Source organism: Pristis pectinata, chromosome 22 (assembly GCF_009764475.1).
Source record: "Pristis pectinata isolate sPriPec2 chromosome 22, sPriPec2.1.pri, whole genome shotgun sequence".
Taxonomy (NCBI): Eukaryota; Metazoa; Chordata; class Chondrichthyes; order Rhinopristiformes; family Pristidae; genus Pristis; species Pristis pectinata.
In genome coordinates, this window is record NC_067426.1 from 27389790 (window position 1) to 27511221 (window position 121432).

At 42.8% G+C, this 121432-nt stretch overlaps 4 protein-coding genes and 1 long non-coding RNA gene across 12 annotated transcripts; 3 read left to right on the forward strand and 2 right to left on the reverse strand.

The window, feature by feature from the left end:
- The first annotated feature begins 26145 nt into the window (after positions 1-26145).
- Positions 26146-59253, forward strand: gnl2 (guanine nucleotide binding protein-like 2 (nucleolar)). Its single transcript, XM_052036127.1, has 16 exons — positions 26146-26290; positions 28850-28931; positions 29549-29643; positions 31016-31155; positions 35960-36144; positions 36692-36758; positions 38284-38442; positions 39670-39783; positions 40991-41119; positions 41564-41668; positions 43266-43424; positions 46104-46211; positions 52699-53138; positions 56048-56118; positions 57155-57231; positions 59088-59253. Exons 1-16 carry the CDS (start codon positions 26227-26229, stop codon positions 59220-59222), a joined length of 2130 nt encoding a protein of 709 aa, XP_051892087.1. The 5' UTR covers positions 26146-26226; the 3' UTR covers positions 59223-59253.
- Positions 59254-65571: 6318 nt separating this feature from the next.
- Positions 65572-76751, reverse strand: dnali1 (dynein, axonemal, light intermediate chain 1). The gene is made up of 6 exons (XM_052036398.1): positions 76430-76751; positions 74149-74282; positions 68835-69004; positions 67816-67994; positions 67281-67445; positions 65572-66466 (listed from the first exon to the last, which is right to left on the reverse strand). Exons 1-6 carry the CDS (start codon positions 76508-76510, stop codon positions 66431-66433), a joined length of 765 nt encoding a protein of 254 aa, XP_051892358.1. The 5' UTR covers positions 76511-76751; the 3' UTR covers positions 65572-66430.
- A 1310-nt stretch (positions 76752-78061) lies between these two features.
- Positions 78062-98009, forward strand: snip1 (Smad nuclear interacting protein). Its single transcript, XM_052036031.1, has 4 exons — positions 78062-78296; positions 87956-88383; positions 92036-92643; positions 95334-98009. The coding sequence occupies exons 1-4, from the start codon at positions 78062-78064 to the stop codon at positions 95590-95592; spliced, it is 1530 nt and encodes a 509-aa protein (XP_051891991.1). The 3' UTR covers positions 95593-98009.
- Positions 98010-102874: 4865 nt separating this feature from the next.
- meaf6 (MYST/Esa1-associated factor 6) lies at positions 102875-115209 on the forward strand. 5 transcript variants are annotated; one of them, XM_052036553.1, is made up of 8 exons: positions 102875-103021; positions 107488-107603; positions 108953-109040; positions 109145-109190; positions 109866-110061; positions 110586-110615; positions 112182-112215; positions 114357-115209. In XM_052036553.1, the coding sequence occupies exons 1-8, from the start codon at positions 102932-102934 to the stop codon at positions 114363-114365; spliced, it is 609 nt and encodes a 202-aa protein (XP_051892513.1). In that variant the 5' UTR covers positions 102875-102931; the 3' UTR covers positions 114366-115209. The 5 variants fall into 5 exon arrangements, with proteins under 5 accessions (XP_051892513.1, XP_051892511.1, XP_051892515.1 ...); XM_052036551.1 differs by having other exon boundaries at positions 114386-115209; XM_052036556.1 differs by lacking the exon at positions 102875-103021 and adding an exon at positions 105551-105686 and having other exon boundaries at positions 114386-115209.
- LOC127581813 (uncharacterized) lies at positions 103357-104952 on the reverse strand. 4 transcript variants are annotated; one of them, XR_007958019.1, is made up of 4 exons: positions 104753-104874; positions 104494-104641; positions 104198-104345; positions 103357-104160 (listed from the first exon to the last, which is right to left on the reverse strand). It is a non-coding gene; the product is annotated as an uncharacterized LOC127581813 (long non-coding RNA). The 4 variants fall into 4 exon arrangements; XR_007958017.1 differs by having other exon boundaries at positions 103357-104345; positions 104494-104678; positions 104864-104952; XR_007958018.1 differs by having other exon boundaries at positions 103357-104308.
- Positions 115210-121432: the final 6223 nt, after the last annotated feature.

Consider the following 121432-nt stretch of genomic DNA (forward strand, 5'->3'; position numbering starts at 1 on the left):
CATATTGCACCTACGAATGTTCCCCACCTGAATGCGTCCTCCATCACTTGTCCTGCCCAGACTATTACAGTAACAATGGGCCTCTTTTAACCAAATTAATAAGATCAAGCCCTCTGCTCATCTGACACTTGTTCCTTCTTTCAACTCCTCACTTTGTTCCACTTTGTCCAGTACCAATAATCACCTGTTGCTGTGGTTCCAGAATTAATATATTTAAAGACTTATTTCCTTGAGGGATAACTTCAAACTAATCAGTTAACAATCTGTGTAAGCACGACTGAGCCCTGATTTTGGAGGAATCCCAATTTTCCTTTTTTTTAATCATGGACCCATTTTTAACTTGTTGAGATGTAAAGTACTTCCCATCTATACTGAGAAATAGAAGATCTTAGCCAAGGTTTTCAGTATTCCTTGAGTTACAGATACCAGTTGCTGAGTGAACTGACTTCAGAAACTCTTAAAGTGGTTCAGAGTTGGATGGTTGAGAAGTGAATGTGGAGAGGTATGGTGGGGGAGAGGTAAGAAAACACAATTGTATTCTACAATTCCTTCTGTGGTGGAGGGTTGTGATGCAATTCCACTCTTTAATAATTTTAACATAAAAAAGACATGTCGGTGATCTGGTTACTGTCATGCAATGCTAACCGTGATGAATGTCTCACATAGTTGTGGTTTGTGCAAGCTTCTCTTCCATTTACCACATTAACAAACAAGACCTTACCCCATTTTGCCAACTTTCTGCTCTGCTGAAGTAAGCTATACAGTAAACTGAAATATGGCTTTTGTTTCTACTTGATTTTTTTCTGTAAGGCTTTTGTTTTTTCAGTCAAATTATGTATCCTATTTGGGTTTATTTGATTACTGAACAACAAGCAGTGATCTTTATTAGTTTTTGGAAATCATGTCTGTTACAAACTGTCCCAGCCCATTTTATACCACACTGAAAATGTTTTTTTATTAATGTGCTGGATCAGCCAAGCAAACACAAAACTCCCTTAAGTCAAATAGAAACTATAACCTTAACCGATGAGTTGACAAGATTTGAGAAATTTTCAACACAGTATGAACTTTGTCAGTCAGGCCATAAATCTTCTTTGTTTGATAGTGGTCTCCAGGTGCAATTCTAAATCGCACTTCTAAAGCACTTCAGGTTATTGTTATCAAAAAGGTGCAGGGATATTATTTCACCTTCCTTTTACCAGTTTTACATGTAATCTTCAGTCTACCTATATTATTAAAATTTTGCCAATATTTTCTTGATCTTGTGTCAAAACACCATTTTGGAAATCAGAGGATAAACTAGGTTGTGATCACAGAGGGTAAACTGGAAATGACCAAATAATAAAAATCACCTTTGACTGCCAAGACCCAATGTCATGAAATTACCTCAGTAAACTTCCTTGCACGTCCATCTCTCTTTTTTTTAAGGACACTCCTTAAAATCTAACTCCCTATGTGGCCTAATATCAAATTATTATTGATATCATGTCTATGAAACCTCTCTGGATCAGTTTTCTCTGTTAATGGTACTACATCAAGGCCAGTTCCTGTTGTTGATTTTCCTCAAGGTTTCCATTAAGCAGAACTGTTTTGAAACTAGGCTGCAGTCTGATATCAGTCTGCAAGGTAGATCGTATTAGGAAAGTTCTTCTAAATCCCTCCTGAAAAGAAGTTTATGTTTACTTCTCAGAGTTCCAGTTTAATTTCTTGCATCATTCAACTAGAAGTTGTTATGAAATCGAAGAAGAATATAAATGTAAGAATAACGAAAAGGTAGAGTGGCATAGTGGTCAAGTTGCTGGGCCAGTAGCTAGAAGTCTGGACTAATGACCGAAAGGTAGGAATTGGAATCTCACCACAGTAGCTGGGCAATATGGCTTCAAGTAACTATGTAATACATCTGGATTTGCTAATGACTATGGATTGTCATTAAAAACCCATCCAACTCACCATTATAGTTCAGGGGAGAAAAACCTGCTTTCCTTGTTCAGACAGCCTATATGTAACTCCTGGCTCACTGTGTTATTGACACTTAATTTCCCTTTAAAATGGCCCTGTAAACCATTCAATTCAGGAGCAATTACAGATGGAGAAAATGTGCATGGAGATTGCACATTCTCCCTGTTATTGTGTGGGTTTCCCCCAAGTGCCTCGGTTTCCTCCCAAATGTCAAGGGATGCTGATCGATAGATTAATTGGCTACTGTAAATTACACCTAGTTCATGTGGGTGGTAGCAGAATTAGAGGGGAGTTAATGGGCACAAAGGATACAAGGAAATAAAAGGGGGAATGGGATTAAGAGGATTGCTCTGATAGCTGGCATAAACTTGATGGTCCAAGTGTATTGGCCAAGCCTATGATGTCCACATCCATGCAAGAATAAAGAACAGAATCGTAACACCTTCCAAAATATTTAAAGCAAAGCAGTGTTTTCTCTCATATTTGAGAGACAACATGAATACAACTGGCAGCTCTGTGCTGCAGCTAGTAGACCTGCTGCCTCACAGCGCTAGAGACCTGGGTTCAATCCTGACCTCAGGTGCTGTCTGTGACTGTTTAGGTTTCTTGTGGGTGCTCCGTTTTTTTTTCCACATCACAAAAACATGTGGGTTGGTTTGCTAACTGTCCACTGTAAATTATCCCTGGTGTGTTGGTGAGTGGTATAATCTGGACAGATTTGATGAGAATGTGAGGAGAATAAAAAGTGAGATTAATGCGGAATTAGTGTAAATGGGTGCTTGATGGTTGGCACCCACTTAGTGGGCTGAAGGGCCTGTTTCTGTGCTGTATTTCTCTGTGACTCGATGACTCTGATTCTGTGTTAAATTATGCAAAAATAGCTTTTTTGCTCTTGATTTTTTTTGTATTCAGTTAGAAGTGTGTTATTTGAAAATTTAGGCAGCCATTTTACATATCCAATGCTATTTACTCAATCAGCAGGTGCACATATTAAAGAAGCTGTCAATAGTCATTAAGACCCTGTATTATGTTGATATCAAGTACAAAGAGGCAATGTACCACCGAAAGGATGGAGAAGATTTATTTATTTGATGAAATGCAGAGATAGGACAAGGAAAGAAAATGAAACAAAAAAGATGGGGGTGTACATAATCCAGGATTCGTATCAATATATGGAAGAATTCCGAGAAACGTTTGATAAACTTCAATGCATTTTAAATAGAAACACTTCAATATTAGTAGATTCTGTTAATGCCACTCTTCCCCCTTCTTCAACTCCTTATGCCTGGATACCTGGATGTTAGCAAAACTGTTCAGCTCCTACGAACGTTCATATACTACTGTGCTTGCGTCCATCTCCCCTTCCAAATGTAACTGAAGGCTCAGTACAGTTCAAACCTCAGCATGTTGCTTAATTCCAAGCTTAGAATTCTCCCCCGATCTATCATCCCAAGCATTTTCTTTCACATTCATAACATTAGCAACCTTTGCCCCTCCGCCGGTACCAAATTTCTAATCTGTACATTTCCACTCTGTGGTGAGAATTCTCCCATGTCATCTTTTCCAATTAAAACTATCAAATCTACAGATAGTGGCCTTTTTGGACCCACTTTTGTGCTTTTGGCTAATTCGTAAGTCTTAAATCACACAGAGTCCCATGATCCATGAACTCTAATAGGTTGGGAACAATATCCCCATCACTTTCATCACCACTGAGTTTCTGTGGCTGATATATTACAAAAGTTGTTTCACAACTATCCTTTCTGCACACCTCCCGTCTGTTTTATTATGAACAAATTGTTGGATGATTACCAAGACCACTGGAGGACATCTCTATCAATATTACTTCTAAAGACTCCTCCACTTGTAAAAGGAAAAGAATAAGCCAAAACATTTATAAAACTGATTATATAAAGACTTTAACTGTTTAAGTAAAATAACACACAATTTTCTCCCATTCAGCATGTGATCACTCACAGGGCCTCAGTACCCTATTGTTTAATCAGTCTGTACTTGCCTGTGTAGGAAGTTGGTCAGACTACAAACTCAAAATTGATGGAATTCACAGCTTCTACCTCATTATCAGTAACTCTCTCTAACTACCATATGGTCCAATCCACGATCTCCAATATATTTTCAGCAGGGGTTCATACAAAAGCAAGAATTTAATTTACCACACTAGAGAGACATTTGGCTGTTCATGCTGATTTTTGCATTGGAGCCATTGTAGTGACAAAGAAACAAGTTATTATTTGTGATAACTTTGTCTCAGACAAAGGTCTCTCTTTGTCTGCCTCCATCTATCATTCACCTGCCACTGTCTTCCAACTCCACACCCACTCACCTCCCCTACCTGGCACAACCTATCTACCATCTTACACCCCTCCTCAGTCCACCAATCACCTCGGAATCCTTTCTCACCACTCCCCTTCTCCTCTTTTTACTAGCCATATTACCTCTCCACTCTCAGTCCTGCTGCAGGGTTTCGACCTGAAATGTCGACAGTTCTGTTCCTCCCACAGATGCTGATCGACCCATTAAGTTCTTCCAGCAGATTGTTTGTTGCTCCAGATTCCAGCATCTGCAATCTCTTGTGTCTCTATCATTTGTGATGTTGAATGGTAGCTCTTATTTTAACTGGAGCTGTTCAAATATCAATATGGATTATATTACTTAATAACTCCTAGTGTTAACATCTTCCTTTGAGTTTGATATAAAAATAATATCACATGTTAAAGCTATCAAATTTCCCCAGTGTTCCATTTTTGGACTCATTTTCATGCTTTTGGCTAATATATCTTATATTTAGGGAAATGCAACAAGACAACATTGGAGAAGAAGCTTTTAGACTCTAATGAGAGGGATAAATAGGGATACTTTTGGGAAGAGCTCACAGTTAAACAGGAAGTTCAAAGCACAAGGAGCCAAGTTTGGTAACCTTGGGACCACAGGAAAGCAGATTCTGTCAGTTTATTTTATAACCGTGATAGTTACTGTATTATTTTTGTTGAATTAATAAACTTGCAATTGGACAAAACTCTAGAGCTTGAACAATGAGGAATCACTTAAATAAGTTTAAAGAAAGCTTCTTACAACCACTAAAACACCAAAGAGGGAATTTAGAAGAAACATCTACACTCACGGAATAGACAATATTATCACATGGAGCAGTTGAAGTACGTAGCATAGATGCATTTAACAGAAAGCTAGTGAGGCGCAAAATGGAAGGGGGATCACAAAGAAACGTTTTTATAATAAATAAACACTGACAAAGACCAAATGGTCAGGTGGCCTGTTGCAAAATATCCTCTACCACACATTCACTAAACCTTTCCAATGTTCTCCTTTATCATGCATATCACATGCTCCGTGCAAACGTTGAAGTAGTCCTGAGTGTGTGTTGGTTGTATTTAAAACCACTTTAATTAAAATACATAGTGCAGCCAAGGTTTAAGGTTTCAAATCTGGAAAATAATCAAATGCTCCTCCTAGCAACTAATTAATTAGTTCATTAGTCATTGGGCAGTAATTCATCACAGCTGTAAATAATTGTATGCAGACAGGCAGGCTTTTGTAATTACCAGATATTGCACATGACCACTGATCATAATGTACTACAATACATGGAATTGGTACAATGGCACCACCATCAACAGGCTGATGCCAGAAATAAGAACTTCAAATCATCATCCCATCCAACCCTTCCAATTTGTTCTCTTTTCTATTCATAATGGTAGCACAATATGCAAACATTTTTTGTCGTCTATATCACAACAAGCAACAATACTGTTAGGTGTTCCTGATTTGTCAAGGTTCTATGTTAATGAAAGTGGATTTCAAGAAGACATTTATATTTTACCTTAGTTTGATTAAGTACAGCTAAGGGAGATTTAACTGTTAGATGGTTGGTTGACTTGCTATGCCCTTGGCTTCATGAATGAAGATCTGTTCTCAGCTTGCCAGTAGGAATCCCCAATTAAAGTGAAGTTTGTTCCAGCAGGAACCTTGAAGTTGGATTTAATAAGGAAACAACTACCTTCATGAAGCAGATGAATTTGCCAGAGCATCTCCAGATTATTGGGTGCTGCCCTCCATTTTGGAAAATTGGCTTTGTAACTAGTTCCTGTGTTCAACAAGAAAATAGACAACTAAATGTAAAAGCCAATGTACTAAGCTTGCAGGCTAGGAAGAAGCAACTACATTGTATTAAATTACTATTCCATTCTTGTATATTTAGCTCATATTTAGCTTATAATATTCGTACTCGTGTACAAATCTAAAAGTAATTTCATGATTAGAGGAAAATATCTACTAACATTGAGATTTTATGACGCAGAGGTAAAAAGTTCTAGCTATTTCTGTTACACACAAATCCTTGGAGATTTTTCTTCTCTGGATCTCTTTAAAGAACAGGATATAAATTTTGAAGAATAATACTTCCTACTTTTTTAATCTTATGTTACCTATAGCATCAGATTGAAGACACCTTTCCTATTTTAACTCAACACTGCTTGATCTTCTAATCAGGGGGCTACTTTAAATAATTTGAACAGTGTTAATTTGCTACATGGCACCTTAAACTATTGGTACATAATGTATGGCTTATGAGATCCTTCTATTCACCCTATGGCACCGTGGGCAAGGTGGATGGCGATGCCAACTAGTTAACTTGGATTATTTACATGTGGGTACTGAGTTTTAAAACTCCATTTGCTTGAACTGCAACTTTTATGAAATTTCACAACTTCTACAATGTGGATACACCACACACCCAGCAATGAACTAAACCTGCTAACAGCTGACTTACAATTTCCCATGATCAATTCCAGTTGACCATTCCAGACAACTCATCCTTGTAATAGTTAATGATCCAAAGATTACTTAATGCCTGTACTTTCTTGTGATCCCCAAATAATTATAAAATAATCACAAATAGATTAGCAGCGATAAATTCCAGTTGGTGTTAAGTAGGTGCCCAGTGTATTGATCATGAAAAGAATGAAACCTGTTTGGGTGTCAGACCCCTTCCTAGAGGTTAGGAGGAGATCTCAAGCTCATTTGGTAAGACACAAAGGATATACGAATGTTGTGCACAAATTAGTGCCACTGGTCGGAACATTGGCAAATAGAAGCGTGGCAGAAATTTGCAAGTATGAGAAGAGTTAAAGAAAGTAAAGATTGAAGAAAAATCCTTCTATCCTCTCTTACCCTATTCTTGACCTTGGGAAACTTCATTTTATCTCTGAACAGTTTGTGAGGTCACTATTTATTGGTGTCTTTGTTGGGAATATCCATGAGATGCAGAAAGGGAGTTGTAACTGGAAGAGAAGTTCCTTTTCTTTGGCCCCCAATGTGTAGAATCTGTTTTGTTTAGTTTTGTAGGTCATGTGACTCTCTGACCACAAGAAAATGGCATCATCTTTAAGAGTCTCCAAACAAACTATTGAAAGGTCTGAACTTCCTCCTCACTCCCTTTCCTTCATTGACCCCACCCTTCCTTAGTCTTGGTACATATGTGTCCAGAGAAAATCCTGGTCTGTTTCTTTGAAGCAGTATCTAACATGAACGTCCTTTGGACCAGTGTGTGTACTGATGTTCCACTGGAAGAAAAAGCACATTTTTAGTTTGTTAAATACCAGTAACAGTTCTGTTCATACAGTGGCATGCAGAAGTTTGGGCACCCCTGGTCAAAATTTCTGTTACTGTGAATAGCTAAGCGAGTAAAAGATGACCTGATTTCCAAAAGGCATAAAGTTATTTTGAAACTGTAAAAGATGGAAATAAAAAAGTAATCTTGCTTAAAATATTAAAGAAATGTGTCATCTTTAACTTTAAAGATTTAGTTGCCCTAAACTCTTCTGTCAGCTCATTTCCAAGCTAGATTCAGAAAACAAAACCTGTTAGTTGACAGTGACAAGACTTTGTTGGAAGTGGGGTTGTGTTGGTGCTGGGGAGAGATGCGCTGCCGATCAGTGTGAACCAAACAGGAATTCTCAATGTTTCAGGAGTTTGATTTGGAAATAGTTGTGGTCAGGGAGTCAAGTGGTCGACAAAACAAAATAAATGTGAGCCTGGATTTGTGGCAGGGGAGTGGGGTGAGTTGGGAAAAGATAGTGGAAAGGGTTTTTTTTAATTAAAGTTTAATTTATATTGTAAGGTAGTGAATGTTTTAAAGTCGATGAAGTGATGATGTTTTGATGTAAACTCAAAGTGCTGTTGAGCCTCCAAGAACGATGAATGCTAAAAATAATTGCAGTAAATAGATATAAGTCCATGCATTTTAGGTAAGGCTGACACCAGAGCAGGAGGAACAGGAGCAGGAGTGGGTCATTTGGCCCCAGCACCTACACTGTCATTCAATAAGATGATGGCTGGTTTATCATCTCAATGCCACTTTACCGCATTAACCCTATATCCCCTGATTCCCTTAACATCTAAAAATCTGATTTAAACAAACACAACAACTGATCAGCCACAGAAGGGGGTTCCAAAGGATTGTTTGTTGGCAACCTGAAACGAAACAAAGACATCACCAAATAATTCCAGTGTTTGTAATTCAAAAGCATGACTAAAAATATCAATATCTGGTTAGGGTGGGATTAAAATGAAATATATTTAACATGAATGGCCCTGAGAAATGTATGAATTGGCAATCTAGCCTTCCACCTGAAAACATTGTGGATCACTGCCTTAAATCATCTCCAGTTAGTTTAGCCTGGTCTGTTTGGTAAGGATATAATTGACTGCAAATGGAGCTATTTGTCTTACTCAAAGCTGACTATTGGAAATAATGGAATTCATTTCCAAATACTCAAGCATGAACAAAAAATGAAACTTGTACTCGGAAACACAGTGCAAAGGATATGAAAAGTAGAATTCTTAGGTTTCAACAAAAACTTAGCGAAAAGCAGGATTATCGGTCAAAATGTTTTGGGCCCATGTACATCTTATCAACATAGAAAAATAGAAGGAAATGTGGGTCTTTTAGCCCTTGAGCCTGCTCTATGATTCAAACCGATCATGTCTGATCCTTCATCTCAAAACCATATTCTTTCCCCTTCCCCATGCCACTTAATACCTCATGTGTGTTGAAATCTATCTACCTCCTTCTTAAGTATATCCAGCAACTTGCCCTCCATGTCCTTCTGTGGTAGAGACTTCCACATGTTCACCACCCTCTGCGCGAAGAAATTTCCCTTCATCTCAGTCCTAAATGTTTTTCCTCATATCCTGAAACTGCGACCCTCTGATTCTACACCCCCCAGGCAGGAGAAACATCCTCAGAGCATCCAGCCTGCAGCAGCCCTTTCAAGTTTTTTTATGTCTCAATGAGATCTTTCATTCTTCCAGACTCGAGCAGATGCAGGCCTAGTTATACCAATCTCTCCTCATAAGACTATTCCACCCTCCCAAGAACCAGTCTGGTGGACCTTTGCTGCACTCCTTCTATTCTTAAGTACAGAGACCAAAACTGCACACTATACTCCAGATGTGGTCTCAGCATGGCCCTATATAATTGTAGCAAGACATCTTTTTTTTCTGAACTCAAAACCTCTTGCAATAAAGGCCAACATACCATTTGCTTTCTTAACTGCCTACTGCACTTGCATGTTTGTTTTCAATGCCTGATGTACGACACCCAATTCCGCTTGTACATCAAGAGTTCCCATGCTATCATGAATTAAATTATACCCCACCTTTCTATTTTTCTCATTAAAGTGGATAAATTCACGTTAATATGTGATATATTGCACCTCCCTTGTATTTGCCCACTCACTCAACCGATCTAAATCACCTTGGAGCCATTATGCATCCTCCTCGTCACCCACAATCCCACCCACTTTTGTGTTGTCAGCAAATTTATAAATTTTACATTCAGTTCCCTCATCCATATCATGCGCCTATATTGTGAATAGCTGGGGCCCAAGCACTGATCCCTATAGCACCCTCAAAATGGACCCATTTATTCCTACTCCCTGTTTCCTCCCAATTCCCAGTCCATGCAAGTATCTTACTCCCAATCCCATGTGCTTTAATTCTGCACACTAATCTGTTATGTGGGACCTTATCAAAGGCCTTCTGAAAATCCAAACACATCAAGTCCACTGGTTCTCCCTTATCTATTTTACAAATTAAATCCTCAAAGCAACTCCTGTCAGTTTGTCGAAGATGATTTCTCTTTCTTATATCTATGTTGATTTTGTTGAATCCTGTTGATATTTTCTGTACCTTTTATCAATTTTTTTATAATAAACACTGGCATTTTCCCTACTACTGATGTTAAGCTAAACAATCTGTAGATCCCTCCTTCATTTGACACCCTCCAATCTGCAGTGATCGTTCCATAATCTCTAAAATCTAATGCATCCACTATTTCCATGGCCACCTTTTTCAGTGCTTTGGGATGCAGATTATCGTGAGGATCTATCATTAATTTTTCCAGCATGTTTTTCCCTGAATTTCCTTCAACTCCTTCTTATCCTTGGACTCTTGGTTCCCTAGTATTCCTGAAAAGTCATTTGTGTCCTCTGCTGTGAAGAAAGAGCCAAATTGTTTGCTTAGTTGTTCTGCCATTTCTTTGTTCTCCATTATAAGTTCCTGCATTTCCGTAAAAGATCTACATTTCTCTTGAATGATCTTTGTCATTTTACACACGTGAGTCAAAGTCAAAGTCAAACTTGAGTTTATTGTCATATGCACAAGTACATGCATGCAGAAATAAATGTAGAAGCTCATACAGTCCACTTCTATGTTTCTTTTAAGTTTACTCTCATACTCTACTTTTGCTGTCAATCTCTTGGTCTATGTTTACTGAATTCTAAACTGCTTCCCTTGCATGGATTTGCAGCTTTTTCTGACAACTCTGCATGACTCCATTTTGCATCTAACACTACCCTTCCTTTCCTATTGTGTTTTTGAATCACAAAGGAATATATAACATTGCAATCATTGCAGGATAAGTCCACACATTTGGACAAGGGCTGTAATGAATGGAGATGGTGGTAATAATTGGGATATTTCCCCTAAGCAATATGTAGGTGTGTTTATTGTTGAATATGTTGATGCTTTGAGCTCCAAATACAAAACATATTAACACCAGTCCTTTCCAATATTCATATACCAATGGAAACATTGTAGCAGCAGATTGGATCAGATTAAAAGAGCAAAATTTCAAAAATGCATTACATTCATATACAAAAAAAAGGTTGTTCCAAGGCATTATAAAATAAGCCATGTTTATGTATCCTCTTTAAAATGATTCTGTTTCCTGGGGATCAAGGACAATTTGCTTCCACACTGGTTCTGTGGGTTCTGAGGTGACTGACAGCAGATGCCTCAAGATGGAGAGGAAGGATTCAGGATGGCCCCACATATCTCAAATCCATGCATCAGGAACAGAGAAGTTCTCCGTATATGGAGGAAGGGAACACAATGTCCCAAACTACAGACCCGTCTGTCCTATCAGGCACCTCCTGCCCACCTATGGAAGAGCTCCCAGTCCCACATGTAGAAGGATTGTACATCCATGGTGATGAGGAACCAGTTGTAACCGGGAAATTGGAAAACATCAACGTGGAGGAGGGCATCTAAAATGTGACAGATTAAGTGGGAAGGGACTGGACAAAGGGAGAAAGGATAGGGTCAAGATTGGAAGAAATAAGTTTGCCCAGGTAGTCCTGCTTGTGGATCTTTGGCAGAAGAAGAAGCGGGCTGTGTGGGCTGGAGATCTACAGATCTGGAAACTTTAGAGGGAAGATCTCCCAAGGAAATGAGGTCCTTGACTAATATGGGAGACCCTGGACTGACATTTGATGGTGGGGTCATACTCCAGAGGGAGGTATGAAGATGTATCTGACATCTGCTATTTGACCTCGACAAGATAGAGGTCAGTTCACCAGACTACAACATTGCCCTTGTCGGCAATAATGCTGATATCTGGGTTGGTTCTTGGTGGCAGACTACCGCAGGTTCAGAAGAGGAATTACGGCAGCCTGCGCTTTTCCTGTTGAAGGAAAAAAAATCCTGAAACATTACTCTCTGACTTCCGAAGACAACCAAAAATAATCAAAATTGTGCTCAAGCAAAGACAAAATTATTAATGACACTCTGTCAATAAAAATTAATAAATATTATGTGAAAACATCCCAATGTGCTTCTTCAAACAATTAAGTATTATTCAAATGATAATGAAACAAATGCTAATTTGTCCACAAAATTCCAGGAGGCATATTGAGACAAAGACCAGATGTGTGGCTTCTGCAGTCTCTTTTGTCTTGGTTTAGCAATATTGGTTGAAGGATCCAGCTTTGTCTGGTGGAGGAGCCAAGGAGCAGGGGAGGTGGGGGGTCGGAGGCAGTGGAGGGGTGATTCCTGTGGCACATTTACAGCAACGGGGCTTTCAAGTTGAGCAAAATAAAAGGAAGATTGATCCATGTGGCTTAGCTATGCCAGTCAAGTTTGTTTGGATCTTTCACCTTGCTCGACCATTACTTTGATGAAAACAGAAGAGATTTTCACAGCCTTGCTTACATTAAAATCGCTGGTGATTATGTTCCCCCTGCTGTCCCTCCACTATCACTTAATTTTAAAGTGGAAATCTAGGTCTGATTGATCATCTTTACATCCAGATCTAATTGTACTTAGATGGCATTTTAATTGGATTATTGCTGTGTTTGTGAATTGGGCCATGGTGTGTTACAATGTGTTTTGATTAGTACTTGCTGAAAGATTCTTAATCTTCCACAGTTCTTGAGTGAACTGTGATGTTACCAATATGGCGAAACCTGTGCTTCCTCAGCGATGGCTATTCTCCGTACTTTATGTAGTGCGTACACAAGAATGAAATGCTAATGAAAACCATGGAAAAAAGGAAGCAGGGTATTTGCCTCAGTGGTATATAAGTACAACAACCAGGTTTTAAAAACCTACAGTGTCTCATTGACCCAAGCTCCACTTCCCAGTGAAGAATGTTGATTTGGAACTTACTGATTTACCCTGGTATTTTGAATACTTGGATGACTCTGTCCCTACCTGAAGTCCCCTCTGCTGTTCCAGCTTCAAACATATGGGAAAGAATAATGAAAAGGTTTGTTTATACATGGCCAGCTGGGCCATTGATCTGGATTTCTGACCCTTGAGAAGGTCCTAATTGCCTCTGCATGAAGCAGGGGGACTGGAGGGTTGGTGGGCGGGATGTCAAGGTGATTACAGACAGAGCTAGAATCAGGTGAACCTGTCGACACTATTACCTTTTAGAATTTGCTTTCTTTCTGGGTTAGCTTGTGATGCTCCACTTCATAGTTCCAAATTCACGATATGCTGAATTAAATCATGTCTTTAATCAAAAAGTATCATTTTCTGGAGAAGTACAGACTGTGAAGCACTTGGGTATTTGCTGCCCACCCTGAGATTTAATTCTCTGTGTTCACGGTAGTGCAGTGGTTAGCGTAACGCTTTACAGCACCAGTGACCCGTGTTCAAATCTGGTCACTGTCTGTAAGGAGTTTGTACGTTCTCCCCATGTCTGCGTGGGTTTCCTCCGGGTGCTCTGGTTTCCTCCCACATTCCAAAGACGTACAGGTTAGGAAGTTGTGGGCACGCTATGTTGGCGCCGGAAGCGTGGCGACATTTGCGGACTGCCCCCAGAACACTTGCAAAACGATATACTTCACTGTGTGTTTCGATGTACATGTGACTAATAAAGATATCTTATCTTATCTTATCTGTGCAACCTGGACAGGGTGTGAGGGCAAAGCTTGTTACTGAGCTGTGGTCCCTGGTTTGTGGTGACTTGCAGAGATGGTTAGCCATTCAACATGGCCTACTACTGCACACTTACAGGGTTAATTCAGAAGCAAGTGTGATAACACAGAGCTACAGGTGAAACTTATACAGAAGAAAGAAGGGTATGAATTCCATTATATAGTGCTAACATGTTTGAAGGACAAAGGCCTTTATACTTGGACGTCACCTCAGTGTGCTTGATATATTTGTAGTCATTGCTGATAGATTTCACTGGTGTTCTATAATAAACTACTAATAGTTTATCAATTTATTTCTTTGACTCTTTTTCCCTGATAGATTTGTTTCAACTGGCCTTGTTAAAATGACTCTACAAAATAAAGGATACCAACAGTTAGAAATTGAAGTCAGTGAAACCAAATTTTGGAAATGAAGTACAACAGAATATCCCATCATGACTGCAACATAAATCGGATCTCTGCCACATGTCATCCACTGCACCAAAGTGATAAAACAGCTTTGACTGCTGCAGGGTAAAATAAGAAACACGGGAATTGGTGGATAAAGGAAGATTTCTTCATACCACTATAGTGATTTGTGAAATTGCTGTGGGAAATTTACATATTTCCTTGCCAATTACTGCAGACCAATTAGTGCCTAAGAAGTGAACATTGTGCAGCCAAATTTAGAGACCAACACGTCCAAGGTGACAAGTTCCTCTCAAGCATCAAAAATTTATATCTAATTACTCATTAACTGCATTCTGAATTTTACTTTCCTAGTGGCAATGCTTAAGCTTAAAAACAGTGTGGAACATAGTGGTGAAATGTAAGTTATAGTGCACAATTCCTCAGCAGCTGAGCTCAGATAAACCATAACACAGAGAAGGGGTACCAAATAACAATTGGACATTAGAAACGAAGGCAGAGGAAAATGAAGTGTAGCTTGTGTATAACTGCCTCAATCTACATCCAGTTAGATAAAGGCTGGGTTTAATAACTCTCTCAGCTGCAAGGCACTATATGTAATGGAAAGGCTGAGAGAGTGTCAATAAACACATACAAAAAGTCAAAGTAAAAGAATTTAAAACAATAGTTTCCACTTACTATTTTACCTCTCCTGTCTAAAAGTGTTTATTTAATCCCAAAGATCAAAGATAGCACTGGAAAATAAGGACCTTGTTATCTGTTATAAATTTTTTAAGTAGGACAAAACTAGGTAGGGAAAGAATTAGTTCAGATGGAGGACATGGTGGTGTGCTGCAGCTGCTTGATGTGGGAGTTAGTGGACCTTGCTGTGGTGCACGAAGACCACGTCTGCAGTATGTGCTGGAGGCTGGAGGAACTTCGACTCAGAATTGATGAGCTGGAGTTGCAGCTTCAAACACTGCGAAGCATCAGGGAGGGAGAGAGTTATGTAGATAATGTACATCGGGAGACAGTCACCCCCCCCCCCCCCTTAGAGTAGGTACTTCTGGGGTCCAGGAAGTAGACAGAAGGGTGACTGTCAGGGCAGAGAAAAGGAAAAAGAAAACAAACAGGCAGATAGTGCAGAGGACCCCAGAGGCTGTTCCCCTCAGTAACAGGTTTTCTGCTTTGGAAGCTGTTGAGAGGGATGACTTGCAGGGATCAAGCAGCAGTAGCCAGGTCTCTGGCATTGGGACCAGTCCTGCTGCTCAGAAGGGAAGGGAGGAGAAGAGGAAGGCAGTAGTGATAGGGGACTCGATAGTCAGGGAAACAGATAGGAGGTTCTGTGACAGTGAGCATGAATCCCGGATGATATGTTGCCTCTCATGTGTCAGGGTCCGGGATGTCTCTGATCAGGTCCACAGGATTCTTGAGTGGGAGGGAGAACAGCCAGAAGTTGTGGTTCATGTTGGTACCAATGACATAGAGGGATGAGGTCCTGAAAAGTGAGTTTAGGGAGCTAGGCAGAAGGCTGAAGAACAGGACCTCAAGGGTAGTAATCTCGGGATTGCTGCCAGTGCCACGCGATAGTGAAGGTAGGAATAGGAGGAAATGGCAAATAAATGTGTGGCTGAGAAGTTGGTGCAGGAGGGAAGGTTTTAGATTTTTGGATCATTGGGATCTCTTCAGGGGAAGGTGGGACCTGTACAGAGAGGACGGGTTACACCTGAACCCAAGGGGGGCCAATATCCTTGCAGGCAGGTTTGCTAGGGTGGTTCGGGAGGGTTTAAACTAGTTTGCGAGGGGGATGGGAACCAGAGGGGTAGGTGAGAGGAAGAAGGGGATGGGGAAAAGTCAGATCTAACAGGCAAAGAGGCTTTGAGGAAGGAGAAACAGAGTACAGGGTATAAAAGTAGAAAGGTGGCTGGGCTAAAGTGCATTTACTTAAATGCAAGAAGTATCAGGAATAAGGGTGATGAACTGAGAGCTTGGATAAGTACATGGAACTACGATATTGTGGCTCTTACAGAGACTTGGCTGAGACCAGGGCAGGAATGGATATTGAATATTCCTGGTTTTCAGTGTTTCAAAAGGGTTAGGGAGGGGGGAGAAGAGGAGGACGGGTGGCGATATTGGTCAGGGACACTATTACAGCTGCAGAAAGGGTGGATAATGTAGAAGGATCCTCTCTAGAGTCAATATGGGTGGAAGTTAGGAACAAGAAAGGAGCAGTTACTCTACTGGGAGTATTCTATAGGCCCCCCGGTAGCAGCAGGGATACTGAGGAGCAGATTGGGAGGCAGATTTTGGAAAGATGCAAAAATAACAGGCTTGTTATCATGGGAGACTTCAACTTCCCAAATATTGATTGGCACCTGCTTAGTGCCAAAGGTTTAGACGGGGCAGAGTTTGTTAAGTGTGTCCAGGACGGATTCCTGTCGCAGTATGTTGACAGGCCAGTAAAAGGGAATGCCATATTAGATCTAGTTTTAGGTAATGAACCGGGTCAGGTGACAGATCTCTCGGTGGGTGAGCATTTGGGGGACAGTGACCACTGCTCCATAACCTTTAGAATTGTCATGGACAAGGATAAGAGCAAAGAGGACGGGAAGATATTTAATTGGGGAAAGGCAAATTATGAGGCTATAAGGCGAGAATTTGAGAGTGTAAATTGGGATGGCATTTTTGAAGGAAAATGTACTATGGAGATGTGGTCAATGTTCAGGGATCTCTTGCAGGATGTTTGGGATAAATTTGTCCCAGTGAGGCAGAGAAAGAATGGCAAGGTGAAGGAACCATGGGTGACAAGAGAGGTGGAACAACTAGTTAGGAAGAAGAAGGCAGCATACATAAGGAGTAAGCAGCAAGGATCAGATAGGGCTCGTGACGAATATAGAGTAGCAAGGAAGGAACTTAAGAAGGGGCTGAGGAGAGCAAGAAGGGGACATGAACAGGCTTTGGCGAGTAGGGTTAAGGAGAATCCCAAGGCTTTTTTCTCGTATGTGAAGAGCAGAAGGATGGCTAGAGTAAATGTAGGTCTGATTAGAGACAAAGGTGGGAAGATGTGCCTGGAAGCTATGGAAGTGGGTGAGGTTCTCAATGAATACTTCTCTTCAGTATTCACCAAGGAGAGGGGTCTTGATGATGCTGAGGACAGTGTTGGTAAGGGTAATATTCTAGAGCATGTAGATATCAAGAGAGAGGATGTGTTGGAGCTGTTAGAAAATATTAGGATAGATAAGTCCCAGGGGCCTGATGGAATATTCCCCAGGCTGCTTCGCGAGGCGAGGGAGGAGATTGCCGAACTGTTGGCTAGGAGCTTTGAGTCCTCGTTGTTCACGGGGGTGGTACCGGAGGATTGAGGGGTGGCAAATGTCGTCCCCTTATTCAAAAAAGGTAGTAGGGATAGTCCACGGAATTACAGACCAGTAAGCCTTACGTCTGTGGTGGGCAAGCTATTAGAAAGGATTCTAAGAGATAGGATTTATGAGCATTTAGAGAATCATGGACTGATTAGGGACAGCCAGCATGGCTTTGTGAAGGGAAGATCTTGCCTCACAAGCCTGATAGGGTTCTTTGAGGAGGTGACCAGGAAGATTGATGAGGGTAGTGCAGTAGATGTGGTCTACAAGGATTTTAGTAAGGCATTTGACAAGGTTCCACATGGTAGGCTTCTTCAGAAGGTCAGAGGCCAAGGGACCCAGGGAGGCTTGGCCATGTGGATTCAGAATTGGCTTGCCTGGAGAAAGCAGAGGGTTGTGGTGGAGGGAGTGCATTCAGATTGGAGGGCTGTGACTAGTGGTGTCCCACAGGGACAGTAGAGGTCTGGGACCTCTACTTTTCGTGATATTTATTAATGACTTAGATGAGGGGGTGGATGGGTGGATTAGCAAGTTTGCAGACGACACGAAGATCGGTGGTGTTGTGGATAGTGTGGAGGGCTGTCGAAGCTTACAGAGGGATATTGATAGGATGCAGAGCTGGGCTGACAAGTGGCAGATGGGGTTCAATCCGGAGAAGTGTGAGGTGGTACACTTTGGAAGGACAAACTCCAAGGTTAATGGCAGGATTCTGGGCAGTGTGGAGGAGCAGAGGGATCTGGGGATTCATATCCACAGATCACTGAAAGTTGCCTCACAGGTGGATAGGGTAGTTAAGAAAGTTTATGGGATGTTAGTTTACGTAAGTCGAGGGATCGAGTTTAAGAGTCGCAAAGTAATGAGGCAGCTTTACAAAACTCTGGTTAGACCACACCTAAGTACTGTGTCCAATTCTGGTCGCCTCATTATAGGAAGGATATGGAGGCGTTGGAAAGAGTGCAGAGGAAATTTACCAGGATGCTGCCTGGATTAGAGAGTATGGATTATGAGGAGAGACTAAGGGAGCTAGGGCTTTACTCATTGGAGAGAAGGAGGATGAGAGGAGACAGGATAGAGGTATGCAAAATATTAAGAGGAATAGATAGAGTGGACAGCCAGCACCTCTTTCCCAGGGCACCAATGCTTAATACAAGGGGGCATGGCTTTAAGGTAATGGGTGGGAAGTTCAAGGGAGATGTCAGAGGGAGGTTTTTCACCCAGAGAGTGTTTGGTGCATGGAATGTGCTGCCCGAGGTGGTGGTGGAGGCTGATACATTGCTCAAGTTCAAGAGATTGTTAGATAAGCATATGGAGGAATTTAAAATAGAGGGATATGTGGGAGGAAGGGGTTAGATAGTCTTAGGCATGGTTTGAAGGTCGGCACAACCTTGTGGGCCGAAGGGCCTGTATTGTGCTGTATTGTTCTATGTTTCTATGGTTCTATTGTTTAGATCAGAGTCAGAAAAGTCGGTTAAAAGGGGAATGATTCAAGTGATAAAACCTGCCTGAAAGCAGACTCTAGTTATGAATATTTGGTTTATGTCACCGAAGATAACGACAAGAAAAAAATGTCATGGAAAGATTATAATAATCAATCACAGCTGCGTGAAGATTTTTAAATTATCAAAAGACAGTCTCTAGCACCCCCTCTTGGGCTGCAAACAGTAACTACTGGTCCAACATAGTGTGGGAACAGAGATTTGATTTCAGTTTAATGGCCCCTTTCTAAATGAAAGGAATGGCAGAGAAGTTCAGTCCCATGCATTTGCAGCTCGTGGGAATTATCGAGACACTCCTTGTGGCCTGAACCCATCTGCAGGAGGTGCCTCCAGTTTAGCCAGTTTAAGCACCAGGTTTTGGAGCTTGAGTGCCACCTGGAGGCGCAACAGTGCGCCTGCAAGGCTGAGGCTGACAAGGGTGGCATGTTTTTCGAGATGGTCATCCCGCAGCTTAAGGAAGGGCAGTCAGAGAAGGAATGGGTGACAACAGGCGGAAGAGAAGAGGCAGGAAGGTAGTGAGGGAAACCTCAGAGTGCATCTCACTCGGAGACTATTTCTCCACGCTGGAAAGTTGGAGGGAGCGGTGAATGTATTTGAGGGGAGCCCAGTCAGAGCCTAGACCATGGCACAGTGGGTGGCTCAGCTGCACAAAAAGAGGAGCGAGAATCCAAGGGCAATGGTGGAGGGAGACTCCTTCGTGAGGAGAAGGGATGTTTCTGCAGCCAATGAATCAAGAATGGTCCATTGCCTCCCTGGTGCCAGGGATAAAGATGTCTCACAACAGTTGCGTGGCATTCCGAAGGGGAAGGACAAACTGTCTGAGGTTATAGTTCAAATAGGTACTAACAGTGTAGGGAAAAAGAGGCTTGAGATCCTGCAACATGAATTTAGGGAGCTAGGGTGGAGGATTGTTTCTGTAATTGGAAGTCTGTGACTAGTGCTGTTCCATAGGGATCAGTGCTGGGCCGTTTACAGTTTTACACGTTAACAATTTGGATATGAATGGCAGAGGTGTGATTAGTAAATTAACAGATGACATGAAAGTTGGTGGTGTTGCTGGTAATGAGGAGGTTACAGGACAATAATGATGAGTTGATAAGATAGCAAGAGCATTGGCAGGTGGACCTTAATCCTGATAGGTGTGACATTTTGCATTTTAGGAAGATTAGTAAAGCTGGGAGATGAACAATGAATGGTAGGGCCCATGGGAATACTAGGGAAGCCTTGGTGTACAAGGCTCGTTCATTGCTTATTGACTACAGCTCTGCCTCCAATACAATAATTCCAAGCAAACTCATCGCCAAACTTCGAGACTTGGGACTCAACACCTCCTTCTGCAGCTGGGTGCTCAACTTCCTGACCAACAGACCGCAATCAGTGAGGATAGGCAGCAACACCTCCGCCACGATTATTCTCAACACTGGTGCCCCACAAGGCTGTGTCCTCAGCCCCCTACACTACTCCTTATACACTCATGACTGCGTGGCCAGATTCTGCTTGAACACCATCTACAAGTTTGCAGCTGATAGCATCGTAGTGGACCGTATCTCAAATAACAATGAGTTGGGGTACAGGAAGGAGATAGAGAGCTTAATGACATGGTGTCATGACAACAACCTTTCACTCGATGTCATCAAAACAAAAGAGCTGGTCATTGACCAGGAGGGGAGTGCGGTGCACATGCTCCTGTCGACACCAACGGTGCTGAGGTCGAGAGGGTTGAGAGCTTCAAGTTCCTAGGAGTGGACATCACCAATAGCCTGTCCTGGTCCAACCATGTAGATGCCACGACCAAAAAAGCTCACCAGCGCCTTATTTCCTCAGGAGGCTAAAGAAATTTGGCATGTTCACATCGACCCTCAACAATTTTTATCAATGCACCATAGAAAGCATTCTATCTGGATGCATTACAGCTTGGTATGGCAAATGCTCTGCTCAGGACCGTAAGAAACTGCAGAGAGTTGTGGACACAGCTCAGCACATCATGGAAACCAGCCTCCCCTCCATGAACTCTGTCTACACTTCTCGCTGCCTCGGTAAAGCAGCCAGTATAATCAAAGACCCCACCCACCCCGGACATTCTCTCTTCTCCTCCCTCCTATTGGGCAGAAGATATGAAAGCCTGAAAGTACATACCACCAGGCTCAAGGACAGCTTCTATCCCATTATTATAAGACTATTGAATGGTTCCCTAGTACAATAAGATGGACTCTTGACTTTACAATCTACCTCGTTTTGACCTTGCACCTTATTGTCTACCTGTACTGCACTTTCTCTGTAGCTGTTACACTTTATCCTGCATTCTGTTATTGTTTTACCTTGGACTACCTCAATGCACTGTGTAATGAATTGATCTGTATGAACAGTATGCAAGACAAGTTTTTCACTGTACCTCAGTACATGTGACAATAATAAACCAAAACCAGGTCCAAGCATTCCTAAAGGTGACAACACAGCTGAGGAACTGTGTACTGTTCCAGTCATAACACTATAGGAAGAATATGATTGCACTGGAGAGTTTGCAGAGGAGATTCACCAGGAGGTTGCCTGGGATGAAACATTTCAGTTATGAGGAAACACTGGATAGGTTGGGTTTGCTTTTCCTTAGACTGGAGGAGGTTAAGAGGGGGAACTGATAGAGCTATACAATATTATGATAGTATAGACAGGGTGAATAGTGAGAAATATTTCTCCACATCAGGAGTAAGTAAATGTGAAGGCATTGATATGAGGTAGGGGGGAGGGTAAGAGGGGACCTGAGAAATTAGTTTATCACCCGGAGAATGGTTTGGAATCTGGAACACACTGTCCAAGGGAGCGGTGGAGGCAGAGATTCTCACAACATTTAAAAAGCACTAACAAACAAGTGATCGAATCACCAAGGTGTACAAAGCTATGGCCAAGTGCAAATTCTCCTTGCTGTTTGACTCTGTAACAGCTTTTTGACAATTTTTTCAGAATTTCTTGTTTTTGTTGCATGAACCAAAATCTCCAGGTTACTCTACTTTTATTGAGCATGTTTATATACACAAGGAATAATTTACACAAACTTTCAATGACTAAATGATTGAACAATATATGTAATACATGTTTGTCTATCAATGTATGGATAATTTCTTAGGCCTAAAGTTGGATCAGGTAATGTTATTTATTTAAATACCATGTGATATAGCATTTTTTTAAGTGATTTGCAAAAGTGTAACCTTTGCAAGTGACACAATTTGAGAGATTTGACCTGACACTTCAGGTCACAGTGTGGGCCAGTGCATGTCTGGTGGTAGACATATAGGAAGCACATGATGGCAGTGCACAGTTAGAACATTACCAGGTGTAATTAGGTAGTGCTGTCCTGCTTTGGGCAAGTTGTTGACCACTTACAGAGAAGGAGGTTTCATACTGCTTCATTCTTTGCAACTATGCAATTTCTACAGTCTGCATTGTTTCACCTATTAGAGGTTTCCAAATTTACTCCATCTACATCTTTAAGTGAAGTTCCAATGCAAGAAAGTGCTAAAGAAAAATCATTTCAAAGCAGTAATCACAAAGGAAATGTGCCAACCACACATTCAATTTCCCTTTGTGAGGCATTCCAAGTAGGCTTAATGCCCCTGACTACAGCTGCAGCTATATTGGTGGAAAGCAGTTGGTGGGACTACAGATGTCCACGATGAACAACCATGAGCAGCACTATTCCCGGAAGAGTGAGCAGCCAATTGAAGCGCTTAGAAGCTGAAATATGGATTAGCTGGCTTCAGGGTGTAGGTAAGGATATTGGCTGTGAATCAGGGAGAGGAAGAGAGGTGGTGACTTTATGAGAGAGCACAGCAGTTTCCTGCTCCACAATACCAGTGGAATCCCTGTGCATTGGGGCATACAATAGGCAATGTTTCTGCTGAGATCTAGATCTTACACTGACATCAATGCCTCCAGACCCAGACCAACACAATCTGCATGGCAGATGTCTGGGCTTTGACGGCAGAGTTTTGCCAATCATCAGAATTACAATGTGCTGCCAAGTGACATCACGTGAAACTCTGAATGGAGTGTCCTGTGACTCCATTGAATCACTAAGACTTTCAATGATCTCTGTCTATACCTGCATGGAAGTTGAAATTTGTGCCATTAGCTGCTGAATCTTGGCTGTTTCCATGGCACCTGGCACTGAGGTGATACAGTCCTGGCACCAAGGTGCTTTCCCCATATCTTTTTGTATTCTTTCAGGAATACCACTAAACAATTCAATGTGCATCAGCAATAATTAAAACAAGTTGGTTTTAAGTTACAGAAAGCTGGAGATGAGCTGGATAAGAGAAAGAGAATTTCTCTGATATCAGGTGAAACCAGGATTGCTGTGGGGTAAGTTGTAGAGGTCATCCAGTCAATAGGTTAATGGGCACATTAAAAAAGATGGGAGAATTGGAATGGAAGAGATAATGGAAAAGTGAGGAAGAATAGATTAAAGGGAAATAAGTTAGGAAATGGGATTGATTGGTAATTAGTTTATTATTATCATATGCACCAAGATACAGTGAAAAGCTTTTGTTTGCATGCCATCCAGGCAGGTCATTTTAGTCATAATACTCTAGGAAGAATATGATTGCACTGGAGAGTTTGCAGAGGAGGTTCATCAAGAGGTTGCCTGGGATGAAACATTTCAATTATGAGGAAACACTGGATAGGTTGGGTTTGTTTTTCCCTAGACTGGAGAAGGTTGAGAGGGGGAACTGATATTATGAGAATATAGACAGGGTGAACAGTGAGAAATATTTCTCCATATCAGAAGTAAGTAAACCTGAAGGCATTGATAAGAGGTAGGGGATAGGAGGGTAAGAGGGTAGTACAAAAGGAAAATAAAACATAATGTTACAGTTACAGAGAAAGTGCAGTGCTTGAGAGTTGGCGAAGACATATAGAAATCAAAACAAAAACTGCAATGCTGAAAATCTGAAATAACAACCGAAAATGCTGTAAGGCTGCATCTGTGGAAAGAGAGACTGAGCTAAGTCAAAGCCAAGAGTCAAAGTTGAGTTTATTGTCATGTAAGTACATGTACGCGGAGGTGCAATGAAAAACGTACTTGCCCCAGCATCATAGGCACATAGACTCATATAAGCAGCAGAAAAATATAAATTAAAAAATTGTACACAATTTTTACAAGAAAGAACACAATTAGAACAAGACAATTTTAGTGCATAGTGGTAAATGTCACAGGTGAAGTATTCTGTAATACTTCAGGTCAGCCCCAGTAAAGCAAACCCCTGACACCTGGGTAGAGGGCAGATTATCAGGTGCAGGGCGTGTTGTGCACCAGGGGCCCCCTCCCGCCCCCACCCCCCGGGCCCTTCCTCCTCCTCCTCCTCCCCTCCTCCCTCCCTCCTCCCCCTCCCCCCCTCCCCTCCCTCCTCCCCCCCTCCCCTCCCTCCTCCCCCCCTCCCCCCCTCCCCTCCCTCCTCCCCCCCTCCCCCCCTCCCCTCCCTCCTCCCCTCCCCCCCTCCCCCCTCCCCTCCCCCCCCTCCCCTCCCCCTCCCCCCTCCCCTCCCCCCCCTCCCCTCCCCTCCCCCTCCCCCCCTTCCCCCTCCCCTCCCCCCTCCCCCCTCCCCTCCCCCCCTTCCCCCCTCCCCTCCCCCCCCTCCCCCCTCCCCTCCCCCCCTCCCCCCTCCCCTCCCCCCTCCCCCCCCTCCCCTCCCCCCCTTCCCCCCTCCCCCCCTCCCCCCCTCCCCTCCCTCCTCCCCCCCTCCCCCCTCCCTCCTCCCCCCTCCCTCCCCTCCCTCCCCCCCCTCCCTCCCCTCCCTCCTCCCCCCCCTCCCTCCCCTCCCTCCTCCCCCCCCTCCCCTCCGCTCCCTCCTCCCCCCTCCCTCCCCTCCGCTCCCTCCTCCTCCCCTCCCTCCCCTCCCTCCTCCCCCCCTCCCCTCCGCTCCCTCCTCCCCCCCTCCCTCCCCTCCCTCCTCCCTCCTCCCCCCCTCCCTCCCTCCTCCCCCCCTCCCCTCCCTCCTCCCCCCCTCCCTCCCCTCCCTCCTCCCCCCTCCCTCCCCTCCCTCCTCCCTCCTCCCCCCCTCCCTCCCTCCTCCCCCCCCTCCCTCCTACCCCCCCTCCCTCCCCTCCCTCCTCCCTCCTCCCCCCTCCCTCCTCTCCCTCCTCCCCCCCTCCCTCCTCTCCCTCCTCCCCCCCTCCCTCCCCCCTCCCCCCCTCCCTCCCCTGCCTCCCCCCTCCCCCCCTCCCTCCCCTCCCTCCCCCCTCCCCCCCTCCCTCCTCCCCCCTGCCTCCTCTCCCTCCTCCCCCCTCCCCCCCCTCCCTCCCCTCCCTCCCTCCCCTCCCTCCCCTCTCCCTCCTCCTCCTCCTCCTCCTCCTCCCCTCCCTCCTCCTCCTCCTCCTCCCCCCCTCCCTCCTCCTCCTCCTCCTCCCCCCCTCCCTCCTCCTCCTCCTCCTCCTCCCCCCCTCCCTCCTCCTCCTCCTCCTCCCCCCCTCCCTCCTCCTCCTCCCCCCTCCCTCCTCCTCCTCCTCCTCCTCCCCTCCCTCCTCCTCCTCCCCTCCCTCCTCCTCCTCCTCCTCCTCCCCTCCCTCCTCCTCCTCCCCTCCTCCTCCTCCCCTCCCTCCCCTCCTCCTCCTCCTCCTCCCCTCCCTCCCCTCCCTCCTCCTCCTCCTCCCCTCCCTCCTCCTCCTCCCCTCCTCCTCCTCCCCTCCCTCCCCTCCTCCTCCTCCTCCTCCCCTCCCTCCCCTCCCTCCTCCTCCTCCTCCTCCCCTCCCTCCTCCTCCTCCTCCCCTCCCTCCTCCTCCTCCCCTCCCTACCCTCCCTCCTCCTCCTCCTCCCTCCCCTCCCTCCCCTCCTCCTCCTCCTCCTCCTCCCTACCCCTCCCTCCCCTCCTCCTCCCTCCCCTCCCTCCCCTCCTCCTCCCTCCCCTCCCTCCCCTCCTCCTCCCTCCCCTCCCTCCCCTCCCTCCCCTCCCTCCCCTCCTCCTCCTCCTCCTCCCTCCCCTCCCTCCCCTCCTCCTCCCTCCCCTCCCTCCCCTCCCTCCCCTCCTCCTCCCTCCCCTCCCTCCCCTCCTCCTCCTCCTCCTCCCTCCCCTCCCTCCCCTCCCCTCCCCCCTCCCTCCTCCCCCTCCCCCTCCCTCCTCCCCCTCCTCCTCCTCCCCCCCCCGCAGTCACTGCCACGTGACACACCGCCCCTCCCGCCCCCAGCTCGGCTGTCGCGGGCTGATGACGCGGGCGGCTGCCGTCGCAGGGTGAGTGCGGCAGCGGCAGCGGCCACGCCGGACGCCGAGGATGGTGAAGGCCCGGTACCGGGGCCGCTGCTCCGTCAACCCGTCCGCCGCTAGCACCAACCCAGGTCAGCGCCGGCCGGGGGGTGGGGTTAGGAGAGGGATGGGGGTAGTGGAAGGATGGGGTGCGGAGGTAGGAGTGGGGGATAGAGGGCGGGTTGGGGGTAGGGGAGGGAGAGGGAGGAGGGGAGGGAGAGGGAGGGAGGGAGAGGGGGGGAGGGGGGGAGGGAGGGAGAGGGAGAGGGGGGGGAGAGAGGGAGAGGGAGAGGGGGGGAGGGAGGGAGAGGGAGAGAGGGAGAGGGAGGGGGGGAGAGAGGGAGAGGGAGGGGGGGAGAGAGGGAGAGGGAGGGGGGGAGAGAGGGAGAGGGAGGGGGGGAGAGAGGGAGGGGGAGGGGGGGAGAGAGGGAGGGGGAGGGGGGGAGAGAGGGAGGGGGAGGGGGGGAGAGAGGGAGGGGGAGGGGGGGAGAGAGGGAGGGGGGAGAGAGGGAGGGGGAGAGAGAGGGTGGAGAGAGGGAGAGGGAGGAGGGGAGAGAGAGAGGGAGGTTGGAGAGAGGGAGGGGGGGAGAGAGGGGGAGAGAGAGGGAGGGGAAGGGGGGGAGAGAGGGAGGGGGGGGAGAGAGGGAGGGGGGGGGGAGAGAGGGAGGGGGGGGGAGAGAGGGAGGGGGGGGGGAGAGAGGGAGGGGGGGGAGAGGGAGAGGGAGGGGGGGGGAGAGGGAGAGGGAGGGAGGGAGAGGGAGGGGGGGAGAGAGGGAGAGGGAGGGGGGGGAGAGGGGGAGGGGGGGAGAGGGAGGGGGGGAGAGAGGGAGAGGGGGGGGAGAGGGGGAGGGGGAGAGAGGGAGAGGGAGGGGGGGAGAGGGGGAGGGGGGGAGAGGGAGGGGGGGAGAGGGGGAGAGGGAGGGGGGAGAGGGGGAGGGGGAGAGGGGGAGAGGGAGGGGGGGAGAGGGGGAGGGGGGGGAGAGGGAGGGGGAGGGGGGGAGAGAGGGAGGGGGGGGAGAGGGAGAGGGAGGGGGGGAGAGGGAGGGGGGGAGAGAGGGAGAGGGAGGGGGGGAGAGAGGGAGGGGGAGAGGGGAGGGGGGAGGGAGGGAGGAATGGGGTAGGAGTGGGAGATAGGGGGATGGGAGGAGGAGGGAGGGGAAGGGAAGGGAGGGAGGGGAAGGGAAGGGAGGGAGGGATTGGGGGAGGGGCAGTTGGCTAATGGATCTTGCCAGAGGAGGAGTAGTTGGTATGGGGTTGGGGGCAATTAACAGTGGAGCTGGGGTAGAGGACGGTTGGCACTGGCGGGGGGGTGTCTGGGACGGTTGGCACTGGCGGGGAGTGTCTGGGACGGTTGGCACTGGCGGGGAGTGTCTGGGACGGTTGGCGCTGGCGGGGGGTGTCTGGGACGGTTGGCGCTGGCGGGGGGGTGTCTGGGACGGTTGGCGCTGGCGGGGGGGTGTCTGGGACGGTTGGCGCTGGTGGGGGGTTGTCTGGGATGGTTGGCACGTGGATTAGCCAAAGGGAGGAAGCGGTTGGTAAGAAAAACAGGATGCTCTGTATTCCTAATCAAGGCACACAATACAAAAATAAGGAAACTGTGGAAAACTTCATAAGGTTCAACATAGACCCTGGTTGTTGGATTGTGTTTAGTTCTGATTACTGCTGTGAAGAATATTAAGGCTTTGGAAGAGATGTAGAAGGGGTTTTCTAGAATGGCAGCTGGGATCGTAGTCTTTGGTGTTGCAGAACCTGGGGTGGTTGTTCTTAGAGCAGGGATTGTTAAGAGAAACGTTGACAAAAGGTGTTCAGTCAGGATTGATTTGGATGGAGTAAGTAAGAAGAAACCATTTCTAATAGTAGAAGGGTGCCAGAAGAGAGAAATTTAAGGTGAGAGACTAAAGAACTGGAAGTGCTGTGACAATGGGTTGTGGGACTAAGTTGATTGATCTTTCAAAGAACCAACAGAGATAAAAGGGGCTGAATGGTCTCCTTCTGTGCTATATCTTTTCTTTGGCTTGTTTGTGGAAAGAAGGGTTTTGGTTGTGTTGGAGAGATGGGAGTATTGATCACCGGGGTTTGGAGTGACCTGGAGTGCTTATGTAATAGAACTGAATATTAAGAGGCACCTGGATTGCATTCCCTTTGGATATATTTTATCAATTGCCCTCTGGACAAGAGAGTTTCAGAGTTTCATAATTCTGAATGAAGAAATGGCTGATGGCTTATTCTGTGCTTGCTCTCCAATTTTGAAAGGTGGCTAAAGAGGAACCACAGACTCTTCCACAGATGGGGCAGGAGATATCTGACGGGATGGGTGCATGGGTAGTTTATGAGGTAGTGCACTTCTGCTTCTGCATACTTGTAATGAACTGGAGGTTCTTGGTGTCATCCTGAATACTCACTATTTGAGCAGTCAAGGGCCAAAGATTACGAGGAGTAAGTGGAGATGTTGCATTTCTGCAAGGAGGCTTTGAGCAATCCTTCTGATAATTATTGTCACGAAACTTTGTCATTTAATTGAGATGTTTGGATAATTCAGGTTTTTTGCAAAAGTGACTGAATTGACTGAATGTATTCCATTTTGCGGGAGCTTGCTTTATAGAAAATTAGAATCTTGGTTTTATTCTGCTGGTACTTCTGGTTATGTACAGATCGGCCCAAAGATGGAGGAGGCCTCAGGAGGGACAGGGCAACTATTAAACGTCTCAATATGTACAGACAGAAAGAACGAAGGTTGGTTTAAATTTATTTTTTTCACAAATTACATTCTGCTAACTGTATACCATATCTTTATAGTCAAGTTTCAATAACTCCTATTGATTAAATCCCCCATTCAAAATCATGGCAATACACCCTTATTATGTCAAAGCTTTATTAATCAGCTGCACCATTGTGAAAGGGATAGAAAGAAGGGCAGAGAGAGGAATATAGATCGGTTAACCTCTAGCTACAGGCATTGACTGAATACCTCTCCACTTGGGGGCAGCATCTGGGAGATTCTGTGGTTTAGTTTATGTTTAACTGTGAGATTAAAATGGAGTTTCACCATTATTTACTTACCAACATAATAGCTGAAGTGGCGTCTCTACAGTTAAAACAGTTTTTGGATTGGAATGGATTATGTCACATTCCAGTAATAGCATCTTTTTGGCTCATCTATTTCATTAATTTGTTACTTTTTGGTGATGATATTAGAAGCTGTTTTCCTGATTTTTGTGAGTACATCTTTAAGTAATTTGCACCCAACCTTATCTTCATATAAATCTAATGTTTATATGCATACTCGTGCCCATTTCTTCAGCAGCAGGAAGTCTATTATAGGCTCTTAATTGTATTTTATTTCTTTCAAGAAACAAACTTGGAAAGGTTATCAAGCCACTGCAATTCCAGTCAACAGTTACATCTGGGACTACAGCTCGAGTGGAACCAAACATCAAGTGGTTTGGTGAGTTCATATTTTCTAGGCTGAAGGAATATCCATATATATTTCAGATGTGGCACAAAGACGGTAAACATGTTTAACTGAAATGTTCACAATGATCTCATGATTTGGGTTGCCAGAGTCATTGATCTGTGTTAGAGACTCCCTTATTACTTGTGCAGTCAGTGTTCTCCCTCTCGTAGGAGATGAACCTGCTGGGACTTCTGCAAGTAACATTGCTTATCCTCCTGCTGCTCTTTGGCCTGCATCACATGTTCCTCAGGCACCGGGTCTGCTTGCTGCTCTTGCACTAGCATTGAATGCTTCCTTTGGATTGCCATGTTCTGCAGCATAGTGCAGACAAGTATGAAATCTCTGCTCCTGCTGGTGACTCTGAACTGACGTGGGTAGTGGAATCTTATTTTCAGAAGACCTTTGACATATTCCGCAAAGATTTTGGTATTTGTGTGCCTCCCCTTGTAGAGGCATTCAGGTCTGAATTGGTATTTGGAGGCAGGGTAGCATCCAGGGTCCGTCCCAGGGCAGTGTGGGCTGTGGAAAATGACTGGAAATACAGTCTCCCTGAGAATGAATACGGCATGTGGGCTTCCAGAGAACAGGAAGATATTTTGATGATCCACAACTTTGGTATTGGTATTTGGTTTATTATTGTCACTTGTACTGAGGTATGGTGGAAAAACTTGTCTTGCATACCATTCATACAGATCAATTCATTGCAGAGTACGTTGAGGTAGTACAGGGTAAAAAACAATAACAGAACACACAGTAAAGTGTCACAGCTACAGGGAAGTACATTGCAGGTGGACAATAAGGTGCAAGGTCATAACAAGGTAGATTGAGGTTAAGAGTCCATCTCATCGTATAAGGGAACCATTCAATAGTGTTATCGCAGTGGGATAGAAGCTGTCTTTGAGCTGGTGGTATGTGCCATCAGGATCCTGTATCTTCTGCCAGAGGGGAGAGGAGAGAATGACCCGGGTGGCTGGGGTCTTTGATTATGATGACTGCTTCACCAAGGCAGCGAGAGGTATAGACGGAGTCTGTGGAGGGGAGGCTGGTTTCTGTGAGGGATCTTGATGTGTCTTTGACTCCTACATCAAGATCCCTCACCCACCCTATATAGCCTGTTATTGCCATAATGACCTCTTCATTAATGAATTGCTGCCAGTGATGTTTGCTGTGAGATAGACGTTGAAGGAGTATTTCAACAGCTAAATACTGGAGCAAGTGCTCCCTGACAACTTTTGCAATATCAGCAGTGTCCCTTTAAATAACCACAGTAGCAAGATGTGCTCCTAATTTTACTGTCTGATATTGACATATTGAATGGGGCTTTATTTCACAAAAATTATTTTTTGCTTACATTTGCATACAGCTAACACTCGAGTCATAAAGCAGTCATCTCTGCAACAATTCCAGGACGAGATGGGCAATGTTATGAAAGACCCTTATAGGGTAATCCTTAAACAGACCAAGCTTCCAATGTCTCTTCTGAATGACCGAATCACACCTCATGTAAGTTATTAACTTTTATTCAATACAGACTTGCATATTTAGTACAGTATTTGTGTTGCTGCCTATGACAGAGTACTTCCAAGTACTTACCAAGGTCCATTATGAACACCACAACTGTAACATTTAGATTTGCCTTTGGCTTACACTTACCCAAAATCTTGAATTAGTTGCAAACTAGATGCTCACGGTTTTTCCTATGTCATCCAAGTTGTGTATGCCTTGGCTGTAAGATTCATCATTAAAGTTTCTGGCTCTGGTGATTAGTTCTGATGGTTTGTATTCATGGTGGGGAGTGCAGGATTAAGGATCCTAAACACAAAACTACAGATTAGAAGAACTAATTCTAAATGTGGAGAAAACATAGAAATCACCTTCTAAGAATGTGCAAACTGTGCTGGATTTAGACTCATTTAATTGGTATTCTCATAATTAGACTTGTAGCTTAGGCTTTTTGGATCGCTGTATTTTTGGATATGCTTTCTTTGTCGGGTAGTCCAATAATATCATGACCTTTAAACTTAGCACAGTTATATCCTGTTTGAAATTACATTTAATACTGGATGGAATTTTGATAAAATGCTGGAATGTGGGCATTTTATCCTGTTGCTGGCAGATTTGGAATGATTCAGAAGGCTCCTGTATTTAGAGTGCTGAAGGAGATGCGTGACTAATTCCTTAAAGCACGGTTTTCTTTCAAAGGAATTTGTGGGATATTTTAGATTTTTTTTTCTGCCCTTCAGCATTTCTACAATTTAATCAAAACATAAATGAGGCATATGGATACTTTCTGGCAAATCTTTGTCATCAGTCATGGGTTCCTTGACTGTTGATGGTCCAAAGTCACTGAGCTGAGCATTCTCAGGATAACAGAACACCAACTGTGCGATAAGTTGATACTGAGATCTGATGCTGTAATTCAGATGTTCTTTTTATCCAGCAGCTGCTGGAATTAACAATGTTGGTAAAATTTTGCCACGCATGCATACCCTATTAACAGTGTATAATTGTTTTTAGCATTTGCTTTGACAAGAGTTATTAACTAGAGGTTGTCTCTCTGCAAGGCCCAAATTCCTATTTGATGTTTAGTGCATGACATGTAAATTTTGTCATAAATGTTGCTAAAATTAATTACAATCAAAACACACAGAATTCAGTGCACGTGTTGCTGCAGAAGATACATGGCTGAGACTTTAGGAAATTGTCAGTGTCTGCCATTTGTTTCCCAGAAACAGTTATTATTTGAGGTTGATAATTGTTTCTCTTCCCACGAATGTTACGTGACCTGCTGAGTGCTTCTAAAATTTTCTGTTTTCATTTTTACTTTTGTTAATTCAATGTACATGAAGATTTGTCTCCCATAATTATAGCATTAAAACTTCCCTTATTTTCTTGATTAATCCTGTTCCCAACTGTATAGCTCATGTCACGAGGTGTCTAAACTATTCCCAGTGGCTGGCCCTTCATTATCTCTTCTATCCACCCATACTGATTCTGCATCTTGACCTACTAAAGGTTCCAACATGGATAGCACTATGTCGATCCTTCCACTCTTCTCCACATGCAAAGTGGTCTTCATAACCCCAGCACTGAGCAGGAAATACAAGCTTTGGGACTTTCGTGATTGAGGAGATCTATTTCACCTTGACTATTTTCCCCTGAATGAACTATCCAATATCATCACTATTGTCCTTCTGTTCCCCTTGTGCCCCACACTCATGTGAATGGTCACTTATGCCATGTCAAATTGCTTAAACTGGACTTTTTGATCTTTTCAATAGAAGCAGCATATGCATTGTACGTACTGGATAAGATTGGTATTGGTTGATTATTGTCACTTGTATTGAGGTACAGTGAAAAACTTGTCTTGCATACTGATCGTACAGGTCAATTCATTACACAGTGCAGTTACATTGAGTTAGTACAGAGTGCATTGAGGTAGTACAGGTAAAAACAATAACGGTACAGAGTAGAGTTTCGTACATCATCACACCCTAAATCTCTATATTTGCCTGATGTACAGTGGCATCCTCCCTTTCTTGACCACTAACCAAATCTGAATTAGGCTAACAGAAAGAGTACAAGTGCCTCCTGCATTGAACAGTCTTGACAACTCTTTTCCCTGCTGAATAGATTACAATATCTGCAGTTCAAGTCCAACTAACAGCTCTTGAGCTAAAGTTGCTGAAACTAAAGGTATTTTTTCCAAATGTAGTTGATTAGGATCTCCTCCTTCCCTCAGTTAAGATTCCCTACTTTTCCTGGTAGTCCTATTTAAGTTTGCTATATATATTTAATACATAAGGATTTAATTCAGTAATTATTTTTTACTGTCAGTAATCTATGTTTGTTAATTAATATTTATATTTTGGGTACTCAGATTAACTTCACAGCTTTAAAAGTAGGGAGGGGGTGTAAAAATACTTGCTAGCCAGCAGCTTACCTGCCTCCATTTCCTGCTAGTGTCAGGCTGTAAATGTTGGTCACTAGCAACACTTATTCATTGGTTTTCCTGAACAATGTAAGAGTACGCCAGAGTTGGCTAACAGTTTACGGTTCTATGTAAGTAGATCAACATAGGATTAGTCTATTCCATTCCTGAGTCTGTTCTGTCATTCACTGGATCCTTACTAGGATAAGACTAACCCAAGAGGCATTGATGTTGTCAATCCATCATTCTGATAGGAAAACGTTTTGTCTCTTCATTAAAATGTGTACAACTTTGAAGAGCAAATAGTGTTCAAGAAGCAGCTTTCATATATTCCTTGTACCAATTCCAATATTCTCCCAACCACATTTTAAATTAATGTTTTCTGACAAGGTCAATCTATTTGTTTTCTGTCTATCTTCAACGGAATTCACCTCTGCCGTCTAACTGAAAATTCATCCTCCCTTAGTTTCAGCTAATTTGTTGTGTTGCACTTGGAGTGTGTGATTTATTTGTGTTTCTTCCCTTGATTAATGTATTCCACTTTTGCTGATCATTGCCACCTTTTGCAAACACATTTACTGTAATTCTTCAAGATGGACATTAAAAGCACAAGAATTTAAGAAATTAGTACTCAAAGATATTGGGGAAATTGTAGGATGAACTCTCTCACCTTAAGTTGAAAACTCTCTGCATCAGGAGCAAAGGAATTTGAAGACTTTTCTATCTCTTTTAGCTTAACTAGGAATTCATTTAGCAATTGCCTTTCTTTTGACTAGAAACTTTTTAATAGCTATAATTAAATGAATAAAAATACATACCTTGCTCAGATGTATTTGTCACATGTCTACTCGTAAGTACTAATTACTTGTTTGCATTGACATTTGCCTCACTACGCAGTGCATCTTTCCCTTCACTGTTTCAGGGACATTACAAAAATTCAGTTCTGTTTATAGAATTGGCGATTGGGTGGCACAGTGGTGCTGCAGGTAGTGCAGCTGTGTCAGTGCTCCAGTGACCTGGATTCGATTCGGACCTCTGCAGCCTGTTTTGTGTGGACATTCTCCCTGTAACCACATGGATTCCCCCAGGTTCTCCAGTTTCCTCCCACATCTGAGACACGCTGGTTTTTAGGTTAATTAGCTACTGTAAATTATCCCTTGTGTAGGTGTTTAGTGGGAGAATAATGGGGTTGTGAGAGAAAATGGGTTTCAGGGAAATAAGTGGAGGAATGTGATTGCTCTGAGAGCTGGCATAGACTCATTGGGCTGAATGGCTTCCTGTTTTGATGTGATATATGAAACAATCCCTTGATGATTTGAAGTAAGGAACTTAAAAATATTTTTTGATAACCAGTTTGGTATTCTTTCTGTGTCTCAGAAGCTGTGCATATCCTGAGTGTGCTTAGACCCTTGCCATTCTTTTTTTCTTATGACCCTGGCATTGTACTAACAAACAAAAGTAAAGAATCCCCCAAATATGAATTACTGTTTTTGTTCCAAGGCAAACTTGATGTGGATGGGTATCATAAAAGTTCCTTTATTATTTGACCATGGTTTATTGAAGTTCATAGTCAAAACAAAAGGAGATTGTTAAATGAATTCCCCATGGGCTGAGCTAAAGCAGGTGTAGAAGTCTTGAAATTCCTTTGTTCCAAGCACGATTATTTATCTGGTTATGATTGGGAAGTTCAGCCAGTTCCTTAATATCTTGAGTCTTAAGTTCTTGTGCTTTTTGTTTGTTTATAAAAGCAAAAAGCTTTTCATCCGTGTGAGGAATTATAGTAAATGCAATCGTTTATTATTTTCATCCTTTTCTTTGCTCCTTGAAAATAGCAACTTCTGAAAGACAGTTGTTTCACAGACACCTCATGGTACTTCCAAATAACTTCTCTCTGTCTGAACTTAGGCGATATGTTGGAAAGCTCTCATACTACAAAGGCACTGTACCCAAGTTTCTCAAATGTTATCCATTGATGAGGTTATTTAGTGAGAATCGCTTAGTAATTATCACAAGTTCAGATGTTCATAAATCCCCAACCCTGCTACATTGAGTAGATATTTGTGAATTGTCTGGGAGAGTGTTTTCTCCTTTCTTATATAATTTGCCTGAATTTCATTATGCTGTTTTGGGATGAACGGGGCACCAGGTTACTACCCAGGAATGAAATCTGTGATCTATTCCATCGTTTGCAATTGTCGTCAACCCAGCATTATTCTGGTTAAGACCAATGTGAGCATCCTGATCCATGTAGTTCAGCATTGCACCATGTCAAACATTATCCACAGAGCCTGGCCACATTTGTCAACACGCATTTGCTCCATATGTTGATGAATTTGTTTCTATCTAAGTGTTTAAAGCAAAATTATTTGATTTCAGAATTCAAAAGTACATATTCTGGATACAGAAACGTTTGAAACAACGTTTGGCCCTAAAGCACAGCGAAAGAGACCAAATCTTGGTGTATGTGATATGCAGAGCCTGGTGGACAAAGCTGAATCATCAGCAAAGGAATACGATCTGGAAAAAGACCGAGATTTGGTTGTGGAAGATACTGGAGTACGGTGAGGAAATCATAAGCACTCTGCTTTATAAGATCCTGGGAAATGGTAATGTTTGAATATTGCAGATTTGTTGTCATTATCTCTTTGAGTGACATAAATATTTCGATAACTTAGAAGTCAGGATATGACGTGTACAATTTCAGAGATATCTTCTGTTAGACACTTTCTCTCATCAAACTTTATAGAAAAGCTCATTCTCTGATACTTAAAAGTATGTTCCTTCATGTATGTTTCTAAAAAAAGAGCACATCAGTGCTGGCTGCATGCTACATTTCACTTGTTAAGTTTTCATAATTTAGTTGCCCTTCTAGCTCTGGTGAAGCAATGGTTGGCTGCTGAGCTCATAGATGTGGTGATGAACCTCAGCAGATTGAATGCTGAAGGTATTCCCAAAATGCTGCCGGCAGGAAAATGCCAGGAATTTGGTCTGCCAACAATTATAGTGGGTCACCATGCCTCCAAGTCAGGATGTGTCACATGGAGGGGAATTTGGAAGTCGGTTGCAACATTGTTTGTGATAATGTGTTGGTGATTTCATTTTATCTAGCGATGAAGTTAGAGAAGAAATCTTCAAAAAAGGACAGTCTAAGAGAATTTGGGGTGAGCTATACAAGGTAAGTGTTTTGATGAATATTACCTGTAGGTGTCTCCTATTGAGTTGATACAAACTTGATTTTTGCATGACACTGTAAACTCAAATTTCCACAGGTGACAAAGTGAATATCGCTAAAAATAATAGGAATTTTGTTTTTTATTTTATTCACGACTCGATGGGCCGAATGGCCTGCTTCTGCTCCCTTGTCTTGCGATCTTTGTCTCTCAAAGCCACTTTTCACAAATTGTTAAGAGCATCCTTTAGTAAGAGAGTTCTTTTGATAATTACATTTATCTGATGAAAGAACAAGGTATTAATTTAATCATCAGATAGTAACAACATTTAAGAGGCATCTGGACTGGTACTTGAATGAGCTGGGCACAGAGGGATGTGGAAGTAATGCAGGCAAGTGGGGTTGGCATAAATCAGCATGATGGTTGGCATAGATGCAGTGGGCCATAGGACATGTTTCTGTTCTGTACTACTGACTCTAATAAAATGTAACTATCTTGTTTGTGATGTTCTTTGTTTTAATGACTTTTAATGCTTTTGTCATTTATCTTTTCTTGTATACCTTTTCAGTTATTTTTTTGTGAAGTATTGAAGACCTAGATTCGTAAAGTCATATACATAAAAACAGGCTCTTTAGCCCACAGAGACTGACAGCCATCAAGCACACACTTGTATTAATACCACACTAATCCCAATTTTTTATTCTCTTCAATTTGCCATCAACTTCCAGTCCCCAGATTTTGCTACTCACCTACACACTAGGGGCAACTGGGCAATTTACAGTGGTCAATTAACCTACCAATACTTTCATCTTCAGTATGTGGGAGGAAATTGGAGCACCTGGGGAAATGGGAGCAAATTGGAGCACCCAAGGAAACCTGCATCTTTACATGCTGGTGTACAAGCTCGACACAGCACCAGAGGTCAGGATTGAACCCAGGGCACTGAACTGTGAAGCAGCAGCTCTACTGCCTGCACTACTGTGCCATTCCAATTGGTTTGGTAATAGCTGAAGATAAGTGTTTCTTTGCTTAGGCACTTGTAAACCATTAAGTAGAGGAGTTCTCAATCAACTTTTGGGTTTGCATGGTTGTTTTCAGTTTGCACCAAAAGATGATGGGCCACATTTTTTGCTGGCACTTTGTGATTTGTTAGGACACAAAGATTGTTATGCATGAAGGGCGAACAGCATATAACACTTGTTTGTCTTCACAATGGTATACATGTCCTGTGAGAACACTAAAGTAGGACTTCAGTGTATTAAAGCCTGCTTTGTTTTCCATTCTACCTTGATGAGTCTGAAGTATCCCTCTTCATCCGGTAAATGCTTTTCTGATGTCGCAGATCATCACCCTGTCCTTGTATTGATCACATCCTCTCATCTCCTTCATCACCTCACTTATAATCTTTTCTCCTTTATACCATTATCCTGCAGTCACCCTGTGGGTTGGAGTTTGGACATTCCTCATTAAGTTGCTTTGGAAAGTATTGTTTTCTTTGTACATCATTCATACAAAGTGTTTTTCTTTAAGGTTATTGATTCATCAGATGTTATAATCCAAGTATTGGATGCCAGAGATCCAATGGGAACCCGCTCTCCCCATATAGAGGCTTACTTAAAGAAGGAAAAACCATGGAAACATTTGGTGTTTGTGTTTAACAAGTGTGACCTTGTACCTACCTGGGCTACTGTAAGTTTTTTTGGATTTTATTTACAAATTCGGTATTAGAATATAATCATTCCTTTGGAGCAGGAAGAAGTTCAACTTTCTATTGTTACTGGTATAGGATCAGCTAGATATGTAGACTTTCAAAATGGGAATTGTGATTACAAAGTCCTGTTCCATTTATTTATTTAGTAACACTGCTAAAACAAAGCATAATAAAATAATTCATATTTTTGCTTCAATTTGTAAGATGTTCACATTTATTAAACTGTAAAGCTCTGATACTCCAGCATTCTCAAGAGTTTGAGTGAATCTGGGCTGGCAGATTTTCTGGACTATTGAGTGTTACTCCACAACTCAACACACTTCAAATTCATTACCTTTAATTGTTACGTAGTATTATAATAAATTTACCTACTAAGTTTAAAGGGAGCACGGGAACTAGGCTCCGGTGAATTTCAGGGGAGTCCAGCAATGTGATCTGTTGAGTTTCAAGGGAGCTCAGAAAACATTACCTATAAGTCAGGTGTTGAACCATCAAGGTTTCCGAATAGTCAGATAGTGGATTATTGGAGTCTTACTGTACAAGGTTTTTATGTTATATATAGTAACGTTTATATTCTTTTGTAATTCTGTATCAGGACTATTACTATATACAGTGGCCCAAAATTTCCAAGCAAATACTAGCTGGATTAGCACCCTATATTTTGTGAACCTTTCAAAACTATCAATTACAACCCAGAGTCAGATCCCGAAGCATATTGGCAAGAAGGGAACATTGACGAATGAAGTGAAAGAATCAGTGGATACTCCTTTTTGTGGAAGGTGATGTAAGGTCAAGTTTAAGCAGTTCCCTGCCTGGACTTGGCTTCAAATACCCCATTCAAAAATCCAGGTTCCAGTTAACACTCTGCAGGTCTGTTGGTGCTTATTGATGTGACGGAACCTAGTCTTGAGATAATATAGTAACTGATCAGTTTAGAGTGAAATTCTACAATATTTATTGACCAAATATTTGAAAAGTTTGACAGGAAAGTGTGTTGCCATGTGTTTTATGCTTAAACAGTGGGGTTTCAAAGTATTGGTTTATTATTGTCACTTGTACCGACATACAGTGAAAAACTTGTCTTGCACACCGCTCGTACAGGTCAATTCATTACACAGTGCAGTTACATTGAGATAGTACAGAGTGCATTGATGTAGTGCAGGTAAAAACAATAACAGTACAGAGTAAAGTGTTTTATCTCCTAGAAACGATGGGTTGCTGTGCTGTCCCATGAATATCCAACACTTGCATTTCATGCGAGCCTCACCAATCCCTTTGGAAAAGGAGCTCTGATCCAACTTTTGCGACAGTTTGGGAAGGTAAGAAAAGAAAATGGAAATAGGTTATAAAAAATGTTTTAAAACTGCAGATGTTGGAAATCTGAAATTAAAAGGGAAATTAGTCAACAGATTAAGCAGTTCCTAAGGAAAGACAAAGGGTTGACGTTTCAGGTTGAAGATTGCTCGTCAGAACTGGAAAAGTGAGAAAACAAGGTAGTTACAGAGAGGGTGGGGGAAGGATGGATAGGACAAAAGGAAATCTCACGATGAGCTCTGCAATGCCTTGGGGATAAGCTATAAATGAAATTATCCAGTGATAGGTTAATGAGGACAGTTAGAACAAACCAAAGAATGTAAAAGCCATGAAATGCAGAATTATCAGAAATGCTCAGACTGCTGAGAGAGAAAGTCTGAGCCAATGTTACAGATGGATGACTTGCATCAGAACTGGTGACTTCCGATTCAGACATAGAAAGTGAGTTAGCTGAATTTATAGAATTCAATATCGAGTCTGGAGCTGTAATGTGTCCAAATGGAAGATGAGCTTTACCCAAGACTAAAAATGAACAAGTAATTCTTCTGATACTTGACTAGTTCAAAAACTTGTGAACACAGAATTAATAATAATTGATTATTTAGATGATAGTTGAACTCCAGAGTGATGCAGAACCAATCTTATACATTGTATATCCTTTAAGGTGACCTAAATGAACCTCCTGAACTGGCACCCATTTTTGGAATATTTAACTGTGAAGTGATGATAAATGGTTGTTGGCTATTGCTTTCTTAATAAAATAATTTTTTCAGTACATTTTGAAGATGGTGCTGGCAATGCAAAATTCCTCAGGATTTCTTGTTGCTAAGCATATTCAAAAAGCCACTGGTGTAATCACAGATGAAAATCTCTGTTTATACAGGTTACTAATGTGTTGGCATGAGACTCGTATTTTCCGGTTTTTGGAAATTCATTCTTTCTGTTCCTTAGACTGTAGAATGGACTTGATCTAAAAAGAAAACTTTCTACAATTTCTGTTTTTTTGTGTGTTATAAGAATTCAACAGCAAATATAGTAAAACTGATTAATTTTGTTTTGAAATGTGTAATATGTCTTCAGTGGTTAAAACTAATATCTGCAAATTATTAAAAATTCATTGCTTAAGTTTTGAAGTTGCCTCTCCAGCTGTAAGCAAGAACAAACTAAATTTATGAAGGCATTGATTGTGTTATCATTTCAATTTTTAAATAGCTGCATAGTGACAAAAAACAGATCAGTGTGGGCTTCATTGGTTATCCTAATGTTGGCAAGAGTTCCATCATTAATGCACTTCGATCAAAGAAAGTCTGCAATGTTGCACCTATTGCTGGAGAAACAAAGGTATGTAACTTGGATTTTAGGATTTAATTTGAAAATTAAACCATTAAAAAGGTGAGTGAATCTAAGTATTGTTGGGTACATTTGATAAATACAATATACAGAATCTTTGCTCGTGGTCTTCAGTACTGTGGACAATCATCCTCTGCTATATCTTGTTAACTTTCTGAATCCTGACATTGGTGTGACCTGATTCTAATTATTTCCAGTTGCATGGCCCACTGTAGTGAGACTATAGTTCTTAAAAGGAAAATGTTACTCAGTGTCTAGGAGAGACAAGACTGCAGATGCTGGAATTTGGAGCAGCAAACAATGTCTAGAATTACCGCATTTTTTGTAGAATTACAGAATCAATGGCTCATAGTATTTTCAATTTAAGTTTAATGTTAAGATTTCATGACCCAAGATGCTGCAATAATTTTCGTCTTCCCTCTTTCCCTGTTGCAGGTTTGGCAGTATATTACTCTGATGCGACATATTTTCCTTATTGATTGTCCTGGGGTTGTGTATCCATCTGGTGACACAGAGACTGAAATTGTGTTGAAAGGAGTGGTGAGTGCAACCTCCAAAAGCATGCTTCTTTTAAAAAAAACATTAGATTCATTAATAAAATGAATGCCAAGAACACAAGACTATAAATTGTGCTGATTACTACTTCCACATTCGATGTGACCTATCAAAGAGCAGTGGTAAGTAATTAAAGATTATGTTCTTTTGCAAGGTTATAATGCAACATATCATCTTTTTATAATCCCATTTGAGATAATACCAAAGACAGTGTTCCTTTTTATTTGGTATATAGCCGAAAAAAGCTGAACAAAAATACAGTTGTAGCAGTCCCTCTCTTTAATTGATCGTGAATTTCTCCTTACTTGCACTTCATTTTTTGGATTGGTCTTGCAAGTCCCCAAATTGAAACTTAGTAGTGTTCCACTTGAACTTAATCAGCTGATATGGTTTTAAGTATACCAATTCAAGCATTTCCTATATTCTTCTGCCTATGGTTTTCATAGCCTCGGTCTCATTGTACCCAGCGAATAAATGAAGATAAAGGATTTGATTTTTTGAACTGAGAGATCTATTTTCCCTTGTGCTACAGTACTAGCAGAGATCTATTTCTGCCTATAGCAGTACAAACCCTTGGTAAGACCATGTTGTCAAGACTGATGACATTGGATGTGTATGTTTTGAGTTTGATTATTTGATGCCAAGCATTATATACGTTACTCATTGTGCACTTATAATCAGGGCCTTTCTGCGCATGATACTTTTCTTTGTTGCTGATTCAGAGAGGCTGAGAGCACTATTTAAAAATTAAATTGTCAAAGGCACTGTTTGGTTTCTTCCTTGGATCAACTAAGTGTGTGCACGTATAGAAAATGCACACTTTATTCTTGGCACACATGCGCAGAAGCTGAATTTATTCTTCAATCATTTCACATATCGAGGCTGCACTCCTTTTTCTTGCATATCATCTAAAGAAAGTCCATTAGCCCTTCCTGCATACCACGTATAGAAACTGCTCTCTTGGCTCATGTGACATATGCAATATGTGCCCATTGTTTACATGCAGCATGTCTTTTGTTGATGAACGTTAGTGGTAGATTTGTTCTTGCCTTGGTTTTGTCCTTGTATGTCAAACTGATTGGATTTCAGTCTCCTTTAAAGCTGCCTGGTAATAATGTAGTAACGTTTGAATTGGTATATTTCTTTCTGGATGTTGTAGTAAAACACGGAGAATGATATCCATATTCTAGTAAATAAGGTGATAACTGATTATAAGGTTTAAATTAGGTAAACTGGGTGATTAAATGCAATTATTTCTCATCTGACCCATGAGTTGATATTCTAATTTCTAGTCGTGCAAAGACGTCAGCTTTGTGCGAGATTTGATCATGTTTTGTGTTGAAAGCTGCCATAGGTGGTTTATACTGGTATAATTCTGCTCCAGATCACCGGTGCCCAACTATTAATAAAAATGACGTTGTCAATACGAATTTATTCAGGAGTAGGTTGCAGTTGCTTACCTGTGCTTTCCATGAGTTTTCCATTTTGGTCCCCTTTGAAGCCAAGAGCAATCCAGTATGGCTGAGTTTAAGAGGCCTTGCCTGGTTAAATTGATTTCTTTATCCCCCTGTTTATTTTACAGGTTCAAGTGGAGAAAATCAAATGTCCCGAAGATCATATTGCTGCTGTGTTAGAAAGAGCTAAGGCAGAATACATCAGCAGGACATACAAAATAGATTGTTGGAGCGATCCAGTTGATTTCTTAGAAAAGCTTGCATTCAGGACGGGAAAGCTTTTGAAGGTGACATTCATTATAACATCATTTACACACAATACCTCTCTGATTGAAGTATACTGACCATAAACTGTATGTTTTCAGAACTCATTTTCAGAATGCTATTAAACCAATATAGCAGGTGGAGAATTAATATGTACTTTACAATTTACCACTTAGAATGGCAGTTCAGAAAAACTGGAAACTGACCAAACGTTTCGAGTGTTGGACAGAATTTGAAAACATTATGTCCTATAGTAAAATGTATAAACCCTTATAACCAAAGATTATAGGTATTAGACAACTTAATTAGCATAGAAGAGTAATTGATTTGTATCCAAACTTTGACCAATGGTGCAACAATAATAACTTGCATTTATATAGCACTTCCTATAATTTAAAAAGAAAACTCAATAATGTAATGAAAATTTGACACTAGGCCAAAAAAGGGTTACAACTTTGCAAACAAGTAGTTTGAAGAAACTGTGGGGGAGTGATTTCACTCAACAGATGTTCTCCACTTCCTTGTATGGTTTGTTGAAATCATTTGAAAGAGGAAAAATTAATAAAACAAAATATTGCATTGCATCAACACTTGTTATCACAGAGCAATATGGATGCAATTTCAAGTCTTGTTTTTCCTTTATAATCTAACCATATCAATTGATGGTTGCACCATTTCCCTCCAGTATTGATTGTAGTTGCATTCCTTGTGATCTTAACCATTAATCCAGGCAAATGTAGAATAGAGAAAGAATACAAAACATTGCACCTGTCTTGGGCATAACGGGCTGCTTGGCTGGTAATTCTATTCATGGAACTTTTGGGACCACACAAGCATGGAGAAAAGTTGCAGGGAAAAGCTGGCTGCTAAAAAAAATACTGTGATTTTTATTAATTGTGCACTTGAAAGAAATATTTGCATTTATATTGGGCCTCATTCCACTCTTCATGCTTGAATGTTTAGTGAATTGCAATAAGGGAGCTGCTATTGAGCATGGCCATCGTTTTACCATGAGCAAGATGCAAGAACTGGCATGGAAGTGTAAAGTTTTTGGAATGTGATTGACTCTGCTTTTTGGCTTTTTTGTCACTAAAAGAACATCATACTCTTTTGAATTCTAGCTTCAACATTGAACTGAGCAAAGAGATTGTGCCTTAGTTTGATGTTTAATGTAAAAGACTGAAGGTGCATTGCTCCTTCAGTACTCTTCAAAGTTTTATACCATGGTGATGTTATATTGGCCTGAAAGATGCTGGTGATCAGCTCTTGTACTTCAGGAAGTCTTGGGTTTCTGTGCATGCATGGCTAAATGTTGGAAATCTAAGATTTCCTGAAGGTAAAACCTGACTAACTTGATGTAGTTTTCTAATGTTGTAGTAAGGAGGATTGGTGAAGGAAAGGGGGATGGTGTGATTTATTTGAACTTCCAAAAGGCAACTCAGGAAATGATACATAATAGGCTTGTCATCAAGGTTGAAGGCCATGGAATAAAATGCACTATAGTAGAGTGCACGTGAAACTGGCTGAGGAACAGGAAAGGAGATCAGTAGTAAATGGTTGCTTTTAGGAATGGACGAGAATGTATTGTGGAACCTCTCAATGGTTGGTAGTAGGACCGCTGCTATTCCTAATATATATTAATGAATTGGGCCGGCATGGATTGGGCACAGCCTCCAAATATGCAGATGACATGTATTATGGAGGGATAGTAAGCTGAGGAGTAGACTGCAAGAAGTTACAGAGAGTCTAGTGGAATTAGCAAATGAAACGATGGTGAAAAATGTGAATTGTTATATTTTGGTGGGAAGCAGGAGGGGAGGCAATGTAAGCTAGAGTAGAAGAACTAAAATCTGGGGGTGTATGTGATTGAAGTGGTAGCATGGGTTGGAAATATGATTAGTAAAAGCAAGTGGGATCCAGGGCTTTATCATGATGGCATCTCATGCCAATGCATCTAACAGAAGCCTATTATGTACTACTCCACTCCTGGACACCATAAAACCCTGGTGCGGACCAGTGACTCAATGAAGCATGGGTCTCCATGTATTTCATATCTACTGCTCAGTTTATATTAGGGATGGCATGCTTATGAACTGCAATTCCATTCATGTGAATGAAAGATCTGCTGACTATGTCAAACACATTTCAATACCTTAATTTCCTCCTTTCTAAGTCACTAAATAACTAAACTGAGAATTTAAGTGTTTATTCAGTAAATTCTACATTTACATTTGGTGTGCAATACTTCTTAGCTAATGGTGTTTACTATTAAATCAATAGTTGAACATGACCACTGATGACCATGTGCAGAATTTGGTTTCTTTTGTTGAATTCTTTTGTATGGAGTTTGAATTAAATCACCTGCTACTATTCCAAGTCTTTGCTTTACAACAGTTTGAAAAGGAGTGGTGATTAAGTTTGAATTTCCTTGTACAAGCTAGTGAAGTACCTATTGTTGTTAATTGTAAAACTTCTTTCAGAAGAGAAAGCAGTAGTTGGTAAAGAACTGTGTAAGGAAAATGTGGACCGATTGCTTATTGCGGTGTTACCTTACAGCTGAATTGTTGTTTGGCCTTAGAAACCTTTGTCGAAAGTGCAATGCATTTAGTCTCAGATTTGAGAGATCAGTAAATTAATATGGGTAGATGCAGCCAGTTAAGTTTGCCCTTTGCTTATTTCCAATTTTATCACCTGCTTTCCAGGGTGGAGAACCTGACATACAAACTGTGGCCAAAATGGTATTGAACGATTGGCAAAGAGGACGAGTACCTTTCTACGTGAAACCGCCAAATGCTGAAGCTGACTCCCAGGTAATATGACTTTTTGGTTTATAAAGCAGGTGTGTTTACTGATAAACCCATAATAATCATTGGTGTGAATTGGTGATGTAATTATTTTTAAAGGTGAAATGCTTCTATCTTGATGTTGATATAACACAAAGCTACAAAACCTTGAAATTTTAAATTGCACTAACTCTAAAAGCAGCAATACCCTCTGCTTTTATTATACCATAAATATATGACGTATTAAAAAGCATAAGGAACTCATGATGTGCTTCCAGTGGTAGGAATAAAGAAGAAATTAATTTTTCACCCATATTCCTTGCAGTCATTAACGAGGACAAGTGGGTTAATATGGAATTCCTGCTCTTAATGCCTTGATTAAGCCAACTGAACATATTGTTGCTCATTTAAAAACTTGGTTGTTTCTTTTGTGTCTTCAATGTTTTTGCATGGAATCCAAACCTCTTTACTCCTGCATCATGTTAGCTAGGGATGTAGTGCAGCCCTTAAGAATCCAGGTAATACTTAGCTCAGTGATACTGATGTTTGCAGGGTATTATCCCTTTGCCTACCTGGTACCAGGCAGAAGCTCTCTTTGTGCTTGCATTGGAGAGGTCTGAATTAATAAAATTCTGTTGCAGTCATTGTCACTATCAAAGGAAATGATGACATTTTCAGTTACTCCTTATGCTTCATTTGTGCTGGGTCTCAATGATTTTAAGCTAATAGTCTGTCTGAATGCAGAATAACTAGTACCAATTAATTTTTGATTCTCTGAGATATCTGCTCAAGGGAATGAACACAAGAACTTGAAGCAAAAGTAGACCATTTCGACTTTTGCTCCTCTTCCACCATTTAATAAGATCATGGCTGATCTTTTGCCTCGTTGCTACTTCCCAGCACTGACCCCATATCCCTTGATTTCATTATGCCCAATATTCTATTGGTCTTTGTCTTCAATAAACTCACTGACTGAGTATCCACATCCTTGTGTGGAGAGTTCAAAAGATCCACCATTTACTAGGTGAAGAAATTACTTTTCATTTCAGTGTTGAATAACCACAGCTAACCTGGTTTTAGACACGCCAGTCAAGAGAAACATTATCCTTGCAATTACTTTGTCAAGCTCCGTAAGAATATTCCGTCATTCTTCTAAAATTTTGAGAACAAAGCCCAGTCTGGTTAATCTTTCTTCATAACACCATTCCTTCCCCAGTAATCCTAGTAACAACCTGGTGAATCTTGTTGCATTCGCCTTGTTGCAAGTATATCCTTCCTTGAGTAGGGAGACCTGACTTATACACATGATTCCAGTGCAGTCTTACTGGGGTCCTGTAAAATTTGCATTGGGCTGTTTTTACTTTTTGTCCTCAAATCCTTTAACAGTGAAGTCTAACTTTCTGTTTGCTTGCTGTACCTGCATTTGACTTGGTGATTTGTGTACAAGGACATGGAGGGTCCTCTGTACACCAAGTTTTCAATCACACTCCATTCCAAAAATACTCTGCTTTTTGATTTCGTTATCAAAGTGGATGATTTCATATTTTTCTATATTATAATTCATCTGCCTAGTCCATTCACTAAACCACTCTATATACTCTTCAAGTCTGTTTTCTCCTCAATCCACATTCCCACCCAGCTAATTATCACCATCTGACTTTGATATATTACACCTTGATCTGTTCTTGCTGATCATTGATATAAATTGTGAACGGCTCTGGATTCAGCAGTGTTCCAGCACATATCCACTAGTTACAACCTCCCAACCCCAAAAATGACTTGCTTATTCCAGTATTTTATTTTTCAGTCTGTTAACCAATCCATAATCCACCCCGGTGTATTACACTAAGTAAATGCTTCCATCTTCTCCAAAACCACCATCTCTTTCAAAGTCTTGGGATGCATGCCTTTAGGCCCTAAGGATTGGAGGAAAAGAACTCATCGACTTTCAGTCCTATTAATTTCTCCGATACTTACTATTTCCCAGAAGGTGTTTTATATGTTCTTGAAGACTGCCACAAAGTATTTGATTAATTTCTCTGCATTTTCCTTATTTCTCAACAAAATATCCTGTTTGTTTATAAGGGACCCACATTAACTTTTGCTGGTCTTTTCCTTTTTTCATATCTATAGAAGGTTTTACAGTCTGTTTCTATATTTCTCACTAGAATACTCTTCTATTAAACTTTCCTCGTCAATGTCTTAGTTGTTCTTTACTGAAATCTGAATTTTTCCTTATCGCTAGACTTGCATTTTTTGGCAGTCTTAAGCCTTTTCCTTTGATCTAATGCTATCTTTAAACATGGTTAGACCACCTATCCTGTCGGCTTTTTATGCCATAAGAGAGATATATATTTGTTGTAAACAATATATTCTTTAAATATTAGCCATTAGATTTCTATAGTCGTATGTTCCCTATCTACCACAGCCAACTCCTACATCAAGCCTTTGTAGTCACAGTTGTCTAGATTAAATTGCATTTGTTTCCGCTCCGCCCAACCTTCCAGCAGATCTGTGCCCTGCTGTATCCTTAGGCAACCTTCCTCACTATCTACGACTCCACCAATTTTCGTGTCATCTGCAAACTTTCTAACAGTGCCCCCTACGATCTCATCCAAGTCATTTATAGATATTGCAAACACAATTTAAACTTTATAATCCTTTTGTAGCCTAACAATTATCATTGTTGAAAACCAGTTCTGAATCAACTGTATAAAAGATCTTAATTTTAAAGTTTGCTTTAATTTCATGCCTTTTCATCTGCCAAGCATCCAGAGCTGAAAATGTTTTCTATCTTAATGCAATTAGCATATGTATACATTTTAGATTCACAGTGAGCTGGAGAGGACCCAGAGAGTTGGGTAGTTGTACAGCACAGAAACAGGCCCTTCAATCCACCAGTCTATGCTGACCATTGTGTCCATCTATACTAATCCCACTTGCCTGCATTAATTCCATATCCCTCTATGCCCTGCTCATTCAAGTACCTGTCCAGATACCTCTTAAATGTTGTTACTGTTCCTGCCTCCACCACCACCATCTCTGGCAGCTCATCCCAGATACCCAACTACTTTGTGTGGAAAAAGTGGTCTGACAGATAAATTTTAAGCCTCCTCTCTCTCTCACCTTAAACCTATGCCCTCTAGTTGTAGACACCTGTCCCATGAGAAACGGACACTGGCTATCTGCCCCATTTACGCCTCTCATAATTTTATATAACTCTGGCAGGGAAAACAGACCTAGCTTATCTGGTCTCACCTGATAGCTCAAGCCCTCCAATCCTTGTGAATCTCTTCTGCAACCTCTCTAGCTTAATCATGTCCTTCCTATAGGATGGTAACCAGAATTGCGCACAATGCTCCAAGTACGGCCTAACCGATGTCGTATTCATCCGTAATGTAACTTCCCAACTCTTGTCCTCAGTGCCTCAGCTGATGAAAGCAAACATGTCATACAACTTCCTTGCCACCCTATCTACCTGTGTTTCCATTTTTGGGGAACTGTGTACATGTACCCCAAAGTCTCTTTTCAATAACACTCCCCCAGGACCCTGCCATTCACTGTGTATGTCCTGCCCTGGTTTAACTTTCCAAAATGCATCACCTCGCACAATTCCTTCTACCACCCAATTGCCAAGTTCCCAGTTACTCTCAATCCTGTTGTAACTTTAGACAGCCTTCTTCATTGTCCAATATAACCATCACTTTTGGTGTCATCTACAAAGTCATGCCACCTGCATTCTCATACTTCGTTAATATATATATCAAACAACAGAAGACCGAGCACTTATCCCTCAGCACACCACTGGTCACAGGCCTCCAATCTGAAAAACAACTCTCCACCACCACACGCTGCCTGCTACCACCAAGCCAATTTTGCATCCAATTGGCTAGCTCACCCTGGATCCCATGTGTTTAACCTTCTGGACCAGCCTACCATGTGGGACCTTGTCAGAGGCCTTGCTAAAATCCACATATGCAACATCTACTTCCCTGCCCTTGTCATCCTCTTGACAACAAAAAAAAACTCAGTCAAATTCCTGCAACATGATTTCCCACACACACAGCCATGCTGACCATCCCTAATCAGTCCTTGCCTTTCTAAATGCAAATAAATCCTTCAGGATCCCTTCCAATAACTCCCCTGCCATTGATGTAAGGCCTGTAATTTCCTCAATTTAGCTGGATGAAAGATCCAGTTGAGCCAGGAAAGTGAGTGGGGAGCCTGGGAATGGAGGTTGAGGTTGGGGGGATGGTGAGAAGATTGTCAGTGAGGAACGGAAGCTGTTGAGATCACAAGAGAAAACAAGGTGTCGTGTAGGTTATGTCATATCAAGGAAAAGTTGGTGAGGGTGTGAGAGTTGTGTGATGACAGATCCATGGAGAACATTGGCAAGAAATGGAGACCAGTCATCAAAAGAGGAATGCTATCTCTCTGGATGTGAAAGTAAAACAGAAATGTCCCTTAAGGAAGAGCGCTGTATCCTTCAACAGCAACAACTTAGATCGGAACTAGCCTTTCAATTAAGGCAGATGCACATCTTAATTGTTTGTCCCAGCATCTTCGACTATTGCCATTGTGGGCATCATGTGGGCAGAAACGAACATGGCGCGAGTGAAGTCGGTTGTGCATTGTATACTATAAGACCATAAAACAGAGGAGCAGAAGTCAGCTATTCGGCCCATCGAGTCTGCTCCACCATTCTGTCATGAGCTGATCCATTCTCCCATTTAGCCCCACTCCCCCGCCTTCTCACCATAACCTTTGATGCCTATCAATCTCTGCCTTAAATACACCCCATGACTTTGCCTCCACAGCCGCCCGTGGCAACAGATTCCACAGATTCACCACTCTCTGGCTAAAAAAATTTCTCCGCATCTCTATTCTGAATGGGCACCCTTCAATCCTGAAGTCATGCCCTCTTGTACTAGACTCCCCTACCATGGGAAACAACTTTGCCACATCTACTCTGTCCAGGCCTTTTAACATTCAAAGTGTTTCTATGAGGTCCCCCCTCATTCTTCTGAACTCCAAGGAGTACAGCCCAAGAGCCGTCAAACGTTCCTCATATGTTAACCCTCTCATTCTTGAAATCATTCTAGTGAATCTTCTCTGAACCCTTTCCAACGTCAGCACATCCTTTCTTAAATAAGGAGCCCAAAACTGCATACAGTACTCCAAATGAAGTCTTACCAATGCCTTATAGAGCTTCAACATCACATCCCTGCTCTTATATTCTACTCCACTAGAAACAAATGCCAACGTTGCATTCGCCTTCTTCACTGATTGACTTCACAGTGCATGTCCAGGATCCTGCCTGCATGTGCACATTGTACCACCGGGGAACTTGAATTGAGTTTACGGAAATGCACACCGGTCACCCTTTCTGGGTTTTGGATAAAATTCATTCGGATAGCACATAAAAATATTGAGCTATGCAATAGAATTGGAAACTGGTATTTTTAAATTTGGACTGTTCATGATATTAAATAGTTTTCAGTGGTGATAGCATCTTTCGGTGTAATATGTACAATTGTCGTCCGGAAATCAATTTTCCCTTTCTATCCGCCGTAAATAACACAGTGCCACAAGGTTGATTCGAACAAATACCTTTATTAGCAGTGCACCGCTAGGAGAATTCTCTTCAGCACTCATTAAGAGTCACTTCCCGAGTTCTCTCCGAACAAAGGGCAGACAGACATTTATACAGGAATTGTCACGCACGTCCCATGCAAACGGCGTGGCGATTTTCGGTCAAGCTATAGAGATCCCGAGACAGCTATCACACCTTTTGTCTTAGTATAATTGAGTTATAATCAAGGCTTTCAAAGGCAGGTATCACCCTTCATTGTTCAGACCAAGTCTTCACCTCGATGTTAATTACACTCAGTATCGCCACCGTCTGACATATCGGAATGGTTCGTTACCCGAAACAAAGGCAGTTAACATACTTAACATTCCAACCTAACTAGTGGGTCAGCAGCTTGCTAGTCCTTGCTAAAGAAATATAAATGCATATATATATATTTTGTTTGCCAGTTATAGGTATGGTTGCAATTCTTAACCCTTCACTTCCTCACCTTAAACTTTATGTGGAACAATTAGAACATAGAACATTACAGCACAGTACAGGCCCTTCGGCCCACGATATTGTGCTGACATTTTATCCTGCTGTAAGATCTATCTAACCCTTCCCTCCCACGTAGCCCCCCATTTCACTATCATTCATGTGTCTATCTAAGAGTCTCTTAAATGTCCCTAATGTATCTGCCCCCACAACCTCTGCCAGCACTCTCTGTATGGGGAAAAAAAACTTACCCCTGACATCCCCCTTATATCTTCCTCCAATCACCTTAAAATTATGTCCCCTTGTGTTAGCCATTGTCGCCCTTTTATTACTTTTATTATTTTTGGAGGACATTTTCTGATTACTTATATTTGATCTCGTGAAGTGCAAAATTATGCACAAAGCCTGACTGTTTTCTCCAATAGTTTTCACTTCTATGTTTTCCAGCCATTAACTGTGTCAGAAGTGGAAAAAGAGACTAACAAATCTGATCAAGTGAAAGAGTCATTAGAAGAAGTGGTTGTTGAAAAAGAGCCTGAAAAAGCTGAGAATTCAGCTGTGCCGCAAATCGTTGCACAAGTCAGGCAAAACTTCGGGAAAATCAATGTGGTGCCTGAATTTTCTGAGGCAGACCTTCTACCTGTAAACATTTCTGACGCTGAAGAAGACATTTCGGAGGAAGAGGGGGAGGAGGAGGAGGATGAGGAGCAGCAGAGAAAGGAGGATAGTGATGGGAAAGAACCAACTGGTGCTGGACTAAATGAACTTCAGGAGGAGAATCTTCAACGTGAGAAACCAAAGCAAGTGCTGCGGGATTTGGATGAAAAGATTGCAAAATACAAAAAATTCTTGGATAAAGCCAAAGCAAAGAGATTCTCAGCTATAAGGTAAGCTTATTGATTTCCACTCTTTCTTTCTCTCTGTTCCCTAAAAAAAATCCCCCTTCATCAACAACCCAGTGCAAGAAATTGTTTCCTGAGAGCTTTTTATTGAACTTAACATTATTACTTAAGCAGACACTCTACCAAAAAGATCTCGTTTCAGTGAACATGGCTTTTAGGATCTTCTTATGAGGATAATGCCTATAGTGGCAGTCAAAAAAACTGGAAATCTTAAAAACAGAGAATTGCTGGAAAGAAAAACTCTAAGTCTGGCAGTATCTATGGAAAGAAAAGCAGTCATCATTTCAACCCTTCACTCACAGATCTGTAATGTTGACTGTTTCTCTTTCCACCGATTCTGCCTGACGCTGTTTTTCTAGCATTTTCTGTTTTTGTTCCAAAAATGAGGGCATTTGTATATCAGGAAAGAATGAACAGACTAGGTCTCATTTCTCTTGAGAAAAGAAAGCTCTGGGTAACCTGATAAGTGTCCTTTAACATTTATGAATGACTTTGATAGGGTGGATGTAGAGAAAATGTCTCAGCTTGTGAGGAAAAACGTGGTTAGAGTCCATCAGCAGAAGACAGTCACCAAGAAATCCAGTCGAGCATTCAGGAGAATGTTCTTTGTTCAAAAAATGGTGGGAATGTGGTTGAAGGAGGTGGTATAAATGCATTTCAAGGAATGTGGACACTCATAAATGAGAGAAGAGAATCCAAGGGTTATATTTAGATCAGGAGAGATGGAGGGGACTCAAATGGGAGTGTTGACACCAAATGGTCCGTGTCTGTGTTCTATAAATACATGCTAAAGAAGAGGATAGGAAGGCTGAGAAAAGGGGTCACAAAAGAGACTCAAGTCAGGAGAACACATTGGGTAGAAGTTAGGATAGGATAATTTTATGGATCATTTATTAACTGAGTAGAATTTGAGTCAGTGCAAAATCAGCTGTCATCATTGATCAGAAAGGGTATGGATTATCGGCAAGATGGAATGTGTGCTTTAAGCAGCATACAAAAGCGACTAGATTTAATATTGCCATTTCACTCCATGGAATTCAACTGAGAAAAAGCACAGGGTAACAGCACATCGTTCTAATCTTGAGCATTATTATGCAAACTATGGCAGCAGATGACCTAAAGCCAAGTTAAAGAGTTTGGTTTTAGAAAGCATCTCAATATTTAAGGATGGGGGCACTGCAGGGACAGGGTGTTGGTTGGCTGAATATTTCAATTTCTTCCCCACACCCTGTCCCTACAGTGCCCCCTTCCTTAAAGATCAAGATGCTTTTTAAAACCAAACTCTTTAACTTGGCTTTAGGTCATCTGGTGCCGCATTTTGCATAATAATGCTCCTCTGTAAGGCCTTTGTTTTGGGGTAGCAAAGAATGTAATAAGGGGATGATTGGATTTACAGCAGTAGTTGTGCAGAGACTGCAGTAAAGATGGATGATTTCTTGGAAGTGAAACTAGGTGACCTTGGTGAAAGAAAGTATAGAATTAGAAACTCAGCTTGACCTGTAAAGGACACCAGCGTTGTGTATGGTCGTGGTAAAGCCTCAGGCAGGAAGAAGGGTTTATCGATGTGAGGCTATCCAGCCAAACCATCCAATCCGTGTCCCTTGGTATAAAGGAAAGATTGATTTGAATAATATGGGTGAGATCACACTTGGGTCTATGAGAAATTTTTATTAGGGTTTTTAAGAATTTCCTTAACTCTTCCAGGTTTTTCCTTGTATTTTGTCATCCTAAAAATCCAACCTCCAGTTACGTCTAACTTTTGATGGAAGGTTTTACACACAGTACTACAGCTCTAACTGCTGGCATCATCTGAAGTTAGTCGCCTGTGATGTGATATGGTATCTGCAGGGCAAGTGCTGTGATTCAGAATATTGAATAGTAGCTTCATTTGGGAGTGTTTCTTCTCCAGCATATGGTGTGGAAGAATCTTTCCAAGCTATCTATTACAAGTAAAATTTTCTTAAGATCTCCTGAACCCATAACTGAACTATGAACAAATGTTCATTCCTGATGGCACAGTAGATTCCTCTTTCATTGCATATGCCACAGGTGAAATAAACCATAGGATCATTATTCTTTAGAAAGTATTGAGTATTTAATTTGTGTCCTTGAAAATACAATGGGCCTGTATCAGTTTAAAATATGTTGAGTTTTGCCTTTAATGCATTATTTTTATTTGAATCCAGAGGGATCAAGGGATGTGTGGATTGGATAAGAACCTGGAGTTGAGTTAGAAGATTAGCCAAGATTTTGAAGGCCCACTCTTGCTCTTGGTTTTTTATGATCTTATGTTCCCTATGTTCATATAAAGTTTTTGTTTCACTGCATTTCCTGCCATGGTTTTTTTTTGTTATAGAGATGGTACATTCTCTGCAATAGCACGTGGGGTGGCACAGTTACACAGCTAGTGGAGCGGCTGCCTCACAGTGCCAGAGACCCAGGTTCAATCCTGACCTTGGATGCTGTCTTTGCGGAGTTTGTACATTCTCTCTGGGACTGTGTGGGTTTCGCCTGAGTGTTCCAGTTCCCTTCCACATCCCAAAGGTGTTCAAGTTAGTAGGTTAATTGGTCACTAAGTTGCTCCCTAGAGTGTAGGTGAGTGGTAGAGTCTGGGGGAGCTGATGAGGATGGGAGGTTAAAAAAAAATGATGTAAGAGAGGTGGTTGATAGATGGCATAAACTTGGTGGGCCAAAGGGCTTGTTTCTGTGCTGTATTTCTTGATGTTTGTGATTCTGTGACCAATCTAGATGAAATTTAAAATGGATATTGTTGGAGGATGTAGCTACATACATTGGTCATTCAGCAATCCAATTGACATTAAAATTTGACATTCTGTTCCCTGTTGCTGGCAGAAGATTTTTTTTGTGTAACATTATTACTTCTAACGTTTTAGGATTTCCAAGGGGCTTACCACAAAATTACTCGCACAAACAGGTCGAAAGACAACTGAACCTACAGAAAATGGTAAGTAAAGACTTTGTTTTTTGTGAAAATAAAACATTGGTACAAATCTTCTTTTAAATCAACGGAGATAAATCTGCATTCTGAATTTAAAAAATCTGCTTGGAAATTTTCTAAGAACAGTTTATTTAAGTTGCATTTCTGGGGACATTACTTTCACTTATTCTTCACTTTAGTTTCAATGATTACATCAAGAAAGATGAAGTTTGAAATGTACAGTGCCTTGAAAAGTGCATTAAAACAGCACTGATGACAAGGTCCATGAGCCATTACGGAGCTGGCAGATGAAGCAATTATTCTGAAGGTGGCAGAGGTGGGTGGGATTGTGGTTGAGAAGGTTGTCTTGAATCGCAGACAGGATGATGGGAGTATCGGGCTGGAGTTATCGAAGGGAATTGGGGTCAGGCAAATGGGGGATTGTAGCTTGAAGGACAAGGGAAGTGGATAAAAAAAAATCTCTTCTGGAAGGTCATAGTATACCTCAGACTGTCTGGCTGCAGATCAGCTAAGATCAGGACTCCTTTACGTACCACCAAAGCAGGCCACAACCCTTCAGTCTGAGCTTTGCAAATGTGCTCTATGTATCTTCTGAATTTATCTTGCACAAATGAATTTAAAACGTACATTGTGCACTGTTTTAACATCACTGTACGTGCCCAGTGGCGTGTGTGTTTACCACGACAGAATTTCAAGGCTATATTGTGCACAGTAGCGATTGGTATGGACGATGAAGAGTGATGCTGTTGAGGTGGTTGGCTGCTTGAAATCTGCAGTGCCTTAAATATATCACCAACTGAGGATTCCTTAAAACTTACGGAACTTGAGAGTGATGTTAAATGGTGCACAATGTATGTTTTGAATGTTTTCCTTTCACATGTTGAATTGATTTATTGTTTCAATGATGTGAAAGGGTGGATCTGAACTCATTCCTCTCCTTGATTTCAAATAGCTCTTTATACAGTGGAGTCCAGCTTCTCTTTTGTTTTCTCACTTTCAAAAGGTTGCTATTTCTTTAAAGCTTCCATTGAACTTTTTACAGGTGGTAGAGGAGGAAAAAGAAAAGCTCAAAACGAATCAGAGGACGAACAACCTCCTCCCAAACTCTCATCCAAAGAGGCAAGTTTTTTTCTTCCTACACAAGATTCTTTGTTGAACATGATAATGTAACAGCTCCTAAAGAACCCCCTTTCCCCACTGTGGGGGGAAATAACTTCACCTGAGCAAAAGTTTTTCTCAATTTACATAAATATCTCAAATTCTGTTTAAAAAAATAAAATATGCTGAGGATCCAGTAAATGACAGTGAATTCTGATTAATTTAAGACAGTTTCTAGTTGTATTCATGCTGTTTTAAATGGTATGCAGTTGTGATCAAACTGAACAAATGCTGAGCTTGAGAATCTGAGGTGCATTTTCTGGATTTGCCAAGCACACCAAATAGAGAAAGAGTTAATAATTACAAAATACTGGTAGATATTAATGATTGTGTAGCATGGGCTTGTAACAGGCAAATTAATGTGACGTATTTTAGTGCAAAGACTAAGGAGGCTTGAATAATGAGAGTCCAATTAGGACAAAATTTCTCATAAACATTTATATTTGTTATGACAAGTTAGGAGCCATTCTGCCCATTAAGTCTGTGTTTGACTCCAAGAGCCATGTCATCAATCCCATTCCCTTATTTTCCTGCAACCTATAAACCAAAGAAATCTGTGGTTACGGATACATAAATCATTAAAAGTAGTGTTTTGGTTCCATAAGGTGAGGTTTTCAAATTAAAACCAAGCATACAATTCATTTCTGAATGGATAGAATGCATAAGTCTGGAATTTACATTAAACATAGAGAACCTAGGTTGGAACAATCTGTGCTTGTCCCCAGTGCACTGCACCATTCTGTTTTCTGTTGTTATGAAATGGATATAGAGAGCAGAAAGAAAATCACAGCAATATTTGGGGAGCTGAGAGTTATAACCTTCAGTAAAGGTAGAACTGTCTGAGCTTTTTGTTCTAGGAAACAGAAGGCTGAGTGGTAACATTAGGAGAAATGATGGAAGTATTCCACTTAGAACCATAGAAAACTACAGCACAGAAAACAGGCCATTTGGCCCTTCTAGTCTGTGCTGAAACATTATTCTGCTAGTTCCGTTTACCTGCCCCCAGCCCATACCCCTTCAGACCTCTCTTGTCCATGTATCTATCCAATTTACTCTTAAAAGTTAAGAGTGAGCCCGCATTTATCACATCAGATGGCAGCCCATTCCACACTCCCACCACTCTGAGTGAAGAAGTTCCCTCTAATGTTCCCCCTAAACCTTTCCCCTTTCACCCTAAAGCCATGTCCTCTCGTACATCTCTCCTAATCTAGGTGGAAAGAGCTTACTTGCATTAACTCTATCTATGCCCCTCATCATTTTGTAAACCTCTATCATATCTCCCCTCATTCTTCTCCGCTCCAAGGAATAAAGTCCTAACATGCTCAATCTTTCCCTGTAACTCAACTCCTGAAGACCCGGCAACATTTTAGTAAATCTCCTTTGCACTCTTTCAATCTTACATCCTTCCTGTAGTTCGGCGACCAGAACTGCACACAACTTGTAAGAAAAGTTTTTTAAAAATTAAATAAAATCACAAATCTAATTGTGAACTTGAGAGAAATTTCTTACCTAATGAATGTTAAGAATGTGGAATATTGAAAGGAGAAGCTGAGGTGAACAGCAAAGGAACATTTAGACACTAGATAAACGCATGAGGGTGAAGGAATGAAAGGGCGTGCCATTCAGGTCAATGAAGGGGGAGGGTGGACCCTCATGAAGTATGTTATTAATATCATCTGAGACATTAGGACTACATTGCATTGTAAGCCGTGCTGTCTAAATCGGCCACACAGCCAATGGCTTGTGAACTTTGTATTGCTAATAAATCTACTTGGAAGCTTTCCACTCATTGAGGTCTTGTGATTTTATATTTGCAGAAGCGAAGACTGGACCGTATGCAGCACTCAAAGAAGGTTGGCGTCCGGTATTACGATACGCACAACGTCAAGAACAAAAATAAAAACAAAAAGAACCCTGCATCCAAATCACAGAAATGTAAAAAGAAACGATAACTTTGAAATAAAGAGAGTGTCTGTTTTTAAATGAATAGTGAAATTATTTTTCCAAGTCCTGCGATCTATATTTAATATAGTAATTATGATTCAATGCAGGAAGGGATGCAAGTATTGATTTTGTCGCTTTTTGTGGTGTCATGACCTTTCCCCTGTGTTGCTTGGTTTTGAATTCAGGAATGATCAAGGCAAGAATAGGAGAATTTAAGGTAATCCAGAGATGAGTGAGGTAATGCATTTGGGGAATGTAATAAAGCAAAGGAATATTCAGTAGACAGAGTGTGATACCCCCAGGTATGTAAAGGTTGAAGGGCGGGTAGATAAGGCGGTTAAAAACGCATATAAAAAGCATTTATTTACTGACAAGCATAGAATAGCAGAGCAGTATCGGTATGCTAAAATTGTATAATATACATATTGGGCCACAGCTTGAATAACGTGTGAAGTTCTGGCCACCACATCAGAAAAAATTTGAGTGCAGAGGAATTTACAAGAATGTTGCCAGGATGATTTAAAAAAAAAATTAGCAATGAGGAAAGATTGGATAGGCTTTGGTTGTTTTCTTCGGATAGAGGTGCTATGGAGAGGCTTAATTAAGGGACCTAGACAGAGCAAATAAGAAGGACTTGTTGCCCTGGGCAGAGGAGTTAAAAGCGGCCAAAGTAGTGTGCAGGTTATTAGATTAATTCCTGCCACAAAACTTATAACAGCGCAAAGTTTTATTGTAGTGAGTGAAATCCAGAAAGGAGGCTAGTCCAGTAAGATGATGGTGTGCCACTCTGCTGGCACCATGTGATTGAAAATGTACTTTGGACAGAGTGATGTAACAACCGTTTCACAGTTGTTTCATGTTACACTGGAAACTCTACTGGACACATCCATGCATGAGGTCCACACCCTTCTGGAGCACTGCAGAGGGCATTTGTATATGTTGTCCAGGAAAGAACCTTTGGGCGTTGCCAGGACAACTGTTTCCAGTGCTGGACTCAAACCCCACAAGAATAAAGATCCACACCTTTCTTTGGGCACCAGTCCATCCCTGATCAGCCAGGCTCCAATTGCCCAAAAAACCAACCCTTCACCCAGACCCTCTGATCTCCCCCTTGGATCCTTATCCTCTGGTGACAGCACTTCCCTCCCCCACTGAGCCTCTAACCACCAGCTCTCTCCTGTCATCCAGTCTGTGAGGGACCTATAATGACAACATAATATACAAATTAGGAGCAGGAGTCAATCATTTAGATCTTCATGTCTGCTCCACCATTCAATAAGATCATGGCTGGCCTAATTATATTCCCACCTACTCTGGTAACCTTTCACTCCCTTATCAAGAATCTAACTTCACCTTGAGAATGACTCTGCTTCCACTGTCCTTTGAGGAAAAGAGTTCCAAAGACACTCAACCCTCTGAGAGAGAAAAAGAAATCACCTTGGTTTTAATTTGACAGTCCTTTATCTTTTAAGTGTTCTCCATAATGCAAGTTTCCTCCTACAAGGCTATCATCTTTTGACAAAAAAAGAAATAATGACTGGCATAACTAGCTTCAATCACACCTGAAAACTGATCTCTGGGTGTAGAGGCTAAGGGGAAAATGTGACTATTATCAAATGCATCTGGTTTCAAAATGCTGAGTTGTTCATTGGATTCAGTTTTATTCCTTTTGCTTGTTGTGATGTTCACTTTGAATTTTTGTTTCAGAAAAATATTTAAGTTATTCCCCAAGAGATTTGAGCATTACTCTGAAGACTAGAATTTATTGCTTATCATTAATTATTCTTGAGAAGCTGCTGATAAGCTGCTTGCTTAAGCATATCGTTGAAAACTAAGGTTTTAGAAATAATAATGTTCATCTAAATCTTTTCTGATTCAGTAACAAAATCTTCAGACACCATGTAAAATATCCGAATATTATGGCATGCATTTTCTTTTAAGCCAAGCGTAATTTTTTTTGCATTTTCCCATTTCATCCTTGTATTGGATCTTGCCTGTCTGCCACCATACAATGGGATCTTTTGTAAGCTGGTAAACAATCATCTTAAATGTCCTCCTTGTGCTTTAGTATCTATTATTAAAGATTTTTGGTGATAAACCTGTAACTGATTATTCTATAGTCTAAAGGAAAATTGTTTCACCTGAATGGTTAAAACATTAGTGATAATAAGATTCATGATTTTTAAGGGTGTTCTTCCCAGATATTGGTCTCTCTTGACCTCAGCTTCGCCACCATCTGTGTCAACCTTCAAGGGATAATCATCTGCCATTGACACCATCTCCAGCCTAGTGCCACCATCAAACATATCTATCCTTTTCAGTCTGCAACAAGATCTGCTCCCTCAATATCTCACTCCTCTGCAACAGCCTGGTCCAGCTAATAACTGGTACATTTTAATGTAGTGTTGCTCAGTATGTTGACAGCTCTACACTGGGGAGACCAACTGAGTGATTGCTATGTTGAAACCACTACAATCCATCAGGATCACCCTGGTTTCTGTTTGTTCTTGATTCTATTGTTCCGACCCTGATCTCTACAACCAGAACTATTGTAGTGAGGCTCAGTACAACTCGTGGAACTGCACCTCTGTGTTCTCTTAGCTGTTTTACAGACTTCTGGGCTTAATGGTAAGTTCAACAACTTTTAAGTTTCAATCATCACTCCTACTGGTTTGACAGCAATGCTGAATGACTGTACCAAGAACCAAGGAATGGAAGGTTGGGTTGGTGCATTAGGGGAGGTGAATTTCCCCCTCAGTATGACAGTAATGGGGTCGGTGAGTTCATTTACCACCTTTGTCACATTCCTTGGCTACTGGAGCTTTCTCCTTGGGAAATTTTCCATGCTGCAACCATTTTCAAATACTAGACGACGTGCATTTCAGGTGAGAGGAGGAAGTTCTTTTACACAGAGTGGTGGGTGCCTGGAATGGGCTGCCACGGATGGTGATGGAAGCAGATACAATAATGGCATTTAGGGGGTTTTTAGACGAGACGTATGAATATTCAGGAAATGGAAGGATAAGGATCATGAGCAGGCAGAAGAGATTTAGCTTAACTTGGCATCGTGTTTGCCACAGACGTCATGGGCCAAAGGACCTGCTTCTGTACTGTTTTATTTACTTCACCTCAGGGTCCACTTATTCCCACTTGCTTTAGATTGTCAAATATTTTGTCTCTGAATGTCACTTCTTCACCATCACAGACCTTACTTATAAGATCTCTTTATTAGTCACATGTACATCAAAACACACAGTGAAATGCATCTTTGCGTAGAGTGTTCTGGGGGCAGCCCGCAAGTGTCACCACACTTCTGGCGCCAACATAGCATACCCACAACTTCCTAACCCATATGCCTTTGGAATGTGGGAGGAAACTGGAGCACCTGGAGGAAACCCACGCAGTCACGGGGAGAATGTACAAACTCCATACAGACAGTGTCTGGAATTGAACTCGGGTCGCTGGTGCTGTAATAGCGTTACGCTAATCGCTACCCTCTTTTCCCCCATGTTGTGTGATTAGAAACTGCAGGCCTTCATGCTCACTTGTGCACTGTTAAGTTTATTTTTGGTTGAAACCATTGGAATTGAAGAATCTTAAGTGCAAATTATATTCAGCATGTACTGAGTTGACGTGGTCTTCTAGTTAAAGATACAGCACCAGTTCCTCACCCTCCCTACAAACAGGGGCAGTACAGTTGTGCACATGGTAGAGCTGCTACCTCACAGCTCCAGTGATCTGGGTTCAATCCTAACCTTGGGGGCTGTCTGTGTGGAGTTTGCCCACTCTTCCTGTGCCCCATGGGTTTCCTCCAGGTGCTCTGGTTTTCCTTCACATCCCAAACACAGGCAGGTTGGTGGGTTAATTGGCCACTACAAATTGCCCCTATGGTGTACGTGAGTGATAAAAATCTGGGGTAGTTGATGGGAACATGGGGAGAATAAAATGGGATTGGAGTGGACTTGGAGGACCAAAGAACCATGTACTATAACTCTGACTCGATGAACTCCTATCCTGCCTCTGGTGTGAATTAATCACCATTGTGAATTTCTGTGAAATGCATCTGTTAGAGGGCATTTGAGGAGGCTCTTTCATGCAGGATAGACTGTAGTGCTTTCAGCATAGCAATCACCTGAACTGCATTTGGTCTCTCCAGTGTAGAGCTGACAACATATTGAGCAACACTACATGGAAATGTTATCTGCTGTTAGCTGGACCTGGGTGTTGCAAACAAATGAGATACTGACAGAGCAAACCTTTTGGCATTCTGAAAGGGGGAGATGGTGGCACTAGGCTGGAGATGGTGGTAATGACAGATGATTATCCCTTGAAGGTTGACACAGATGGTGGGGAATCTGCAGTCAAGAGAGACCAATATCTGGGAAGGACACCCTTATAACATCATGAATATCATTATCTTCTCTTAAATTCATCCAAGGGAACAAATAGACATCTTTCTAAAATTTTTAGATCTGAGAAGTTATGGTAAGCAAATGTAACTATTAAATAATTCCAAATAGTTTTGTTAAAAGTAATTTTAAATTATTTGAAATTCAGTTACTCTTGATTTTTTGTGTGTGTTTAATTAAATGCATTTTCAGCTTTAATAACAAAGTTAAGTAGGGTTATCGCCCTTGAATGTATAAAGGTTTTCATCCAAATAGTTAAAGGAATTCTAAAGCAGTGGACGTTGGTGCTGTTCTTGATTGTTTTAATGTTTGATGATGACCATTTGGGCAGAAACCTGAGGAAAATTAAGTGCAAGTTGTGTCCAAGATTCCACTTGTGCCCAATCTGAAAATGTTTGGATGTTGTACTTTGATATTTCAGAAAGGTTGCCATTTTTCAGATTCAATCACTTACCCACATATCTTGCAATAGTACAGCAATTGTGAATTTTGAGATACTTTAAGCTTCAAACCTACATCCTTGCAGAAGTGAAAATATATTTAACTTCCAACTTGTGAAGTAGACAAGGTGTGGCAGAAAGGGAAGTAAAATAGAGTCCACTATTGGCTGATAATTCCCTCCTGTGACTGGCTTTCATTTCAGAGGCTGTGCCGGTATCACCAGTGTATTGTAACAGTGCTGTGGAACATTATTGCCACCTACTGATGGCAGTGGTGTTTGGCTTAGGAAAAAGGTTTAGCCAATAGTTGGGCTATGTGCTGAAAAACAGATTATTTGATCAGTTATTTAAAAAAGATCATAAAATGGGTTTGATTTTACAAGAGGAGGGGAAAATGTTTTATCTACTTTTGATGGTAGAACATTTGACTTCTAGGATACATTTCAATTATTTTGGTTTCTCTGCACATCATTATATTTTGTTCCTGATGAGTGTGGTATTTATTGCCCATTCCTGATAAGGCTAAGTTGTCAAGCTTGACAGGTCACTTCAAAGGCTGAACACATTGGTATGTTGCTTGACCTGTGGATAGACCAGACCAGTTAAAGAAAAACAGAAAAATGCTGGAAATACTCAACAGGCCTGACAGTAGCTGTGGAGAGTAAAAGTGTTAACCTCCTTTGTAGATTGTGAGTGTGCTAGCTGGATTTGTATAACCCTGTATTTTTAATCATTTTTTTTAAACTAAATTTTCTGGATTATTAATCCTTTAACAAATACCATCCCATATCCTTGAATGTCAACTCTTTCAAAACCTCAATTAAAATTTGTTTATGCTTCCCCAGCACAACTGTCTGCCTGCATTTTCAGTGCTAATGGTTATATTCTAGGTTAGAACATAGCCGGGCTTTCTGCTTCAATCAATGCTGACATTCTTTAATATTAAGTATATAACAGGTAATTGGAAATAATCTGTAAAATCAATGGTACAAGATTTAATGACCCCTTTAATGTTCAGTTCTCTTTCTGTTCTTGGGAAACCACAAGCAGCTATACAGTGGGCACTTTCAGAAAATAAATTTATCAACAGAGCTCTCCATCCAAGTGGCATCTGACTCATTCATAAATAATGTCCATATTTAGTTACCTAATTAAAAACCATTTTTTCAGTGCAAGTTTTGCAAAAGTGAATACAGTAAATGTGACAAACGCTAATTAAAAGATCCTAATTTGCAACATTAGTGTGAGTAACATCTGCTCCTTTTTTCTATCACTTTAAGCCGCTTCGTGAAATGATTCAGAATTTTTCTTACTTGTTCACAGTGCATTGTCCAGATCGATGACTACATTTGCGCTTGGCTATGTTGTCTCATTGGCATGACACAACGTAATATAAATTTCTATTTAGAAGAAACCAACACTCAATGTGTATGGGCGCTTGTAAATGTATAACTGAATGAGTGATAGGTGATTTTTCCAATAAAAGAACTGAGTCCTTCAAATACAAAGAAGTTTAAGTAATTTATTTAAAAGAAATAAGAACAGATACATTATTCTAAGATTTACAGCACAATTAGTACTGTAATGGCAATTTAAAAATTATTGTGAAAATAGTGTGATACTGTTAAAGGAAAAGATGGGATATAGAACAGACTCTCAATGCCTGAAGGAGTAATAAGGGACAAATGATTTGCAATTTTTATTCACGTGTAAATGCCAAAGAAATTCCATTCTAATCAGTCGTCAATGTTTGTATATTTTAGGGTTTTTTCTATTAACCCTCAGTTTATATAAATTGCCAAGGTGAAATCAGTTGTTACAGCTGCATGGTGTCTCCACGAGCAGATAATTTTCCCCAAGAAAATACTACATATTGTGAAATCTCAGAGTGCATTCCCAAGGAAAACTAATAATAATAATAATCTTGAAGTGGACATTTTTGAATGGGGGTGTTTTAATTGAAACAAGTTGCGGATTCATTGCTGTTGTAAATTTTATTCCTAGCATTGTATTACATGTATCAATGGAATATTAGTGCTAACACTGGCATTATGGTAAATACGATGAAAATTTAAACATTGCCAGAACAATGGATAAAGGCAGTCCATGGACCGGCCAGCAGACTGAGATCAATAGGGGGTCATAATTAATGTTGAAATAAGTTATGTATGTAGTCACATGAAACACTGAGTTTACAGATCCAGTGCACCTTGGCCCAATTCCTGGTAATAGCCTTCAGATCATTAAGGTTCTTTTATATAGACAACACCCTTGCCTGTATGGAACTTGTACACTGTTTAAGTCACAGTAGTAGCGTGTATGAATTGTATATTCACGAGATTGTTTTTGGGGAGAAACACGATAATTTCATTTCCTCGGAGAAATTATGCCTTCCAGTTGTGCCTAGAACAAGAAAAGATATTTCTTTAGAATTGATTTTGCTTTTCCATCAACAATGTGCCATATAATGTACTATTACTAACAATAACCATTGAGAGCTCAGGCACAAGTTGGACACAGAACTAAAATGGCATGTTAATAATTCACAAATGCAGGGTATTTTCAAGTGTAAAAATGCCTTAATTCAAATGAGGCTGATACCCAATTACGTAAATTGAATTGATATTGATTTAAAGGTACAAACCAATTCCAATGTTTCCATTTGCAATGCTGATAGTAACCTATCCACTCTAACGGGTCATCAGCAGCGTTACAATTGAAACACTAAGTGCCATATTGTAATAACTTAACAAGCAGTGAACCTAATGATCGTTGACTGAGGAGAATAACATGGACATGTAACGTGACAAGTAACTAATGAAGGGGTGCAAAGTAGAAACTTCCAGCTGCTGTTTTGTCCAAATAACATTGAATTTTGATCAATTTGATCTATTCATTTTGGTGTGTCACATAATCAACCAATCAAAAGCTGGTGAATTGTTTGGACTAACTTTGGAGTTTAATCATACAGAATCCTGAACACTAACAGCTGCATGGTGACAATAATGCAATACAGAAGAAATACATCCTTAATAAGGGATATTTATATTTAACTGAAAGAGGAGACACTAATTCTGGGTTACCAAATTGAATAAACATTTCCCAATAGGCATGCAAATTTGCAAAGGATAAGTCACAATGAGGCCCCAGCTACGTTCACTGCTATTTTCGTTACAGGTTGTCAGTGACGAACTTCGGTTTAAATTGTTTTGCTCACCTTAAGTTGCTGATTGGTTCGTTTGAGAAACTGAATTTCCTCTGCATGCTTCTTCTCCTCCACTTGCCGCCTTTCATTCTCCCTTTTCTCTATAGCTTCGCATTTTGCTTTCTGTTCATTGAGCTGTCTCTCCAGATCTTTCTTTTCTGTTTCCAAATCGATGATCTAGCAAGGAGAAAATTTGCAATCAGAAACCATAATGTTGTCAATATTAATCTCAAATATTATTTAATGTAATAAAGCCTTTGCAGATACCAGTTCTTTAAATATGCTACTGATAGTGAAATATTTTATGATGAGAGAAGCGCACATTGGCTATTCTATTCATTTTCAGGGGTGCAGTTTGTACTGGTGTTTTATCCACTTTTAGACATTCTACCGAGTTCATGCTGTTCCCTTAAAAGCAAAGAACAACTCTCCAACAAACAGATGTGTGTTAGTAATGCAGCCAACTGAAAATCAAATCCATTTTTAATTACTAATCCATTCATAGGGGTCACTTAATTATAGTTTTTAGCCAACAGTAAATGTTTACCTTTTTTTCCATGTCAGTTTTGCCCTCTTCTGCTTGCAAAGCTTTCCTCATCCCAAAAGCGACACTGCTTTCGTACAGTGTCTGATAGGCAGAGATGGTCATGCGGATCTCGTCACGGACCCGCAGCAGCAGTAGTCCACGCTCGGCACAGTTGATGGTGACTTGTCTGATCAGTTCATCTGCGAACACACGAAGAATGCAAAACAGAACTCAGAAAAGTAAGTTTTGTCTCACATCACCCATGTTCCCCGCTGACGTCAAAGGAGAAGAACTCGTGATGCTGCATCACGGGATAGTAAACATAAGGTGCCTATTTCCAAGATTTTCTTAATTCCTAGCTTTTTTGGTATAAAAATATTACAAGGAAATACAGTTCACATTTATGTACCTTCTACATTAAAGATAATGTAACCTCTAAACCATACTCTTCCACGTCAGAAAATAGTTACAATCTGACTATGCAGTTGAATAGTTTGCCTTTTATCACAGCTCACATTGTATCTGAACGTTATCATTGCTTATTGAATTGTACAGTGGCGTGTGTAATCATCTTTCCAAGAAACAAATGAGGTTATGTTAACATTTTTGATCAGTTTAACATAACTGGTCAGAGTGGGAATATAGATATTAGATTTATGAGGGCAAACTTTCTTTAGCTTTGTAATACACTCCAGGGATATGTGCCAAGTTGGCGCGAATGTGAACAAAACTCTTATCACTGGCAAGTCTCAAACCAGTGCCAGTTCAGATTCATAAAAATAGCTGGAGCTAAATGCTGGCAGCAGGACTGGAGAACTGATGCTGACATTTGGCTCCTTTAGGTGTTGATAGCCAACCTCTGCCAAGTGAAAGTGAGTTTTCAAATTTCTCTATCCATTGTTTAGAGCATGACATTTTTATGTTAGATTCTTATTTTTATGTGCAGCAGCATTCAGTTTACTGAATTTCACTATAAATTTTTGTTAACCTCAATGACTTTGTTCATGTAACAAAAGATTAGAAGACACACAGTGACCTACCAAAACACTGTGAGTAGAGCTCTCTGCGGACTGGGCAAATTCCAGTCTCTCGAGCTTGCCGTTGTTGCAGCTTGATGTCCAGTTGTTCCTGCAGATGGACCACATCAATCCGAGTGCAGGGAATGCTAGATACCTGCTGAATCCACATCTGTGAGTTCTCCGTCCATTCCCTGAAACACGATATAAATCAACCCAGGCTTAGAGGGCTCATCAACCACTTACAGGTTTGTTGCTGATTGATTTCATCTGGCTGTGGCTTTGACTGAGCTGGCATTTGGTGTACCAAATGTCATACAGGGAAAAAAATGTCAATCCAGCACACTTGGGACTTTGGTGGTGCCAGTAAGGCAGATTTTCTGGACTATTGGATACTCCAACACACTTTTAATTAACTTTTTTTTAAATTGTTACACAGAACAATACATTTTCCAGTGAACCTGGTAAGTTTAAAGGGAATGTGGAAACAGGACCCAGCACGTTTCAAGGGAGTTTGGGAAACAGAACCAGGTGAGTTCACGGAACCGGAGGAACTGGGGAGCCGGTGAGTATTAAAGGAGTGTGGGAGCGGGGGCCCTGGTGTGTCAAAGGGAGCGTGGAAATCGGTGCCCTGGTGTGTCAAAGGGAGTGTGGAAATCGGTGCCCTGGTGTGTCAAAGGGAGCGTGGAAATCGGTTCCCTGGTGTGTCAAAGGGGGCATGGAAATCAGTGCCCAGTGAGCCAGATGATTTCATTGTATCTTCTTCAGCAATTGTTCTTAAGTTGGTGGGAGTTGGAGGCCATCCCTCACAGAGTGCAGCATGACATGGAGACAGAGCAAAGGGAAGGCAGAGTTTCCGGTAGAGATAAAAAGGGTCTCAGCAAGAGGCCATATCCGCAAGGGGTTTTCAGCTAGTAATTCTCCAACCTGAGACTCAACAAGAAACGATGCCTGAGGGATCTGTGCTTCAGTGAAGATGGCCTTACAGACAACAGTAGCATGGGTAAGGAGGAGGAATCTGTGAATGTGGTAGAGCCACATTTTCAAATGAACATTTAATAAAATAATACAAAAAGTCATTACAGGTGGATGGAGGAAGGAAGTTCTTTGTGTTGGGGGTAATATGTTACCACGATTGGTTAAAGGACATAAAATAGTGAGCATGAATAAATGGGTCTTTTTCAAGTTACCATGCTAAAGGTATTCCACAAGCATCATTGCTATTCTGTCAGCTATTTACAGTCCATATTTGTCACACACAAAAAGACATCAAGTTTGCTGATGGTCCACATTCACAGATTCCTCCTTTTCCATGCTACTGTTGTCTGTAAGGCCATCTTCGTTGAAGCACAGATCCCTCAGGCATCGTTTCTTGTTGAGCTAGATGGAAAGGTGTACTGTGAGGGGCACGTGCTAGAAGTTGGAATTCCCTCCCCTGGTCAGCTACACGTGGGCTGCATATCCTGATACCACTTGTAATTCTGAACAAAAACTGTGAAACTACAAAAGATAGTGCTTCAAGGTTTTAAAAAAAGCCACCTGGAGAAGGCCAATGTCAATGGGCTGAGAACTAGTTTAACATAAATTAGAATCAACATTCAGCAGTCAACACCATACTTGAACAATAGGTGCATTTAAAGTGGAGATATTTCCGCTACATTCTCAATACCTTCCTATAAATGAAAAGTTCAAGCCAGAGTTCCATAGATAACCAAAAAGATTAGAGAGTTAAATAGTGTAGAAATAAAAAGAGCATACGACAGATGCCAGGTTGTTAACCCAAGTGAGAAGCAGTTGATTACAGAAAGTTCAGAGAAAAGGTGGCAAAAATGATGCAGAGAAACGAATAACAACAAACATAAAAGGGGATCCAAAAATATCCTATAGGTGTATGAATAGGGAAAGGGTTTTAGGAGGAGAAATGAGGCTGATCAGAGACCGAGAAGGCAACTGATTCATGGTGGCAGAGCCTGCACTGTCACCTTCAACGGACTATGCATGTATACTCCAGATCTCCCTATATCCCTTTTAGAATTGTGCCTTCTGGTTTACATTGTTGCTTTTAATTCCTCCTTCCAAAATGCAACATTTCACATTTTTTAGCATTAGGTTTCATTAGGCACCAACCCATTCATTCCACCAGCCTGTCTCTATCCCTTCGAAGTCTACTATCTTCCTCAAAGTTCACCACCCTTCTATGATTTGTGTTTGCAAATTTGGAAATCCTGCCCTCTACATCTCAGCCAAGTCATAAATATATATTCAGAAAAACAGTGGTCCTGGTCCTGATCCCTGGAGAACTCCACTGTATACTTCGCTCCAGTCTGAAAATTAACCTCACACTTCACTCTCTGTTCCTGTAACTTAGCCAATTTACTGTCCACGTTGCCATAACCTCTTTTATTCCATGGCCTTCAATCTTGATGACAAGAAACAGAGTTAATGTTTTGGGTGAATGTTTGTTTACTCTGAAACTTTAACTTTTTTTTCTGTTCACATTTGCTGCCTGACTTGCTAAGTATTTTCAGAATGAGGCCGGATCTGTGCAAGGCCTCCGTAGGAAATTAGTCTACTGAAATTACTAATGACTGGGGTGCGCATTTCAGAGATGTCAAGTGCAACTTGCAGTGAATGAAAAGACCAAGGGATCATGACAATTCATAATCATTGAAATTTACAACTATTAATATAAGTAGTTAACTAAATGTATAATATCACGTATGAAAATAATTTAATTGCTTGTATTAATTTATATTTTTTAAGAGGAAAAGCAGTGCTGTTTGTTTTCGTGTGTGTGTTTGTGTGTGGTGGATGCTACCCCCTCATGAAACCTTGCCCACTGCTGACAATAATAAGGCAAATGGCAGCACAGACAATGCTGGTTGGGGATTGAAAATATTATGAGCAGCTGTCTGCAATGAGTTGAATGTCCATGTGTTAGTCTTGCATTACAATTCCAGCACTATCCATTGTAGCCTCCAGTGAATCTGCTACTTTAAGGTAAATAAGCTGTGTTTCTTTTTGTTTAATCAGTGTGCTCCACGTTATATAGTCAACAGTTCAGATCTAATTTATAGTAACATTCCTTGATTTGAAAGCATTGGTGGGCCAGGTCTTGCTGCCCAAGATCTATTTGCACCCAGATGTATTTGGTCTGAATGTGGAGGGCCAATCTCACTGGCCTGATGCATTTCAGACTCCAGCAGTGTGGCCTCAACAGTAGAAGGGCCCCCAGTGCACTGATGATCCTCCACCCTTAGAAGCACTGACCACTGGCAAAGCCCTGCCTCCAGGTTTGCAGGCTATAGAAACTACAAATAATTTTTACAGCTTTTAAGTGTCTGATATTGACATTTGAACAGACTATTAAAATTGAAATAAATAAATTTGAAAGATGTCAAGATAATTAAAAATACCTCAAAAACTAAACACTTATAAATAATCAAAAACATTAAACTAAGGCAAAACCATTACAGTAAAATAACTGAAGTTCCCCTCTGCATCCTGCTCCAGAGATATTCTATCCCCATTGACATCAATGGGGTCTTGGATCCTACAGCAAATCTAACCTCGGGTACAGTCTGAGAAGTGTTCCCCTTGGATAAAGGTGGGGAATCTTAGCAGGACTGGACTCCACTGCTGGGATTCTGCAGCAGAACGAACGGCAGATTTAGCATTCTTAATCTATCACTAAGTCCAGGACTTCTATTCGGAACCATGGGCACTAGGCTATGAGATTTGGCCCAGGACATATGGGTAATATTGTATCTCACTTAAAAGATTTATGAACTGTTAAATGGCAACGCATTTAGAATGACTTTACCTCTGGAGTGGAGGTTACATAAGATGAACAAGTTCCCGTTTGTCCTATCGATGTGCACCACTTCAGCAGGATGTGGAGCGGGGTGGAGGGAAGGGGGTGGAGGTGAGATGCCATAAGACAGTGGAGAAGATTGAGAAAAACATTGGGAAAATGACACTGCCTTCTTTAACATCAATCCACAATGTTATCTGTTTGTTGTGGGTCTGTTGGTTGAAATTGCAGTTTGCACACCACCATGTAGCAGACTAAGGGTAGAGATGAATTTCTGAGGCAGCCAAATTTGAGAAGGATTCTCCACAGTTCCTTTCAAATGGTAGATTCAAAGGCTATAGTGAGGTCCTATAAGGTCTCATTACAGGGTTGGTATTGCTCCCTGCATTTGCCTGGGGAGTTGTCGCATGGCGAAGAGTGTGCCCATTTGCCTCTGGTTGAACTGAATCTACAACCCCACTCAGGGACTAACTCTTTGGTCCTGGGAGAAGATGGTTGAGGAGGACCCTGGTAATCACTTTCCCTGCAGCAGACAGAAATGAGACCTTCAGCAATTACTGTAATCCGATTTATCTCTGAGTTCCCCTGGTATAATTCCTCTTCCCAGATGTGGAAAATGAGGTGCTAAATTTCTGCTTGATGTTATTCTACACTAAGTTTCAGAACTTCAGCAGAGATGCTCCAAACTCAGTCATTGAGCTGCAATGCTTGTGTAGGTGCACGTTCAGAGAGCAAGCTCCAAATCACAGTCAGTGTGTTCACTGAAAGGAATGAGAGAATGGGCCTAACACTGAGCATCCATAAACAAATGTCCTCAACCAACCTGCTCCCTTTGCACAACACCACACTTTGATAAAAAGGTCCATGAATGGCCATGGTAAACATGGAGCATGATGCCAGAGAAGGTAAGTATCAATGATAAAGCTCACCAGCGCCTTCAATGTTCTAGCAGAGTCTTTGGCCAGTTGAGGTGGAGAATGTACAAAGATCAAGATCTCAAACTGGGCAAAAATTCATGTTCCACTAGGGAGCAGTGACCCCTACAACTCTGTACATTTCTAAAACGTGGACTATAGCAAGTAGGTCCGGATAGGTATAACCAGTGCTGTCCCCTAAAAATCCTCCACATTCAGTAGCAGAATAACCAAATCAGCATCAGTGTCTTCTCCCAGGCCAATAGCCCCAAGCACTGAAGTTCTAATTACACTCAGCCATTTCTAATTGGCCAGCCATGTGGTTCACATGTCTGATACTGGACTCCTGAAAGACACACTCTGATCTGAGATCTAAACCTGCAAATGATTATCAGGAGGAAAAAAATCAAAAATGTTTTCAAAGCAGTTCAATAAAATATCCTCTACACAAGACCCAAATGTCAGAAAGGGCTGAATTAAAATTAATTTGAAATACACTATCAAGCAAACAATAAAATGGATGGTACAATGTAATACTACTTCCTGTGAATTAGAATCTTCATATTTATCTGCCGAAATCCTATTTGCCAGAGAATTCCTATCATCTTACCTGGGTGGCAAAATTGCATTTAAAATCTCTTCAGTCTGCTTGGTGACGTCAACTGTAAGTGGTTTGGGTTTTGGAGGACTTGGAATTGGTGATGTAGAAATGGGCTGCTGGGGACTCACCTTCAAAGCGCGAGCCTGTAGTCATGAAAAGAAAAATTAAACTATGCAACGCATCTCAGAAATGTATTGTAATCCCAGCAACTACTAATCCCTAGCAGTTGTGTTGGAGGAAAGAAATTTTGAAAACACATTGGAAACAAGAAACCCTTTCTAAAATGTGGGCATTTCTAAGCCGAGTTGTTTAACAGCTGATCAAAAAGCTCAGTGAAGAATGATTCCATTCATTGGTTTTTAGTAAGATTTTAAAGTCCATTATAACAATATGCTTCAACATTCTACATCTTTTAATTGGCCTTCTGCTACAGCATTTTATGTCACAAATTACACAAAACAGAAAGTTAATAGTTGTGGGCAATTCCAAGGTAAAACCTATCTCATTATTCTTTAACAAAAAAAGGTTGAACACAAAAAAAATCAAGACAATGAAAATGTGTCTGTTATAGTAATTTCATCAGTGGGACCCTTGCCTCTGAGGGAGAAGGTAGTGGATTCATGGCAAATCAAAGGATTTGAGCACAACATATAAACTGGTACTAAGGCCATGCTGCAGATTTGGAATAGATATCCCTTCATGTTTCAATTTTTAGAAGACAAATTCAGCATAGGTCTTACAAAGTTTGTAGTTGGATACCCCTGCCAGAATTGCACATTAAGCCTGCCTCCTGCCACTTTGGTAAAGGTTGACCAAGGGATTATCAAAGCAACTTTAGTATTAAAATAGGGATCCCGTCCTTGAATGCACATCCTAAGAATTAAAGCCGAGGAGCCTTTCTTTCAATCTCTTATTTCTGCCTCCCAAAGAACACATTATACCATTGCTCAAACATTACCATTTACAGGGCATCCTCACCTCTCCATCAGCAAGTTGCTAGAAACCTTTTTCTGACTACCAAAGATTTTCATTTGGCAGCTGTTCAGAGAACAGATCAGTTAAACTGATAGTTTATGGCTGCAACTGCACTGTTTGACACAAGACGTCCATGAAAAGAAATAGGAATATGGCTGAGGTAACCAACGGGGATTCCATGGCAACAGCAGACATAACTTCAAAGGCCTTGGCAGATCACAGAAGATGACATGTGAGTTAAAGATCAAGAAGGGGTGGGTCTTCTGCAACAGGACACTACTGTCTGTGGTTGTGGCTTTCAATTCCACACCACAGGCTCACTCCAGACTGAAATAGATAACATCAGAATTTTCAGTCACGTAATTAAACGAATGTCCAGTGTCCTGTCCTGAACACAAAGTCTTTGGTTTGGCCATTGTTGAGCAGTGAAAAGTTCTAACTAATCCACAACTTGATATCAAGACCAGCAGTTGGATGGCACTAGCACATCTATGGAAGCAAACTATACAGACAGACCACTGGGTATTTTCAGAAATACATGAGCTGATTTTATGCTTACAGAAAATATTGCTGCTGAATCTGAGGGAGCTTATGATGAAAGAAAATACTGTACAGGGAGAAAATGATGTGATGTACTGTTGAGGCAAGTAGAAAACTGAGGGCAGGCTGGGAGAAAACAAATAAATTAGGACAGAGAGCAGGAGACATGAGCATAAACTGAGATGGACAGGGATATAGGGGAAACCAGAATAAACTGGAGAACAAATGCACTGAAGGTCAAAAGCCAGCAGAGCGCAGAAGGGTACATGGGATACCAATAAAGGCTTTGGCTAGGATATTCTCAAGGATCTGGACAAACTGAAGTTGGACTTGAGGCACATTGAGTACGCTGCGTGTTATATATACAGCAGAATTTTAGGAAAAAATGATTTTAGAAACAAAACTGTACTTTGAGAGGAGTATACTAGTGAGAGGAACAAGAGTTTGCAGGGAGAGCAACTGGGGATAGGCAATAATATACAATATTTGTGGGCACCAGATTGTTGTGTCAATGAGTTGTTTGACAGAGAGCAGAAGCAGTTCCCAACATGTTAGCCAACATCTCCCATGCACTTCCAGTAAGAGTCGTTAGATAGTGGTAAATTTATCTCTCCATAGCCCAGAGTGCCATGGATAAACGTAGCTGTTGGATTTGCTGAGGTTAGTGAACAAGGTGCAGATCAAGCTCACGTGTTATTCCAAGGAACCAGTGAGGGCAAGCCAAAAACAGATCTTTGGTAGGGGGATTACAAGGTTAAAACTGAAGACCTCTCACCTTGGCTGATTTTTTCTCCGTGTTCCTGCTGACAAGCAGTGGATGATCATATTTCAACAGAGAGTCTATCGGGGGAATCATCTTTGCTGCTCAGGTCTGCCCAGTCTCCCCTAGTTTCCGTCTCCTGGCCTGTCTCTCGATTTCCCAGCTGCTTTCTCTATCCCAGTTTATTCTGGCTTCCCCTATATCCCTGTCTGTCTCAGTTTATGCTCATCTCTCCCACTCTCTGTCCTCTCCCTCTCTCCCTACCCCACTATTTCTATCCCCCCCTATCTACTTATCTTGCTTTCTATCTATCTCTATTCCTCTCTCTCCTACCCCCTATCTCCCCCCTCTCTCTCCCTCCCTCTGTCTCTATCTCTCCCTATCTCTCTCCCTCTATCTCTGTCTCCCTATATTTCTGTCTCTCCCTATCCCTCTCTACCTCTATCTCTCCCCTTATATCTCCCTCCCTGTTTCTTTCCCTCTCTCCTTCTCTCTCTCCCCTATATCTCCCCCTCTCCCCGTCTCTATCTCTCCTGCCCTCTCTCCCTCCCACTCCCCCTCTCTCTCCCTCTCCTTCTGTCTCCCTCTATCTCTCTATCCCCCTGCCTCTCCCTCTCTCTATCCCTCTATCTCTCCCTCTATCCCTCTCTCCCTATCTCTATCTCTCTACCTCTCCCCCTCTATCTCTCCCTCCCTCTCTCTCTCCCTCTCTCTCCCTCTATCTCCCCCTCCCTCCCTCTATCTCTCCCTCTCTCCCCTATCCCTCTCTCCCTATATCTCTCTCTCTCTACCTCTCTCCCCTGCCTCTCTATCTCTCCCCTCCCCCTCTATCTATCTCTCCCTCTATCTCCCCCTCCCTCTCCCTCCCCTCTATCTCCCCCTCCCTCTCCCTCCCCTCTATCTCCCCCTCTCCCTCCCCCTCTATCTCCCCCTCTCCCTCCCTCTCTATCTCCCCCTCCCTCCCCTTTATCCCTCCCTCTCTCCCCCTCCCTCCCCCTCTATCTCCCCCTCCCTCCCCCTCTATCTCCCCCTCCCTCCCCCTCTATCTCCCCCTCCCTCCCCCTCTATCTCTCCCTCCCTCCCCCTCTATCTCTCCCTCTCTCCCCTCTCTCCCCCTCCCTCCCTCCCTCTATCCCTCCCTCTATCTCCCCCTCCCTCCCCCTCTATCTCCCCCTCCCTCCCCCTCTATCTCCCCCTCCCTCCCCCTCTATCTCCCCCTCCCTCCCCCTCTATCTCTCCCTCTCTCCCCCTCTATCTCTCCCTCTCTCCCCTCTCTCCCCCTCCCTCCCTCCCTCTATCCCTCCCTCTATCTCCCCCTCCCTCCCCCTCTATCTCCCCCTCCCTCCCCCTCTATCTCTCCCCTCCCTCCCCCTCTATCCTCCCCCCTCCCTCCCCCCTCTATCTCCCCCTCCCTCCCCCTCTATCTCTCCCTCTCTCCCCCTCCCTCCCCCTCTATCCCTCCCTCTATCCCCCTCTATCCCTCCCTCTATCCCCCTCTATCTCTCCCTCTATCCCCCTCTATCCCTCCCTCTATCCCTCTCTCCCTCTCTCTCTCTATCCCTTCCTCTATCCCCCTCTATCCCTCCCTCTATCCCTCTCTCCCTCTCCCTCTCTCCGTTGTCCAGCAGTAACTAACGCGCTGTTTCCATGGAAACAAAACTTGGAAACGGCGCTGGTAAACGTCCGGTGCTCCCGCGACAGCGGTCCGGAGGGAAACCGCAGCCCGGCCGCAGCGGGGGGACGGACCAGGTGTCACTCCTGTGGCACCAGGGATGGAGACATGGAGACGGGTGTAGATCAGGGAGGGCATCAGTCTCCGCAGGCCGGGCCAGGCCTCTGGTGAGCGGCCTCTTATTTCAGACCTTGACCTTCCATCTGCACCGTGAGTGGAAGCAGCACAGCCTGGCTGGGCTGTTGGCTGTGGTCAGGAAGGTGTGTGGGCATCCAGCGGACCTGAACCATGATGGCACTGGGCCAATGTCAGAGAAAGTGTTGATCTGATGGTGCAATGTGTGTAATGATTGCATTGCACTTACTGTATATACTTCTATGAATAAAGTTTCTTTTTTGAAGCTAAAAGGAATCCAGCAAGGCTAAAAACAAGTCCAGCCAAAGGGCGGATCAGCCTGCAAGGTAATGGTCACCCATATGCCAAGATCAGGTGGGCGCTTGGCCGGTCTGCCCGAAGAACCACCAGTGTTCAAAAGCAACTGATCTCCCATTAGATTGTGAGAAGACAACATGAGCCAGGCGCAGGGCAGAATGGGGGAAGAACTGCTGCAGCAACTAAAGTGCCCTGATGGCCACAGGGCTTCTTTCATTTCTCCAAATGAGGAAGTCACCTCTTAAGATAAAAAAAACCACAGAAAATGCTGGAAAGGATTTTTTTTTAAAACTGCAGATCCTGGAAATTTCAAATAAAAACAAAAATTGCTGGGAATACGCAACAGGTCAGGCAGTATCTGTGGAAAAAGAAATGGTTAACATTTCGGATCCAGGATCCATCATCGGAAATGGGAAAGAAATACCTGCTGAACATTTACCAGTATTTTCTGTTTTTATTTCAGATTTTCAGTATCTACAGTTTTTTATTCAATTTTCAAATCACCTAACTAATTAAAATCAGTTTGAATGCAGAAGAATTAATTTGGACACTACTCTGATAGATCAGAAATGTACATTAATTATTTTTTCACATTATGGACATATTTAGAAGTATTTTACCAGTTATTTTTTTCTAGATCCATTGAAGTCTCAGTAACCCCAGTGAGACTGTGTTCCGTGTCCGAAGCATGAACCATTATCTCTTATGGTTAAGCATCCGTTCTATTTCTTTATTTTTTTTGCCTCAAACAGGAATATTGTTATATCTTTTTAAGCTGATGTTGAAATTGAAATAATTTAATGTGCTCTTAGTTCCAGAGAAATTAATATATCAGATCACTAACAGCTCTCCTGGAATTGTTACCTGTCTGTTTTGATTTGGCTTTGAAAATAACCAGCTGGATCCCTTGGTGTTAGAAATTTATTCTCTGTTAATATGTAATGTAATAACAGCTTCTTGTTGTACTCTATCTCCACAATTTGAACTCATTTAAGAAATATTGGTTGGAACAGCAGGAAATCCCCCTATGTTCATGGGATCTTTTTATCTCTCTCCGTCTCTATCCAGCTGTCTCTCACTTACACTCTCTGTGGGACAGGTAAACAGGATGATTTGACTTTTTAGCTAAAACAGCATTTCCAATAAACCAGCACTTCCTCAGGACTGAACTGAAATGTCAACATAGATTGTGTGATTTAAATCCCATTACAAATCTATCACCATCCTACTATTTGAATAAAGTCAGCACCAAGGCCGCTATGACCATTGGGGAACTTAACTTACTGTAGCATATTATTAAGCCTGATGAAAGGGAAATGTATTTCTCCAGTTCATTTCCAACCCCATAATATAAACAATTTATGTTATGTGACTTAAGCTTTGAAAATGGAAAGAAAGATTATTTATTTGCATCTTTCAGGTTTTCAGGATGTTCCAGTGTGCTGCACAGTCAATAAACTGCTTTTGAAGTGTAATTACTGTTATAATGTAGGAAGAAATTCAATCAATTTGCACACAGCAACTTAGCAAAACAGCAATGAGATAATGTCCTAATAACCTGTTACAGTTATGGTCATTGAGGGATAAATGTTGACTTTGGCACATGGAGAACTCCACTGCTCCTCAGAATCATGCCACTTGATATTTACATCCACCAGATACATCATTTGGGTCCATAGTTTGATGTCTCCCATAGTAAACGTCACATCCAACAGTGCAGCACTTGCTCAGTAGTGCATATTGGACGGTCAGCCTAGATTTCTATGCTCCTATCTCTGAACCGGGCCTTCAATTTACCAGATTGTGTATCAGAGGCAGGAGTGCCTTCATGAGTCCAGCCTAGTTCTAGTCTATGACAGAGCACTCCAACTTCTGATATAACAATTCTGTTAAGCTGGCATGCTCAGTATTTTGCTGAACTAGCAGGTTTTACAGACGATTGAAGGTTACTCTCCAACACACTGTTATTTCACTTTTTTTTTGAGATATAACACAGTAGAACAATAAATTTTCCAGTGAACCCGGTAAGTTTCAAGGGATGATGGGAAACAACCAGGTGAGTTTAGAGGGAACATGGGAACCAGGGCCTCAGTGACAAAGGGAACATGGGAAATGAGGCCCCGGTGTATGAAAGGGAACACGGGAGCTAGGACTACAATGTATTAAAGGGTGTGCAGGAATCGGCACCCAGTGAATAAGCTGCCAAACCATTGGGATTTCCAGCTACATGGATAGCAGAGTACCTGATGTTTACTGTATTATGTTAGCACTTGACTGTTGCAGAGAAGCTTTTGTTGCCGTCCTAACTTAGATGCCTTATCTGCAAATAAATTTAATGGTGATGTGAACCATCCTCTTTTCAAAAGTGATCCTTTCAGAGATCAGGGACTATTCAATAAGTGCAATGCAATGTTTGTCCTCATGGTGGTCAATTCTGTGTTTTTCATACATTCATCAATGAACTAAGTGATGCCCTGTTCAGAAGAAGACCCTAAAGGCCTAAAGACCTACCTAATGCTGGTATTGCAGTCAGTCTACAGCAAGTAGGCACATAACTCATGATGAACCAAGGTAAACTAAAAATTCACAAAAAACTATGCCAGCATGTTTTTTTTAGGAATCAGGAGGCTCTGTAATGAATTTTTCAAATAGACTGTGAGTTGAGAGGAAATGCTGAAGAAGCTTTTTATACACACACACAGGCTTCTCTGAAACCCTTTGGTTTGACTGTCAACAATGATATACAAGTCAACATAGATATAAAGAAGATAAAGCTGATATGAGTGGTTCTGACCACAACAGAAAGTGGTAAACAACATGATAAAATCAAATCACCAACTTCCCTCATCAGATCCTTCCTGCACAGCTAGAAGCTCACTCCCAACACAAGCGAAAGGAATTGGTGGTACAATGAATGTAGAGAAGTGGAAATTGTATTTGCTATATAAATTATGAATGAAGAATATTTTTGAAATAACAAAAGTCATTAACTTTTCAGAATGCTGATAAACTCAGATGTTTCCCCATTAGTAAAGCATTTGCCTTTTACTAATGGTCAAACACTTATATCACACAGTTCATGGTCTTGCAGCAGGCAACCAAGATGGAGGTCGTACAGTCAACAGAATGGTATCAATCAAATTGTAATGCATGTGATTTTTGTAAGGTAAAGGAAGAAAGATTCAGAGGAAATTTGCAAGGGGTTTCACCTGTACAATGGTAACGGGCTTCCCTTAGTGTTCACAGAATCCTTTATCTTTAACTTTATGTAAAGTTAAAGAGTGAATTATGTTTAAAATTGAAGGCAGCCTGCAAGGGAACTGCAGACGGGTGATTGTACAGATTGAGTCCTATGTATGATCACTGGTGTGAGTTACATTCAGAGTTTGAGAGAAGTACATGTAAATACAAGTATGAATTGAAGTTAAGAGTAAAATCTGTGTAAAACACAGGATACAAAGGTCATTTTAATATATAATAGCTTGTGGGATTTTACATAGTGTCAGTAGTTTCATAAAATATGTCATTTGTAGTGTTTGTATTCGTGTTATTTTCTTGGTATTGTTTCCTTAGTCTTAACACATTTTTAAGAGAATTTTGAGTTTTGCTGGTCTCTGAGCCTGGTCTAGACTTACCCCATCAGTATGGGTTCAGGTCAACCCCCAGAGGGTTGAGGCAAGGGACCACCACCTTAAATGTCTAGAAGTAAACCAATACTTTTTTTGGTAGCTTATTCCAGTAATCCAAAATACTGTTAAAGAATCTGCCCGTCTGAGAGACAGACACATTGCCACAGGTAGAGGTGGGAAGTATGGAGGACCTATTGCAGCTCCAGTGACCAATCCTGACCTTGGATGCTGTCTGTGTAAAGTTTGCACATTCTCCCTGTGACTGCATGGGTCTCCTCCAGATGCTCTGGTTTCCTCTTATATCTCAAAGATGTGCTGGTTGGTAGGTTATTTGTTCACTGCAAATTGTCCCTGGAGTGAATTACATTCAGAGTTTGAGAGAGGTACCATTCAAGGCTTCAACATGAGGAGTGGCAATGAGTTTTGGTGTGCTGACGATCAGAGATGGAGAGTAATGGAGAATGTAGTGTATTGGTGGTGTGGTGGGGATGAGAGCGACCATAGGATCACAGCAGTCTGCCAACACATAGAGCAGGTGCTGCCAGTACCCAGCAATGATCCACACTCACCGTGCCAGCCAGGAAACAGCCCTGAGCCCTGCATCTCAGTGCTGACCAGTCGCACTGCTCCTCCCACTCCATCTAACACCAGTTTTCACAGACAGTTTCTGCACATTGCCTTGGTGGTTCACTCCACGCCAAACCATGTGGCAATGATATCACTCTTTCATTGTTGCAGATGCAACAGTGGAGGACAAGGGTTTGTGCCAGATTCCTAGTGCAGCACTGTGCAATGCTGCCTGAGCAAATGTCTATGGGGGAACATATACCTGTATGCACTTGAACTGCAAGATCGAGAGCATCTTAACAAATCAGTGCTCTGCAGGGTGGCACTAAATGTACTGAGGGAACTGCACTATCTGAGGTACTATCTTTCAAATGAGACACTGTTGTCCTTACACGGCAAGTAAAAGATCCTGTAGTTACAGTAGAAAATTGTAAAGAAGTTATTACCGTCCTGATGAATACTTATCTCTTCATGAGCATTACTACGACAGGTTGTATCATGGTTACCTTGCAGCATGCAGATTGACTATTGCACTTCTTACTTTATGATGACTCCATTAAAAATACTTTATTGTCTGCCAAGTGCTTTGGCCTACTCAGAGGTAGTGAAATTTGTTACATAATGCAAGTTTGTTATTTTTCTTTTCACTGTGACAGGTCTGACAATATAAAACAAGTTCTTTTGTAAACTAGATAGCAAAGATCAAAGTATTTTTTGCAATTATTTTGTATTTTAGTTATCAGAATTATAAACCCATAAAAGACATTCAGCATTGTGATAAAACAGGAAAACTTGGATCCTGATCTAGTTCTACTGTTCTGCTCTGTCCAAAGACTCCTCTCTAGGCTTCTTTGTGTCTCTGCAGTGAATAGCATTCTTCTGACCCAATTCTATGTCTTGCTTACAAGGACCTGGACCTGACAATGTAAGTATACTGGTTCAGCAGTCATTGCTGTTGCTGCCTCATAGCTCCAGAGACCCAGTTTTGAACCTAACTCAGGATTTTGCCTCTGTAGAGTTTAGAATTCTCTGTGACTGCTTGGGTTTCTACCAGGTGCTCTGATTCCCTAAAATGTGCTGATCTCTAGGTTAATTGGCAAATTGCCCCCAGTGTAGGTAAGTGGTTTGAGAACTGGGGGAGGGGGAAGTTGATGGGAATCTGAGAGGAAAAATGGATTAAGTGTTGGATTAGTATAGATGGATGTTTGATAGAATACAGAACAGTACAGCACAGGAAAAGGCCTATCAGCCCCGATGTTGTACCAAACTAATTAAACTGGTAACTAAAAGCCTAACTAATCCCTTCTGTGTACACAATATCCATATCCCTCCATTCTCTGCACATTCATGTGCCTATCTAAGAGCCTCTTAAACACCTCTATTGTATTTGCCTTCACTACCACCCCTGGCAGTGCATTCCAGGCACCCACCATTCTCTGTGTACAAAAACTTGCCCCCCACATCTCCTTTGATCTTACCCCTCTCAACTTAAATGGTATTAGATATTTAGATATTTCCCTCTAGTATTAGATATTTCAATCCTGGAGAAAAAAAACCAGCTACCTACCCTATATATGCCTCTCATAATCTTATAAATTCTATCAGGTCTCCCTTCAGCCTCTCCCACTGGATGTTAGGTTTTGAGGCAGTTGAAGGGCCTGTTCCCATGCTGAGTAACTCTGTGTTGGCACTGAAGGGCTTATTGCAAGGATGTTTGTCAGGAAGCAAACGTTACATTGGTAAATTGGTTTATTATTGTCACTTATACTGAGGTACAATGAAAAACTTTGTTTTGCGTGCCATCCATACAGATCATTTCATTACAACAGTGCATTGAGGCAGTACAAGGGAAAACAATAACAGAATGCAGAATAAAATGTTATAGTTGAAACGAATTATAGTTAGAATAAAGTATTATAGTTGAAACAAAGTGTTATAACTGAAACGGGAGGATCCGGTACGAAGAGTCGTGCAGTGCTGGTCTGAGGAAGCAGATGAGCTCCTACGTGACTGCTTTGAGACAGTGGACTGGTCCATGTTCAAAGACTCAGCTGCCAGCCTTGATGAGTATGCCACCACCATCACAGACTTTATCAGCAAGTGTGTGGAGGACTGTGTACCAAAGACGACAGTACGGGTGTTCCCAAACAGGAAACCATGGATGAACCGGGAATCCACTCCCGATTGAAGGAGAGGACTGCTGCACACAAATCTGGTGATCCTGATTAGTACAAGAGATTGAGGTATGACCTTCGAAAAGCTATCAGGGATGCCAAGAGACAATACCAACTCAAAATAGAGTCCCTGACCAGCTGCCAGTTATGGCAGGGCTTACATGCCATAACAAGCTACAAGACGAAGTCAGGCTGCATAGCTGACAACAGCGCATCCCTTCGTGATGAACTTAACCATAAATGGGAAGTGAATTTTCACCATCCACCCTGACAGCCACCAATGCAGCTGAACCTGTGATCACAGTGGAGGACGTAAGATCAGTCTTCTGGAGAGTGAACACGAGGAAAGCACCTCCCCAGATGCTGTCCCGGGCCGCGTGCTCAGATCTTGTGCTGATCAGCTGGCAGAAATATTTGCGGACATATTCAACCTCTCCCTGCTTCAATCTCAGGTTCCCTCCTGTTTTAAGGCCACTATTATCCTGGTACCAAAGAAAAGCAAGGTAACATGCCTCAATGACTACCAACCAGTGGCTCTGACATCCACCATCATGAAGTGCTTTGAGAGGTTGGTCATGGCACGCATCAACTCCAGCCTACCAGACAACCTGGACCCACTGCAATTCGCCTATTGGCGAAACAGGTCTACAGCAGATGCCATCTCCCTGGTCCTACACTCAGCTCTGGAGCATCTGGACAGTAAAGACACATATGTTAGACTATTGTTTATTGACTACAGCTCTGCCTTCAATACTATAATTCCAAGCAAGCTTGTCACCAAACTCTGAGACCTAGGACTCAATAACTCCCTCTGTAACTGGATCCTTGACTTTCTAACAAACAGACTGCAATCAGTGAGGATAGGCAGCAATACCTCCGGCACTATTATTCTCAACACTGGTGCCCCACAAGGCTGCGTCCTCAGCCCTCTACTCCCTATGCACTCACGACTTATGCAGCCAGATCCTGCTCGAACTCCATCTACAAGTTTGCATGATACCACTGTTGTAGGCCGTATCTCAAACAGCGATGAGTCAGAGTACAGGAAAGAGATAGAGAGCTTAGTGGAATGGTGTCATGACAACAACCTTTCCCTCAATGTCAACAAAACTAAAGAGCTGCTCATTGACTTCAGGAAAGGGGACGGTGTACATGCACCTGTCTACATCAATGGTGCTGACGTCGAGAGGGTTGAGCGCTTCAAGTTCCTGGGAGTAAACATCACCAACAGCCTGTCCTGGTCTAATCACGTAGATGCCACAGCCAAGAAAGCTCACCAGCGCCTCTACTTCCTCAGGAGACTAAAGAAATTTGTCCCATTTGACTCTCACCAAACATTACCGATACACCATAGAAAGCATCCTATCTGGATGTATCACGGCTTGGTACGGCAACTGCTCTGCCCAAGACCGCAAGGAGCTGCAAAGAGTTGTGGACACAGCCCAGCGCATCATGGACACCAGCCTCCCCTCCTTGGACTCTGTCTTTACCTCTCGTTGTCTTGGTGTAGCAGCCAGCATAATCAAAGACCCCACCCACCCGGGACATTCTCTCTTCTCTCCTCTTCCATCGGGTAGAAGATACAGGAGCCTGAGGGCATGTACCACCAGACTTAAGGACAGGTTCTACCCCACTGTGATACGACTATTGAGCAGTTCCCTTATACAATGAGATGGACTATGACCTCACGATCTACCTTGTTGTGACCTTGCACCTTATTGCACTGCACTTTCTCTGTAGCTGCGACACTTTACTCTACTGTTATTCTTTTTACCTGTACTACATCAATGCACTCTGTACTAACTCAATGTAACTGCACTGTGTAATGAATTGACCTGTACAATCGGTTTGTAAGACAAGCTTTTCACTGTACCTCGGTACAAGTGATAATAATAAACTAATACCAATACCAGTAGTTACAGAGAAAGTGCAGTGCAGGCAGACAATAAGGTGCAAGGCCATAACAAGGTAGATTGTGAGGTCAAGAGTCCATCTTATCGTACAAGGGGACTGTCCAATAGTCTTACGACAGAGGGATAGAAGTTGTCCTTAAGCCTGGTGGTAGGTGTTGATGTAAATGATGTAAATAAAGGATACTTTTTATGAGGATATGACATGAGGATAGGTTGAGTGAGCTTGGGCTTTTCTCTTTGGAGAAAAGTAGGATGAGAGGTGACTTGATAGAGGTGTACAGAATGATAACAGGCATAGATTGAGTGGACAGTCAGATTTTTTTCACAGGGTGATAATGGCTAACACAAGGGGACATAATTTTAAGGTGATTAGAGGAAGGTATAAGGGCGACGTCAGGGGTAAGTTCTTCACACAGAGAGAGGTGGGTGCGTGAAACGCACTGCCTGCAGAGGTTGTGGGGGCAGATACATTAGGGACATTTAAGAGACTCTTAGACACATGAATGACAGAGAAATATGGGGCTATGTGGGAGGGAAGGGTTAGATAGATCTTAGAGCAGGTGAGATAGATAGATAGGTTAGATAGATAGATAGCTTAGATAGATAGATAGCTTAGATAGATAGATAGATAGATAGATAGATAGATAGATAGATAGATAGATAGATAGATAAAGGGTTAGATTGATTAGATAGGTAAGGGTTAGCTAGATGGATGGATAGATAGATAATAAATAATAGATGGAAAGATAGATGGATAGATAATGTTTAGATAGATTAGATAGATAAGGGATAGATAGATAGTAGATAATAGGTGATAGATAATAGATAACAGATGGAAAGATAGATAGTTTAGATTAGATAAGGGATAGACAGATAAATGGATAGATGATAGATGACATAGATAATAGATGAAAAGATAGATGGATAGATGGATAATGTTTAGATAGATAAGGGATAGATAGATAGTAGATAATAGATGATAGATAACAGATGGAAAGATAGATAAGGTTTAGACAGACAGATAAGGGAATAGATAGAAGTTAGATAGGGAGATGAGGGTTAGATAAATCTTAGATAAAATGGCGCAACATTGTGGGCCGAGGGGCCTGTAATGCGCTGTGGACGACACCACATTGTATATTTGTGAACATTAGGGATACGTTGCAGTGTTGCTGGAGGAGAAGCCGCCGTCAGCCGCCCTGCCCGCATCAGCCCCTGGCTGCAGGCCCGACCTTTCACCTCTGGCCGCTGCCCCGGAAGCGCTGCGCCCGCTCCGCCGGCGGCCGTTTCTCCGGGCGTCGGCCGGCAGAGGAGCCGCTCCATGGAGGCGCCGGGCCGCCGCAGGGCCCCGCACAGCCCCGGTCCCGGCCGCCGCAGGGCCCCGCACAGCCCCGGACCCCGCACGGTGCGGGTCAAAACCGAGGGCGCGGCCTTCAAGCGGCGCCGCTCGAGTTCCGGCTCGTCCGGCGGCAGCCTGTCTCCGCCCGGGCACCGGAGGGGCCGCTCGCCGGGCCGCAGGGAGCCGGGCCCCGGGCCGCAGCAGCAGCAGCAGCACCCGCGGCCCGACGCCAAGTGCAGGCGGGTGAGTGCAGCCTCCTGGACGTGGAGCCGGGCCGGCAGCGGGGTGGAGAGGGGGGAGGGGGAAAGAGGGAGAGGGGGGAGGGGGAAAGAGGGAGAGGGGGGAGGGGGAAAGAGGGAGAGGGGGGAGGGGGAAAGAGGGAGAGGGGGGGAGGGGGGAAGAGGGAGAGGGGGGGAGGGAGAGAGAGGGGGAGGGGGGGAGGGGGAAAGAGGGGGAGGGGGGAGGGGGAAAGAGGGAGGGGGAAAGGAGGGGGAGAGGGAGGGGGGGAGGGGAAAGAGGGAGGGGGGGGGGGAGGGGGGGGAGGGAGGGGGGGGGAGGGGGAGGGGGGGGAGGGGGGGGAGGGGGGGGGGAGGGGGGGGGGAGGGAGGGGGAGAGGGGGGGGGGGAGGGGAGAGGGAGGTGGGGGGGTGGGGGGGGGGGGAGTGGGAGAGGGAGGGGGGGGGGGGGGGGGGAGGTGTGGGGGGGGGGGGGGGGGGGGGGGGGGGGGGGGGGGGGGGGGGGGGGGGGGGGGAGGGAGGGGGGAGGGGAGAGGGAGGGGGGAGGAGGTGGGGGGAGGGCGGGGGGAGGGGGGAGGGGGGGGGGGGGGGGGGGGGGGGGGGGGGGGGGGAGTGAGGGAGGGTGGGGGGGGAGGGGGGGTGGGGGGTGGGGGGGGGGGGGGGGGAGGGTGGGGGGGGGGGGGGGGGGGGGGGAGGGGAGGGGGAACGAGGGGATGGGGGGGGGGGGGGGGGAGGAGGGAGAGGGAGGGGGGGGAGGGGGTAGAGGGCAGGGGGGGAGGGGGAGAAGGGGAGGGGGGAGGGGGAGAAGGGGAGGGGGGGAGGGGGGGAGAGGGGGGGAGGGGAGGGGAGAAGGGGAGGAGGAGGGGGGGGAGGGGGAGGGAGGGAGGGGGAGAAGGGGAGAGGGGGGAGGGAGGGGAAGGGGAGGGGGGAGGGGGGGGAGAGGGGGGGAGGAGGGGAAGGGGAGGGGGAGGGGGGGGAGAGGGGGAGGGAGGGAGGGGAGAAGGGGGGGGGAGAAGGGGAGAAGGGGGGGGGAGAGGGGGGAGAGGGGAGGGAGGGGAGAAGGGGAGGGGGGGAGGGGGAGAAGGGGAGGGGGAGAAGGGAGGGGGAGGAGCAAGGGGGGAGGAGGGGAGGGGGAGAAGGGGAGAAGGGGAGGGGGAGGGGGGGAGAGGGGGGGGAGGGAGGGGAGAAGGGGAGGAGGGAGGGGGGGAGGGGGAGGGAGGGAGGGGGAGAAGGGGAGAGGGAGGGGAAGGGGAGGGGGGAGGGGGGGGGAGAGGGGGGGAGGGAGGGAAGGGGAGGGGGGAGGAGGGGGAGAAGGGGAGGGGGGAGGGGGGGGAGAAGGGGAGGGGGGAGGGGGGGGAGAGGGGGAGGGAGGGAGGGGGAGAGGGGGGGAGGGGGGGGAGAAGGGGAGGGGAGGGGGGGGAGAGGGGAGGGAGGGAGGGGAGAGGGGGGAGGGAGGGGGAGAAGGGGAGGGGGGAGGGGGGGAGAGGGGAGGGAGGGAGGGGGAGAAGGGGAGAGGGGGAGAAGGGGAGGGGGAGAGGGGGGGGATGGGGAGAGGGGGGAGGGAGGGGGAGAGGGGGAGGGGGAGAGGGGGAGGGGGAGAGGGGGGGAGGGAGGAGGAGAAGGGGAGGGGGAGGGGGAGAAGGGGAGGGGGAGAGAGGGGTGGAGGGGGAGGGGGGGAGGGGGAGGGGAGAGGGGAGAAGGGAGGGGGAGAGGGGGGGAGGGGGAGGAGGGAGGGGGAGAGGGGGGGAGGGAGGGGGAGGGGGGGAGGGGGAGAAGGGGAGGGGGAGAGAGGGGGGGAGGGGGGGGGAGGGGGAGAAGGGAGGGGGGAGAGGGGGGGAGGGGGAGAAGGGGAGGGGGAGAGGGAGGGGGAGAGGGGGGAGGGGAGAGGGGGGGAGGAGAGGGAGAGGGGGGGAGGGAGGGAGGGGGGGAGGGGGAGGGAGGGGGAGAAGGGGAGGGGAGGGAGGGGAAGAGGGGGAGAAGGGGAGAGGGGGAGCGATAGGGGGGGAGGGAGGGGGGAGGGGGAGGGAGGGGGAGAAGGGGAGGGGAGGGAGGGGAAGAGGGGGAGAAGGGGAGAGGGGGAGCGATGGGAGGGGGAGGGGGGAGGGAGGGGGGAGAGGGGGAGGGAGGGAGGTGGAGAAGGGGAGAGGGAGGGAGGGAGAAGGGGAGAGGGGGGGAGGGGGAAAGGGGGGAGGGAGGGGGAGAGGGGGGGAGGGAGGGGGAGAGGGGGTGAGGGAGAAGGGGAGAGGGGGGGAGGGAGAAGGGGAGGGGGGAGGGGGAAAGAGGGGGAGGGAGATGGTGGGGGGAGGGGGAAAGAGGGAGGGGGGAGGGGGAAAGAGAGGAGGGGAGGGGGAAGAGGGGAGGGGAAAGAGAGGGAGGGGGGAAAGGGGGAGGGGGAGAGAGGGGGAGGAGGAGGAGGAAAGAGGGGGAGAGGGAGGGGGAAAGGGGGAGTGAAGGGCGAGGAACAGGTGGGAGGGAAAGGAGGAAGGAGGGATGGGAGGAGAAGAAGGAAGGGAAGGGAGGGAGGGGGGAGGGAGAGGGAGGGAGGGGGGGAAGGAAGGGAGGGAGAGGGAGGGAGGGGCGGAAGGAAGGGAGGGGAGGGAGAGGGAGGGAGGCGGGGAGGGAGAGGGAGGGGGAAGGGAGGGAGGGAGGAGGGAGGGGGGAAGGGAGGGGGGAAGGAAGGGAGGGAGAGGAGGGAGGGGGGAAGGAGGGGAGGGAGAGGGAGGGAGGCGGGGAGGGAGAGGGAGGGAGAGGGAGGGAGGGGGGAAGGGAGGGAGAGGAAGGGAGGGAGGGGGGAAGGGAGAAGGAAGGGAGGGAGAGGGGGGAAGGGAGAAGGAAGGGAGGGAGAGGGAGGGAGGGGGGAAGGAAGGGAGGGAGGGGAAGGGAGGGAGAGGGAGGAAGGGAGGGAGAGGGAGGGGGGAAGGAAGGAGGTGGGGGTCCAGTTGGCGAGGGGAAGGGGTGGGGGGGCTACTTTCACACCCACCACACTCTCAATTGCCAAAGAGAATGTAACAAAAGTGTAGTTCTATGGTCAGGGTTGGAGAGTGGAAAAGAGGTGGTTTTGGTTTGAGAATGGTTGGACTATGGAGGGATTTGACAGGAGGGCAGGAGAATCAGGCTCTGGTAGCTGGACACTTTGTCACTCAAGGGTACAAACCCAAAGGAACTCGGAGGGAGATCGAGGAGAATGATACAGTGACTTGCATGGATCTAGAATGCACTGACTAAAGGAGCAGTGAAAATGGAATCAGCAGTGACTTTCAAAGGGTGAATCCTTGAAAATAGGAGGGGGGAAGTGAAGAGATGCAAGCATAGAGCAGACAAGTTGGGCCAATAGGGCAGCTCTTCTTTTAAAGAGCTGAAACAGACATCATGGACTGAACTCCCTAGCGTCAGGTAAAGCTATACAGTTATTCTCTTGTTAGTGGCTCAAAATCAAAATTTCAGCTTGGAAGTGAGTCTTATTTTGTTGTGGTGACAGGAAGCTTATGGAAGTCGAACTTAAAATTGTGTGCACTATGTTGTCTTCTTTTTGGTTTATTTGTTTCATGAAATAGTTTTGCTAATAAAACAGCTGCAATATAAGATTTTTAAAACTATAGAGGCCTTTTAATTCCGAGCTGTGTGGTGGCTAGCAAAGTTGGATTTTCTGATTGTATCCAGGAACGACACGACCATCCGCGACAGGAGCACAATGAAAGACGTCACAGAGACCACTCCGAAGGGAATGAGCACCGGCGCAAGAAGGACAGTGACAGAGAGCGACGCAGAGAGTGGTCAGACCGTGGGCGAGCCCACAGCAAAAAGAACGGCGGGCCTCGCACGGAATCCAGCGCGAGTAGCCGAGACAGGGAGGTTCAGCAGCTGAGTGAGCAGCAGGCCGAGCGCAGGTTGCACGACGAAAGGCGGCGCCAGAATCGTAATCGGTTCAAAACACTTGGTGCTGAGAATCCTGAATCTGAACCGAACAGTAGCCAGGCTAGTACCGGCACTGCTGCACAGGTTAAAGAGGAGCCGAATTTTGAGTTATCTGGTGCCCTTGTGGAAGATACAAACACCTTTCGTGGAGTGGTGATAAAATACAATGAACCACCAGAGTCCCGGATCCCAAGGAAACGATGGCGACTCTATCCATTCAAGAATGATGAGCCCCTCCCGGTCATGCACATTCATCGTCAGAGTGCCTATCTTTTGGGTCGGCAACGAAGAATAGTGGACATCCCAATTGATCATCCCTCCTGTTCCAAGCAACATGCGGTGCTACAGTACAGGTTCGTATTGGCGTCCGAATAAATATAATCGGGAAGAAGGGGTTTTAAATGTGTTTCCTTTAACATGTCCTGAAAATTATTAAAGCAGCTAAATTTGATTAACCTACTCTCCTTAAGTCAATTCTCGATAACAGACTTGACAGCAAATTGATAATGCTTGCAAGATTTACAAGGATGTTGCCAGGACTTGAGCAACTAAGTTATAGAGAGTTTGAGCAGGCTAGGGCTTTATTTATTGGAGCGTAGGACAATGAAGGGTGACCTTATAGAGACGTATAAAATCATGAGGGGCATCGATAGGGTCAATGCACAGAGTCTTTTTCCCAGTGTTGGGGAATCAAGATCTTAGGGGGCAAAAGTTTAAGGTGACAGTGAAGAGATTTAAAAGGAAACTGAGGGGCAACTTTTTCACCCAGAGGGTGGTCCGTATATGGAATGAGCTGCCAGAGGAAGTGGTTGAGAGAGGTGCATTAACAACAGTTAAAAGGCACTTGGACAGGAAAGGTTTAGAGGGTTATGGACCAAACGCAGGCAAATGGGACTAGCTTCGATGGGAACTTTGATCAGCATGGACTGGTTGGGCTGAAGGGTCTGTTTCCATGCTATATGACTCTATAATTGTAATCTTGGAATCAAATGGAAAGGTTAACCTTAATGGTTGAGATATGAATTCCAATCTGACCTTCAAATGTGTTGAAGCCAGAAGAAGTGAAGGCTTCTCTGATAGATGGTCCAGCACCCCCTCGGCTTTGCGTTCTGATTCAAAGTCAGATTTTCTGTCCCTTTTCAAACATAGCATGGAATAGTAAGTGATTTCTCAACTGCTCTTTTGTCAGTAACTGCAATGAAAAGTGCAAGTTTAAAAGTGCAAAATGAAAAGTTTAAACGAGTGTCTGTAAGCAGCACAAAATTATACAGAAATTAACGGCACCCTGAAGCACTGACCTGCTTTGTTGCTTTGTCACGTGGCTATATTATTGAAAGGCTGTACCATATTGGAAAGCAATAGAGCCTTGTCTTGGTATCATTTTCTACTCATCATTCCTGTTTTGAGAATGGTAACTTTTTCTTCCTGTTCTTTGTGCGATATTTTTACTTTGGGGCCTCTGTTTATTCCAATTCCACGTTCCTCTTTCCCACTTGTTCTTAACAGGAAGTATAGAAATTAAGGACTAATTTTTAATTTCTGGACGGGACAGTGGTTTGTACTGTAAAGACTCTCCAAGAAAGTCAGTTAAAATTTTTTAAAAATTAATTAAATTTTGATTAGCTTTTTTTCAAAAATGGGGTTGGTGGTTATATAAATACTGAGCAAGTATTCTGGAGAACATAATGCCCCTATTTTCCTGGGACAGTCTTTTGAGAGGTGGGGAAGAAACGGCTGTCCAGAATTGAGAGAGATTCTAGTGATGAAAGGAAAAGAACATGGCTTTGTACATCATTTTACATTCTCTGCAGACATGACAAAGCACTCTACAGCCACTGACGTACTTTTGAAATGTGTCCACTATTTTAGCTTTTTTTTTGAGGAGTCAGAAGCAATAATTAGGAAACACCCTTGGGATTTGTGGAATGTTAAACAGTTAGGAAACATTTAAAATGTGTCAATTTTACGTGGGTCATAAAATGTGAGTTTGCATCATGTCAATTTCTTTGTTTCAGCAATCTGCAGTCACTTTTTTTCTCTCAATTCCCTCTTTTAATGTTGCCATTCGTTAGCTGTTAATGGAGGGAAGTGGTTGATTGGCATAATTCATTAACTTTTATGTGCACAATCCATCCCGGGTTCAATCTACGAAATGAGCAAAGCTAACTTCGCTGTGATTCCAAACTTTTGTGTGAGGAGAGGGGATTGTCCTAGATGCAGACTGAGCGAAAGTTAAACAATTCCATTCCTTTCATTTTGTTTAACAAAAGGGTTTTTTATAGGCACCTCCCTTAAGAAAATTACTGTATAAATGTTTTTTTCTCATTTGGGAAATACAGAGAGAAAATCTGTGAAACACTCAGCGTCGGGCAGCATCTGTAAAGAGAGAGACAGTTAATACTTCATGTTCATGAAGTTTATTGATTTGGATTTGTAATTGTTCTGCCATTATGCTGCCTGCATGCAAATACACAGCAATGCCTCTGCTAAATTTACTGGGGGTCTTTTCTGCTTCGCTTTTCAGTGGTCCAAGATGAAACACCAGTCTGTGTTTGTCTTTTGCTCATTTCATAACTTGTTATTAACATTAGAGGACATAATCAGCATGTAAAGAAGCTTGTTGGCCCACTGAACATCAAACGTCCATTTGCATTAATCCCATTTAATTCCTCTCACATCCCCATCAACACCTACCACTCCCCCTCCCATCGCACGATGGGGCGATTTACATTGGCCAATTAACCTACCAACCCGCATGTATTTGAGATGTGGATGGAAATTGGAGCACCTGACGAAAACTTACATGGGAGAGCATGCAAACTCCACACAGACAGCACTGGAGATTAGGAATCACCCTGGGTCGCTGGAGTCGTGAGGCAGCAGCACTACTAGCTGTGCCACCCTATTGCTCATATTTTTGCTTTCCTTCTTGGGCAAAGTCTCAGTACAATTCTAATTGTCTCAACGAGGCTGAAGTGGAATAGACCTTTAATAGTTAAAAGCACAATTATTGAGTAACTGACTGTCCACTTTCTCTCCATAGACTTGTGGAGTTCACACGTAGTGATGGTACACCTGGCAGGAGGGTGAGGCCATACATCATCGACCTGAGCTCTGCCAATGGCACCTACCTTAACAATCAACGTATCGAAGTCCAACGATACTATGAACTCCGAGAAAAGGATGTGCTGAAATTCGGTTTCAGTAGCAGGGAATACGTCATTTTGCACGAATTCTCAGATACTGCTGAGGTGGATGCAAAACAAGAACAGAATGATGAGGATGAAGAAATTGAAAGTTAATGTAAAAAAACACCTCCTCACTGTGCATTTTGAAATTGGCACTGTGGTTTCACTTCCCCTTGCAGTTAAATAGTTATACTATAATTGGAAGGACCAATGGACAATTGACCAATTTAGTTTTTCTGTCCAAGCCAAGCCAACGGAAAGCGCATATTGACTCTCAAATTAAAGTTCCAGATCAACTCGAGTTCGAAATGCAGTCTTGCTAACAGAACTGAACATGTAATCTCTTCAGACCAAATGTTGAAGGTTCTATTTTGCAGTCGATTTTCATGTGTTGTAATCTGGTGCAATGACTTCAGTATGGTGTTCAGGAAGCTCACTAAATGGTAGCAAGAACATATGAAATTGCTGCGTAAATGTTACCAAGCAGCTACTAAAGGGCAGTGTTGTTAACTATGTAGGAATATATGATTGTTTTCATTGTTATTTTGTTTTATTAGTTTCAAGTTATTTGATGGAGAGCAATGAACTCCATAAACAAGTTTACTAATGGACTCCTTGGTCTGAGGATGTCAGAAAACAAGACTTATGGCTGCTTGGGCTTCTTTTATACACCTGTTTTGCAAGCTCTAAGATGTTGAGTTGCTAGTCTGAAGCCTTTTATTTCTTTTTCTAACCGAAAATTGTGCTCAAATCAATGTTCTTTCTAATTTAAAACCTTTGTTTTGTACATTTCAGGTCCCTCTGGCATTTGGATAATGTATTAATGGTTAAAAAAAAGGCAATAACTTTTCTTTTTGTCTAAAAAATAATGTCTTTAATCCTGTTAAAATGCAGGGCGTTATATTTTCTCACAATTCAGGTTTATTTCGCTAATTTTGTTTCCTTCTTGTTGCTATTTTGGTTAAAAAGGGGGAAATTAGGGATTTTATTCCTGGTGATCTATGACACCCAGTTACTTAAAAGTTACATGCAAAGCAGGAGACTTTTGGTTAAAGGTTTATTTTTGTTCTCTCCAGTGAGTTGTTGTTTAGAGTGACACTGAGGAGCAAGAAACAACAGGAACCTCAGCAAACCACTACACAGTAAACCTTGGAAATATAACCCTCTGCCTCATGGTATTGATCCATCACGTTTGATTTGGACACAGTCACAAATGCAGCTGTACCTCTGCACAGTGAAAATGACATGCTAATGGCATCAGCTGATGGAGACATTGTAACGAACATCCTTAAATATTAATTCTAAATAATACTTGCATTATAGATGCACTTTCTCCTGAAAGAGATCCATCTTTTCCCGTATATAATCAGCTAAATTCCTCGATATCCAGAAATTCAACTGATTGCGATTGAAAAGTGGATCAAAATCTTGAATTTAAATCCCTGTACTGTTTGTCAGCAATTGAATATCATCAATTTCACCCACCTTCTGAGCTTGGAGTCTTTCAACTGCGAGTATGGTCTGATTCTGGTCTGTAATATGTAAAAGCCTTGGATTAGAGAAAGAATTAGTAGGAATACTTGTATCATTCAACACATCTATATTATGTTTCCAACAATTATTTCTGACATCTTGTAGTAGGAGACAGGTATTCCACCAACATTCATTTTAATTTTTTTGTAGCTCTTGTGAAAGGCCATGGACCTGGAATGTTAACCCTATGCTTCTCTCTCCGCAGACGCTGTCTGATTTAATGAGTGTTTACTGGCATTTTCTGTTTTTAAATAACTTTCACTACGTTGATGAGACTGTCCAGTTAAGATGCCTGGATGTCTTGGACACGTAACTGCATCTAATGCCTCTGCCATAACTGCTTGGAGAGAAGATATTCATTTTTAAATGACAGAGTGGTGGGGGCAGGGTGCAATTGGAATCAGTTAGCTTTATTGATTTTTATTTCTCGTTGACCTATTGCATTGATTTTGTTTGAGGAGTAAGTTTTTTATTTCTCATGACAAGAAAGAGTTTGATGTTGAGGGCTTGCTTGGAAGGGGCAGGGGAGCTAAATCTGGCATCTAAATCGCGTGTTTCTTCAAAAAAAAGGAAGGCAGGTAATGAAAAGTTACTGCTTTTATGTCTGTACAATTACACCGATCTGTGTAGGCCTTGAAAACAACCATTCAGGAAAAAACTCTTTTTCTTTACTTAAATTCTTTGTTAATAAATACGTCTGCTGAAACGTTCATGGATTTTCATACCAAAGGGCTCAACTTTACCCCCGTCCCCAGTGCAGTTGTATAGTCAGTCAGATTGTTGCTAAGCAACAGGAGGTGATGATGAACAGCGGCACAAGCCTACCTTTTGCCGCATTTGTTATTAAATGGAAAGCTGTTGTAAAATACTGCTCAAAATTATATTTTGTTGTATAAAGAAAACTGGTGTTCTGTAGATTGTAATATTGACTTTGTTACAATCACCCCTATGTTTTTGGCAGTCTGTATCATTTTTAGTAAAGTAGATTTCAAACAATATTTTTCATGTGTTGAGTGCCTTTATTATGTCCACAACCGGATGCTACCGACTGACACATTCCAATATGTGGGATTATATGCTGAGGGATGCACTGAAGCTTGGTGCAGTCACTGCAAGGACTCTGTGGGGAAAGACCACAGTCTGTGGTCCTGCTGGATCTGTGTAACGATCTCTCAAAGGTTTCATTGATGGAATACTTGGGGATGAGACGTTAGTGATACTAACATATTGAATTGCTTGTATACGGTAAATAAAGTCCTGATTGTATGACTGCATATTTTAGGAATAAATACACACTTGCAAAAAAGAATACAGCCCAGACCAGGTGAGGATAGCAGACTTCTTTCCCAAATACACATGTAAATCAAATAAGGTCACATGATTTTTTTTCCATGCATCATTTCCAAGATTAGATTTTTAATTCCTAATATATTTAATTAACTCAATTCAAGTTTCCTATCTGTTGTGGTGGGACTTGAATATCTCTAGATCTTTAGTCCAATAACTTAACCAGGATGCTTCATTAACAAAGTAGAAAACTTGCTTTTGAATTACCATTGTTATAGCATTGAATACTGGTTGACAATGTATGTCCCAACTGAATGTAGGGTTGTGAGGGGGAGGTTTAAGATTTAAAGTAATTTATTACAATTCCATGAATATGGTTTGAGGTTTCGTTGAAAGAATATATCATGTCTTCCAATTTTTTGGCAAGTATTGGGAACTCTAAGCGTGAACCTTTTCACAACACACAGCACCTTGGCCATTATATATAAGTTACCATATATATTTTTGACCACATCTTTCCAATTGCATTTTATGAGATCTATGACATCAATCAAGCGAAAGTACTTGTGCTTCCATTCCTGTTTGTCACAGAGTTATATCACTTACAATGACTATTATCCATTTGCTGATACGGTCACTTTCAATGTTCATTTCTTGTCTCCTTTTTATCTGCTTAGTGCCCATTAGTGGGGTAAGTATAGAGTCAGCTTGCATGTAGAGGTTGATGCAATATCATCACCTCACCAGTACCCCTTATTTTTTATAATTGCTATGAAGCCCAGATGTCTATTTTAAATTATATTGTGCATAAGGCAGAACTGTTTTTGCAGCCCACATTTTTAAACCCCAAATATCGTTCAGCTTCCGGCAGAAGCTTCAGAATATCTGATCTGATGTATTCCACTTTGGTTTCTTGCTAGATTTAGCTTCTGTTTCCACACTGAATTCAAGACATTACTTTTCCATCTCTGAAAGATCTCAGCCATCTGGATTTTTCTGTCTTTTTTAGTAGCATATGCAAAATTTGGAAATTTTCACTTATTTAAAATCTTCATTTAAGATGCATTGACTTTTAGTTTCTATGAGCACAAATTAATCAAAATCAATACCAACAATTCAGGTTTTTACCTTAAAGATTTTGTCAAAGAAATGATTTTCTTTCATGTAATTGTGAACAGCCTTCTGCCCTATTCTGCAATACTTTTATTCTTCCAACCATTTTTGCCACAGTCAACCGCGAGCAAATGGGACTTTCAGTACATATAATGATCCTGAAAGGCCCTTGTTACATTCTTGAAACAAAATGAATGAAGTGTCACTTCTGTGTGGTTGATACATATTGCCTTTGAAGTTGTTTTAGGGCTTTTTATTAGTTGAAACTGCCCTACCTTTTAGGTCTGCTGCCAAGTTATGTTAATTTCTTTGAATGTTTAGTTAAATTTAAGGTGGTTTATTGAGTTTGGCTGTTGTTCTAAATTGAAGTTATATCCATCAAAATTGCTTCATTTTCTGCCTAGTAATGATGCTTGAGGTGCCAGTAGGGTTGCCTACAGTCTCATATCGTACAGGACTTTCTGCATTTAAATTAAAAAATTAGCAGCTTTACATGATATTGATATGGGATGCCAGTTTTCTAATAAAACCAAGTGAGGATTGGATTGGGAATCCTCATGTCAGCCCAACTCCTGAAAATGATAAGTCTTAAACCTTGCACCATGTGATGTCTGGGAGGAGCATTACAGTGCAAAGATTCCAGGTTAGAATCTGCCTATTTTTCTATCTAGTCCCTGTGGCCAACCACTGCTGAGATTCCCAGGGCTCAACCAATGGCAGCAGGGGCTCTGGAGCCAATAAATCCACCCACTGTAATTGGGAGCCCATGCGATATTGGGCCCAGATCTTCAGGTTCCCGTGCAATGTTGCTCCTGTACCAGTGCACAGACTGGGCTTAGCTCTGGTCCTCTCCTAGACCTGGATTTGGATCTGGGTTACGTCCAGCCCTGGACCCGGGGTAGATTATTAATGGGTAGAGATCCGTTATGCATAAATGCATGATAGTGCTGTGACTTTGAATGAGCCACACGGAGACCAGAGCTGTAGATATAAAAGGTCTTTATTCAGACCAACAAGCAGACACTGAGTGGAGACATGGGGGAAGAATCTCCCGGGAGAATTTCTCTGTGGAATCTCTTGGAATTCAAAGTGCATTGAGGTTTTATACTTTTAAGCACAAAGATAACAGCAGGTGATTAAATACATTCAAGAGTTACAATTATATAGCTTCAATATCTTTGGGGGTAGACAAATGGCCCCATAAAATTGTATATTTATAATGGAGCACATCTCAACTGATAAGAATACTCTGAATATTCAAATACCTTTGTTGGGAATCCAGACACCCAAAACAACCTCTTTTTAACCGCTGCTCAAGGGGCAAATCTCTTTGCAGATAATGTTCTCTGCTTGATTACTGCCTGCAATTTAAATGTGTCTCAGTTTTTGAAAGATTGGTTGTTGCTTCTACTAATGGACTTTTTGACGATGGTGCTTCTCCCTCACAATGGTGTTGCAGTTAGTTTTCAATCCTGACCTCGGGTGGTGTCTATGTCTAGTTTGCACATTCTGTTTCCTTCAGGTGTTCTGTTTTCTCTCCAAACCCCAATGATACAGTGTTAAGTGAACTGGCTACTGTAAATTGCCCCTTAATATAGATACGTGATAAAAGAATCAAAAGGGGAAGCTGGTGAGCATGTGAGAAAGAATAAATTGCAGGGTTGCAGGGGATAATACAACAAAGAATGGAATTGATGGGATTATTTCTGCTGAGAGCCACCTATTGCTGGGCTGAATGCCCCCTTCTGTGTTGTATAAAGTATGTTATAACAGTGGGTACAGTTCGTTTACTCTGATTAGCACTAACTGCAGTCTTTTAAAGAATTGTTATAGGCATGACAGTCTAAAAGATTCCTTGATTACCCTATCCTGTCTCTCAGATTGTTAGAGACAGACATGTGTTTGAATTTGTTGGATTCCCAGATAAGGCTAATGGTGTGAAGAACAGAGTTTTTTTTGAGGGCTGAAAGGGAGGAAAAGAGTCTGCCTTCCTGAATTAAAGGTGTGTGAAATGTTTGTCTTTGAGAGGAAGGTGTGAAAACTAAATTTCTATAAAAGTTAGCTTTTGTGTATTTTTTTTCTTAATACCCTGGAGTGCTGCCTTAAAAGTTTATTTCTGAATTAATAGCACACAATTAGAGGACTTCAAATGATGGCGAGATTTCAGGAATGCCTGCAGATCCTATATTGTTTTTTTCTTTCACCCTCCTTCACTTAATCCATATCATTTCCCACAGTGTCCATGTTTGCAGGAGTGTTTGCCCTATTTGACCCAGTCCTTCTGAGATCTTCTATTTTGAATAGGGCTTCTTGTGGCTCCACACCTAGTCCCTGGTTGTTGAATCCAATTTCAACCGTAGATGCCACTGTCAATAAATGTTTAAAAATGCAGATGGTGGACATCTGAAATAAAAAAAACCCAGAAAACACTGGAAGTATTCTGCATGTCATGCAACATCACTGGAGAGAGAAAAACACATCCTTACAGGTTGACGAGTTTTCTTCGGAACAGATGCAGCCTGACCTGCTGAGAATCTCCACCATTTAATTTTTTTTGATTTCAGATTTCAGCAGCTGCAGGATACTGAAAAAGGATTAGTGTTTGCTAAAAGGATTGCTTGCTGAATCTTGTTTCACAGTTTCTTTCTCTTAAGTTTTCTAAGTTAGGCAATCAGAATCTTTTTTCCCCCAGAGTAGAAATGTCAAGCACTAGTGGACATGTATTTAATGTGAGAGGGGGAAAGTTTAAAGGAGATCTGTGGGGCAAGTTTTTTTTCCCCACACAGAGAGGGGTAATTGCCCGGTACAGGCTGCTGTAGTGGTGGAAGCAGCTACGACAGTGGTGTTTAATAGGCTGTAACACAACTGCGAATGGAATGGAGGGATATGGACCATATACAGGCAAAAGAGATTTAATTTAATATTGTGTTTGATTTCATCAGCCTGTTCCTGTTTGATATTCTGAAGAAGGGTGTTGAACCTCAGATGTTAGCTCTGCTTCTCTCTCAGCAGCACACACAAAATGCTGGAGGAACTCAACAGATCAGGCAGCATCTATGGAGGGAAATAAACAGCTGACGTTTCAGGTTGAGACCCTTCTTCAGGACTTTATTTCCCTCCATAGATGCTGCCTGACCTGCTGAGTTCCTCCAGCAATTTTTGTGTGTGTTGCTTCACATTCCAGCATCTGCAAGAATCTGTCCAGTCTGCTCATCGCCCCACAGATGCTGCCCGACCTGCTGAGTGATCCCAGCACCCAGCACTTTGTTACAACCGCGGCAGGTGTCGCTGTGTGCGGAGGTCGTCCCCGTACTCCAGGGCGGCGGGGCGCAGCTGCGATGCGCCCTCCCATGCCGCGGGCGGCGCTGTGGCTGCGGGGTGCAGTGCGCCATCCCCGGCTGCCGGCGGCGCTGCGGGAGGGGCGCGCCGCGGCGCCCCCTGGTGGCCGGAGGACCGCCGGGGCTGGTGCGGCCTGAAGAAGCGTCGGGGCTCGGCCGCTCCTCGCTCGTCATCCCCCAGCATGGCGATGCACAACAAGGCGCAGGCACCGCAGATCCCCGACACCCGGCGGGAGCTGGCCGAGCTGGTGAAGCGCAAGCAGGAGCTGGCGGTACGGGGGGGGAAGGGGAGCGGGGGGGAGCGGGATACTAACCCCCCCCCCCCCCCCGGTCAGGGAGCCGGCGCGAAGCTTCTAGAAAGAGGCGGGACCTGGCGTCGTGGCGGCGGGCGGGCGGGCTGCCGGCCCCGGGCGAGGCCGCTGAGGAGCCGGGCCTGAGGGGCGGAGCCGCGGGCAACGGGAGCCGATCGGCTCGTCGTCGGGGGAGGGGGGGGGGGGGCGCGGGTTAAAGGGGAGGTGAGAGCGATCGGCCGATTAAAGGGGCGGGGGGAGGATTGGGGGGGGTGTGCAGTCCCCCACCTCCCTCTGGGCCGCCAGCGCTTCCCCCCCTCCCCCCACTCGGCTGGTCCGCCGTCACCGGCCGCCGGCCCGTCCAGCCGAGGGTGCCCGTCCAACAGCACCCGGCCCACAGCCGCTGCTCCTTCAGGCCAACAACACTCACCCTGCAGGTTCATAGAGCAATAACAGCAGGGAAACAGGCCCTTCGGCCCAACCAGTCCATGCCGACCAAAGTGCCCGCCTCAGCTCTTCCCAATTGGCCCATGTCCCCCTTCAACCTCTTCCATCCATCTACCTGTCCAACTGTCCTTCACACGTTGTAATTGTGCCCCCACCTCTACCCCTTCCTCTGGCAGCCCGTTCCATACACCCACCCCCTCGCTGTGTGAAAAATGTGCCCCTGTAAAACTTTCCCCTCTCACCTCAAACCTACACCTAGTTTTAGACTCCCCTACCCTGGGGAAGAGACTGCGAACACCCACCTTATCGATGCCCCTCGTGGTTTTATAAACCTCCGTAAGGTCACTCCTCAGCCTCCTTCACTCCAGGGAAAACAGTCCCAGTCTGTCCCTAGAACTCAAGCCCTCCAGTCCCAGTCGGATGGTTGATGTTTCCGCCGGAAGTGTCGGCAGTATAAGCCAGCAAGTGATAAATTCCATTGTACTTGGAGGAATGTCAGACGAGGGAGAATCGGGCTCCATCCCTCCAGAGGGAGAGGCCTCAGGGATGTGTTTGAGTGGACACAGATTAGTGGTGCAGCCCACCCAACAGCCGCTGCACCTTCAGGCAGACAACACTCATCCGACAGGCGCTGCACCTTCAGGCAGACAACACTCATCCAACAGGCGCTGCACCTTCAGGCCGACAACACTCATCCAACAGGCGCTGCACCTTCAGGCCGACAACACTCATCCGACAGGCGCTGCACCTTCAGGCAGACAACACTCATCCAACAGGCGCTGCACCTTCAGGCCGACAACACTCATCCGACGGGCGCTGCACCTTCAGGCCGACAACACTCATCCGACGGGCGCTGCACCTTCAGGCAGACAACACTCATCCAACAGGCGCTGCACCTTCAGGCCGACAACACTCATCCAACAGGCGCTGCACCTTCAGGCCGACAACACTCATCCGACAGGCGCTGCACCTTCAGGCAGACAACACTCATCCAACAGGCGCTGCACCTTCAGGCCGACAACACTCATCCGACGGGCGCTGCACCTTCAGGCCGACAACACTCATCCGACGGGCGCTGCACCTTCAGGCCGACAACACTCATCCGACGGGCGCTGCACCTTCAGGCCGACAACACTCATCCGACGGGCGCTGCACCTTCAGGCCAACAACACTCATCCGACAGGCGCTGCACCTTCAGGCCGACAACACTCATCCGACAGGCGCTGCACCTTCAGGCCGAAAACACTCATCCGACGGGCGCTGCACCTTCAGGCCGACAACACTCATCCGACGGGCGCTGCACCTTCAGGCCAACAACACTCATCCGACAGGCGCTGCACCTTCAGGCCGACAACACTCATCCGACGGGCGCTGCACCTTCAGGCCGACAACACTCATCCGACGGGCGCTGCACCTTCAGGCCGACAACTCGGCCGACAACTCATCCGACAGGCGCTGCACCTTCAGGCCGACAACGTTCAACCATTGGCAATTGCATTGGTAGAACTGCAATGTGCATCCAACAGGCGCTGCATCTTCAGGCCAACAACATTCAACCAGTGCCGCAGTATGCATGTAGCCTGGTGGGGTTTGTTTTGGTATGCTTTCTTGTGCAGAGAGAAGAATTCAATTCTCCACTCTGATTTCAACTACATATGAACCAGAATGGCAAATTAATTATTAGTAATGCTTTGTAGTTCTTCACAATTTCCAGCTTGAATTATTGTCACTGAGTGTTCTGCAGAGTTATCTCTATTCAGAATTTTCATTCTTAGTTATTGTAACTTTGAATCATCAAAGTGCTTATTTTCCTGTTTACCATTTTCTCCCTCAGCCTGAATGAAGGTATTTCTCATTTCCTTGAGGAAGGAGGCTCTTTTTGGCCTTTCAAGTCTCTGCTGGCTCAGATCAATCCCATTCTCCACTTATTTCCTTGAAACCTATTCTCTCACACATGGTTATTTACACCCTCCTGATTCTCCCACTTCCCATCTACATTTACAGTAGCCTATTAATCTAACAGCCAGCAAGTCTTGGATGTGAGAGGAAACTGGAGCACCTGGGCAGGGATGGGGGAAGGTGGGGGGAACCCATTGGTCACAGGGAGAACATGCAATCTTCACCCATACAAACACTGGAGATCAGAATCAAACCCAGACCACTGGAGCTGTGAGAAAGTTGCACTAGCAGCAGTGTCAAGGTAATGACTACTTGTTGATAAAATTATTCAAAAATAAAGTTATGAGTTCCTGTTGGGTAACCAAATATTGATAGCCCCTCAGGATCAGTATAACTTCTCGTATATAATTGTAAATCACCTCTTGACCACATATTGGTACCCACATCTGATTAAACCAACAGTTGGAAGTGTGGAGCTTTAAGAGCATCTACTGATTTTTTGTGTCATTCAGTCATGGTCAGCACTGATGTTTGCTGTATGGGGGTCTGTTTTTATTTGTTGCATCCAATTAACACTAACAGCAGCAGTTATCCCTTATTGTAGTTTCCTCAGCATCGCCATGACTACCTGGCATAAAAGACATAGGAGTAAGGGCAAGTTGTGCAGCCAATCAAGGATACTTAACCTTTCATTATGTTGTAGCCTGAATTCTGTTCCCCTTGATGCCTTTGTTAACAGTTTTTTTATGACTACTTTTGACAGAGTCAATAAAAAACAAGCATGATATTTAAATGGTAAGAGATTGCAGAGTTCTGATATACAGAGAGATCTGGGTGTCCAAGTACACTGTTCGCAGAAGGCAAGAATGCAGGTATTGCAGGTAACTAGGAAAGGTAATGAATGCTATTGTTTATTTTGAAGGGAATTGAATATAAAAGTCGGAAGGTTATGTTTCAGTTAGATGGGGTGTTGGTGAGGCCATATTTAGAATACTATATACAGCTTTGATTTCCTCACGTAAGGAAGGATATAAATGTTTTGGAAGCAGTTCAGGGAAGGTGTACCAGGCTGATAAGTAAATTGCGTGGGTTGCCTTGTGAGAAAATGTTGAACAGGGTGGTTTTGTTAAGAACTGATTAAAACATACGAGTTCCTGAGATATCTTGGAAGGGTGAAGAGGATGTTTCTTCTTGTGGGAGAATCTAGAACTAGAAGTCACTTTAAAAAAAATTAAGGTAGAGATGAAGTGAATGTTTTTCTTCAGAGGGTCATGAGCCTCTAGCATGTTTCAGGCAGAGCATAGATTCTTACTGAGTAAGGAGATGATAGGTTTTGCTGGACAAATGGGAATGCAGAGTGGAGGTTGCATTCTGATCGGCCATGATCTTTCTCAATGGCAGAGGAAGCCCAGAGGGTGGAGTGTCCTGCTCCCAATTCATAAGTTCGCATATCTTGAAATTCCTGTTGTAGTATCCATTGCCTTTTGATGAAGACAGTTTTGCATTTTGGCAACCTTATGTATACTGATTTCTCTGCTAAATGGTCTAGCTCCAGTTTTTAAGCATTTTGTAGACCGCACCAGGCAAAATAATTTTTCTCTATCTGTCCAATTAAATCCTTTAATCTTTTTAGGCAATTGGATCAGATTAGCTTTCAGTTTTCTGGGAATACGAGTTTATCCAACCTGTCCTCATAATTTCATCCAGTAAACCATGGTATTCTGGTAAATCTGTTGATCAACTGCATGACTAATGTAAAATTCCTGAATTGTGTATGGTGTTAAATAATATTCTCCATGTCCAAGTACAGATCACTGACTACTGGAATCTGGGTCTTACTGAGAAATTTTAGCAAAGATACATGTCTACAATGCGACTAATTTCCCTGTTAGAATGTTTATTAATAGGTCTTTGTAGTCCTTTCTGTCATGTGTTAAGTATGTGTAGGAATAAGGTTTAAACAGAATCTGCAGAGAATGTCATGAAGCATTTTCTATCCTAGTTCAGAAATTTACGTTTTGTCACTGCATTATGGTCTAAAATTGAAAAACAAGAGAATTTTTGTTCTGCAGTTTTAACCGTTAACTTATTCTTTTTATTAGGAGACTTTGGCAAACCTTGAACGGCAGATCTATGCCTTTGAAGGAAGTTATTTGGAAGATACCCAGATGTATGGGAATATCATTCGAGGATGGGATCGTTATTTAACCAATCAGAAGTATGTTTAACAGGAAAAGCCTGTGCACAGTGCTCCTAAAACATTGGCAAATCTTTGTCTAATTCTGAAATTTCAATATATTCTGCAGTGAATGTTATTCTGCTTTCATTATTAAATCTGTTGCCAGACATATTGTGAATTGGTTGGCAAATATTGGCTACTTTGACTTTTCCAAACAAAAGGAGGTAAAAATTTATATTGTGTGGACCTTAAAAGAATCATGTATCATGTCCATAGACCGTGCATGTTTCATTATTAAGTTTTGCTGATTCTGAATGCAGACAGTTATGTTTGTGCACAAAGAAATTCCAAATGAATCTCTTGGATGAGACTTCACGTAGTTAAGTTAATAAACTAATATAAAATTAAGCTGTGAGTTGCCCTGAGTTGATCCCATCTAGTGTCAGTACTTGGACGAGTAAACTTGGCCTCGGCACCATTGGAACACAACCTGGGGAATTGTACAGCAGGACTTCTGTTCTCAATCATCATGCTGTTGGATAGGACTAGGCTCATCCGATATTCCCACATTTGAAAAATTTACTGACATTGAATGCCTGAGTTGATGTGGGAACGTAGGACATTACAGCAAAGTACTGGCCCTTCGGCCCACGATGTTGTGCCAACATTTTATCCTGCTCTAAGATCTATCTAACCCTTCCCTCCCACATAGCTCACTATTTTTCTATCATTCATGTGTCTATCTAAGAGTCTTTTAAATGTCCTTTTGACCATTGCAAGGTACAGATGGGCTCTGAACCCTGAGGAATCATACCAGATGAAGTTCAATACCTTCAACTGATTGCAAGGTGAAATTGGTTTCCTTTGAGGCTTGTACGTAGTATGTTCTCAGAACTATAACCTTGCCCTGTATGAAATTGTATTACAGTTAGGTAGCAAGTTACTGACTTAATTGATGGTGGAGTCTGGCAAGAAAACCAGTTTTAAACATAGCTACAGCATTCATTTGTGGATCAATATTCCCAATTATTCAAATAAGCATCAAGATACAGCTCCTATTTCAAAATATTAAAGATCAAATAGTAAAAATGTTTTCCGAAAGCAAGACCATCTTTTTCTCCTCTACTCCATCTCTTTGAATAACTTCATCCTGTGCAGTATGTGAAGTGTATAGCTTATTTCGGGACCACAGTCAATACTTCTGTAAACTAGCCATTTAGGTGAACGATGGTAACTTGTTTTTGTTTTATTTTTCCCTTTCCCTGTTAGAAACAGTTTGCACCCTTTTCTATCTTATAATCAGGATATCTGCATGAATGGTGTACTTCAACTGTTGAATGGTAATTACCTTGGGTGCTTTACCTATGGAGAGCTGTATTCTGTTTCAGAAACACCAACAGTAAGAACGATCGAAGGAACAGGAAGTTTAAAGAAGCGGAACGTCTCTTTAGCAAGTCCTCTGTTACCTCAGTAGCAGTGCGTAAAACAGCTTTTTCTTATACTGATTATAGAATGCTTAAAATTTGCAGATCTGTTTTGTTTTGTCTGTTTAGTATTATTGTCTGATCCCTCTGTTGTAGGCAGTGAGTGCTTTGACTGGTGTCCAGGACCAATTGGTGGAAAAACGTAAGTCTTAAAATCGTGCTTCATCTCTACTTTTCTGCTGGCCAAGTGTCTTGACCAGATAACTAGTCTGCAGTTTGGCAGAAATTGACTTGTGTAGGGGCACTTCTTCTCAGATGTTTGGGGTAGTTGCAGGGGATGAGGCAGGGAAGGTCAGTTGGATAGAAGAGTGAAGGTACCACTGACTGCTATATAGACATTGCCAAGCTTTGAACAAGTGTTCCAAATTAATTGCATCTGTGACACCCTCTGATTTTTATTAATTCATGTTAACCTGGACACACTAATGGTTTTATCTGCTATTTAATTGATCATGACAGAGAAAAAAGGACTTGTAGTTAAGTTGTTAACACCAATAATGTAAAATTGGTACTGAAAATAGTGCAGCCTTAATGGTGTTGACAGTGTGAAATAACTTTTCATGGTTCACTAAATATATTATAGATATTGTTTTGCATGTGGAAACAAGTTACAAAGTATCTGTGATTGTACCATGAGAAACTGAAGCACTTGCAACAATTTCTAATCTGTGTAATTAAAGTTTAATAATATTTTCGAAGGTTGTGTAATGTATCTCCTATTGTTTTGTGCTGAGCTACTTCGAGGAATGTAAAGATCAAAGCTGGAATTAGCAAATGTTCTTTTCAAATCTGTTCCACCTTCTGTGTAAAATGTTAGGTGAACCAGGTAGTGGGACAGAAAGTGACAATTCGCCAGACTTCCAGAACCAGGAGAATGAACCGAACCAGGAGGACACTGAGGAATTGGATGGGTCACACCTGCAAGGCGTGAAGCCTCAGAAAGCAGCCTCCTCCACGTCATCTAGTAGTCACCATGGGAGTCACAAGAAAAGGAAAAACAAAAACCGTCACAGGTAATCCTTTGTTGAAGTTCATGAGATTCTAGGATGTGTGGGCTAGAATGGATGAGTTGTGTAGGAGTATCTTTGGGATTGTGGGGAACAAGATATAGGAGGGGTTTCCATTGGTAATTTATTTTTATAATAAATAGCAGCTTATTGGTAATAATCAATTTTGTAAATTAAATTTAACAGTATTATAAAAGTAATGTTTTGTTTTAGTTTCTGTTTGTTGCAGCGACTCTTCTCACTGACCCATCAGCTCTTTTGCCTTTGAATTAACTAGATTAGACGTTAACAGCCCTTAGTGTTCCATGCAATGTTTTTGCTTTAAATTCTCTTATTATTTTCTACAAGTTTATGACAATTGAATGAAAAACATTTTTGGATATATTTGTTTCTCCAGTAAATTTATCAAAACACCAGTAGTCTCTTGCCTTTTTGCTAAAAATGTTATATTCAAAAAAGGTAGAGACTCTGGCTTGGATAATTGATATGTTAACGTGTTGCTTTCTTTCCTCCTTTATGCTACCATCAAGCCCATCTGGCATGTTTGATTATGACTTTGAGTAAGTTTGCTTTCTGTCAGTATATGTGCTGTCTCTTTTCCAGTATTCCCCTTTACTGTGATGTGTAGACTGTAGACCTTTATGGAAGTACCTTTGCCATTAGTTGCTTTAGGATGGAATACTTGCTGATATATAATTGTACATAGATTATCAAACACTAAATTCTGCTTGTGTTTAGGATATGTTCTGTACATAAGGATGATATTACAACAGCACTGAATGGACTTTGTATTAAATCTCCTAATAAATAGTTGTCAGTCATCTGAGATACATGAGCAAGTGTGGAAGTCTCTGCTGGTGAGCAGAATGTGTGTCCAAGCTATCTACTGTTTGCACTCCACAGTTGTTTCATCTCACAAATGCATGCATTTCAGCATTGATCGATTAGTTTTTCATCATTCTGCAGCTTTGAAAAGTGCCACAAACAGCCTTCAGTAAGTTTAGTAAAAAAAATCTTTCTAGGAGCAGACAGATCAGTCCTTTAATGTAACCTGCGAAGCAGACAGGACTGGATATCGATGATTTTCCACAAATCCTAACTGTGTATCTAGGTCTTTTTCATCTTTATGACTATTGCACTTGCAAAGAATGCAAAGAAAATTTCCTTGGGTATAAAATGGATTATTGAAGTATTTTGTTTCGGCTGTGTATTTTTTTTTGATATTTAAGATTGTGTAGCAAGTATATAAACATTAGAACCTGTGTCGTAATATGTGAGCAGATATAAAGTCGTATTTTATCATTGTGCGTTTAAAGTTGGCATCAATCAGCATGATTTTCTATGGCTCTTTCAGTGTATTGGTTGGATATCTTGGTACTCTGACTTGAAATTTTTAATTGCAAGAAGAGCACCTTCATAAATAGCCATTTTGAGATGATGCAAAATTTTTGGTAGTTTTACAGGTTTTGACGTTTAGCCTCTTGAGCCAGATCCAGCTCCTATCAATGGAATAGAGATAACCCTTCTCCATCAGCAATATGGTTGAATGAGTTTTATTCATTTTCTGGTGGATGTATGTCCACTACCCATAATTTGGTAGTGAACCAAATCAGCCACATTGTAGTGTATGGTTCAAAATCAGTGAGGTAGCCACATTGCAGTCAATAATTTCAACCTCCAGCAATGGCCAGATGACATTATGTTTCCTTTCTTCCCCCTATGTGCAATCTCCTCAGCTCCTTTGGCTTTAGTCTTGTCTGTCTCACAAAATGTAAACAACATAACAAGAACTTTGGGCCCCAAATATATATTTGATATCATTAATTGACAGAATTTATCATATTCACTTCTCAACATTGAGCACCTAAACTTTTAATTTGGAAAGTTGCCACAATGAAATAATTTTCACTATTAGTTTGTACATGATTTTTTTTTGGTAACGGGACTGGTGAGGGGCAAAGGAAAAAAATTGAAATAGAATAACCAGTTAAGGAGAAACAAGTTATAAACTGAAATGGTTTGATGTTCTGGTTGTTGCTGTCGGTATCAATAGATGGTAAGTGTTGTGATTTTTTAAGTAACAGTGTCAGTCTCCTAAAATATTATTCTTCTGATTTTAATTATAGGATTGATATCAAGCTGAATAAAAAGCCAAGAACTGTGAGTATAATTTGTATTATTTTTCTTGCCACAAGTTTTAGAAAGTTGTGGAGTATGTGATCTAAAATGAGAGAGTGAACTGATTTCAGATAGAATTGGCTGATGGTGAAGCATGTTAGCTCATTTATAATTTAACAGTAGGAACTGATAATGCTCTGCACCCCTGCCACATCCAATCGTGAATAGTGGTGGTTAGTTAAGCACCTCATAGGAGGACAGATATCAAAGAATTTCTTTAAAGGTGGCAGAACACTCCAGCTTGCTGTTGCAGAAGACCAGGCTGAAGAAGTACTTGAAACTGTCTTTAGCAAGGAGAACTGATCAATTCATTTCTGCCTATTCCTGAGGTTCCCACTGTTAGTGAAGCTGGTCTTCTGCCAAATTGAATTCCATCCATGATATCAAGAAACAACTAAGAGCAGTGAATACTCCAGAACAAGTTGCATTTATAGGCATGTTACAGCAGAACAGCTATATACTCCTATCTATCTTCTATTGTGGAATGTTGCCCAAATATGTCCTGTCCAGAATAAAAAAGCAATTCAAATCCAGCTGATTATTATCCCATTGGCCAGTCATCAGCAAAGGTATCATCAACATTGTTATCAATCACCATTTTCTCACTAACAGACTGCTCACTGTGTGTTCTGCCAGGACCATTCAGTTCTAGACCATGATGCAAAAGAACTTAATTCCTGAGACACAGTAAGGTGCTCTTGGCATCATTCAGTTGAGTGGCATGAAGAAGCCCAAGTAAAACTGAAGGCATTTGAAATCTAGGAGAAAACTCTCTGCTGTCTAGAATTATACCTAGTACAAAGAATGATAGTTATAGCTATTGAACTGAATCATCGCATAGTTTATATTTTCTTATATCATGAAGGAGACCATTCAGTCCATGCCGGCTTTCAGAGAAATTCCATCAACCCCACCCATTCTCCACCCACTTCTCTGCAATGTATTCTCTCTCGCATGTACTCCCCACTGGCTCCCCTCCCTGACTCACCTGTCACCCACCTACACAAGGGACTATTAACCATGTAGTCAACCAACCAGCAGGTCTTTGTAATGCAGAAAGGTACAGGAGCAGCTGTAGGAACTCCATGTGGTCACAGGGACAATGTGCAAACTCGCACAGCATCCGAAATCAGGCTCAAGAAGTAATCGCAACAGCTTGTGCCAGGTAATGAGCAACTTCAGCAAGGTAGAATCTATCAACCTCTTCAATGGCATTGCCACCACCAAGTCTTCCATCATCAACATTCTAAGGGTTGAATGTTAGAATTCAGTCCTATAACCAGATAACCAGAAGCTTAATTAGAAGAGCCACATAAATACTGAGGCTGCAAGGGGAGGTCAGTGACTGGGTATCTTGCAGTAACTGACTCCCAGAATCTTGCCACCACCCACAAAGTACAAATCAGGAGTACGATGGAATGCTCTTTGATTTTCTAAATGAGTACAGCACAAACAAGAAGCTGCATGCCATTCAGGACAAAGCAGCTGCCTGATTGGCTTCTAATCCACCACCCTAAACAATTCCTTCTCTCCACCATAGCGATAGTGCTTACCATCTGCAAAGTACTATGATAACTCGGGCATCTTGGACAACATGTCTCAAAACCATGGTTTCATTGATCTGGATTAAAGATAACAGCCACAAGGGAATATCAACATTTGCACGTTCTCCCCCAACCTAACTGGGAAATATATTGCAGTTCCTTTGTCATTGGGTCTAAATACTGGAAATCCTGACCCAACAGGACTTGAGGATCACCTACAGCGCATGGACAACAATAATAAGTATTAATTTAACAAATTTTCCACTAATTTTGTGAACTGAAAATAATGGATTTTTTTGCTTTTTTAAATTAGGTCAGGATTAAAAGAATTAATTTGGAATCAGTTTTTTTTAAAAAAAATTGGATGTGTAGTTACATTGATCTTTCACTATTCACTGCAGCTAAGTGGCTATTTTACACTCAAAGTGAATCTCCAAACTTCAGTAGTACTTCAATATAAAATTATCTTATCCTTCACTCTTAGCTCATTTTATCTGGTCCGGACAATATGCCTAGTTGAGAAAATACATTGGGCATTTTAATTCTTGATGTAATTTTTTAAATGTATTATTTACATAGGATTACTAAAGGACCTTTGCCAGTTGCAGATGCCAAGATCAAAGTTTGAGGAACATGGACATAATAAAACATGAAAATCGAGTTGCTTCAGGCATTCGCCATGATTTTAACTGAACTCTACTATGTGAAGGCAGCCATGCCTCCTCCTGGTGTTTGAGGCCACACATTGCATCTTTATCAGCTGCATCTGATTTGTGTTCTATTGGACGTCGCTGTTTGATTACAGCCCATTTGTTTGTTATTTGTACAAGTAAAACATCCATTGGGTTTTATAATCAATTTAAACTGTCATGGGGTGGGGGGATTGGGGAATTAATTGGTCGCTTTTATGTCTGTTGTGACTCAGTTTAACTATTTGATGTTACCCGTGACATTTATGTGAGATTGTATTCTACATAAAGCGTTGTGTTTCATTTGGTAAGACTCAATTTTAAATCTCTTATTGAAAGTTCCTGTTTCACTTTGAGTACAAATGGCAGTTCTTTTTTTTTGTCCTGAAATTTATTTGAAATAATTTCTTCTGTGCTGGATTGTGCCTTGACAGATTTTGTATGTAGGCACATTGTTCTCATTTTGGGGTCAAAGCCTTGTGTAGCTGTAAGTGTGAGAAAAGCACAGAAGGCCATAATCTCCAGATATTTCTAAATGGACTCAATGGAGTTAGATTTAATAGCAACATGTGGTTTTATTTTTTGAACCCATTATATTTTTTGTGCTTTGGATATTGTATGTATAAATATTACCTTTTTAATTTGTACAATTATGACTTTTTTTGGACACATGGCTTTATTATTTTTTTTAAAAGAAGGAAAATGGATTTGTGACCATTTTGTATTAAAGAAGTTAAATATAATTGTTGTTTGTTCAGTTATTGATTGGGTCTGCTCCTAACAACTGATGGGGAATACTTGACCTAGTTGAAAATATAAACTATTGTGTCAAAGGATGACTTGAGCTTCAGTAGTTCGCATAGTCTTGCTTGCATAGCTGGATGTGTATAACAGCCTAAGCATTCTTTGCAACTCCTAATGGCCTTAGCACAATGGCAGCACCTTGGCTGCTTGAGTATGTTGACAAGTGCCACTGCATCTCTTGAATGCATAATCTCGGTTGATTCTTTATTGCAGTAAAGAGGAGCCATTGAAGTGTAGAAAATGTACTCTTCGGGGATGGATGTTAGATTGGGATCCTGTTGTTCAGGAGGATGCAAAAAATTCCATTGCACTGTTTGGGAGAAATTGCATGCTTTTTTTTAAGTATTGACCACCATATATTCTTGAATCAGTGCCACCTAAATAGATTTGGTAATTTCTCTCACTGCTGTTTGTGAGCTTTACTATAAGCAAATTGTCCATCATATTTGGCTTCTTTGATAGTAACTGCATTCTGAAGTCATTCCTGAATTGTAAAGTACTTTGAGATATAATATATAAAAGCAAATTTATTATATTGATTTGATTTGACAACACCATCATTATAGGTGATTAAGAATGATGGTGGTGGTTGTTCATAGTCAAAGGCTTTGTGTGAAAATAACTGTCTGAATTGCAACTAACCCTCCAATACACATTGCACCATGCATTGAGTTTTGCTGATGATTGATTTAACTACAATACTTAAAGCAGCATAGAAGTTGGAATATCTTGAACAAAGTAACAACTAACCTGCAGCTTTTTCAACCTCAAGTGAGACATTTTCCATGGCTATGGTGGATATCCAATTCATGAAGTCTGCGAATATCCAATTTTAGTAACCAATGGTTACAGGAGGTATGTGCTGAAGAAGCACTTTACGAAGACCTCCACAACTGTATCTCTGATGTGATAGCCCTGGATTCTATCCCTCCACAGCCTGTTTGGATCAACGTTCCTGCCATTCCTGATAAATAAGAAGTAGAAAAGGCCATATCCCAACCAACAGTTTGTTGAGAAGAGGTGAAGGTAAGTCTCTGGCAAGTTCCTTTCATTCTTTACTTTGGTGCCAGGCCAGAGTAGTAAGAATGGCTCCAGGGTCAGTGGTGTGTTCAGCTTATGAGATGTGGAAGTTCTGGGAGACATCCAGTCTCCCTGATAACTACATCTGCTTGAGGTACATCCAGCTGCAGCTCCTTACAGACTCTGTAAGGGAACTGGAGCTGCAGCTGGATGACCTTCAGCTCCTACGTGATAACGAGGAGTACCTAGATAAGAGCTACAGGGAGGCAGGTATCTGGGTGACTGTCAAGAGAAGGACAGAGAATAGGCAGGTAGTGCAGAGTACCCCAGTGGCCATTCCCCTCAATAACAGGTATACCGCTTTGGATACTGTTGGGGGGGTGGATGGCCTACCAGGGGAAAGTCGCAGTGACCAGGTCTCTGGCATTGAGCCTGGTCGTGTGGTGCAGAAGGGAAGGGGGGGAGAAGAGAGCGGTAGTGATAGGCGATTCCATAGTAAGGGGGGCAGACAGGAGATTCTGTGGATGTGAAAGAGACTCCTGGATGGTATGTTACCTCCCCGGTGCCAGGGTCAGGGATGTCTCGGATCAGGTCCACAGAATTCTGAAGGGGGAGGGTAAACAGCCAGAGGTCATGGTACATATTGGTACCAATGACATTGGCAGGAAAAGAGATGAGGTCCTGAAGAGGGAACATAGGGAGCTAGGTAGGAAGCTGAAAAGCAGGACCTCAAGGGTAGTAATCTCGGGATTGCTGCCTGTGCGACAAGCCAGTGAGGGTAAGAATATGATTTAGCAAATGAATGTGTGGCTGAGAAATTGGTGCAGGGGACAGGGATTCAGATTTGATCATTGGGATCTCTTCTGGGGAAGGTACGACCTGTACAAAAGGGACAGGTTACACCTGAACTGGAGGGGGACTAATATTCTTGCGGGCAGGTTTGCTAGAGCTGTTGGGGAGGATTTAAACTAGTTTCGTGGGGTGATGGGAACCAGAGTGGATAGGTCAGAGGTTGGTGCATTTACTGTATAAGTAGATGCAGAGTGTAGAAAGACTGAGGAAGGATAGGCATTTGAAAGGGAAAAAATGCAGTCAGTTGAATTGGCTGAAGTGTGTCTAATGCAAGAAGTATCAGGACCGAGGGTGATGAACTTAGAACATGGGTAAGAACGTGGAACTGTGACGTGGTGGCCATTACAGAGACTTGGCTGTTGCAAGGGCAGGAATGGCTGCTGGATATTCCGGGGTTTAGATGTTTAAGAAGGGACAGGGATGGAGGTAAAAGAGATGGGGGAGTGGCTTTGCTGATCAGGGACAGTGTCACAGCTGTAGAAAGGGAGGATGTCCTGGAGGCATTGTCCACTGATTCAGTGTGGGTGGAAGTCAGAAACAGGAAGGGAGCGGTCACTATTGGGAGTATTCTACAGATCCCCCCCCCCCCCCCCAATAGCAGCAGAGACACTGAGGAGCAGATCGGGAGGCAGATTTTGGAAAGGTACAAAAATAACAGGGTTGTTGTCATGGGTGATTACAACTTCCCTAATATTGATTGGCACCGCCTTAGTGTAAAGGGGATGGATGGGACGGAGTTTGTTTGGTGTGTACAGGAAGGATTCCTGACACAGCATGTGGACAGGCCGACTAGAGGAGAAGCCATACTGGACCTGGTACTAGGCAATGAGCCTGATCAGGTTTCAGATCTCTCGGTAGGAGACCATTTTGGAGACAGTGACCATAACTCCTTGACCTTTACCGTAGCCTTGGAGAGGGATAGGAGTAGATGTTATAGGAAAGTATTTAACTAGGGGAGGGGGACTTATGATGCTATTAGGCAGGAACTTGGGAGCGTAAATTGGGAACACATGTTCTTGGGGAAGTGCACAGCGGAAATGTGGAGGTTGTTTAGGGAGTACTTGCATGGTGTTCTGGATAGGTTTGTCCCATTGAGGCAGAGTAAGGATGGTAGAGTGAAGGAACAGTGGTTGACGAGATGTAGAATATCTTGTCAAAAGGAAGAAAGAAGCTTACCTGAGGTTTCAAAAGCATGGATCAGACAGGGCTCTGGAGAGTTACAAGGTAGCCTAGAAGGAGGCATGAGAAGTCCTTGGCGAGTAGGATCACGGAAAACCCCAAGGCATTCTAAACGTATGTGAAGACTAAGGGGATGACTAGAGTGAGGGTAGGACTGATCAGGGATGAAAGAGGAAACATGCCTGAAGTTGGAAGAGGTACGGGAGGTCCTTAATGAATACTTTGCTTCATTATTCACCAGAGGGAGAGAGGCCTTGACGTTTGTGAGGATGGTGTACAACAGGCTGATACACTAAAGCATGTCGACATGAGGAAAGAGGATATGCTGGAACTTTTGAAAAACATCAGGATAGATAAGTTACCGGGGCCGGACGGGATATATCCAAGGTTTTACGGGAAGCTAGGGAAGAGATTGCTGCGCCTTTGGCAACAATCTTTGCGTCCTCACTGGCCACAGGAGTAGTGTCAGATGATTGCAGGGTGGCAAATGTTGTTCCTTTGCTTAAGAAAGGGAGTAGGGATAACCCTGGGAATTACAGACCAGTGAGTCTTACTTCAGTGGTGGGCAAATTACTGGAGAAGATTCTTACAGATGGGATTTATGGGCATTTGGAGAAGCATAGACTGATTAGGGACAGTCAGCATGGCTTTGTGAGGGGCAGGTCTTGCCTCACGAGCCTGATTGAATTCTTTGAGGATGTGACAAAGCACATTGCTGAAGGTAGAGCAGTGGATGTGGTGTACATGGATTTTAGTAAGGCGTTTGATAAGGTTCCTCATGGAAGGCTCATTCAGAAAGTCAAGAGGCATGGGATCCAGGGAAACTTGGCTGTGTGGATTCAGAATTGTCTCGCTCATAGAAGACAGAGAATGGTGGTAGATGGAGCATATTCTGCCTGGAGGTCGGTGATCAGTGGTGTTCCTCAGGGATCTGTTCTTTGTGATTCTCATAAATGACTTGGATGAGGATGTGGAAGGGTGGGTTAGTAAGTCTGCTGATGATACAAAGGTTGGTGGTGGTGTGGATAGTGTAGATTACAACAGGATATTGATAGAATGCAGACCTGGGCTAAGAAGTGGCAGATGGAGTTCAACACGGTAAAGTGTGAAGTGATAAACTTAGGGAAATTAAATTTGAAGGCACAATACAAGGTTAATGGCAGGACTCTTAGCAGTGTGGAGGAACAGAGGGATCTTGGGGTCCACGTCCATAGATTCGTCAAAGTTACCATGCAGGTCGATAGGGTTGTTAAGAAGGTGTATGGTGTGTTGATCTTCATTAGTCAGGGTATTGAGTTCAAGAGCCATGAGGTGACGTTGCAGCTCTATAGAAGTCTGGTCAGACCACACTTGGAGTATTGTGTTCATTATAGGAAGAATGTGGAAGCTTTAGAGGGTGCAGAGGAGATTTACCAAGATGCTGCCTGGATTGGAGAGCACGTCTTATGAGGATAGTTTGAGTGAGCTTGGGCTTTACTCTTTGGAGAGAAGAAGGATAAGTGGTGACTTGATAGAGGTGTACAAGATGATAAGAGGCATAGATCGAGTGGACAGTCAGAGATTTTTTCCCAGGGTGACAATGGCTAACACGAAGGGGCATAATTTTAAGGTGATTGGAGGAAGATATAAGGGGAATGTCAGGGCTAAGTTTTTTACACAGAGAGTGGTGGGTGCGTGGAACACAGTGCTGGCAGAGGTTGTGGGGGCAGGTACATTAGGGATATTTAAGAGACTCGTAGATAGACACATGAATGATAGAGAAATGGAGGGCTATGCGGGAGGGAAAGGTTAGATAGATCTTAGAGTAAGATAAAATGTCAGCACAACATTGTGGGCCGAAGGGCCTGTACTGTGCTGTAACGTTCTATGTTCTATAACATAAAAACACATGGCCTTTGGTGTCGACAATTTACTTGCTGAAGTTCTACAACTTGGTGGTAAAGAGCTTAAGTCACGAATCCTCATCGTCCACAGCTTGGAAGAGCACGATAAGTCAGCATTAAGGAAATGAGACATCTGACTGGTGATTAAAGAGAGGTATCTTAAAGAGACATCTCTTTAAAAAAAATTTAATGGCATGGGCCACTTCTATATCTCAGGAGCCACCTCTTGACAAAGGCAGATATTGATGAAGAAATTCACTGTAGCCTTCAATACACCAGCATAGCCTTTGAGGAAAAGGATATTTGAAGATTAAGACCTAGGACTAAACTGGTGGTCTACAGGATAACAGTAATCCCTCTCCTCCTATATGATTCTGACATCTGGACTACCTGAAGCAGGAAAGATACCGCCAACACTGGAAAATCCTCCAGATTCAATGGAAGGATGTGAACCAATGTCATTGTAATGTCTCAGGCCAACATGCCCAGCATTGAGGTTTTAGTTGCACTCAGTCAGCTCTATTGGGCAGGCCACATTGTTTGCAAACCCAACACCAGACTATCAAAGCAGGCACACTAATCCAAACTTTGTCACAGTCAGAGATTACTAGGAAGATATAGAAAAAGCTTCAAGGATGTACTCATAGCCTCATAAAGCATAGAACAGAACAGCACAGGAACAAGCCTTCGGTCCACAATGTGCTGAAGTAGTTACATGCCTAACTAAATGAATTCCTTATGCCTACACAATATCGATATCCTTCCATTCTTTGCATATTCATAGAGGCCTCTTAAAAGCCTCTATCACATTTGCCTCCACTACCATCCCTAACAGTGCATTCCAGGCACTCACCAATCTCTGCGTAAAAAAACAAAAACTTGTCCCGCACATCTCCTTTCAACTTGCCTCCTCTCACCTTAACTGCATGCCCTCTAGTATTAGATCTTCTAACCCCAGGAAAAAGATACCAGCTTTCTATCTATGCCTTTCATAATCTTATAAATTCTATCAGGTCTCCCCTCAGCTTCAACTGCTCCAGAGAAATGCCTCCCAAAAGAAAATATAACTTCCACACCAACTTGTGGAAATCGCTGGGCATTGACCAATCAAAATGGAGAGGAATCATCCGCAAAAGCACTGAGAACCTCATGCCTGTGCATCAGGAGAATACAAGCCCTGCCGAAGTGGCCTGCAGAACTCTGAAAGGCAGACTAAAGAGTAAGCTTG

Excerpts from the sequence above, each read along its gene's own strand:
- gnl2 (XM_052036127.1), top strand. The coding sequence starts at position 26,227 with ATGGTGAAGGCCCGGTACCGGGGCCGCTGCTCCGTCAACCCGTCCGCC. Across the intron at positions 36,145-36,691 it reads GTGGAAGATACTGGAGTACG|CGATGAAGTTAGAGAAGAAA; the intron begins GTGAGGAAATCA and ends CATTTTATCTAG. Across the intron at positions 41,669-43,265 it reads AAATTGTGTTGAAAGGAGTG|GTTCAAGTGGAGAAAATCAA; the intron begins GTGAGTGCAACC and ends TTTATTTTACAG.
- dnali1 (XM_052036398.1), bottom strand. The coding sequence starts at position 76,510 with ATGATTCCCCCGATAGACTCTCTGTTGAAATATGATCATCCACTGCTT. Across the intron at positions 67,995-68,834 it reads GCTCTACTCACAGTGTTTTG|ATGAACTGATCAGACAAGTC; the intron begins GTAGGTCACTGT and ends GTGTGTTCGCAG. Across the intron at positions 67,446-67,815 it reads AAACTGACATGGAAAAAAAG|ATCATCGATTTGGAAACAGA; the intron begins GTAAACATTTAC and ends TCTCCTTGCTAG.
- meaf6 (XM_052036551.1), top strand. The coding sequence starts at position 102,932 with ATGGCGATGCACAACAAGGCGCAGGCACCGCAGATCCCCGACACCCGG. Across the intron at positions 110,062-110,585 it reads AAAAACAAAAACCGTCACAG|CCCATCTGGCATGTTTGATT; the intron begins GTAATCCTTTGT and ends GCTACCATCAAG. Across the intron at positions 112,216-114,385 it reads TGAATAAAAAGCCAAGAACT|ATGCCAAGATCAAAGTTTGA; the intron begins GTGAGTATAATT and ends TGCCAGTTGCAG.
- snip1 (XM_052036031.1), top strand. The coding sequence starts at position 78,062 with ATGGAAACAAAACTTGGAAACGGCGCTGGTAAACGTCCGGTGCTCCCG. Across the intron at positions 88,384-92,035 it reads CCGACGCCAAGTGCAGGCGG|GAACGACACGACCATCCGCG; the intron begins GTGAGTGCAGCC and ends GATTGTATCCAG. Across the intron at positions 92,644-95,333 it reads CATGCGGTGCTACAGTACAG|ACTTGTGGAGTTCACACGTA; the intron begins GTTCGTATTGGC and ends TTCTCTCCATAG.